Source organism: Ambystoma mexicanum, chromosome 2q, assembly GCF_040938575.1.
Source record: "Ambystoma mexicanum isolate Mex_15411 chromosome 2q, UKY_AmexF1_1, whole genome shotgun sequence".
NCBI classification, from domain to species: domain Eukaryota; kingdom Metazoa; phylum Chordata; class Amphibia; order Caudata; family Ambystomatidae; genus Ambystoma; species Ambystoma mexicanum.
Window position 1 is genome coordinate 981,703,768 of NC_090924.1, and position 144,179 is coordinate 981,847,946.

The following is a 144,179-nucleotide window of genomic DNA, read 5'->3' on the forward strand; positions in this document are numbered from 1 at the left end:
TTAACACAACAAAATTATAAAACGAAAAAAAAAGGTCATGCTCTGCTCAGAGTAAGTCATGAGTAAGTCAGATTTACTCATATTAACCACTTATAATTGGGCAATAGCCTTTAGATAGATCACAAGGAGATCTCTTGGGTCATAAAGACATGCCTTTTTTCATGCTAGCTGAACTTTCCCCCTGCCATTTGCCTCCTTGGTCAACCACAAAGATACGAACAAGTGTGTACAAATAAAAAAAATAAATACATGAGGTACATTGATTTGTTGTTAGGTATATGAGTATGTGATATGGCATGTTAGATACATGTAAAAGCCTTCATTCTGTTATATAAGCAAGTTATGAAAGTGTGCATCACTGCATTACCATTTCGTGTTATTGGTATCTTCAAACAAAAACAATCTCTCCCTCTTTCTCTTTCTCCTCTCCCTACCACCAGAGGAGTTGCTAGGGAGGGATTGGGGGTCTATGGCTACAGGTCTTTTGGTTGTAGCCCTGGAAAGAGGCTCAAGGGCTACAACCAAAAGGCTAGTTAGCCCCGAGACGCAACATCAGCGTAGTCCCCGATCTTGTCCAGACCTAGCAAAACCCCTGCCTCCCACACTCACCCACATCTCATCAGAATGGAAGGCAGGGCGTATATTTTTTGATGTAGAGTGACAGACAAACAGCCTGATGAAATGATAGGCAGTCAGGTAAGCTAAAACACCTGCCAGGGAAGAGGTAGTCTGTAAAATAGGAAGGGAGACAGACATGCCGGCAGAAAACATATTTTCACAGTAATGCCCACATTATTTTGCCAAAAAGCAGTGATACAGATTAAGGTGCTGTTCAGTCACTTGCCACTGATACCCAGGGGAGTTGCTAGGTTTGGAAAAGACCCGGGGCTACGCTGATGTCGGAACTGCTGGCACTGGGGGCTAGCTAGTCTTTTGGCTGTAGCTCCTGAGATTCTATCCGGGGATACAACCAAAAGATCAGGGGCTATAGCCCCCTTAGCCCCCTCCTAGCAACGCCCCTGCTGATACCGAATGTTGAACCAGGTTGCTCGTTGCTCGTGGACTTGATAACACACAGCTGTTGCACATTTCTACCCACACACTGTTGAGCCAATTACCAATACCACGTGATTCAGCAGTTTGAGAAATCAAAAGTAGAATACACAGGAGCTTGCCATACTGCTGTTAGTTCGAATAATTTAGTTCTGTGTTTCTCTGATAGGTAATAAAGGGGAATGCTTCATTCCAAAGGAATTCATTCGGCCTCTTGGGTAAGATCCCTCATGGGGGTCTGACCCAGGCACTGCATTTGTCATCGGGCCTGCGACATGAAAACAACATCATTTCTTGTCAGCGTTGAATAAAATTGGGCCTTAGACATTTTAACTATGCCCGATAACATTTTTAATACGTTTCTGCTTCATCACATTCATTTTCAAAAAAGGTACGGTCACCCTAACTGCAGAGTATCTATTCAGAGAAAAAGTATAATTTCAGATACAATTAGTGATTGGTTATTACAGACATCAAACTTGAAAGGGATCCAATTAATTGTCATTGAATCGGAAATCCAACAGTCCCCGAAACCATATTTAAAGTAAATTAATTTAACGCAACATTTACCTTCATAGCATTCCTTTAAGAGCAGTCTGACATTGTCATCTTCATCAAACCGTTTGCCCTGTTTTCAACGTTGACAATGCCATATATGACCAACGCACAGAGAAACTTTTCAGATAATGGCAAAGGTACGCTCGTTAACATGAACAAAAAGGGGGTAAACATGCGTGCATAACCTATGTGTCTAGCGTCTTGACTGAGTGAAACATGTCTGGACCTATCTTTGTGCACCCTGTGTGCTCTTCTGGAGTTTGCCTATTTCACAGTTTTTCGGGAAAACGTATTACATTCTCAGAGAGCCTCAGAAATGTCTCAATTGCATGTCTTGGACATGGCAGGCACAAGTTACTTTGACCACCTGGAATTCTACCACCTTGTAATCGAGCAGCGGCCTAACATGGTTGGAATCATGGAAAACGCCTTTTCAGAGACACTGTTGTTCATGTTGCCCCAGCAGGCATGCTGGGAATCATGGAAAGCGTTCTCTCTGCCTTTTCAGAGCCACTGTTGTTCATGTTGCCCGAGCAGGCATGATTGAAATCATGGAAAGCGTTCTTTCTGCCTTTTCAGAGCCACTGTTGTTCATGTTGCCCCAGCAGGCATGATTGGAATCATGGAAAGCGTGCTCTCTGCTTTTTCAGAGCCACTGTTGTTCATGTTGCTCCAGCAGGCATGCCGGGAATCATGGAAAGCGGTCTCTCTGCCTTTTCAGAGCCACTGTTGTTCATGTTGCCCCAGCAGGCATGATTGGAATCATGGAAAGCGTTCTCTCTGCCTTTTCAGAGCCACTGTTGTTCATGTTGCCCCAGCAGGCATGATTGAAATCATGGAAAGCGTGCTCTCTGCTTTTTCAGAGCCACTGTTGTTCATGTTGCCCCAGCAGGCATGATTGGAATCATGGAAAGCGTTCTCTCTGCTTTTTCAGAGCCACTGTTGTTCATGTTGCCCCAGCAGGCATGCTGGGAATCATGGAAAGCGCGCTCTCTGCATTTTCAGAGCCACTGTTGTTCATGTTGCCCCAGCAGGCATGATTGAAATCATGGAAAGCGTGCTCTCTGCTTTTTCAGAGCCACTGTTGTTCATGTTGCCCGGCATGATTGGAATCATGGAAAACGTTCTCTCTGCTTTTTCAGATGCACTGTTGTTCATGTTGCCCCAGCAGGCATGATTGGAATCATGGAAAGCGCGCTCTCTGCATTTTCAGAGCCACTGTTGTTCATGTTGCCCCAGCAGGCATGATTGGAATCATGGAAAGCGTTCTCTCTGCTTTTTCAGAGCCACTGTTGTTCATGTTGCCCCAGCAGGCATGCTGGGAATCATGGAAAGCGCGCTCTCTGCATTTTCAGAGCCACTGTTGTTCATGTTGCCCCAGCAGGCATGATTGAAATCATGGAAAGCGTGCTCTCTGCTTTTTCAGAGCCACTGTTGTTCATGTTGCCCGGCATGATTGGAATCATGGAAAACGTTCTCTCTGCTTTTTCAGATGCACTGTTGTTCATGTTGCCCCAGCAGGCATGATTGGAATCATGGAAAGCGTGCTCTCTGACTTTTCAGAGCCACTGTTGTTCATGTTGCCCCAGCAGGCATGCTGGGAATCATGGAAAGCGCGCTCTCTGCCTTTTCAGAGCCACTGTTGTTCATGTTGCCCCAGCAGGCATGCTGGGAATCATGGAAAGCGCGCTCTCTGCCTTTTCAGAGTCGTTGTTGTTCATGTTGCCCTGGTCTCGCTGCTGTTAAAATACCTCTGGGCATGGGAATTTCCAAAGCTTTGTGGCCACATGACATGACCGTAGGCTACGCATATCAATGACATCGCTATCGCAACAGTCATTGCAACAGGCACATTGCCAGCGCGAGGAAACGTCACATGCGCAGAATCCCTGCCTGCATGACACGATGCTTTACCATGTGCGATCTGTTCAAGCTGTGCATAAGGCATTGGGTGCAGACATTACAGCATGGCACTATACATACCATATATGTGTATAGTACCAACAACACTGAAATACACTTGCTAGTGGCCACAGACTGGAGATTTGAACAGTTTAGCACAACAAATTACACACCAAGAAGAGCCATACTCACACAATGTGTATGTATATATAAATATGTGTTGTGTTCATGTATACAGTTTTTGCTCTCATTTATACTCATAATTATTTTGCATTTGTATGTATTTAGGCAATAATCCTCGAGAAGGCAGGGCGTTACCGCATTAAGTAATGCCCCTGGGACCTTAACGAAGGCCCCAGGGGCATTAACTGACGCTGTAATGGTCTGCTGGTGAGGAACCTACAGCCATTAGTACCCTAACCTGTTAGATGCGGGTACTAATGGTTTATTTTCAGTTTAGACGCGTTGCGTTTCATAGCCGGAAAAAAAAAGCCTGCTGTGGTCTGGGAAAAGTACTCTGCTTTCCATTTCCATGCCAGCTATGGTAAACAACGAAAATGCCCACCATGGAATGGGAAAAGGGACTACACGTAGTCCCTTTTCCCTTTACATGGCGACCATTGAGATAAATGTAAAAAAATATAAACAAAAAAATGTGCACCATGGAGGAGGGAGAGCGGACTACACGTATCCCTTCCCCCTTTCCATGGCGGCCTGACGGACGAAAGGTATCGGACGTGGCGCAACATGATAGGGATTGTAGGTGTGGTAAGGCTCACAATCGCTCCAATTGGAGAGTAGATTTAGATTTAATTTTCTGTTTTGTGTGTTGGGTACTAATTATTTATAAAGCCCCTTCTCCAAAGAGCTGTACAATTGTAAAGACGAAGCAAAGTATGAGGAATAAACAACACATTTAACAGAGATTAGTTACACGTGTAGGGAGATTGGATGAGGTTTAAGGGTGTAGCGAGGTATAGAAAGCGTAGGAGAAGGTCTAATAGCAAGGGGTAGAAAGTTTGATTATTTTGATAGCGAGGTAGAACGGAAACAAGATTAGGGCACTGGAGGGCATAGTAATTGACAAGAGAAAAGTTTGGGAGGGTAAGAAACACATAGGGTCAAAGATTGACACAGAAGAAAAGAGATAAACATTTCAAGGCATTAAAGGGAAAATGAAAAGAAGAGATCCAAAGGGAAGCCAGGAGATGGTTGAAAAACAGTAAGACTGGGAGGATAGCTCAGGGGCAAAGTGGTTGTGTTGGAAGCAAGGCAGTGCAGAGCAACACAGATTTGAATCTCAGCCCCACACTTGGAGGCTGGTCTCCGGTATTAGGTGCATTATAAAAGATGAATTAATTAATCAGAAACAGATGTGCTTGAGAGGGAGAGAAAAGAGACTGTAAATGGCAGATAAAAAAAAATAGCATTTAAGGGAGCAATTTGATAGGCCTAAAGGCCAATTTATAGAGCAGACCAATAGTCAAGATGAGAAAATAAGTCTAGAAATGGGAAATTTTGTGGTGTGAATGGAGAAGAAAGTGATGGCTTTGCAAAGATTCTAGAGCTGCAGAGGACACAGCAAGAGTAGATTATTATTATTGTTATTATTATTATTATTATTATTATTATTATTACTATTATTATTATTATTATTATTGAGCATGGACCTGGCTTTGATAAGCAACAGAGTGCTTTACAGAGGTATACAACAATGTTGATACAGAACAGAACCCTTTACAGAGGTATGCAACAGTACACATGCTTAACAGAGCGCATTTCAGACGTAACAACAGAACCGATATACAGAAGGGTTAGGATACAGAGGGCCACAAAGGAGGGTTACAGCTTTACCGAGTGGTGGAGAGGAGGGGGGGCGGCGTCTAGCGGATCAGGTGGTGCGATTGGTGACATGATGGCTTAGCTGTTGAGGAGGAAAGACTCCTTTAAGAGTGGGTCTTGAGTTCTTTTCTGAGTTGTAGGAACATGGGGGTGAGTCTGATGCTGATGGAGAGGAGGTTCCATAGTCTTGGGGCATAGGCACTGAAGGCTTGTTCTCTGGTACTTTCCTTTTTGCAGCAGTGGATTTCAAGTGTGAACGTGTCCCAGATTCTGGTTGTGCGCTGTCCACCAGAGATACTGAATGTCTCTGCGAGGTAGCTGGATGACTTGAGGGTGACTGCCTTTTACATGATGCAGCAAGACTTGACGGTGATTTGTGCATGTAGTGGAAGCCAGTGAAAGTCGATGAGGGCCGGGGTAATGTGGTTGTATCTGCAAAGATCCTTGATGAGGTGTGCAGCTGCATGTAGGACACTTCTCAGGGACACAAAGGAAGACGACTGAAGGTCTTCGAGGAGTGCCATGCCCCCATCCAGTTAGGATAGGACCAGTGCTTGAACGGTGGATCTCAAGCAGTCCGGAAGGAGAAATGGCTTGGCTTCACGCAGGAACGACAGCCGATACCAAGCTGTCTGAGTTTTCTTAGCTATGTGTATCTGGAAGGAGATGTGTTTGTTGATGTGAAACCCAAGGGACGTGGCCCAGGAGGTGAGCTTGGGTGTGAAATGAGTGTCTTGAGTACTAGTTTTTAGGTATGCATTTAGAATGTTTACCCAATTTGTATCTAAGTGATCTGTTACCCATATGCAAGTGATCACAAATGTAGGCAGAATAAAGTTGTGTTTTATTCTACTAGCAGGTGATAAGAATCATGGAGAAAGTTCACAAATCCAGTGCCTAGGCCATATAAGAAGACATCCCATGGGGCCTGTGAAGTCAGCCAGGGGATTGAATAAATAATCCTCAATGATATGTGTACACACTTGACTGTTACACAGTTTGAGATGAACATATGCCTTTTTTATATACATATACTGTTCTACTTATTCTTTAGATGTTTCAAGATTTGTGAAGAAATATAAATTACCACAAGGATAATTGCTCCTAATGAAGGGTTGATCCCAAAACGCGCAGAGTTCACAATACTATTTATTTTTGTTAATTATGTTTTTGATTAAAATGCTTGCAGAATTTTGAATACTGTCAGTTATATTAAATGTTCACTGGAGAAGAAATATCAGAACGTAGTATTACACATTCTAACTATTAACTAACCTAGTTCAGTATTGATGGTGTGCAGGGGATGGGAGTGTCTGACACTACTTTTGTTTCTGTTCTAGTAGCAGCTTATTGTGCCAGAGCTGTACCTTTCTCCGCTGCATACTTACTTACCTGAGAGAATCCATAATTTCTTGCAAAAACCTAAATTAGTTTAATTGAGAAGGTATGCTTTCCTCAGTGGTTTGTTACTCGGAAGTGAAGCCTTCAGAGTTCATGGTTGATAGCCAGGTCTGTATGTCTGGGTGTTCCGTGTTGTTGGTGAGGAGTAGGAATTCGGTCTTTGAGGGATTGGGCTTCAAGTATGCAATGGACATCCAAGACTGGATCAGCGCGAGGCAGGTTTTGAGCCCATTGATGTCCAGCATCGAGACGATTGTGAGTTATAGCTGTGTCGGCGTATTGGTGGATGGGATGTTGTGTGTGGCTAGAAGGACTCCCAGCTGCACCATGTAAAGAGGAATCAAGAGAAGGCTTCTTGAGTATAGGTAAAATTAGTGCATGTTTAAAAATCAGTGTGAGAAGGAGAGAAGGAAATGTTGAAAATGTTAGTCAAGTTAGGGAGCAGTGGAGGAAAAAACTTCAGAATAAGGGAGGAGAGAAAAGGGTAAAGAGAAGGAGCAGTGTGGTGAGCATGGGAAATAAATCTATCAGAAGGAAGAGAAAAGGAACCAAATGAAGTATGAACACATGATCATTGGGAGGGATGTGACCTATTGTGAATACTTGATGTTTAAATAGACGATAGCAGGAGTGAGGCTTTATCAGTAAAGAAATTAACACAATCCATAGAAGAAACGGACAAAGAGAGAAAAGTGGAAAGAATATGATTTAAGAGTTGAAAAAGCCAAAAGAATGCAGGACAGTGAAAGAATAAGGTCAAAGTAAAAATATTTTTGGGAAGCAAGCAAGGTAGAATCATAGATGGAGTGTGTGGAAAAGAGGAACTTGAGTTAATTCAACAAGGGAGGTGTAAAGGAACAAGAGCACAAGGATCAAGCAGCACTCTGCTCCCTATTCATCCCCAGTGCACATTGTGGGTGAACTGCTGCTGGAGCAAGACCTGCCACACTGCCAGCCACACAGGTACCAAAGACCTCATTGGCGGAGGGGGACTCCTGAAGGCATTAGCCAGCCTCCTCCGAGTTGGGAGAGCGAGAACAAGGACTCATTTCCTCCCTGGGGAGTCCCAATCCCCTGGATTGGGACTCACAATAGAGTCAAAAGAACAGTTTTTTATTTTGTGCATTTGTTTGCAAGGAAGCTTTTACACATCGATTGCAAATTAACATCAAATGAAAAGAAACAGAAAAAGAAATTAAAAAACAAAACCACAATCACAAAAATGATTTTAAAAATGCATATTGCAAATATAAAACTTCAATAACTCTGTACATACAATCTACATTAACTTTCCTATTCCTACCCATATATGGTATGCAGCAGTAGTAAGAATCAAAATTGTTGCTGAAAATAATAATGCCAAAAGTTGGTCAGTTTCAACTTGTGCCATTTTACAGCGACTTTTCAAATACCCTTTGTGGTATTGTACATACAAGGGTCTGGTAATATCTGTACAAAACAACCAGGACTTTTTATAATTTAAACCACACTCAAACCATGTTTGCCACTTTCGAACCAGCAGGATTTATAGTGCTGCCTTAGGGACTCACCTTCCCCTTTCTCACTTCTCCCTCTCTCTTCCCGCCCTCCTTTACTTTTTTCTATGCTCTTACTCTATCAGAATTGTCTGTGACCTAGTATGATAGCAACAAATGTGTGTCTCCTCCCCCTCACTTTAGTTGCCCCCCCAGCACTATCTTAAATGTCATCAGGCCTAGTACAATAGTCACTTGTTTTGTTCTTCTCCATCCTTTCTCCTCCCTCCTCCCTCACCTCTTGTTAATCGCCAGGTATACCAGAAATGTCGTCACGCCTAGTACGCTAGTCGCCTGTCTGTTTCTCATTTTCTTCCTGTCTTTTAGCTCTTGCACTATCTGAAATGTCGTCAGGCCGAGTACAATTGTTAATTTCACATTCTTGTTGTTCATGGCCTGTAAGAATGTAATTGTATTTTCCCTTGTTCCTGCTCTTGCAGTGAAGTGCTTTGAAACACCCTCTGTATAGGAGCTATATAAATAAAATATCATATCATACCTTAGAACTTCAAGTCACTGCTCACCTCTTCGAAGTAGTTTGATGCCACATTGCCTCCTCAGAGATGTCACATGGCTGGCTCGAGCACCAGCACACCGTGCAGATGAATTCCAAAAGCCATGTCACCAAATGAAGCATCGAACTGCCAGGAGTTTGCATTGCAGCTTGAAGCGAACAAGGTATATTGCTTACCTGGGACCTTTATGATTGGGATCACTGTTGTTTCATAGAGGTTTGAGGGCTCAGTAGGAGGCTTAGCCACTACTCATCCTTGTACTCCTGCGGGGCAGTAATCATTTTGTCACACTACTATTCTGCAGAAATGCATAAGTATCTTTCTTATGAAGTTTTGCAACTGCACAAGTTGGCAGATCTACCAGTGTGTGCCTTCTAAAGCAACTATGTAAACTGAAGTTCAGCAAGAAAGGAAAACTATATTTTCTATGCTACATTGTGCAGCATTTTCTGTCAAAATGACATACAAGTAAGGCACTCAAATGCGCTGCACTTGTACTGCACTTCTAGCGCTTTTGTGGCAAACAGGCGAATCAAAAAATACAAATAAAAAAATAACGTTGACATTGGTTTGGTGTATTGTGTTTATTTCACCATTTGGAACGTAATTGAGGGCAATTATAATAGGTGATGCAGGTTGAAAAAGACATTCCCAGGAACATGTTGATGTTAATTAACCACTATCAAGTGGCAGATCACACGAATGACTCAGGTGTGCAGTAATTGTTCACTAGATACAGGCAATCTAGCATTTGCAATGACTGGCACATGCGAAATATCACGCTTTGAACGGTCGCTTTCTGTCAATATATTTTTTCACTTTTCATTTGGGGCCTTTCCTTGCAAAACTTCCCTGTTCCTCTAAATGGCCTGGCACTGGTGCACTTCATGCTATTAGTCCACTGGAATAGTCTGACCTTTCAGAAGGTGTACTCAATACAATGCTCAAAAGAAATGCTTTAATGTTGTATGTAGTTTTATTAATTCCAGAACTTGTTAGCAGTACGACGCAGGGCCAGCCCAGTAAAGCAATGACCCACTTCAGTGCCTCTGGAGACAATATGCTCGCCACAATGGCAGGCATTATTCCCACTACAAAATGAGGCTTGCCTTCTCAGGCTTCCAACATGAATGAGAACAGGGCCCCAATAGCCTTTGGCGCATTTATGTGAATCGGGACCTGTGTTAAATAAGTGAGTTCCGACTTACATTGTAATCAAGTCAATACAGTGGTTAACACATATAAGATATACACATTGAGCAATTCACAAGATAATGTAGTTAACTGGCATGTTATCATTGATGTTCGCTGTCTTTGTTTTACTTCCTGTGCAAATATACTTCCAAACAAAGCAAATATAATTCCAAGCAAAGGTTTATAAAAATAAAATCACATCAAAAAAATAAATAAATAACTGTAACTGGCATCTTTCTGTTACATGCAGAACTGGATTTTGTACCGCACAGGCAGCAGCGGTGCAAGCGTCTTTAACGCACAGAATTGGAATCTGGAAAGCACAGGCAAAAGCTGTGAGATCCACTTACAGAAAAGTCACTATTCCAGCATAGGCTGCTTGTAAACGGAAGTATTGTATTTGGAGATTCTATGAGGAGAATGTACGGCCAATGCTTTAAGTGTGCAGGGGCTCTTTTGGGCTCAGTCACATCAAACAAAAAATTACTCTCGAGCCCGGGCTCTGACGGGGCTGCCAAAGCTGAATCACAGCAGCAGTTTCATACATTTGGAGTACTTGTTTTATGATACTTTGAATGTAAATTTTCAGATAAATAACACCTGGTTTGGTTTTTGGCACAGATTATTACCATGAAACCTAGCAATTAGAATGATTCATTACCAATTTTTAATAAAAAAATAACACAATCTGAAAAATATGAGAGTAATATAGTTGGTAACAAACACACTAGCATAATACGCATTTAATGTAAACATTTTAAATGGTAGTACAAATACGTTTTCAGGAGAGATTAAATAGCGTGTTTGTATACAGCTCATGGACAGCTGCGTGCACTTTTACATTTAAATCTGTAATGCACTTTTCCTCTTTCTATACTCTTTCTATACTATAGTCCCCCACTCCCTTAGCTCAACTTTCTTTATTTCACAAAAAATATCACAAGTCCATTGCACCAGGTTCATAGTAGGCTTTAATCTCCATCCGACTGGTCCCCTGTCAAAACTAATGGGGGATGAGTGATGTCAACACTCTCCCCGAACCACAGAAGCCGAATGAAGTCGACCCTCCACCCATGGTTGGCACAGGTATCTGATTATAACTTACAGAATACCATGTGACAGCCAGTGGGGGGAAGAGGGTTAGGGAGAGGTTGTGAATGGGGAAGGGATTATAGGATCACCGGAAAGAGGTTAAGGAAACACCTAGTGTGGATAGGACAGGGGAAGCAACAGGAAAACACCCAACTCTATCTAGTACCTTGGGAACATAGCATAGAGTCACATTCAACTTCCAATAAACACCCTAAAACCACTTAATACAGGTCTCAATGTACTGGTTCCTGAACACACATTTATATTGTACCCCTTGATACAGGCACACACATGGTATAGACTACATGTAAGCAAGCAGGATGAAACATATAAATGGGATTAATTCCCAACATGAAAAAAACCATCACACATGGCCCATAGGGCAAGCTTTTGCACATTTACATGACATAGAAACAAAACAGTGGTTGACACGTATAACAACACAGCCCTGGGACTGTCAAGGTTTGTCTTCCCCCTGCAATTCAGTTCAATGCACTGGAAACACTGCGCTACGAGAGTGTTTACTATACTCCAAAGGCCTGTACTTAATGAAAACCAAAGTTAGGCGCCAGAGCTACTTGTTCTGTGTTGTTGGACGTGTGCATAACCCCTGGACCATAGACGGCGTGAAAATGCCTGTCAACGTTTGTATCACACCATTAAATGAACAAAAACAGCAGCGTTTTGCATAGTAAATAAATGCAGTACTGATTTGTCGTCCGGGAAGCTCGTTAGCCTTCCCGGACGTAATCTGTATTGGCTCGTAACAGCAGCATGAGTCAGTTTTTCCTCGCTGCAAAAGGAACGTGTTGTTTTCAAGAAGACCGAGCACCCGGCGTGAAGGTTTCCAGCTTTCAGCGAGCGGCAGCGGTCTCCTAATCTTCCGGCATGGCTTTGCCCCAAAATTCAGAATAAGCCACACCTGCTGTGCGCCGTTGGCCCTTGATAAGCTGTACTAATGAGTTTCAGCTGGCCACACGTGCGCGTGGCACGAACTACAAAATGCCTCAAGGAATGCTGGGCAATGTAATTCATGCACAGCAATATCGTCTCCTGATGACCTTTCTCCTCCATCCCAGATTCCTAACATCCCCTTTCTTGCAGTTTAGACTATCACGATTTTCCAATCTACTTAATTTCACCCAGTTCTAATTTCAGTTCTCTGGGCTTCAACCTACAGTGTTAGTATACTAATAAGATGGGTTATGAGTCTTGAGCGAACAAGTTAGTCTGCACTATTAGCCCAAAACTGTAGGAAGCACCCCAACAGATTGCCTGTTCTGTTCTGGGAAGATATATCTACTCACTCTTCAAATTCTTGTGGCCAATCCTAGATGGGATTCTACATGTATCTGCATGTAAGTGCTGGGTTTAAGATAGTGGAAACCTTGCGGTAAAGCCAGAGTTCTGTACAACCAGCGACACCGTTATAGGGTTTATCACAATTGATACAAGGAATAGATTGTTAAGGGCACAGTTGGAAGGAAGTGAAGGGAGAATAAACCGATGATTACAGGCAGAGAATACAAGTTATAGAGAAAAGACTGATCAAGGCTTAATTATTTTGTTGATTTGTTATCGGAGAGGAAGCAAAGTGTGTTAGCTTTTATTAGAATTATTGTAATTATTTTTAGGGTATTTATTGAGTGTGAACCTAGGTTTGGAAAGCAATGGAACACATTACAATCCTAAGAAGAATAACATGGTGAGAGAAGCAGATAAATACAGGAGCAGCAAGCAAACAGCCGGGGAGGGGGAGGGCTGGCAGTTTATCAGCAATGGATCCACATGCAACCAGGTGAAGAAACAGTGGGTATCAGATCAACCAGTCTCATATTGGCGGGAAGTGACGGTGTCAGGAACTTGGTGTTAGGGATGTCCCCACAAAAGTCTCCACAGGTGGAAAGTCATAAAGCAACTTTTCCCACCTTTCGTTTCTATGGCAATTCCTAGGTGCATTAGAAGGCAACTTTGGATTTAATGTTCTGTGCTTTTCCCAAGGATTCCACAGTTCTGATGTTTGCCACTTATTTTGAGTTTCAATACATTTTGGTTGGATATTATCATGATACAATAGCCAACAAATAAAGAAGCAGTACTGTTTTAGGGCCACTGTTCGTTAATAAATTGGACCCAAGTTGTTATACCAACAAGGTAAATAGATGCATGGCCAGGCTGTGTGTGTGGGTTTAACACCTCAGTAAGAAGGCCATTACATGTGTGGGGTGTGTTTCCATATGAAGTGTTAAGGAGGGCCATGCGACAGTCTGTAGGAGTTCCTCAGTGGGACAAGAAAGGGAGCAACGCTCAATACATGCCCCAACCAGTTCCGTTCCTGTTTCACAATTCTGTTTAATGCAACAAAAACAGTTAAAAACAAATGAAAAGAGGCGGGATTATTAACTCCAAACAGGCCTCACATCACAGACCCCTAGAATAGGCCAATTATCATTTGGCAAATCATCTTGGCCTTGAGATATGTGCATCTTTTAAAAAAAGATTTGAGGAATGTGAGTTATAAATCTCAGCTGGCTTAAGTGAAGGTGTTCTTATAGGCTTGTACCCTAAGCGTTATACATTATGCCCTTAATATAGAGACACATATCTGCATTGTAGCATAACCAAGACCACCAAGTGCAAGAGCTTTTAAGAAGTTCAAACCAAGTTTGAGCAAGATGTATTCAGAAGGCCTGAACATTGGGATAATATAAGACATATTTCTTATTGTTTTGATAATTAAACCTTTTTAAAGCCAGATTTGGTGTTCCACCATATTGCATCTTGAATGGGCATAGTATCAGGCATCAACCGAAATTATGAAAGCATCAGAATTGTGGTCACCAAACTTTATGCCTCGAAAATAATAGGAGTTGGCCTTCCTGTTCAAATCTCACTAAGAATTCATGCACACATTATATTTCTGAAGCTAGTTCTAATAATGTTTTGTTTTTGTTTTTGCGATTTAAGTGTATTGGTTAAATATGACCTTTTAACACTATGCAATAAACAATATATGAAATACATGAATAAAAACATGAATACATTGACAAAGCAATAAAACCTGCATAGATAAAACCCACCTCAATTCAAATCTTGATATAGTCTTAAAGGGCAATAAAATGGCAAATTACAAATTAATATGTTTCAGGATTTCCTTTCATATATAAAACATTGCAAAATCCAGCAATAATACGTTCTAGACCAAGATTGATCAGGTTGGATAGTATTTATATCATGAAATAAACTTGAATATCCCTTTAAATAAACATCCGTGAAGTTGGGGCAGCCAGTCAACAGATGGCGGGTCGTTTCTATCGTCTTATTACGGAGACGGCGTATAGGATTTTGCAAAGGAACCCCTGTTCAAGCACGAATTCTAGAAAATGTAGGTAATTGTACAAGCTAAAGTTGCCTTATAAAATGCTGAACATTTGCATTAGAAAGTTTGTTAATATAGTTGACAGGGGAATGATTAGGGAAACTCTGTTTTACATATATGGAATGTAAGGATTTATTAGTTAAAATCGATAAACAATTAGATCTGCTCCATACCAGTGCTTTCTTCTTCAGTTCTTCCTCAACAATGATAAGATTAAAAGCAGGAGGCACAATAAAATCAATATTCATTAAAAAAAAAAAGTAATCTCCTTAACCACATTTTTTAACACACCAGTTGGTCTGTCTGGCTCAATATAGTTAGCAAAATAGGAGAACATAGGCATACCATTCCTTTTTTTGTTCATCATTTTCAAGTAGAAAATACTGCTATTGATCTTTTTTTTCGTACAGATTGGAACTAAGCCCTGCTCATATTAGATGGCTTCAAATAAGGTGGCGTTTGAAAGGACTACAGCCAGTCACCACAGTTTCCCCTCCAAGCTCTTAAACCACTCTGTTTCTTTATTGGTAAGGATCTCAAGGAAATAAAGGTCACTAAGGATAATACTAATCTTATAAAGATGTAGTAGGCCTTCCATTGAGTAGCCACCTCTATGGGTGATGAATCTCCTAATGGCATTACATTTCACCTTTGCCAGTAGATGACACCGGTACGTATCGAAGATGGTCACCCCCAAGTACACATATTTGGTGACCACTTCGATTAGTTAATTATGTACCTTCCAAACAAAAAAGTGCTCCTTTTCTTTTATTATTTGCTTTTATATTCATAATTTTAGCCTTTGTCTATAATTAACATGTTAACTGTCTTAAGAAAATATTTGTAAAGCCAACAAACTACACTGAAAGTCTATGGGACTATATTCAATAATGACCGTATCATCTGCATACGCCAGACAAGCAATATGCTGAGAACCAACTCAAGGTGGAAAATTATTGGCATTCTCCAACTCCAAATGAAGATCAGCAACATATACGTTTTATAATACTGGAGCAAGAGAACAGCCTTTGTTTGAGTCCATAGTTGGTTCCTATTAACTCACTCGGTAACCCTTCCTGGTTCACTCTTAGCTGGACAGTGGTTTTGAAGTATAAGCTTTGACAAAGTAGATAATCAATGGGTGTAGTCCCCATTTCTCTAATTTATCCAAGAGGTGCTGGTGATCCTTGCTGTCAAAAACACCGGAGCAATCCACAAAGCAGATATAAAGCAAATTATTGTTGGTGCTTAAGGTGGATATTATCATGATATAATAGCCACCAAACAAAGTAGCCTTACTGTTTTAGGGCCACAGTGCAATAATAAATTGGCCTCCAGATGTTATACCAACATGGTAAATAGATGCGTGGCCAGGCTAGGTGTGTGGGTTTAACACGCAAGTAAGAAGGACATTGCAGTGTGGGAAACAGGGGTGTTTGTCCATATGAAGGGTTAATGAGGGAATTGTGAAGGTCTGTTGGATTTCCACACTAGGACAAGAAAGGGAGCACTGCTCAGTACATGCCCCAACCACTTCAGCTCATGTTTCACAATTGTGTTTGCATGCAACAAAAACAGTTGAAAACAGTTGAAAACAAATGAAAAGAGGTGGAATTATTAACTCCGAAGAGGCCTCACATCACAGACCCCTAGATTAGGCCAAACATAATTTGGTAATTCATCTTTGCCTTGAGATTTGTGAATCTTTTAAAAAAAGATGTGAGAAATGTGAGTTATAAATCTCATCTGGCTTAAGTGAAGGTGTACTTAAAGGTTAATATACTCTAAGCATTATAAATAATGCCTTACTATAGAGACACATATCTGCAGTATAGCATAAAAAATACTACTTAGTGCAATATCTTTTAACAAGTTCGGACCAATTTTTAGCAAGATGTATTCAGAAGGCCTGAAAATTAGGATAATATAAGACATATTTCTTAATCTTTTTAATAATTAAAAGTTTTAAACGACAAATTTGGTGTTCCATTATATTGCATGGTGAATGCGCATAATATTAGGCATCAACAGAAATTATGAAAGCATCAAAATTGTGGTCCCCAAAATATATGCTTCAAAAAATTTCAATTGCCCTTCTTGTTTAAAGCACATTAAGAAATAATGCACACATTATACTTCTGAATATGGTTCTAATAATACGATGTACTTTCTAAACAACACAGACCAAGTCCACAATTACATTGCCAATTAATGGGAACTGTATTCAACTACTTCAATTAGCAAAACAAAACATTGTATTCTCTCCAATAGCAATAGCAAGTTTAGGTATAAAAATGATTGCATACACTACTGTACAACACATTAACGGGGTAATTCATAGAAATTCGGACACAAGTGCCGCACGCGGCTGGCGCACAGTGTGCGCGTGCGAATCTCTGCGCCAGCCGCGTGCGTTAAAATCCATTTCCACGCACAGCATATTCATGGATTTTAGCTACAAAAACCAGCCGTGGTGCACAGTGCGTCCCTAAGAACGCCCCTCGCGCAGGGAAAAGCCATCAAAATCCCCAATCCAGCGCAAAGGGCTGTGCTAACCCTGTACCAGCACGGCAATCGGGGAACATGTATTACTGAAGTTTCACACGCGATAGGCCCTGTGCGAGTGTGGTACGTGTATTACTAGGATTCGCGGGAAGTTTCACACGCGATTGGAGCAGGGTACGTGTATTTCGGGGGTGCGCGGGAAGTTTCACACGCGATTGGCCCTGTGCGAGTGGGGTACGTGTATTACTGGGGTTCGCAGGAAGTTTCACACGCGATTGGAGCAGGGTACGTGTATTTCGGGGGTGCGCGGGAAGTTTCACACACGATTGGCCCTGTGCGAGTTGGGTACGTGTATTACTGGGGTTCGCGGGAAGTCTCACATGCGATTGGAGCCGGGTACGTGTATTCCTGGGGTGCACGGGAAGTTTCACACGCGATTGGCGCTGTGCGAGTGGGGTACGTGTATAACTGGGGTTCGTGGGAAGTCTCACACGCGATTGGAGCCGGGTACGTGTATTCCTGGGGTGGGTCCTACATGTGAATTGGCAGTGTGGGTCCTCTCAGGTGTTCCCTCTACACCCCACACGGCCTCTGCAGGCAGTCCACACCACAGGGGACTACCCTGCACCCCTGGTCATGTCCCGCAGGCAGCCCATCCACCATGGGCATGCCCCCTAGTCACCTTGCACTACTGATCACCAACTCATGTCCCCTTGCACCCCCACACCCCAGCACTGAGGGGCACCTGCCAGCAGGCCCCCACTCATGTCCCACTCATGTCCCCCTGCACCTCCACCCCCCTGCACTGAGGGGCACCTGCCAGCAGGCCCCCACTCATGTCCCACTCATGTCCCCCTGCACCCCCACCCCCCAGCACTGAGGGGGACCTGCCAGCAGGCCCCCACTCATGTCCCCCTGCACCCCCACCCCCCACCACTGAGGGGCACCTGCCAGCAGGTCCCCACTCATGTCCCCTTGCACCCCCACCCCCCAGCAATGAGGGGCACCTGCCAGCAGGCCCCCACTTATGTCCCCCTGCACGCCCACCCCCCAGCACTGAGGGGTACCTGCCATCAGGCCCCCACTCATGTCCCACTCATGTCCCCCTGCACCCCCACCCCCCAGCACTGAGAGGCACCTGCCAGCAGGCCCCCACTTATGTCCCCCTGCACCCTCACCCCCAGCACTGAGGGGCACCTGCCAGCAGGCCCCCACTCAAGTCCCCTTGCACCCCCACCCCCCAGCACTGAGGGGCACCAGCTAGCAGGCTCCCACTCATGTCCCTCTGCACCCCCACCCCCCAGCACTGAGGGGCACCTGCCAGCAGGCCCCCACTCATGTCCCCCTGCACCCCCACCCCCCAACGCTGAGGGGCACCTGCCAGCAGGCCCCCACTCATGTCCCACTCATGTCCCCCTGCACCCCCACCCCCCAGCACTGAGGGGCACCTGCCAGCAGGCCCCCACTCATGTCCAAAAAATGATGACAAGGCGCGCACTCTGGTTCCCAGTCAAGTTTTCCTGCTGTAGCAACAAATTGTCTTCTCCTCCAAACGTTTTCTTGACTCCATCAATCATCAGGGAGGCTGTGTTTCTTTTCCTTTTCAGGCATGTCTAGTTGCATTTCCTTTGAAGGTGTTTCAGGTTAATTCACATTGATGTCTCTAAGGATTCTGGTACTTGTATTCTCACACTTTTTTCAATTGCAGGTGACTGGCAACAACTCCCTCCAAATCACAAATTTATCCTTGATAAGGGGAGGGGGAAAACCATGTTTATGCCTCTCCATAGTAAGGCATGATGGCCCTGGTGCTGCAGCCTCTTGAGCCCAGGACTCCTGGAACATAGTCTAAAAAATGATGACAAGGTGGGCACTCTGGTTCCCAGTCAAGTTTTCCTGCTGTAGCAACAAATTGTCTTCTCCTCCAAACGTTTTCTTGACTCCATCAATCATCAGGGAGGCTGTGTTTCTTTTTCTTTTCAGGCGTGTCTAGTTGCATTTCCTTTGAAGGTGTTTCAGGTTAATTCACATTGATGTCTCTAAGGATTCTGGTACTTGTATTCTCACACTTTTTTCAATTGCAGGTGACTGGCAACAACTCCCTCCAAAGCACAAATTTATCCTTGATAAGGGGAGGGGGAAAACCATCTTTATGGCTCTCCATAGTAAGGCATGATGGCCCTGGTGCTGCAGCCTCTTGAGCGCGGGACTCCTGGAACATAGTCTATAAAATGACCCCCCACCACTGAGGGGCACCTGTCAGCAGGCCCCCATTCATGTCCCCTTGCACCCCCACCCCCCAGCACTGAGGGGCACCTGCCAACAGGCCCCCACTTATGCCCCCCTGCACCCCACCCCCAGCACTGAGGGGCACCTGCCAGCAGGCCCCCACTCATGTCCCACTCATGTCCCCCTGCACCCCCACCCCCCAGCACTGAGGGGCACCTGCCAGAAGGCCCCCACTAATGTCCCCCTGCACCCTCACCCCCCAGCACTGAGGGGCACCTGCCAGCAGGCCCCCACTCATGTCCCCTTACACCCCCACCCCCAGCACTGAGCGGCACCAGCCAGCAGGCCCACACTCATGTCCCTCTGCACCCCCACCCCCCAGCACTGAGGGTCACCTGCCAGCAGGCCCCCACTCATGTCCCCCTGCACCCCCACCCCCCAAAGCTAAGGGGCACCTGCCAGCAGGCCCCCACTCATGTCCCACTCATGTCCCCCTGCACCCCTACCCCCCAGCACGGAGGGGCACCTGCCAGCAGGCCCCCACTCATGTCCCCCTGCACCGCCACCCCCAGCACTGAGGGGCACCTGCCAGCAGGCCCCCACTCATGTCCCCTTGCACCCCCACGCCCAGCACTGAGGGGCACCTGCCAGCAGGCCCCCACTCATGTCCCCCTGTACCCCCACCCCCCAGCACTGTGGGGCACCTGCCAGCAGGCCCCCACTCATGTCCCCTTGCACCCCCACCCCCCAGCACTGAGGGGCACCTGCCAGCAGGCCCCCACTCATGTCCCACTCATGTCCCCTTGCACCCCCACCCCCCAGCACTGAGGGGCACCTGCCAGCAGGCCCCCACTCATGTCCCCTTGCAACCCCACCCACCCAGCACTGAGGGGCACCTGCCAGCAGGCCCCCACTCATGTCCCACTCATGTCCCCCTGCACCCCTACCCCCAGCACTGAGGGGCACCTGCCAGCAGGCCCCCACTCATGTCCCCTTGCACCCCCACCCCTCTGCACCGAGGGGCACCTGCCAGCAGGCCCCCACTCATGTCCCACTCATGTCCCCCTGCACCCCCACCCCCCAGCACTGAGGGGCACCTGCCAGCAGGCCCCCACTCATGTCCCCCAGCACCCCACCCCCTAGCACTGAGGGGCACCTGCCAGCAGGCCCCACTCATGTCCCCTTGCACCCCCACCCCCTAGCACTGAGGGGCACCTGACAGCAGGCCCCCACTTATGTCCCCCTGCACCCCCACCCCCCAGCACTGAGGGGCACCTGCGAGCAGGCCCCCACTCATGTCCCACTCATGTCCGCCTGCACCCCCACGCCCCAGCACTGAGGGGCTCCTGCCAGCAGGCCCCCAATTATTTCCCCCTGCACCCTCACCCCCAGCGCTGAGGGGCACCTGCCAGCAGGCCCCCACTCATGTCCCTTTGCACCCCCACCCCCCAGCACTGAGGGGCACCAGCCAGCAGGCCCCCACTCATGCCCCCCTGCACCCCCACCCTATAGCACTGAGGGGCACCTGCCAGCAGGTCCCCGCTCATGTCCCCCTGCACCCCCACCCCCCAGCACTGAGGGGCACCTGCCAGCAGGCCCCCACTCATGTCCCCCTGCACCCCCACCCCCCAGCACTGAGGGGCACCTGCCAGCAGGCCCCCACTCATGTCCCCCTGCACCCCCACCCCCAGCACTGAGGGGCACCTGCCAGCAGGCCCCCACTCATGTCCCCTTGCACCCCCACCCCCAGCACTGAGGGGCACCTGCCAGCAGGCCCCCACTCATGTCCCCTTGCACCCCCACCCCCCAGCACTGAGGGGCACCTGCCAGCAGGCCCCCACTCATGTCCCCTTGCACCCCCACCCCCCAGCACTGAGGGGCACCTGCCAGCAGGCCCCCACTTATGTCCCCCTGAAACCCCACCCCCCAGCACTGAGGGGCACCTGCCAGCAGGCCCCCACTCATGTCCCACTCATGTCCCCCTGCACCCCCACGCCCCAGCACTGAGGGGCACCTGCCAGCAGGCCCCCACTCATGTCCCCCTGCACCCTCACCCCCCAGCACTGAGGGGCACCTGCCAGCAGGCCCCCACTCATGTCCCCTTGCACCCCCACCCTCCAGCACTGAGGGGAACCTGCCAGCAGGCCCCCACTCATGTCCCCCTGCACCTCCACCCCCCAGCAGTGAAATGCCAATCTCATGACACAAACCAAAAGTCAACTATGTACATCAACACATGTCCGTCCCGGGCCAGGGCATCATCGAACTCCTGCTCAGTGTCCTGGAGGCGGTCCTCTTCCATGGCCCAGAGGGTTCGCAGGGACGATGACATGTTCTCCTCCAACTCCCTGCGAATTGCCTCGAGGCACTCGGCCCGCCTCAGGGCCATCCGCATGGAGTTCTCCGCCCTGACCATCCTGAGCCGTGCCTCTTCTGCCCCCTGCCGCTCCGCATCTGTAGCATGGCCTAACCGCTGCCACACGGAAGACACTTCCAGTCCTGGGCCTCCTGCCCTCTGGCCGCTGCCTGCCCTTCTGATATCGAAGGCCCTGAGCCATGATGGCTCCCACCTTATTGCTGCTGCTGCTGTGCCTCTGCCTGTGCCCTGGCTCTTGCTGCCTGCACATCCTCCTCCGGCTGGGGTGCAGTTGTTGAGGTGGCCACCCCTGCTGGACGTCAGACTCCTGACTGTGGCTGGGACGACTGGTGCATAGGGGGTTCAGGTGAGGAGGGGGTTGCAAGGGGTCCAGCACACGGAGGAATCCAGCACTGGTGACCCATCCCAGCAGGTCAACGTGGTCAAAGAGGCACCCTAGATGACGTGCAGTCTCTTCACGAAAAAACTGAACGTCACCTCGCATGCCCCGTTGACGCAACGCTATCCTGGCCAGGACAGGCTCAACACGGTCCCGGATAGCCACGTCCGCAGGGAGAGGATGGCCAGTTGTTGTGCGCTCATCCCTTCCCTGAAAACGGGTCTGGAGGTAGGCATCCCTGCTGGTGCCAGATGATGCAGTGACAGGATCAGGGACAGGATTGCACACCGGCACCTCCGCGGCGGCCTGTGCTGCCTCCTGTCCCTGGTCCTGCACTGCACCACTAGCACCAGTGGAATCCCCACCTCCAGACCCCGTGTGTGTCCCTTCCACGGCCTCCTCCTCCACCAAACCCCGCACCAACCTGGATGACTCCATGCCATCTTCCTCCATCAGACCCTGTGGGGTCTCAGCTGCCCCTTCTGCTGCCAAGGAGTCCACCTCCAACCTCTGCCTCTTGGACCTACCCTCGGCAGCAGCGGCCTGGGACAGGCGGCATCAGACTCCTCACTCCCCGACGAGATGACAATCTGGGAGGGGAGCCGGGCCTTGCGTCTCCGGCTGGCGGGGCAATCCCTGTCGCTGTGCTCCACAGCACCCTCTCCGTCCTCTTCTTCAATTGACGCTGCAGACAGGGAGAGATAAAACACAGGCATCAGGGCACTGTACAATGGACTGATACACACATGACAGTTGCACATGAGTGGCAATGTTTAACTTCAGACACGGCATCACACTCCATGAGACACATGTCATTTTAACTCACACACATGAACATTTCAACAGCAATATTGCACCAGGCAGCACCATCCATACACATACAACAGCATGAACAGCCAAAGGTGAGCCTGACATCACATGAAACACAAGGAGTGCACTAGACATGCACACACGCCACCACACTTACATTCATGTCTACATCTCCTCCAACTGTTGCAGTGATGAGATCACCATACATGTCACATCTGCCATTCATCCTTCTACACATCAGTGTCACGTGCATCCATGTTGCATCACAGTTGCACACTTGTCAGATACAAATACATGAACATGTACACAGTGCAAATACATGCATTATGAACCACCATCCATGCCACAACCATGCCAATGTACATACACAGAAATTCAAACATGTGTGCTCCCACACCTGCACTTGCCCAGCATGCTTACCAATACATACACCATCAATGTGTCTCACAACTGAGAGGACTCACATGTGGCAGCCTCACGCCCATGTTCATACACATTCCTACATGGCCCTACATAAACACATGTGCAACCTGCACACTACTGGCACACCACGACACGCACAGCGTACTATCAACATGCATGTACACTTATCGCTCGACTCCAGACGGGTCTGCCTCTCAAGGATCTGGACGTAGAGTGCTGGGCATATGCGTTCCAGGACCCTCATTTGATGGTTCGACAGCTGGCCCCGGTGCCCCTTGGCATCCGCTGCCTTAGTGAGGCGCCGGGCCTTGTTCAGGGTCCTGGACCTGAAGTCCTCCCAGCACTTCTTGACATGATGTAAGTCGCGGACTGCCACCCCCTCCGCGTTGATGGCAGTCACGATGTCCATCCAGATCCTGGTCCGTCCTTCATTGTCGGCGCGCGAACTTCCAAAGAGGGCATCATAATGCCCAAGCACTTGCTCCACCAGGACACCAACTTCGGTGGCAGTGAAGCTGGTGGCCCTCTGCCTCTCTGGCTGGGGGTTGCCAGTGCTGCCAGATGGTGTTGTGCTGGACATGGCAACCCCATAGGCAGGAGTGGGTGGACAACTGGGTCCTGGGGCTGGGCTGTGGAGTGATGGAATCCCAGTCAGGAGTCTTCGGTTCCAGCAGGGGTGGTCACAGCAATTACACCCCTGGCTGACGTGCAGGTAGCAAATGCCAGGGCACGTGGGCAGCAGGCAGTCAGGCAGCAGCAGATGGCAGGTGGGAGCGTGCTCGGGGCTCTGGGAGGCAGTAATTCGGCCTTCTGGGCAAGATCGTGGTCTTCCGTGTGTATTCGCGTGGCCAGCTTGATACGGAGTGATTTGGCACGTGAAAAAATTGCACGTCAGCGTGTAATTCGAGGAAAGGGCCTTAGCATGTAAGCACGTCATCACACGCATGCGATTTCATTGGACCAAAGGCCCTTAGTGCGTAAGCGCATAAGTTACATTACGCGCGCGGGCGTTACCCTCATAGCACGTGATGACAGAGCACACGTGGAAAAACTGCACGTCCGAGAGTCATCGCGTGTAATTGGAGGAAAGCGCCCGCATACACGCGTATCTGACGTGTACGTGTGGGCCGGTTTAAAAGCTACGTCTAGGACGCCATTTCATTGTACGTGCTTTTCGTGGAGAGCGAGTGGGTGAAATCTGTACTTCTTGTCGGTTCACATGCGATTACTTCACAGCGTTTCTAGTTCGTACTCCCTGTTACCTCTGACAGCTCTTTTCTGAATTTTTGTTGGGCCTGTTTCCTCAAACAGAGTTCACTTCTCCTTTTGTCCTGTCTCCTCAGACAGCGTACAATTCTTCTTTTGGCGGGGGTGTTGCCAATGCGCACACGCACATATTTTTCATGTTCTTTTTCAAGGCAGACGGTGGGTTCTGCACGTACTTAGCAACTGTGCTTGCCCCGTGTGTCGTGTTCCCCTTCAAAGGTCATTGTCGGCTGCGTGTATTACGCGTACGCTTAGTTTTGTGTTTCTGGGTGCCACAGCGTAGTGCGGGTTCATTTTTACATGCACATGGTCTACGAGGGGTTGCGTGCACGTTAATTTTTGATTTTGGGCTGCCTGTTCGTTGCGTGACCCGTCATCTTCCGCCAGGGGTCACAGACAGCCTTGTTAGAGCACTAGTGTATGAATTCCATCTGGTATCCTACCCCTTTGACCCCCAATTGCCCAGGACAATAGTTTACTGCAACTCCCATACGCACAACAACATCAGTGCTAGGGTTGGGAGGCGACCAAGCGGTAAGGGAGGCAAAGGTGGCCATCCTTCAAAAGGTGGGCATGGTGGGCGTGGGAGGGGACGTGGCCGGGATTTGAAGGGTGCCCTATACCCCCATGTGTGGAGGAACAATCAGGGACACCCATGCCCCCCATGGTTGAGGGAAACATGGCTGACACCATCCCAGCTCAGCCCCTGTTGGACCAGCCCATTGTGGCACCTGACTTGGCACAGGATGACTCCCTGGCTGACTTCAAGGTCGGCAAGTCTAGGCCATGTGTGGCGGTGCAAGTTGTTGTCACCAAGCCACGTGGATCTGGGGCAGCTATGTCATCTGCTGCCCCAAGTATGCAGGGCAGCTGCAGCTCCATCCGCCCCAGCTCTGACTCTCCCAGCCAGGACAGTGTCAGTCCAGGTCCATCAAACTGACGTTCCCCCTGCCAACATTACCCTGCAATCAATGCCTGCATCAAGACCTATGGTCGTTGTGCATTCCCACACTCCTACTACCCAGTCCACCGGTGATTCTGCCCCTACTGACCAGAGCGGCGTAAGCCACTCTGGCTCTGCTCCACCTTTAAAGAAGAGGAAGAAGGGTGCTCTGGCACGACAGGCTGAGACGCCAGACACAGCTACACACTCCGGTACCTCAAGGCAGCCTTGCTTTAATGATCCGGAACTTGATGCACTTGTGGCCTATGGGTCAGCACATAGCAGCGAAATGGTGATGACAGCAGGGTGCAAGACCACACCTGGTCCACGTAGGGCACACTGGCAGACCATAGCGGACCGCATAAGTGCCCTTGGTTTTGTGAGGCGCACAGCTGATGATTGCTACAAGCGGTGGAATGACCTGAAACGCAGAGCAAAGAACAAGCTGGCCTCAAATCATGCCGCTACTCTGGTGACTGGCGGTGGGTCTCCACAAGAGGACAACAAACTCACTGAACATGAGTCTGTTGCTGGGGCCTTCGTCACAGAGGAACAGATCCAAGGCTACTTGATTATGATGCATTGTCCGGTGAGTGCCCATGCATGTGTGTGTAATGCATGTGTATGTTGTTTGGGTGACGGGTTCGGATTGAGTGCTAGGTGAGGGTGTGTGTGCCTGAGTGGTATGGGTCACCCATGTGCTTCATCCAAAACATTCAGCGGCCTTGGATTTGGGTGTGACAGTATCCCTTCTGCCCACAGTAGTAATTTAGCGCAACATTACGGCAGTTGCCCTTGAAGTGGCATCTTGCAACAACATTGTTTGTATTTTTCAGTGTTCGTTCAGGCTGATTGTTTCAATTCTCCCACTTTTGCTACGCATTCCTCAGCCCTATTGTCACATTTGTGACATGCTTCTGTTATTGATGAACCCCACATTGACCCACATGTGTTACCTAGTTAGGTGAATGATTTGACCATTCAGGCTGATTGAGTATTGGCCTGATCACATACATTTTTGGGGCCTGTTTGAATGTGGAATGTGATAGTTGTTTCCTGTCATGTTGAAGTGCACAACCATTGATGTGTACATCGGCCTGCAATCACTGTATTTTGTACACTGGATGTGTTGCAGTGTGTGGCACATGCATATTTTGTCACACTATGTAGCATTTTTCATCTCATCATGTCCATCATCTCACATGGATGGCTGACAGTATTCATTCACTGACATATGGATGTACTTGTGGAATGTACCATGGCTATGGTACATGCCATCTGTGTGATGGCATGTGTCATGTATATGTATTGGACATGCCACTCACAGGCCAATGTGTGATGGCAGTGCTACCCAGCATTCAGCAAATGTTTTGCTCTTCCATCTTGGTGTCATCAGTGTCTGCCTTTTGCCTCCCCTTCCAACTCAGTGACAGTGCATGCATGGGAGGGTTATAGTCATGTGGTACATATGTAAATCATGTACTGGTTCTGTAGCTTGTCACGCCTATTTGTGTGCTATGGTGCTAATGCCTGTTTCCATTTTTTGTCTTTCATGTTTTTGCAGGGGATGACGCACTTGATGCTGTTGAGGTTGAGGAGATGGTGCAGACCCAGGAGGGATCTCAGGCACTGTTAGGCGGAAACCTGTGCAGTTCCCTCTGGGACCACTGCAAAAGATTTAGGACTACAGGTGTTGCGATGAACCCACTTGGTAGCAGTCTGTACCACACAGATTCAATTGGTAGCTGTGGCTGAGCAGTCAGACTTCTCTCAAGAAAAGTTGGTCAGTATAGGGAGCATACAATATAGGGTAATTCATCGCAGCAAAACGAGTAAACACGCAACCAGGCTTTAGTATAAAGATAGTAAGTTATTTATTGATAACAAAACGTCTACGAAAAATACTAAAGCGAATCACGGCAAATAACTCAAAATACAATTACTCTGCAAAATGGAATAAGCTCAATCCCCCGAAACACACTATCGACAACTCTAGGTTCTACGGCACCACTTATTTTCAGACAGAGGTGTATACCTCAACCCAGATGACACTCGAATATTTAGTGAGGAAGGGAGAGAAGAGAAAGGCAGGTAATGAAGTCAACACGGTTCGTACTGAAGCAGGTAAAAATGCAAGGCAAGAAAGCATTAATCACACTAGATCATACAGTTCGGCGGCCAGGCCCACTCGGTGAGAGGCAAGGCACGATGTCCTGGAAAGTCTCTACGGATGATGCATTCAAGTCTTGTTTAGCAAATTGGTTAGCGTCAGGTTGAACCAGTTCAGAACAAAGAGTGAATAAAGCTTGGAGGCAACCCAACGGAACGGGGAGGAATCAGATACCTCACACGAACCGATCGAAAAGGGAAGCCAGGCGGGTACGGTACCTTGTTGTGGAAGACAGCTCCGACGGGGGCAGTTGTTCCTGGTGGTGGATGCACGACGGGTCTTGGCCAAGAGAAGAGATGCTCTCGTCGTCGAAGAGAAGATGTCCGGTGCACCACCAGGGAAGAAACCAGCCGCGGAGTGCTCCGTCACAAGGCACCACCTTTCGATCACGGTGCAGGAGTAGTGGCTATCCGGTTGCCGGGTGCTCTGCACGGGCAATTCGACCACTGCGTCCTGGGCGACCAAAAAGCACAAAGAAGAAGAAGACTGGTTGTTCCCACCAGCCAGGGAAAGAGCCTCTCCGGCAGGGAGATCTCTTCTGTCGTCGGGAGATTGTGAGACGATTCCGCAGGGCTCCACCGGAGGTGTCGTCGTGCAGGTCGATTCAGCGTTACCCTCGTCGGATTCTTTAGGTCCAGTGGCGACTTCCTTAAGATCCAGTCCCAAAGGCCCTGCTTTTATGCAGACGTCCCCCATTCATTCAGCCTAGCTTGTCAATCAACACATGCTAAGTGGTGAGCGGGAAGGCTCACCACCTGGGCCAATCATTTCAGAGTGCGACCTGAGTTGGCAAGGCAACTCGGTCCAGGGTGTCTAAACCCCCTCCCACACCCCTGAGGTAACCCAGACAGAATGGCGCCACCTTCGCGGGTCACTGTCCAGAGGCCCGCCAAAAGTGGAACAAAGGGCTCAACCTTTGGTTTAGGAGTCACAGAGAAAAACACAGACGCCATTTTACAACCCGAGTTCTGGCAGAAAATACCACTCGATAAACCTATTTAAGATAAGTAGATCGGTGGTACGTTGGAGATTAACGAAAAACAGTATCAATCTTCAACAATGGGACGAATCCCATAGGGTTATGCTCGGGGTCGAACATAACAAGTAGTTTCCACTGCCACCAGCCAAAACTCGACGAGGAGGGACGGGACAGTGCCCCCTCGAGTAACAGATCCAGGAGTAATCGTATTACCCCAACTAGCACGTCCACAATAAGATGGTTGGTACTAGTTCTGTTAGCAAATTTAGGTCTAGTAAAGCCAATGGTGACTTTACATGCCCGGGGAGACAGTAGTCAGTCCCCGGGTATGGAGTCTATGGTGGGGGGACCTGCTAGGGCGCCCCCGTGTCACGACACGTAGGGTGCAGAGTGACACACATAGAAAAACTTATGAGACCCTATGGAGTAAAAGACCCCATAGCCCATCGAACACATTGACATCTCAAAGGAATTACACACATACATGTCCAAGAGTGAGAGGAAAAGGGTCACACTCTTGGCAGGATGGGAAAAACAAACTCCAGAAATCCAGCAAAGCTGCTGGGGGACTCACTAGGTTAGGAAATTCAGCCTAAACAGAGAATTCTCCCTAACACTCGCCCCCCCCAGACTAAGGGACAGGAGGATTTAATCCACTCCTGGATGAATCTCATACCTCTAGTCGATGATATACATCCTAGAGAGACCATCAGCATTTTGGTGGTGACACCCTGACCTGTGCTCAATGGTGAAATCGAACCCTTGCAGGCAGATCGACCATCTCAGTAGTTTTGGGTTTTCCCCTTTCCTTTGCATTAACCATCTCAAGGGTTGGTGGTCAGTCTGAATAATAAAAGTAGAACCATACAAGTACGGTCTAAACTTCTTCAGAGCCCACACGATAGCAAAGCATTCTCTTTCGATTGTTGCCCACCTTGTTTCAGGATCCTTCAGCTTGCGGCTGATGTAGCAAACGGGGTACTCCCTACCTTTCCCATCCAGTTGACTGATTACGGCACCTATCCCTACATTGGAAGCGTCTGTCTGCACAATGAAGTGTTGGCGGTAATCAGGAGCTCTGAGTACTGGGGTTTGGCAAAGAGCCTTTTTCAGGTTTTCAAAAGCCTGATTGCACTCCTCGTTCCATTTAACCTTTTTAGGGAATTTGGGCGAGGAGATGACATTCAGTGGAGAAGCTATGGTCCCATAGTTCTCTATGAAATTCCTGTAATACCCGGTGAGGCCTAGGAAGGCTCTCACCTGAGTCTGAGTAGTCGGTGTTGTCCAATTTTGCACAGCTTCAATCTTACTGAGCAAAGGCCTTATTTCGCCACCGCCTACCTCATGTCCAAGGTAGACTACCTTACTCTGTCCAATTTGGCATTTACTCGCCTTTACGGTCAGATTGGCTCGTCTAAGAGCCTGCAAAACATCTCTCAGGTGGGTTACATGTTCGTCCCAGGAATTGCTGAACACTGCTATGTCATCCAAGTATGCCATGCAGAAGTCCTCCATCCCGGTTAGAACCTGGTTTACCATCCGTTGAAACGTAGCAGGTGCATTTTTTAGTCCGAAAGGCATTACCGTAAACTGGTATAAACCAACGGGGGTAGAAAATGCAGTTTTCTCCTTGGCATGGTTAGTCAGGGCTATTTGCCAATAGCCTGACGTCAAGTCAAATGTGCTGAGGAACTTGGCGGCGCCAAGTTTATCCACCAACTCATCTGTTCTTGGCAAAGGGTGGGCATCAGTCGTGGTGACTGCATTAAGAGCTTTATAATCCACGCAGAATCTAAGTTCTTTAGATCCGGCCTTTGGTACTAACACAACTGGGCTAGACCATGGACTAGTAGAGGGCTCTATTACCCCGAGATCAAGCATCTTGCTGACCTCACCTTTGATGTGGGTTCTTACGTTTTCTGACATGCGATATCCTCTGCTTTTGACAGGCAGACAGTCACCAGTGAGTATCTCGTGCTGGCCCCAAGGGGTCAAGCCTGGTGAGAGCGAGAACAGAGAGGCAAACTGATTCAACATAGACTTGCACTCTTCTTGTTGCTCGGGTGTCAGATTGGAGGAGAGATTTACTCCTTCAATGTTTTCATCTAAAGGTAAGCCTCTGAGGAGATCCGCAAGAGCTTCACTCTCTTCTTCTTCCTCGGCCGATGCTAGAAGCAACGCTCCTACATCAGGTCGTGAGACATACGCTTTAAGTCAGTTGGTGTGAAAGACTGTCGGAGCCTCCTTGGGGTTGCCCAAGTCCACCAGATAGTTAACCTCACCGAGCTTACCCACTACTCGGTAGGGTCCCATCCATTTATCTTGCAAGGCCCTCTGCCTTGTGGGGATCATAACGAGAACAAGCTGGTTTTGAGCGAACTCAACCATGTTAGCCTTTTGATCGTGCCAGTGCTTGACCAATGCTTGTCCAGCTTTCAAGTTATCGCTTGCTTCTGTCATCAGGTGCGACATTCTCCTCCGGAGACCTATCACGTAGTCAGTCACTCTGACTGGCTTGGGGGAAGGAGCACTCTCCAACCCCTCCTTAATCAGGGCCAACGGACCTCTGACGGGATGACCATAGAGTAGTTTGAAGGGAGAGTAGCCTACTCCCTCCTGAGGGACTTCTCTATAAGCAAAAAGAAGGCATGGCAATAGAAGGTCCCACTTACGCTTAAGGGGTTCTTCTAGAGCACCTATCCTGCTCTTCATGGTTCGGTTGAACCGTTCTACCAACCCCTTGGTTTGTGGGTGGTAAGCCGTTGAGAACTTGTAAGTTACCCCGCAGGTTTTCCACATGGCTTTCATGTAGTGGGACATAAAATTTGACCCCCTATCAGAGATAACTTCCTTAGGAAATCCGACCCTAGTAAAAATACCAAGGAGGGCCTTAGCCACAGCCGGAGCTGTAACAGTCCTCATAGGAATTGCCTCAGGATACCTAGTAGCATGGTCTACTACAACAAGTATAAACCTGTTGCCTGAGGAGGTTGGAGGATCAAGGGGACCAACGATATCAATCCCTACTCTCTCAAATGGGACTCCCACAACGGGAAGAGGCACTAATGGTGCCACATTCTTGGACCCAACCTTACCAGAGATTTGGCAGGTATGGCAGCTTCTGCAGTGTTTTTCTACTTCGGCCCCCATTTTTGGCCAATAGAAGTAGAGTGAGAGCCTTTCCTTAGTCTTCTTGAAACTCAAGTGACCAGCCAAAGGAATCTCGTGGGCTAACTGCAAGAACTGTGGTCTGTTCTCTTGGGGTACTACAAGGCGTTTGTAGTCTCCAGGTGCAGACTCGGTTGGTTCACTATATAAGAGGCCATCTTCCCAGTGCAACCTATGTTTCCCAGGCTCTTGCCCTTCAGCCTGAGTTTCTGCCTGACGGCGAAGACCTTCCAGAGTTGGACATTCTCTCTGTCCCTTACTGCCCTGCTGGGTCCACCTTCTGCCAGTAACGACTGCAGCTCAGGATGGTCAACAGGATCCAGATCTCCAATGAGTTCCTGGCCTTCCATTAGCTCTTCTTCAGAGTCTAATTCTACCATACAGGGTTGTACTTCCCCCTCAGCCTCAGCTGGAGGTGGAGTTACGGGTGTGACGTTGGACAACCGCGGGGAAGTCCGTGTCGGCTGCATCGGAATGTGGGCTGTTGGTTTCGGTTTAGAAGTTTTAGGTTTCCCTTTTACTTCTGTGTTCCTAGAGACAGCGGCCGCCATTTCCAATGGAGCAGGAGTGATTTCTTTCTTCATCATCTCCCCGAGAGTACCGCGCAGGGTCCTCTCTCTTGCAGGTCTGGTTAGCTCCTGTAACCGTTTACTAGGAGGTCTGGGAGTATGCGATACAACTCCGAGAGTTTTCAAATCGTTACCCAACAGTACGCGTCCTGGTACCTCACTCTGTATGCTGACAGGTATCTTTACAGTCATGTCGTTACACTGAATGAGAACTGGTAATTGGGGAAGCATCTGCACAGGCCCTCCAGCTAACTTGGTGAGGCGTTTGGGTGCCTTAGCAACATCCTCAGCCTGAAAAAACGATTTATCCACCACAGTTATGCTGGCCCCAGTGTCCCTAATGGCAGGCGTCTCCTGACCATTCACCTGGACACTGTCCTTATAATACTCTTTAGTATTATCGGGGATAGAATTATAGACATCTAAATTCTGTTGTTCCCACAACCCCAGAGATACTAAAGAAACGCTGGCTGAGACTCCAATGGGTTCGTCAGCTAGCAGTAGAAAGTTTCCACTTGCCATTTGGACTTCCTCCTCTGGAGCGAAGGCTAAGGAGACAAGCTGGACCCCTGAAGGTTTACCCTTACATCTGGGATCTCCTTTCACGTGATCAGTCGAGCCACACACAAAGCATTTCCCGAATGCTTTCTGGAATGGTGGCTTGTTCTGACCTCCTTCCGGTTTGGCACCAGAAGACACACTATTCTGCTGTGGTTTTCCCGGTGGCTTACCCTTCTGGTTTTGTTTGGGGCCCTCTTTGGAATGTGAGTTATTCGAATTCTCTTTTGAGTCTTTTTTAGGCTGTTTTCCCTCGTCCTTTTTCTGAGTTGCCCCAGAATCCTTGTGAGTAGCCCTGTTGGCAACCCACAAGTCAGCAGCCTTAGCTAGAGCCCTGGAATCTAATTCCTTCGAATCAGCCAAGTGCTGTCTGAGCTCAGGAGAACAGACATCATAAATTGACTCCAACATAAAAAGATTTCGCATACCCTCGTAAGTGTCAACTTTGTAACCCTTAATCCATCCCTCTAAGTTTTTCAACCCTTCACTCACCCAGGTAGCCCAAGGGGTACCATCATGCTTTTTGAGGGTTCTAAACCTCTTAAGATACTGGGAAGGGGTCTTCCCGAATCTAGCTATCAAAGCTAGTTTCACACTTTCGTAATCCGTCTTATCCACCTCCCCCAATTCCATTACCACATCAGTCGCAACAGGAGGAAGCCTAGAGAACAACCAGGGAAGCAACGCATTCCCGGTGATGTCCTGGAGCCCATGATTGTATTCAAACAGTTTCAACCAATCCAACACATCCAATCTCGGTTCGTACATACCCACTAATTCCTTCGGCATCCGGGGTCTTTTGGGACTGGAGCTCCTAGAGGAACCAGAGGAGAGAGAAGCATTTTCCATAGACAACTTTTTCATTTGTAACTCATGATTAAGCTCTATTTCCCTGAGTCTTAACTCAGCTTGTTTCTGCTCAGCCTGGGCATTCATTCGTCTGAAATCGAGCTCTTGGTTTCGTTCAGCTTGAGCCAAGAACCGTTTATATTCTAATTCGAGCTTCATTTTTTCAAGTTCAAAATAAGCAGGGTTACTTGTGGGACCTGGTATGGGCCCCGTAGGCACAGTTGGTAAGGCAGGTAGAGGAGCGGGGGAGACAGTCTCGCTAGTCTCGCCGTCCTCGTCAGCCTCTTCATCGCTATCATCAGAATTACGATTCAGATCAACACCATTACTGTTATCTACAGTTGCTGGAGAGTTTGGTTCCTCTGAACCAGTACCCAGACTTTGGTTCGCCAGCAATATCTCTATCAGTTCTAACTTCTTGCCTTTTACAGGAAGATTATCTTGTCTACAGAGAGCTCGCAGCCTCTCAGTATTTTTATCCGACAAAGACTCTTGGCTGTAAATTTCCATTGTAGACATGTTTTTTGAAAGTTGCTTTTGTAACGTTTTGTGGTTAGTCGTCCTACAGCGTCGAAAAACACTCTAAACTGTATCCTCGATACTAATCCCACCGCTGTACACCAGTGTTAGGCGGAAACCTGTGCAGTTCCCTCTGGGACCACTGCAAAAGATTTAGGACTACAGGTGTTGCGATGAACCCACTTGGTAGCAGTCTGTACCACACAAATTCAATTGGTAGCTGTGGCTGAGCAGTCAGACTTCTCTCAAGAAAAGTTGGTCAGTATAGGGAGCATACAATATAGGGTAATTCTTCGCAGCAAAACGAGTAAACACGCAACCAGGCTTTAGTATAAAGATAGTAAGTTATTTATTGATAACAAAACGTCTACGAAAAATACTAAAGCGAATCACGGCAAATAACTCAAAATACAATTACTCTGCAAAATGGAATAAGCTTAATCCCCCGAAACACACTATCGACAACTCTAGGTTCTACGGCACCACTTATTTTCAGACAGAGGTGTATACCTCAACCCAGATGACACTCGAATATTTAGTGAGGAAGGGAGAGAAGAGAAAGGCAGGTAATGAAGTCAACACGGTTCGTACTGAAGCAGGTAAAAATGCAAGGCAAGAAAGCATTAATCACACTAGATCATACAGTTCGGCGGCGAGGCCCACTCGGTGAGAGGCAAGGCACGATGTCCTGGAAAGTCTCTACGGATGATGCATTCAAGTCTTGTTTAGCAAATTGGTTAGCGTCAGGTTGAACCAGTTCAGAACAAAGAGTGAATAAAGCTTGGAGGCAACCCAACGGAACGGGGAGGAATCAGATACCTCACACGAACCGATCGAAAAGGGAAGCCAGGCGGGTACGGTACCTTGTAGTGGAAGACAGCTCCGACGGGGGCAGTTGTTCCTGGTGGTGGATGCACGACGGGTCTTGGCCAAGAGAAGAGATGCTCTCGTCGTCGAAGAGAAGATGTCCGGTGCACCACCAGGGAAGAAACCAGCCGCGGAGTGCTCCGTCACAAGGCACCACCTTTAGATCACGGTGCAGGAGTAGTGGCTATCCGGTTGCCGGGTGCTCTGCACGGGCAATTCGACCACTGCGTCCTGGGCGACCAAAAAGCACAAAGAAGAAGAAGACTGGTTGTTCCCACCAGCCAGGGAAAGAGCCTCTCCGGCAGGGAGATCTCTTCTGTCGTCGGGAGATTGTGAGACGATTCCGCAGGGCTCCACCGGAGGTGTCGTCGTGCAGGTCGATTCAGCGTTACCCTCGTCGGATTCTTTAGGTCCAGTGGCGACTTCCTTAAGATCCAGTCCCAAAGGCCCTGCTTTTATGCAGACGTCCCCCATTCATTCAGCCTAGCTTGTCAATCAACACATGCTAAGTGGTGAGCGGGAAGGCTCACCACCTGGGCCAATCATTTCAGAGTGCGACCTGAGTTGGCAAGGCAACTCGGTCCAGGGTGTCTAAACCCCCTCCCACACCCCTGAGGTAACCCAGACAGAATGGCGCCACCTTCGCGGGTCACTGTCCAGAGGCCCGCCAAAAGTGGAACAAAGGGCTCAACCTTTGGTTTAGGAGTCACAGAGAAAAACACAGACGCCATTTTACAACCCGAGTTCTGGCAGAAAATACCACTCGATAAACCTATTTAAGATAAGTAGATCGGTGGTACGTTGGAGATTAACGAAAAACAGTATCAATCTTCAACAATGGGACGAATCCCATAGGGTTATGCTCGGGGTCGAACATAACAAGTAGTTTCCACTGCCACCAGCCAAAACTCGACGAGGAGGGACGGGACAGTGCCCCCTCGAGTAACAGATCCAGGAGTAATCGTATTACCCCAACTAGCACGTCCACAATAAGATGGTTGGTACTAGTTCTGTTAGCAAATTTAGGTCTAGTAAAGCCAATGGTGACTTTACATGCCCGGGGAGACAGTAGTCAGTCCCCGGGTATGGAGTCTATGGTGGGGGGACCTGCTAGGGCGCCCCCGTGTCACGACACGTAGGGTGCAGAGTGACACACATAGAAAAACTTATGAGACCCTATGGAGTAAAAGACCCCATAGCCCATCGAACACATTGACATCTCAAAGGAATTACACACATACATGTCCAAGAGTGAGAGGAAAAGGGTCACACTCTTGGCAGGATGGGAAAAACAAACTCCAGAAATCCAGCAAAGCTGCTGGGGGACTCACTAGGTTAGGAAATTCAGCCTAAACAGAGAATTCTCCCTAACACTCGCCCCCCCCAGACTAAGGGACAGGAGGATTTAATCCACTCCTGGATGAATCTCATACCTCTAGTCGATGATATACATCCTAGAGAGACCATCAGCATTTTGGTGGTGACACCCTGACCTGTGCTCAATGGTGAAATCGAACCCTTGCAGGCAGATCGACCATCTCAGTAGTTTTGGGTTTTCCCCTTTCCTTTGCATTAACCATCTCAAGGGTTGGTGGTCAGTCTGAATAATAAAAGTAGAACCATACAAGTACGGTCTAAACTTCTTCAGAGCCCACACGATAGCAAAGCATTCTCTTTCGATTGTTGCCCACCTTGTTTCAGGATCCTTCAGCTTGCGGCTGATGTAGCAAACGGGGTACTCCCTACCTTTCCCATCCAGTTGACTGATTACGGCACCTATCCCTACATTGGAAGCGTCTGTCTGCACAATGAAGTGTTGGCGGTAATCAGGAGCTCTGAGTACTGGGGTTTGGCAAAGAGCCTTTTTCAGGTTTTCAAAAGCCTGATTGCACTCCTCGTTCCATTTAACCTTTTTAGGGAATTTGGGCGAGGAGATGACATTCAGTGGAGAAGCTATGGTCCCATAGTTCTCTATGAAATTCCTGTAATACCCGGTGAGGCCTAGGAAGGCTCTCACCTGAGTCTGAGTAGTCGGTGTTGTCCAATTTTGCACAGCTTCAATCTTACTGAGCAAAGGCCTTATTTCGCCACCGCCTACCTCATGTCCAAGGTAGACGACCTTACTCTGTCCAATTTGGCATTTACTCGCCTTTACGGTCAGATTGGCTCTTCTAAGAGCCTGCAAAACATCTCTCAGGTGGGTTACATGTTCGTCCCAGGAATTGCTGAACACTGCTATGTCATCCAAGTATGCCATGCAGAAGTCCTCCATCCCGGTTAGAACCTGGTTTACCATCCGTTGAAACGTAGCAGGTGCATTTTTTAGTCCGAAAGGCATTACCGTAAACTGGTATAAACCAACGGGGGTAGAAAATGCAGTTTTCTCCTTGGCATGGTTAGTCAGGGCTATTTGCCAATAGCCTGACGTCAAGTCAAATGTGCTGAGGAACTTGGCGGCGCCAAGTTTATCCACCAACTCATCTGTTCTTGGCAAAGGGTGGGCATCAGTCGTGGTGACTGCATTAAGAGCTTTATAATCCACGCAGAATCTAAGTTCTTTAGATCCGGCCTTTGGTACTAACACAACTGGGCTAGACCATGGACTAGTAGAGGGCTCTATTACCCCGAGATCAAGCATCTTGCTGACCTCACCTTTGATGTGGGTTCTTACGTTTTCTGACATGCGATATCCTCTGCTTTTGACAGGCAGACAGTCACCAGTGAGTATCTCGTGCTGGCCCCAAGGGGTCAAGCCTGGTGAGAGCGAGAACAGAGAGGCAAACTGATTCAACATAGACTTGCACTCTTCTTGTTGCTCGGGTGTCAGATTGGAGGAGAGATTTACTCCTTCAATGTTTTCATCTAAAGGTAAGCCTCTGAGGAGATCCGCAAGAGCTTCACTCTCTTCTTCTTCCTCGGCCGATGCTAGAAGCAACGCTCCTACATCAGGTCGTGAGACATACGCTTTAAGTCAGTTGGTGTGAAAGACTGTCGGAGCCTCCTTGGGGTTGCCCAAGTCCACCAGATAGTTAACCTCACCGAGCTTACCCACTACTCGGTAGGGTCCCATCCATTTATCTTGCAAGGCCCTCTGCCTTGTGGGGATCATAACGAGAACAAGCTGGTTTTGAGCGAACTCAACCATGTTAGCCTTTTGATCGTGCCAGTGCTTGACCAATGCTTGTCCAGCTTTCAAGTTATCGCTTGCTTCTGTCATCAGGTGCGACATTCTCCTCCGGAGACCTATCACGTAGTCAGTCACTCTGACTGGCTTGGGGGAAGGAGCACTCTCCAACCCCTCCTTAATCAGGGCCAACGGACCTCTGACGGGATGACCATAGAGTAGTTCGAAGGGAGAGTAGCCTACTCCCTCCTGAGGGACTTCTCTATAAGCAAAAAGAAGGCATGGCAATAGAAGGTCCCACTTACGCTTAAGGGGTTCTTCTAGAGCACCTATCATGCTCTTCATGGTTCGGTTGAACCGTTCTACCAACCCCTTGGTTTGTGGGTGGTAAGCCGTTGAGAACTTGTAAGTTACCCCGCAGGTTTTCCACATGGCTTTCATGTAGTGGGACATAAAATTTGACCCCCTATCAGAGATAACTTCCTTAGGAAATCCGACCCTAGTAAAAATACCAAGGAGGGCCTTAGCCACAGCCGGAGCTGTAACAGTCCTCATAGGAATTGCCTCAGGATACCTAGTAGCATGGTCTACTACAACAAGTATAAACCTGTTGCCTGAGGAGGTTGGAGGATCAAGGGGACCAACGATATCAATCCCTACTCTCTCAAATGGGACTCCCACAACGGGAAGAGGCACTAATGGTGCCACATTCTTGGACCCAACCTTACCAGAGATTTGGCAGGTATGGCAGCTTCTGCAGTGTTTTTCTACTTCGGCCCCCATTTTTGGCCAATAGAAGTAGAGTGAGAGCCTTTCCTTAGTCTTCTTGAAACTCAAGTGACCAGCCAAAGGAATCTCGTGGGCTAACTGCAAGAACTGTGGTCTGTTCTCTTGGGGTACTACAAGGCGTTTGTAGTCTCCAGGTGCAGACTCGGTTGGTTCACTATATAAGAGGCCATCTTCCCAGTGCAACCTATGTTTCCCAGGCTCTTGCCCTTCAGCCTGAGTTTCTGCCTGACGGCGAAGACCTTCCAGAGTTGGACATTCTCTCTGTCCCTTACTGCCCTGCTGGGTCCACCTTCTGCCAGTAACGACTGCAGCTCAGGATGGTCAACAGGATCCAGATCTCCAATGAGTTCCTGGCCTTCCATTAGCTCTTCTTCAGAGTCTAATTCTACCATACAGGGTTGTACTTCCCCCTCAGCCTCAGCTGGAGGTGGAGTTACGGGTGTGACGTTGGACAACCGCGGGGAAGTCCGTGTCGGCTGCATCGGAATGTGGGCTGTTGGTTTCGGTTTAGAAGTTTTAGGTTTCCCTTTTACTTCTGTGTTCCTAGAGACAGCGGCCGCCATTTCCAATGGAGCAGGAGTGATTTCTTTCTTCATCATCTCCCCGAGAGTACCGCGCAGGGTCCTCTCTCTTGCAGGTCTGGTTAGCTCCTGTAACCGTTTACTAGGAGGTCTGGGAGTATGCGATACAACTCCGAGAGTTTTCAAATCGTTACCCAACAGTACGCGTCCTGGTACCTCACTCTGTATGCTGACAGGTATCTTTACAGTCATGTCGTTACACTGGATGAGAACTGGTAATTGGGGAAGCATCTGCACAGGCCCTCCAGCTAACTTGGTGAGGCGTTTGGGTGCCTTAGCAACATCCTCAGCCTGAAAAAACGATTTATCCACCACAGTTATGCTGGCCCCAGTGTCCCTAATGGCAGGCGTCTCCTGACCATTCACCTGGACACTGTCCTTATAATACTCTTTAGTATTATCGGGGATAGAATTATAGACATCTAAATTCTGTTGTTCCCACAACCCCAGAGATACTAAAGAAACGCTGGCTGAGACTCCAATGGGTTCGTCAGCTAGCAGTAGAAAGTTTCCACTTGCCATTTGGACTTCCTCCTCTGGAGCGAAGGCTAAGGAGACAAGCTGGACCCCTGAAGGTTTACCCTTACATCTGGGATCTCCTTTCACGTGATCAGTCGAGCCACACACAAAGCATTTCCCGAATGCTTTCTGGAATGGTGGCTTGTTCTGACCTCCTTCCGGTTTGGCACCAGAAGACACACTATTCTGCTGTGGTTTTCCCGGTGGCTTACCCTTCTGGTTTTGTTTGGGGCCCTCTTTGGAATGTGAGTTATTCGAATTCTCTTTTGAGTCTTTTTTAGGCTGTTTTCCCTCGTCCTTTTTCTGAGTTGCCCCAGAATCCTTGTGAGTAGCCCTGTTGGCAACCCACAAGTCAGCAGCCTTAGCTAGAGCCCTGGAATCTAATTCCTTCGAATCAGCCAAGTGCTGTCTGAGCTCAGGAGAACAGACATCATAAATTGACTCCAACATAAAAAGATTTCGCATACCCTCGTAAGTGTCAACTTTGTAACCCTTAATCCATCCCTCTAAGTTTTTCAACCCTTCACTCACCCAGGTAGCCCAAGGGGTACCATCATGCTTTTTGAGGGTTCTAAACCTCTTAAGATACTGGGAAGGGGTCTTCCCGAATCTAGCTATCAAAGCTAGTTTCACACTTTCGTAATCCGTCTTATCCACCTCCCCCAATTCCATTACCACATCAGTCGCAACAGGAGGAAGCCTAGAGAACAACCAGGGAAGCAACGCATTCCCGGTGATGTCCTGGAGCCCATGATTGTATTCAAACAGTTTCAACCAATCCAACACATCCAATCTCGGTTCGTACATACCCACTAATTCCTTCGGCATCCGGGGTCTTTTGGGACTGGAGCTCCTAGAGGAACCAGAGGAGAGAGAAGCATTTTCCATAGACAACTTTTTCATTTGTAACTCATGATTAAGCTCTATTTCCCTGAGTCTTAACTCAGCTTGTTTCTGCTCAGCCTGGGCATTCATTCGTCTGAAATCGAGCTCTTGGTTTCGTTCAGCTTGAGCCAAGAACCGTTTATATTCTAATTCGAGCTTCATTTTTTCAAGTTCAAAATAAGCAGGGTTACTTGTGGGACCTGGTATGGGCCCCGTAGGCACAGTTGGTAAGGCAGGTAGAGGAGCGGGGGAGACAGTCTCGCTAGTCTCGCCGTCCTCGTCAGCCTCTTCATCGCTATCATCAGAATTACGATTCAGATCAACACCATTACTGTTATCTACAGTTGCTGGAGAGTTTGGTTCCTCTGAACCAGTACCCAGACTTTGGTTCGCCAGCAATATCTCTATCAGTTCTAACTTCTTGCCTTTTACAGGAAGATTATCTTGTCTACAGAGAGCTCGCAGCCTCTCAGTATTTTTATCCGACAAAGACTCTTGGCTGTAAATTTCCATTGTAGACATGTTTTTTGAAAGTTGCTTTTGTAACGTTTTGTGGTTAGTCGTCCTACAGCGTCGAAAAACACTCTAAACTGTATCCTCGATACTAATCCCACCGCTGTACACCAGTGTTAGGCGGAAACCTGTGCAGTTCCCTCTGGGACCACTGCAAAAGATTTAGGACTACAGGTGTTGCGATGAACCCACTTGGTAGCAGTCTGTACCACACAAATTCAATTGGTAGCTGTGGCTGAGCAGTCAGACTTCTCTCAAGAAAAGTTGGTCAGTATAGGGAGCATACAATATAGGGTAATTCTTCGCAGCAAAACGAGTAAACACGCAACCAGGCTTTAGTATAAAGATAGTAAGTTATTTATTGATAACAAAACGTCTACGAAAAATACTAAAGCGAATCACGGCAAATAACTCAAAATACAATTACTCTGCAAAATGGAATAAGCTTAATCCCCCGAAACACACTATCGACAACTCTAGGTTCTACGGCACCACTTATTTTCAGACAGAGGTGTATACCTCAACCCAGATGACACTCGAATATTTAGTGAGGAAGGGAGAGAAGAGAAAGGCAGGTAATGAAGTCAACACGGTTCGTACTGAAGCAGGTAAAAATGCAAGGCAAGAAAGCATTAATCACACTAGATCATACAGTTCGGCGGCGAGGCCCACTCGGTGAGAGGCAAGGCACGATGTCCTGGAAAGTCTCTACGGATGATGCATTCAAGTCTTGTTTAGCAAATTGGTTAGCGTCAGGTTGAACCAGTTCAGAACAAAGAGTGAATAAAGCTTGGAGGCAACCCAACGGAACGGGGAGGAATCAGATACCTCACACGAACCGATCGAAAAGGGAAGCCAGGCGGGTACGGTACCTTGTAGTGGAAGACAGCTCCGACGGGGGCAGTTGTTCCTGGTGGTGGATGCACGACGGGTCTTGGCCAAGAGAAGAGATGCTCTCGTCGTCGAAGAGAAGATGTCCGGTGCACCACCAGGGAAGAAACCAGCCGCGGAGTGCTCCGTCACAAGGCACCACCTTTAGATCACGGTGCAGGAGTAGTGGCTATCCGGTTGCCGGGTGCTCTGCACGGGCAATTCGACCACTGCGTCCTGGGCGACCAAAAAGCACAAAGAAGAAGAAGACTGGTTGTTCCCACCAGCCAGGGAAAGAGCCTCTCCGGCAGGGAGATCTCTTCTGTCGTCGGGAGATTGTGAGACGATTCCGCAGGGCTCCACCGGAGGTGTCGTCGTGCAGGTCGATTCAGCGTTACCCTCGTCGGATTCTTTAGGTCCAGTGGCGACTTCCTTAAGATCCAGTCCCAAAGGCCCTGCTTTTATGCAGACGTCCCCCATTCATTCAGCCTAGCTTGTCAATCAACACATGCTAAGTGGTGAGCGGGAAGGCTCACCACCTGGGCCAATCATTTCAGAGTGCGACCTGAGTTGGCAAGGCAACTCGGTCCAGGGTGTCTAAACCCCCTCCCACACCCCTGAGGTACCCCAGACTGAATGGCGCCACCTTCGCGGGTCACTGTCCAGAGGCCCGCCAAAAGTGGAACAAAGGGCTCAACCTTTGGTTTAGGAGTCACAGAGAAAAACACAGACGCCATTTTACAACCCGAGTTCTGGCAGAAAATACCACTCGATAAACCTATTTAAGATAAGTAGATCGGTGGTACGTTGGAGATTAACGAAAAACAGTATCAATCTTCAACAATGGGACGAATCCCATAGGGTTATGCTCGGGGTCGAACATAACAAGTAGTTTCCACTGCCACCAGCCAAAACTCGACGAGGAGGGACGGGACAGTGCCCCCTCGAGTAACAGATCCAGGAGTAATCGTATTACCCCAACTAGCACGTCCACAATAAGATGGTTGGTACTAGTTCTGTTAGCAAATTTAGGTCTAGTAAAGCCAATGGTGACTTTACATGCCCGGGGAGACAGTAGTCAGTCCCCGGGTATGGAGTCTATGGTGGGGGGACCTGCTAGGGCGCCCCCGTGTCACGACACGTAGGGTGCAGAGTGACACACATAGAAAAACTTATGAGACCCTATGGAGTAAAAGACCCCATAGCCCATCGAACACATTGACATCTCAAAGGAATTACACACATACATGTCCAAGAGTGAGAGAAAAGGGTCACACTCTTGACAGGATGGGAAAAACAAACTCCAGAAATCCAGCAAAGCTGCTGGGGGACTCACTAGGTTAGGAAATTCAGCCTAAACAGAGAATTCTCCCTAACACTCGCCCCCCCAGACTAAGGGACAGGAGGATTTAATCCACTCCTGGATGAATCTCATACCTCTAGTCGATGATATACATCCTAGAGAGACCATCAGCATTTTGGTGGTGACACCCTGACCTGTGCTCAATGGTGAAATCGAACCCTTGCAGGCAGATCGACCATCTCAGTAGTTTTGGGTTTTCCCCTTTCATTTGCATTAACCATCTCAAGGGTTGGTGGTCAGTCTGAATAATAAAAGTAGAACCATACAAGTACGGTCTAAACTTCTTCAGAGCCCACACGATAGCAAAGCATTCTCTTTCGATTGTTGCCCACCTTGTTTCAGGATCCTTCAGCTTGCGGCTGATGTAGCAAACGGGGTGCTCCCTACCTTTCCCATCCAGTTGACTGAGTACGGCACCTATCCCTACATTGGAAGCGTCTGTCTGCACAATGAAGTGTTGGCGGTAATCAGGAGCTCTGAGTACTGGGGTTTGGCAAAGAGCCTTTTTCAGGTTTTCAAAAGCCTGATTGCACTCCTCGTTCCATTTAACCTTTTTAGGGAATTTGGGCGAGGAGATGACATTCAGTGGAGAAGCTATGGTCCCATAGTTCTCTATGAAATTCCTGTAATACCCGGTGAGGCCTAGGAAGGCTCTCACCTGAGTCTGAGTAGTCGGTGTTGTCCAATTTTGCACAGCTTCAATCTTACTGAGCAAAGGCCTTATTTCGCCACCGCCTACCTCATGTCCAAGGTAGACTACCTTACTCTGTCCAATTTGGCATTTACTCGCCTTTACGGTCAGATTGGCTCGTCTAAGAGCCTGCAAAACATCTCTCAGGTGGGTTACATGTTCGTCCCAGGAATTGCTGAACACTGCTATGTCATCCAAGTATGCCATGCAGAAGTCCTCCATCCCGGTTAGAACCTGGTTTACCATCAGTTGAAACGTAGCAGGTGCATTTTTTAGTCCGAAAGGCATTACCGTAAACTGGTATAAACCAACGGGGGTAGAAAATGCAGTTTTCTCCTTGGCATGGTTAGTCAGGGCTATTTGCCAATAGCCTGACGTCAAGTCAAATGTGCTGAGGAACTTGGCGGCGCCAAGTTTATCCACCAACTCATCTGTTCTTGGCAAAGGGTGGGCATCAGTCGTGGTGACTGCGTTAAGAGCTCTATAATCCACGCAGAATCTAAGTTCTTTAGATCCGGCCTTTGGTACTAACACAACTGGGCTAGACCAAGGACTAGTAGAGGGCTCTATTACCCCGAGATCAAGCATCTTGCTGACCTCACCTTTGATGTGGGTTCTTACGTTTTCTGACATGCGATATCCTCTGCTTTTGACAGGCAGACAGTCACCAGTGAGTATCTCGTGCTTGCCCCAAGGGGTCAAGCCTGGTGAGAGCGAGAACAGAGAGGCAAACTGATTCAACATAGACTTGCACTCTTCTTGTTGCTCGGGTGTCAGATTGGAGGAGAGATTTACTCCTTCAATGTTTTCATCTAAAGGTAAGCCTCTGAGGAGATCCGCAAGAGCTTCACTCTCTTCTTCTTCCTCGGCCGATGCTAGAAGCAACGCTCCTACATCAGGTCGTGAGACATACGCTTTAAGTCGGTTGGTGTGAAAGACTGTCGGAGCCTCCTTGGGGTTGCCCAAGTCCACCAGATAGTTAACCTCACCGAGCTTACCCACTACTCGGTAGGGTCCCATCCATTTATCTTGCAAGGCCCTCTGCCTTGTGGGGATCATAACGAGAACAAGCTGGTTTTGAGCGAACTCAACCATGTTAGCCTTTTGATCGTGCCAGTGCTTGACCAATGCTTGTCCAGCTTTCAAGTTATCGCTTGCTTCTGTCATCAGGTGCGACATTCTCCTCCGGAGACCTATCACGTAGTCAGTCACTCTGACTGGCTTGGGGGAAGGAGCACTCTCCAACCCCTCCTTAATCAGGGCCAACGGACCTCTGACGGGATGACCATAGAGTAGTTCGAAGGGAGAGTAGCCTACTCCCTCCTGAGGGACTTCTCTATAAGCAAAAAGAAGGCATGGCAATAGAAGGTCCCACTTACGCTTAAGGGGTTCTTCTAGAGCACCTATCATGCTCTTCATGGTTCGGTTGAACCATTCTACCAACCCCTTGGTTTGTGGGTGGTAAGCCGTTGAGAACTTGTAAGTTACCCCGCAGGTTTTCCACATGGCTTTCATGTAGTGGGACATAAAATTTGACCCCCTGTCAGAGATAACTTCCTTAGGAAATCCGACCCTAGTAAAAATACCAAGGAGGGCCTTAGCCACAGCCGGAGCTGTAACAGTCCTCATAGGAATTGCCTCAGGATACCTAGTAGCATGGTCTACTACAACAAGTATAAACCTGTTGCCTGAGGAGGTTGGAGGATCAAGGGGACCAACGATATCAATCCCTACTCTCTCAAATGGGACTCCCACAACGGGAAGAGGCACTAATGGTGCCACATTCTTGGACCCAACCTTACCAGAGATTTGGCAGGTATGGCAGCTTCTGCAGTGTTTTTCTACTTCGGCCCCCATTTTTGGCCAATAGAAGTAGAGTGAGAGCCTTTCCTTAGTCTTCTTGAAACTCAAGTGACCAGCCAAAGGAATCTCGTGGGCTAACTGCAAGAACTGTGGTCTGTTCTCTTGGGGTACTACAAGGCGTTTGTAGTCTCCAGGTGCAGACTCGGTTGGTTCACTATATAAGAGGCCATCTTCCCAGTGCAACCTATGTTTCCCAGGCTCTTGCCCTTCAGCCTGAGTTTCTGCCTGACGGCGAAGACCTTCCAGAGTTGGACATTCTCTCTGTCCCTTACTGAAGTCTGCCCTGCTGGGTCCACCTTCTGCCAGTAACGACTGCAGCTCAGGATGGTCAACAGGATCCAGATCTCCAATGAGTTCCTGGCCTTCCATTAGCTCTTCTTCAGAGTCTAATTCTACCATACAGGGTTGTCCTTCCCCCTCAGCCTCAGCTGGAGGTGGAGTTACGGGTGTGATGTTGGACAACCGCGGGGAAGTCCGTGTCGGCTGCATCGGAATGTGGGCTGTTGGTTTCGGTTTAGAAGTTTTAGGTTTCCCTTTTACTTCTGTGTTCCTAGAGACAGCGGCCGCCATTTCCAATGGAGCAGGAGTGATTTCTTTCTTCATCATCTCCCCGAGAGTACCGCGCAGGGTCCTCTCTCTTGCAGGTCTGGTTAGCTCCTGTAACCGTTTACTAGGAGGTCTGGGAGTATGCGATACAACTCCGAGAGTTTTCAAATCGTTACCCAACAGTACGCGTCCTGGTACCTCACTCTGTATGCTGACAGGTATCTTTACAGTCATGTCGTTACACTGGATGAGAACTGGTAATTGGGGAAGCATCTGCACAGGCCCTCCAGCTAACTTGGTGAGGCGTTTGGGTGCCTTAGCAACATCCTCAGCCTGAAAAAACGATTTATCCACCACAGTTATGCTGGCCCCAGTGTCCCTAATGGCAGGCGTCTCCTGACCATTCACCTGGACACTGTCCTTATAATACTCTTTAGTATTATCGGGGATAGAATTATAGACATCTAAATTCTGTTGTTCCCACAACCCCAGAGATACTAAAGAAACGCTGGCTGAGACTCCAATGGGTTCGTCAGCTAGCAGTAGAAAGTTTCCACTTGCCATTTGGACTTCCTCCTCTGGAGCGAAGGCTAAGGAGACAAGCTGGACCCCTGAAGGTTTACCCTTACATCTGGGATCTCCTTTCACGTGATCAGTCGAGCCACACACAAAGCATTTCCCGAATGCTTTCTGGAATGGTGGCTTGTTCTGACCTCCTTCCGGTTTGGCACCAGAAGACACACTATTCTGCTGTGGTTTTCCCGGTGGCTTACCCTTCTGGTTTTGTTTGGGGCCCTCTTTGGAATGTGAGTTATTCGAATTCTCTTTTGAGTCTTTTTTAGGCTGTTTTCCCTCGTCCTTTTTCTGAGTTGCCCCAGAATCCTTGTGAGTAGCCCTGTTGGCAACCCACAAGTCAGCAGAATTAGCTAGAGCCCTGGAATCTAATTCCTTCGAATCAGCCAAGTGCTGTCTGAGCTCAGGAGAACAGGCATCATAAATTGACTCCAACATAAAAAGATTTCGCATACCCTCGTAAGTGTCAACTTTGTAACCCTTAATCCATCCCTCTAAGTTTTTCAACCCTTCACTCACCCAGGTAGCCCAAGGGGTACCATCATGCTTTTTGAGGGTTCTAAACCTCTTAAGATACTGGGAAGGGGTCTTCCCGAATCTAGCTATCAAAGCTAGTTTCACACTTTCGTAATCCGTCTTATCCACCTCCCCCAATTCCATTACCACATCAGTCGCAACAGGAGGAAGCCTAGAGAACAACCAGGGAAGCAACGCATTCCCGGTGATGTCCTGGAGCCCATGATTGTATTCAAACAGTTTCAACCAATCCAACACATCCAATCTCGGTTCGTACATACCCACTAATTCCTTCGGCATCCGGGGTCTTTTGGGACTGGAGCTCCTAGAGGAACCAGAGGAGAGAGAAGCATTTTCCATAGACAACTTTTTCATTTGTAACTCATGATTAAGCTCTATTTCCCTGAGTCTTAACTCAGCTTGTTTCTGCTCAGCCTGGGCATTCATTCGTCTGAACTCGAGCTCTTGGTTTCGTTCAGCTTGAGCCAAGAACCGTTTATATTCTAATTCAAGCTTCATTTTTTCAAGTTCAAAATAAGCAGGGTTACTTGTGGGACCTGGTATGGGCCCCGTAGGCACAGTTGGTAAGGCAGGTAGAGGAGCGGGGGAGACAGTCTCGCTAGTCTCGCCGTCCTCGTCAGCCTCTTCATCGCTATCATCAGAATTACGATTCAGATCAACACCATTACTGTTATCTACAGTTGCTGGAGAGTTTGGTTCCTCTGAACCAGTACCCAGACTTTGGTTCGCCAGCAATCTCTCTATCAGTTCTAACTTCTTGCCTTTTACAGGAAGATTCTCTTGTCTACAGAGAGCTCGCAGACTCTCAGTATTTTTATCCGACAAAGACTCTTGGCTGTAAATTTCCATTGTAGACATGTTTTTTGAAAGTTGCTTTTGTAACGTTTTGTGGTTAGTCGTCCTACAGCGTCGAAAAACACTCTAAACTGTATCCTCGATACTAATCCCACCGCTGTACACCAGTGTTAGGCGGAAACCTGTGCAGTTCCCTCTGGGACCACTGCAAAAGATTTAGGACTACAGGTGTTGCGATGAACCCACTTGGTAGCAGTCTGTACCACACAAATTCAATTGGTAGCTGTGGCTGAGCAGTCAGACTTCTCTCAAGAAAAGTTGGTCAGTATAGGGAGCATACAATATAGGGTAATTCTTCGCAGCAAAACGAGTAAACACGCAACCAGGCTTTAGTATAAAGATAGTAAGTTATTTATTGATAACAAAACGTCTACGAAAAATACTAAAGCGAATCACGGCAAATAACTCAAAATACAATTACTCTGCAAAATGGAATAAGCTTAATCCCCCGAAACACACTATCGACAACTCTAGGTTCTACGGCACCACTTATTTTCAGACAGAGGTGTATACCTCAACCCAGATGACACTCGAATATTTAGTGAGGAAGGGAGAGAAGAGAAAGGCAGGTAATGAAGTCAACACGGTTCGTACTGAAGCAGGTAAAAATGCAAGGCAAGAAAGCATTAATCACACTAGATCATACAGTTCGGCGGCGAGGCCCACTCGGTGAGAGGCAAGGCACGATGTCCTGGAAAGTCTCTACGGATGATGCATTCAAGTCTTGTTTAGCAAATTGGTTAGCGTCAGGTTGAACCAGTTCAGAACAAAGAGTGAATAAAGCTTGGAGGCAACCCAACGGAACGGGGAGGAATCAGATACCTCACACGAACCGATCGAAAAGGGAAGCCAGGCGGGTACGGTACCTTGTAGTGGAAGACAGCTCCGACGGGGGCAGTTGTTCCTGGTGGTGGATGCACGACGGGTCTTGGCCAAGAGAAGAGATGCTCTCGTCGTCGAAGAGAAGATGTCCGGTGCACCACCAGGGAAGAAACCAGCCGCGGAGTGCTCCGTCACAAGGCACCACCTTTAGATCACGGTGCAGGAGTAGTGGCTATCCGGTTGCCGGGTGCTCTGCACGGGCAATTCGACCACTGCGTCCTGGGCGACCAAAAAGCACAAAGAAGAAGAAGACTGGTTGTTCCCACCAGCCAGGGAAAGAGCCTCTCCGGCAGGGAGATCTCTTCTGTCGTCGGGAGATTGTGAGACGATTCCGCAGGGCTCCACCGGAGGTGTCGTCGTGCAGGTCGATTCAGCGTTACCCTCGTCGGATTCTTTAGGTCCAGTGGCGACTTCCTTAAGATCCAGTCCCAAAGGCCCTGCTTTTATGCAGACGTCCCCCATTCATTCAGCCTAGCTTGTCAATCAACACATGCTAAGTGGTGAGCGGGAAGGCTCACCACCTGGGCCAATCATTTCAGAGTGCGACCTGAGTTGGCAAGGCAACTCGGTCCAGGGTGTCTAAACCCCCTCCCACACCCCTGAGGTACCCCAGACTGAATGGCGCCACCTTCGCGGGTCACTGTCCAGAGGCCCGCCAAAAGTGGAACAAAGGGCTCAACCTTTGGTTTAGGAGTCACAGAGAAAAACACAGACGCCATTTTACAACCCGAGTTCTGGCAGAAAATACCACTCGATAAACCTATTTAAGATAAGTAGATCGGTGGTACGTTGGAGATTAACGAAAAACAGTATCAATCTTCAACAATGGGACGAATCCCATAGGGTTATGCTCGGGGTCGAACATAACAAGTAGTTTCCACTGCCACCAGCCAAAACTCGACGAGGAGGGACGGGACAGTGCCCCCTCGAGTAACAGATCCAGGAGTAATCGTATTACCCCAACTAGCACGTCCACAATAAGATGGTTGGTACTAGTTCTGTTAGCAAATTTAGGTCTAGTAAAGCCAATGGTGACTTTACATGCCCGGGGAGACAGTAGTCAGTCCCCGGGTATGGAGTCTATGGTGGGGGGACCTGCTAGGGCGCCCCCGTGTCACGACACGTAGGGTGCAGAGTGACACACATAGAAAAACTTATGAGACCCTATGGAGTAAAAGACCCCATAGCCCATCGAACACATTGACATCTCAAAGGAATTACACACATACATGTCCAAGAGTGAGAGAAAAGGGTCACACTCTTGACAGGATGGGAAAAACAAACTCCAGAAATCCAGCAAAGCTGCTGGGGGACTCACTAGGTTAGGAAATTCAGCCTAAACAGAGAATTCTCCCTAACACTCGCCCCCCCCAGACTAAGGGACAGGAGGATTTAATCCACTCCTGGATGAATCTCATACCTCTAGTCGATGATATACATCCTAGAGAGACCATCAGCATTTTGGTGGTGACACCCTGACCTGTGCTCAATGGTGAAATCGAACCCTTGCAGGCAGATCGACCATCTCAGTAGTTTTGGGTTTTCCCCTTTCATTTGCATTAACCATCTCAAGGGTTGGTGGTCAGTCTGAATAATAAAAGTAGAACCATACAAGTACGGTCTAAACTTCTTCAGAGCCCACACGATAGCAAAGCATTCTCTTTCGATTGTTGCCCACCTTGTTTCAGGATCCTTCAGCTTGCGGCTGATGTAGCAAACGGGGTGCTCCCTACCTCCCCATCCAGTTGACTGAGTACGGCACCTATCCCTACATTGGAAGCGTCTGTCTGCACAATGAAGTGTTGGCGGTAATCAGGAGCTCTGAGTACTGGGGTTTGGCAAAGAGCCTTTTTCAGGTTTTCAAAAGCCTGATTGCACTCCTCGTTCCATTTAACCTTTTTAGGGAATTTGGGCGAGGAGATGACATTCAGTGGAGAAGCTATGGTCCCATAGTTCTCTATGAAATTCCTGTAATACCCGGTGAGGCCTAGGAAGGCTCTCACCTGACTCTGAGTAGTCGGTGTTGTCCAATTTTGCACAGCTTCAATCTTACTGAGCAAAGGCCTTATTTCGCCACCGTCTACCTCATGTCCAAGGTAGACTACCTTACTCTGTCCAATTTGGCATTTACTCGCCTTTACGGTCAGATTGGCTCGTCTAAGAGCCTGCAAAACATCTCTCAGGTGGGTTACATGTTCGTCCCAGGAATTGCTGAACACTGCTATGTCATCCAAGTATGCCATGCAGAAGTCCTCCATCCCGGTTAGAACCTGGTTTACCATCCGTTGAAACGTAGCAGGTGCATTTTTTAGTCCGAAAGGCATTACCGTAAACTGGTATAAACCAACGGGGGTAGAAAATGCAGTTTTCTCCTTGGCATGGTTAGTCAGGGCTATTTGCCAATAGCCTGACGTCAAGTCAAATGTGCTGAGGAACTTGGCGGCGCCAAGTTTATCCACCAACTCATCTGTTCTTGGCAAAGGGTGGGCATCAGTCGTGGTGACTGCGTTAAGAGCTCTATAATCCACGCAGAATCTAAGTTCTTTAGATCCGGCCTTTGGTACTAACACAACTGGGCTAGACCATGGACTAGTAGAGGGCTCTATTACCCCGAGATCAAGCATCTTGCTGACCTCACCTTTGATGTGGGTTCTTACGTTTTCTGACATGCGATATCCTCTGCTTTTGACAGGCAGACAGTCACCAGTGAGTATCTCGTGCTTGCCCCAAGGGGTCAAGCCTGGTGAGAGCGAGAACAGAGAGGCAAACTGATTCAACATAGACTTGCACTCTTCTTGTTGCTCGGGTGTCAGATTGGAGGAGAGATTTACTCCTTCAATGTTTTCATCTAAAGGTAAGCCTCTGAGGAGATCCGCAAGAGCTTCACTCTCTTCTTCTTCCTCGGCCGATGCTAGAAGCAACGCTCCTACATCAGGTCGTGAGACATACGCTTTAAGTCGGTTGGTGTGAAAGACTGTCGGAGCCTCCTTGGGGTTGCCCAAGTCCACCAGATAGTTAACCTCACCGAGCTTACCCACTACTCGGTAGGGTCCCATCCATTTATCTTGCAAGGCCCTCTGCCTTGTGGGGATCATAACGAGAACAAGCTGGTTTTGAGCGAACTCAACCATGTTAGCCTTTTGATCGTGCCAGTGCTTGACCAATGCTTGTCCAGCTTTCAAGTTATCGCTTGCTTCTGTCATCAGGTGCGACATTCTCCTCCGGAGAATGGCTTGCTTGACTCTGACTGGCTTGGGGGAAGGAGCACTCTCCAACCCCTCCTTAATCAGGGCCAACGGACCTCTGACGGGATGACCATAGAGTAGTTCGAAGGGAGAGTAGCCTACTCCCTCCTGAGGGACTTCTCTATAAGCAAAAAGAAGGCATGGCAATAGAAGGTCCCACTTACGCTTAAGGGGTTCTTCTAGAGCACCTATCATGCTCTTCATGGTTCGGTTGAACCGTTCTACCAACCCCTTGGTTTGTGGGTGGTAAGCCGTTGAGAACTTGTAAGTTACCCCGCAGGTTTTCCACATGGCTTTCATGTAGTGGGACATAAAATGTGACCCCCTGTCAGAGATAACTTCCTTAGGAAATCCGACCCTAGTAAAAATACCAAGGAGGGCCTTAGCCACAGCCGGAGCTGTAACAGTCCTCATAGGAATTGCCTCAGGATACCTAGTAGCATGGTCTACTACAACAAGTATAAACCTGTTGCCTGAGGAGGTTGGAGGATCAAGGGGACCAACGATATCAATCCCTACTCTCTCAAATGGGACTCCCACAACGGGAAGAGGCACTAATGGTGCCACATTCTTGGACCCAACCTTACCAGAGATTTGGCAGGTATGGCAGCTTCTGCAGTGTTTTTCTACTTCGGCCCCCATTTTTGGCCAATAGAAGTAGAGTGAGAGCCTTTCCTTAGTCTTCTTGAAACTCAAGTGACCAGCCAAAGGAATCTCGTGGGCTAACTGCAAGAACTGTGGTCTGTTCTCTTGGGGTACTACAAGGCGTTTGTAGTCTCCAGGTGCAGACTCGGTTGGTTCACTATATAAGAGGCCATCTTCCCAGTGCAACCTATGTTTCCCAGGCTCTTGCCCTTCAGCCTGAGTTTCTGCCTGACGGCGAAGACCTTCCAGAGTTGGACATTCTCTCTGTCCCTTACTGAAGTCTGCCCTGCTGGGTCCACCTTCTGCCAGTAACGACTGCAGCTCAGGATGGTCAACAGGATCCAGATCTCCAATGAGTTCCTGGCCTTCCATTAGCTCTTCTTCAGAGTCTAATTCTACCATACAGGGTTGTACTTCCCCCTCAGCCTCAGCTGGAGGTGGAGTTACGGGTGTGATGTTGGACAACCGCGGGGAAGTCCGTGTCGGCTGCATCGGAATGTGGGCTGTTGGTTTCGGTTTAGAAGTTTTAGGTTTCCCTTTTACTTCTGTGTTCCTAGAGACAGCGGCCGCCATTTCCAATGGAGCAGGAGTGATTTCTTTCTTCATCATCTCCCCGAGAGTACCGCGCAGGGTCCTCTCTCTTGCAGGTCTGGTTAGCTCCTGTAACCGTTTACTAGGAGGTCTGGGAGTATGCGATACAACTCCGAGAGTTTTCAAATCGTTACCCAACAGTACGCGTCCTGGTACCTCACTCTGTATGCTGACAGGTATCTTTACAGTCATGTCGTTACACTGGATGAGAACTGGTAATTGGGGAAGCATCTGCACAGGCCCTCCAGCTAACTTGGTGAGGCGTTTGGGTGCCTTAGCAACATCCTCAGCCTGAAAAAATGATTTATCCACCACAGTTATGCTGGCCCCAGTGTCCCTAATGGCAGGCGTCTCCTGACCATTCACCTGGACACTGTCCTTATAATACTCTTTAGTATTATCGGGGATAGAATTATAGACATCTAAATTCTGTTGTTCCCACAACCCCAGAGATACTAAAGAAACGCTGGCTGAGACTCCAATGGGTTCGTCAGCTAGCAGTAGAAAGTTTCCACTTGCCATTTGGACTTCCTCCTCTGGAGCGAAGGCTAAGGAGACAAGCTGGACCCCTGAAGGTTTACCCTTACATCTGGGATCTCCTTTCACGTGATCAGTCGAGCCACACACAAAGCATTTCCCGAATGCTTTCTGGAATGGTGGCTTGTTCTGACCTCCTTCCGGTTTGGCACCAGAAGACACACTATTCTGCTGTGGTTTTCCCGGTGGCTTACCCTTCTGGTTTTGTTTGGGGCCCTCTTTGGAATGTGAGTTATTCGAATTCTCTTTTGAGTCTTTTTTAGGCTGTTTTCCCTCGTCCTTTTTCTGAGTTGCCCCAGAATCCTTGTGAGTAGCCCTGTTGGCAACCCACAAGTCAGCAGCCTTAGCTAGAGCCCTGGAATCTAATTCCTTCGAATCAGCCAAGTGCTGTCTGAGCTCAGGAGAACAGGCATCATAAATTGACTCCAACATAAAAAGATTTCGCATACCCTCGTAAGTGTCAACTTTGTAACCCTTAATCCATCCCTCTAAGTTTTTCAACCCTTCACTCACCCAGGTAGCCCAAGGGGTACCATCATGCTTTTTGAGGGTTCTAAACCTCTTAAGATACTGGGAAGGGGTCTTCCCGAATCTAGCTATCAAAGCTAGTTTCACACTTTCGTAATCCGTCTTATCCACCTCCCCCAATTCCATTACCACATCAGTCGCAACAGGAGGAAGCCTAGAGAACAACCAGGGAAGCAACGCATTCCCGGTGATGTCCTGGAGCCCATGATTGTATTCAAACAGTTTCAACCAATCCAACACATCCAATCTCGGTTCGTACATACCCACTAATTCCTTCGGCATCCGGGGTCTTTTGGGACTGGAGCTCCTAGAGGAACCAGAGGAGAGAGAAGCATTTTCAATAGACAACTTTTTCATTTGTAACTCATGATTAAGCTCTATTTCCCTGAGTCTTAACTCAGCTTGTTTCTGCTCAGCCTGGGCATTCATTCGTCTGAACTCGAGCTCTTGGTTTCGTTCAGCTTGAGCCAAGAACCGTTTATATTCTAATTCGAGCTTCATTTTTTCAAGTTCAAAATAAGCAGGGTTACTTGTGGGACCTGGTATGGGCCCCGTAGGCACAGTTGGTAAGGCAGGTAGAGGAGCGGGGGAGACAGTCTCGCTAGTCTCGCCGTCCTCGTCAGCCTCTTCATCGCTATCATCAGAATTACGATTCAGATCAACACCATTACTGTTATCTACAGTTGCTGGAGAGTTTGGTTCCTCTGAACCAGTACCCAGACTTTGGTTCGCCAGCAATATCTCTATCAGTTCTAACTTCTTGCCTTTTACAGGAAGATTCTCTTGTCTACAGAGAGCTCGCAGCCTCTCAGTATTTTTATCCGACAAAGACTCTTGGCTGTAAATTTCCATTGTAGACATGTTTTTTGAAAGTTGCTTTTGTAACGTTTTGTGGTTAGTCGTCCTACAGCGTCGAAAAACACTCTAAACTGTATCCTCGATACTAATCCCACCGCTGTACACCAGTGTTAGGCGGAAACCTGTGCAGTTCCCTCTGGGACCACTGCAAAAGATTTAGGACTACAGGTGTTGCGATGAACCCACTTGGTAGCAGTCTGTACCACACAAATTCAATTGGTAGCTGTGGCTGAGCAGTCAGACTTCTCTCAAGAAAAGTTGGTCAGTATAGGGAGCATACAATATAGGGTAATTCTTCGCAGCAAAACGAGTAAACACGCAACCAGGCTTTAGTATAAAGATAGTAAGTTATTTATTGATAACAAAACGTCTACGAAAAATACTAAAGCGAATCATGGCAAATAACTCAAAATACAATTACTCTGCAAAATGGAATAAGCTCAATCCCCCGAAACACACTATCGACAACTCTAGGTTCTACGGCACCACTTATTTTCAGACAGAGGTGTATACCTCAACCCAGATGACACTCGAATATTTAGTGAGGAAGGGAGAGAAGAGAAAGGCAGGTAATGAAGTCAACACGGTTCGTACTGAAGCAGGTAAAAATGCAAGGCAAGAAAGCATTAATCACACTAGATCATACAGTTCGGCGGCGAGGCCCACTCGGTGAGAGGCAAGGCACGATGTCCTGGAAAGTCTCTACGGATGATGCATTCAAGTCTTGTTTAGCAAATTGGTTAGCGTCAGGTTGAACCAGTTCAGAACAAAGAGTGAATAAAGCTTGGAGGCAACCCAACGGAACGGGGAGGAATCAGATACCTCACACGAACCGATCGAAAAGGGAAGCCAGGCGGGTACGGTACCTTGTAGTGGAAGACAGCTCCGACGGGGGCAGTTGTTCCTGGTGGTGGATGCACGACGGGTCTTGGCCAAGAGAAGAGATGCTCTCGTCGTCGAAGAGAAGATGTCCGGTGCACCACCAGGGAAGAAACCAGCCGCGGAGTGCTCCGTCACAAGGCACCACCTTTAGATCACGGTGCAGGAGTAGTGGCTATCCGGTTGCCGGGTGCTCTGCACGGGCAATTCGACCACTGCATCCTGGGCGACCAAAAAGCACAAAGAAGAAGAAGACTGGTTGTTCCCACCAGCCAGGGAAAGAGCCTCTCCGGCAGGGAGATCTCTTCTGTCGTCGGGAGATTGTGAGACGATTCCGCAGGGCTCCACCGGAGGTGTCGTCGTGCAGGTCGATTCAGCGTTACCCTCGTCGGATTCTTTAGGTCCAGTGGCAACTTCCTTAAGATCCAGTCCCAAAGGCCCTGCTTTTATGCAGACGTCCCCCATTCATTCAGCCTAGCTTGTCAATCAACACATGCTAAGTGGTGAGCGGGAAGGCTCACCACCTGGGCCAATCATTTCAGAGTGCGACCTGAGTTGGCAAGGCAACTCGGTCCAGGGTGTCTAAACCCCCTCCCACACCCCTGAGGTAACCCAGACAGAATGGCGCCACCTTCGCGGGTCACTGTCCAGAGGCCCGCCAAAAGTGGAACAAAGGGCTCAACCTTTGGTTTAGGAGTCACAGAGAAAAACACAGACGCCATTTTACAACCCGAGTTCTGGCAGAAAATACCACTCGATAAACCTATTTAAGATAAGTAGATCGGTGGTACGTTGGAGATTAACGAAAAACAGTATCAATCTTCAACAATGGGACGAATCCCATAGGGTTATGCTCGGGGTCGAACATAACAAGTAGTTTCCACTGCCACCAGCCAAAACTCGACGAGGAGGGACGGGACAGTGCCCCCTCGAGTAACAGATCCAGGAGTAATCGTATTACCCCAACTAGCACGTCCACAATAAGATGGTTGGTACTAGTTCTGTTAGCAAATTTAGGTCTAGTAAAGCCAATGGTGACTTTACATGCCCGGGGAGACAGTAGTCAGTCCCCGGGTATGGAGTCTATGGTGGGGGGACCTGCTAGGGCGCCCCCGTGTCACGACACGTAGGGTGCAGAGTGACACACATAGAAAAACTTATGAGACCCTATGGAGTAAAAGACCCCATAGCCCATCGAACACATTGACATCTCAAAGGAATTACACACATACATGTCCAAGAGTGAGAGAAAAGGGTCACACTCTTGACAGGATGGGAAAAACAAACTCCAGAAATCCAGCAAAGCTGCTGGGGGACTCACTAGGTTAGGAAATTCAGCCTAAACAGAGAATTCTCCCTAACACTCGCCCCCCCAGACTAAGGGACAGGAGGATTTAATCCACTCCTGGATGAATCTCATACCTCTAGTCGATGATATACATCCTAGAGAGACCATCAGCATTTTGGTGGTGACACCCTGACCTGTGCTCAATGGTGAAATCGAACCCTTGCAGGCAGATCGACCATCTCAGTAGTTTTGGGTTTTCCCCTTTCATTTGCATTAACCATCTCAAGGGTTGGTGGTCAGTCTGAATAATAAAAGTAGAACCATACAAGTACGGTCTAAACTTCTTCAGAGCCCACACGATAGCAAAGCATTCTCTTTCGATTGTTGCCCACCTTGTTTCAGGATCCTTCAGCTTGCGGCTGATGTAGCAAACGGGGTGCTCCCTACCTTTCCCATCCAGTTGACTGAGTACGGCACCTATCCCTACATTGGAAGCGTCTGTCTGCACAATGAAGTGTTGGCGGTAATCAGGAGCTCTGAGTACTGGGGTTTGGCAAAGAGCCTTTTTCAGGTTTTCAAAAGCCTGATTGCACTCCTCGTTCCATTTAACCTTTTTAGGGAATTTGGGCGAGGAGATGACATTCAGTGGAGAAGCTATGGTCCCATAGTTCTCTATGAAATTCCTGTAATACCCGGTGAGGCCTAGGAAGGCTCTCACCTGAGTCTGAGTAGTCGGTGTTGTCCAATTTTGCACAGCTTCAATCTTACTGAGCAAAGGCCTTATTTCGCCACCGCCTACCTCATGTCCAAGGTAGACTACCTTACTCTGTCCAATTTGGCATTTACTCGCCTTTACGGTCAGATTGGCTCGTCTAAGAGCCTGCAAAACATCTCTCAGGTGGGTTACATGTTCGTCCCAGGAATTGCTGAACACTGCTATGTCATCCAAGTATGCCATGCAGAAGTCCTCCATCCCGGTTAGAACCTGGTTTACCATCAGTTGAAACGTAGCAGGTGCATTTTTTAGTCCGAAAGGCATTACCGTAAACTGGTATAAACCAACGGGGGTAGAAAATGCAGTTTTCTCCTTGGCATGGTTAGTCAGGGCTATTTGCCAATAGCCTGACGTCAAGTCAAATGTGCTGAGGAACTTGGCGGCGCCAAGTTTATCCACCAACTCATCTGTTCTTGGCAAAGGGTGGGCATCAGTCGTGGTGACTGCGTTAAGAGCTCTATAATCCACGCAGAATCTAAGTTCTTTAGATCCGGCCTTTGGTACTAACACAACTGGGCTAGACCAAGGACTAGTAGAGGGCTCTATTACCCCGAGATCAAGCATCTTGCTGACCTCACCTTTGATGTGGGTTCTTACGTTTTCTGACATGCGATATCCTCTGCTTTTGACAGGCAGACAGTCACCAGTGAGTATCTCGTGCTTGCCCCAAGGGGTCAAGCCTGGTGAGAGCGAGAACAGAGAGGCAAACTGATTCAACATAGACTTGCACTCTTCTTGTTGCTCGGGTGTCAGATTGGAGGAGAGATTTACTCCTTCAATGTTTTCATCTAAAGGTAAGCCTCTGAGGAGATCCGCAAGAGCTTCACTCTCTTCTTCTTCCTCGGCCGATGCTAGAAGCAACGCTCCTACATCAGGTCGTGAGACATACGCTTTAAGTCGGTTGGTGTGAAAGACTGTCGGAGCCTCCTTGGGGTTGCCCAAGTCCACCAGATAGTTAACCTCACCGAGCTTACCCACTACTCGGTAGGGTCCCATCCATTTATCTTGCAAGGCCCTCTGCCTTGTGGGGATCATAACGAGAACAAGCTGGTTTTGAGCGAACTCAACCATGTTAGCCTTTTGATCGTGCCAGTGCTTGACCAATGCTTGTCCAGCTTTCAAGTTATCGCTTGCTTCTGTCATCAGGTGCGACATTCTCCTCCGGAGACCTATCACGTAGTCAGTCACTCTGACTGGCTTGGGGGAAGGAGCACTCTCCAACCCCTCCTTAATCAGGGCCAACGGACCTCTGACGGGATGACCATAGAGTAGTTCGAAGGGAGAGTAGCCTACTCCCTCCTGAGGGACTTCTCTATAAGCAAAAAGAAGGCATGGCAATAGAAGGTCCCACTTACGCTTAAGGGGTTCTTCTAGAGCACCTATCATGCTCTTCATGGTTCGGTTGAACCATTCTACCAACCCCTTGGTTTGTGGGTGGTAAGCCGTTGAGAACTTGTAAGTTACCCCGCAGGTTTTCCACATGGCTTTCATGTAGTGGGACATAAAATTTGACCCCCTGTCAGAGATAACTTCCTTAGGAAATCCGACCCTAGTAAAAATACCAAGGAGGGCCTTAGCCACAGCCGGAGCTGTAACAGTCCTCATAGGAATTGCCTCAGGATACCTAGTAGCATGGTCTACTACAACAAGTATAAACCTGTTGCCTGAGGAGGTTGGAGGATCAAGGGGACCAACGATATCAATCCCTACTCTCTCAAATGGGACTCCCACAACGGGAAGAGGCACTAATGGTGCCACATTCTTGGACCCAACCTTACCAGAGATTTGGCAGGTATGGCAGCTTCTGCAGTGTTTTTCTACTTCGGCCCCCATTTTTGGCCAATAGAAGTAGAGTGAGAGCCTTTCCTTAGTCTTCTTGAAACTCAAGTGACCAGCCAAAGGAATCTCGTGGGCTAACTGCAAGAACTGTGGTCTGTTCTCTTGGGGTACTACAAGGCGTTTGTAGTCTCCAGGTGCAGACTCGGTTGGTTCACTATATAAGAGGCCATCTTCCCAGTGCAACCTATGTTTCCCAGGCTCTTGCCCTTCAGCCTGAGTTTCTGCCTGACGGCGAAGACCTTCCAGAGTTGGACATTCTCTCTGTCCCTTACTGAAGTCTGCCCTGCTGGGTCCACCTTCTGCCAGTAACGACTGCAGCTCAGGATGGTCAACAGGATCCAGATCTCCAATGAGTTCCTGGCCTTCCATTAGCTCTTCTTCAGAGTCTAATTCTACCATACAGGGTTGTCCTTCCCCCTCAGCCTCAGCTGGAGGTGGAGTTACGGGTGTGATGTTGGACAACCGCGGGGAAGTCCGTGTCGGCTGCATCGGAATGTGGGCTGTTGGTTTCGGTTTAGAAGTTTTAGGTTTCCCTTTTACTTCTGTGTTCCTAGAGACAGCGGCCGCCATTTCCAATGGAGCAGGAGTGATTTCTTTCTTCATCATCTCCCCGAGAGTACCGCGCAGGGTCCTCTCTCTTGCAGGTCTGGTTAGCTCCTGTAACCGTTTACTAGGAGGTCTGGGAGTATGCGATACAACTCCGAGAGTTTTCAAATCGTTACCCAACAGTACGCGTCCTGGTACCTCACTCTGTATGCTGACAGGTATCTTTACAGTCATGTCGTTACACTGGATGAGAACTGGTAATTGGGGAAGCATCTGCACAGGCCCTCCAGCTAACTTGGTGAGGCGTTTGGGTGCCTTAGCAACATCCTCAGCCTGAAAAAACGATTTATCCACCACAGTTATGCTGGCCCCAGTGTCCCTAATGGCAGGCGTCTCCTGACCATTCACCTGGACACTGTCCTTATAATACTCTTTAGTATTATCGGGGATAGAATTATAGACATCTAAATTCTGTTGTTCCCACAACCCCAGAGATACTAAAGAAACGCTGGCTGAGACTCCAATGGGTTCGTCAGCTAGCAGTAGAAAGTTTCCACTTGCCATTTGGACTTCCTCCTCTGGAGCGAAGGCTAAGGAGACAAGCTGGACCCCTGAAGGTTTACCCTTACATCTGGGATCTCCTTTCACGTGATCAGTCGAGCCACACACAAAGCATTTCCCGAATGCTTTCTGGAATGGTGGCTTGTTCTGACCTCCTTCCGGTTTGGCACCAGAAGACACACTATTCTGCTGTGGTTTTCCCGGTGGCTTACCCTTCTGGTTTTGTTTGGGGCCCTCTTTGGAATGTGAGTTATTCGAATTCTCTTTTGAGTCTTTTTTAGGCTGTTTTCCCTCGTCCTTTTTCTGAGTTGCCCCAGAATCCTTGTGAGTAGCCCTGTTGGCAACCCACAAGTCAGCAGAATTAGCTAGAGCCCTGGAATCTAATTCCTTCGAATCAGCCAAGTGCTGTCTGAGCTCAGGAGAACAGGCATCATAAATTGACTCCAACATAAAAAGATTTCGCATACCCTCGTAAGTGTCAACTTTGTAACCCTTAATCCATCCCTCTAAGTTTTTCAACCCTTCACTCACCCAGGTAGCCCAAGGGGTACCATCATGCTTTTTGAGGGTTCTAAACCTCTTAAGATACTGGGAAGGGGTCTTCCCGAATCTAGCTATCAAAGCTAGTTTCACACTTTCGTAATCCGTCTTATCCACCTCCCCCAATTCCATTACCACATCAGTCGCAACAGGAGGAAGCCTAGAGAACAACCAGGGAAGCAACGCATTCCCGGTGATGTCCTGGAGCCCATGATTGTATTCAAACAGTTTCAACCAATCCAACACATCCAATCTCGGTTCGTACATACCCACTAATTCCTTCGGCATCCGGGGTCTTTTGGGACTGGAGCTCCTAGAGGAACCAGAGGAGAGAGAAGCATTTTCCATAGACAACTTTTTCATTTGTAACTCATGATTAAGCTCTATTTCCCTGAGTCTTAACTCAGCTTGTTTCTGCTCAGCCTGGGCATTCATTCGTCTGAACTCGAGCTCTTGGTTTCGTTCAGCTTGAGCCAAGAACCGTTTATATTCTAATTCAAGCTTCATTTTTTCAAGTTCAAAATAAGCAGGGTTACTTGTGGGACCTGGTATGGGCCCCGTAGGCACAGTTGGTAAGGCAGGTAGAGGAGCGGGGGAGACAGTCTCGCTAGTCTCGCCGTCCTCGTCAGCCTCTTCATCGCTATCATCAGAATTACGATTCAGATCAACACCATTACTGTTATCTACAGTTGCTGGAGAGTTTGGTTCCTCTGAACCAGTACCCAGACTTTGGTTCGCCAGCAATCTCTCTATCAGTTCTAACTTCTTGCCTTTTACAGGAAGATTCTCTTGTCTACAGAGAGCTCGCAGACTCTCAGTATTTTTATCCGACAAAGACTCTTGGCTGTAAATTTCCATTGTAGACATGTTTTTTGAAAGTTGCTTTTGTAACGTTTTGTGGTTAGTCGTCCTACAGCGTCGAAAAACACTCTAAACTGTATCCTCGATACTAATCCCACCGCTGTACACCAGTGTTAGGCGGAAACCTGTGCAGTTCCCTCTGGGACCACTGCAAAAGATTTAGGACTACAGGTGTTGCGATGAACCCACTTGGTAGCAGTCTGTACCACACAAATTCAATTGGTAGCTGTGGCTGAGCAGTCAGACTTCTCTCAAGAAAAGTTGGTCAGTATAGGGAGCATACAATATAGGGTAATTCTTCGCAGCAAAACGAGTAAACACGCAACCAGGCTTTAGTATAAAGATAGTAAGTTATTTATTGATAACAAAACGTCTACGAAAAATACTAAAGCGAATCACGGCAAATAACTCAAAATACAATTACTCTGCAAAATGGAATAAGCTTAATCCCCCGAAACACACTATCGACAACTCTAGGTTCTACGGCACCACTTATTTTCAGACAGAGGTGTATACCTCAACCCAGATGACACTCGAATATTTAGTGAGGAAGGGAGAGAAGAGAAAGGCAGGTAATGAAGTCAACACGGTTCGTACTGAAGCAGGTAAAAATGCAAGGCAAGAAAGCATTAATCACACTAGATCATACAGTTCGGCGGCGAGGCCCACTCGGTGAGAGGCAAGGCACGATGTCCTGGAAAGTCTCTACGGATGATGCATTCAAGTCTTGTTTAGCAAATTGGTTAGCGTCAGGTTGAACCAGTTCAGAACAAAGAGTGAATAAAGCTTGGAGGCAACCCAACGGAACGGGGAGGAATCAGATACCTCACACGAACCGATCGAAAAGGGAAGCCAGGCGGGTACGGTACCTTGTAGTGGAAGACAGCTCCGACGGGGGCAGTTGTTCCTGGTGGTGGATGCACGACGGGTCTTGGCCAAGAGAAGAGATGCTCTCGTCGTCGAAGAGAAGATGTCCGGTGCACCACCAGGGAAGAAACCAGCCGCGGAGTGCTCCGTCACAAGGCACCACCTTTAGATCACGGTGCAGGAGTAGTGGCTATCCGGTTGCCGGGTGCTCTGCACGGGCAATTCGACCACTGCGTCCTGGGCGACCAAAAAGCACAAAGAAGAAGAAGACTGGTTGTTCCCACCAGCCAGGGAAAGAGCCTCTCCGGCAGGGAGATCTCTTCTGTCGTCGGGAGATTGTGAGACGATTCCGCAGGGCTCCACCGGAGGTGTCGTCGTGCAGGTCGATTCAGCGTTACCCTCGTCGGATTCTTTAGGTCCAGTGGCGACTTCCTTAAGATCCAGTCCCAAAGGCCCTGCTTTTATGCAGACGTCCCCCATTCATTCAGCCTAGCTTGTCAATCAACACATGCTAAGTGGTGAGCGGGAAGGCTCACCACCTGGGCCAATCATTTCAGAGTGCGACCTGAGTTGGCAAGGCAACTCGGTCCAGGGTGTCTAAACCCCCTCCCACACCCCTGAGGTACCCCAGACTGAATGGCGCCACCTTCGCGGGTCACTGTCCAGAGGCCCGCCAAAAGTGGAACAAAGGGCTCAACCTTTGGTTTAGGAGTCACAGAGAAAAACACAGACGCCATTTTACAACCCGAGTTCTGGCAGAAAATACCACTCGATAAACCTATTTAAGATAAGTAGATCGGTGGTACGTTGGAGATTAACGAAAAACAGTATCAATCTTCAACAATGGGACGAATCCCATAGGGTTATGCTCGGGGTCGAACATAACAAGTAGTTTCCACTGCCACCAGCCAAAACTCGACGAGGAGGGACGGGACAGTGCCCCCTCGAGTAACAGATCCAGGAGTAATCGTATTACCCCAACTAGCACGTCCACAATAAGATGGTTGGTACTAGTTCTGTTAGCAAATTTAGGTCTAGTAAAGCCAATGGTGACTTTACATGCCCGGGGAGACAGTAGTCAGTCCCCGGGTATGGAGTCTATGGTGGGGGGACCTGCTAGGGCGCCCCCGTGTCACGACACGTAGGGTGCAGAGTGACACACATAGAAAAACTTATGAGACCCTATGGAGTAAAAGACCCCATAGCCCATCGAACACATTGACATCTCAAAGGAATTACACACATACATGTCCAAGAGTGAGAGAAAAGGGTCACACTCTTGACAGGATGGGAAAAACAAACTCCAGAAATCCAGCAAAGCTGCTGGGGGACTCACTAGGTTAGGAAATTCAGCCTAAACAGAGAATTCTCCCTAACACTCGCCCCCCCCAGACTAAGGGACAGGAGGATTTAATCCACTCCTGGATGAATCTCATACCTCTAGTCGATGATATACATCCTAGAGAGACCATCAGCATTTTGGTGGTGACACCCTGACCTGTGCTCAATGGTGAAATCGAACCCTTGCAGGCAGATCGACCATCTCAGTAGTTTTGGGTTTTCCCCTTTCATTTGCATTAACCATCTCAAGGGTTGGTGGTCAGTCTGAATAATAAAAGTAGAACCATACAAGTACGGTCTAAACTTCTTCAGAGCCCACACGATAGCAAAGCATTCTCTTTTGATTGTTGCCCACCTTGTTTCAGGATCCTTCAGCTTGCGGCTGATGTAGCAAACGGGGTGCTCCCTACCTTTCCCATCCAGTTGACTGAGTACGGCACCTATCCCTACATTGGAAGCGTCTGTCTGCACAATGAAGTGTTGGCGGTAATCAGGAGCTCTGAGTACTGGGGTTTGGCAAAGAGCCTTTTTCAGGTTTTCAAAAGCCTGATTGCACTCCTCGTTCCATTTAACCTTTTTAGGGAATTTGGGCGAGGAGATGACATTCAGTGGAGAAGCTATGGTCCCATAGTTCTCTATGAAATTCCTGTAATACCCGGTGAGGCCTAGGAAGGCTCTCACCTGACTCTGAGTAGTCGGTGTTGTCCAATTTTGCACAGCTTCAATCTTACTGAGCAAAGGCCTTATTTCGCCACCGTCTACCTCATGTCCAAGGTAGACTACCTTACTCTGTCCAATTTGGCATTTACTCGCCTTTACGGTCAGATTGGCTCGTCTAAGAGCCTGCAAAACATCTCTCAGGTGGGTTACATGTTCGTCCCAGGAATTGCTGAACACTGCTATGTCATCCAAGTATGCCATGCAGAAGTCCTCCATCCCGGTTAGAACCTGGTTTACCATCCGTTGAAACGTAGCAGGTGCATTTTTTAGTCCGAAAGGCATTACCGTAAACTGGTATAAACCAACGGGGGTAGAAAATGCAGTTTTCTCCTTGGCATGGTTAGTCAGGGCTATTTGCCAATAGCCTGACGTCAAGTCAAATGTGCTGAGGAACTTGGCGGCGCCAAGTTTATCCACCAACTCATCTGTTCTTGGCAAAGGGTGGGCATCAGTCGTGGTGACTGCGTTAAGAGCTCTATAATCCACGCAGAATCTAAGTTCTTTAGATCCGGCCTTTGGTACTAACACAACTGGGCTAGACCATGGACTAGTAGAGGGCTCTATTACCCCGAGATCAAGCATCTTGCTGACCTCACCTTTGATGTGGGTTCTTACGTTTTCTGACATGCGATATCCTCTGCTTTTGACAGGCAGACAGTCACCAGTGAGTATCTCGTGCTTGCCCCAAGGGGTCAAGCCTGGTGAGAGCGAGAACAGAGAGGCAAACTGATTCAACATAGACTTGCACTCTTCTTGTTGCTCGGGTGTCAGATTGGAGGAGAGATTTACTCCTTCAATGTTTTCATCTAAAGGTAAGCCTCTGAGGAGATCCGCAAGAGCTTCACTCTCTTCTTCTTCCTCGGCCGATGCTAGAAGCAACGCTCCTACATCAGGTCGTGAGACATACGCTTTAAGTCGGTTGGTGTGAAAGACTGTCGGAGCCTCCTTGGGGTTGCCCAAGTCCACCAGATAGTTAACCTCACCGAGCTTACCCACTACTCGGTAGGGTCCCATCCATTTATCTTGCAAGGCCCTCTGCCTTGTGGGGATCATAACGAGAACAAGCTGGTTTTGAGCGAACTCAACCATGTTAGCCTTTTGATCGTGCCAGTGCTTGACCAATGCTTGTCCAGCTTTCAAGTTATCGCTTGCTTCTGTCATCAGGTGCGACATTCTCCTCCGGAGAATGGCTTGCTTGACTCTGACTGGCTTGGGGGAAGGAGCACTCTCCAACCCCTCCTTAATCAGGGCCAACGGACCTCTGACGGGATGACCATAGAGTAGTTCGAAGGGAGAGTAGCCTACTCCCTCCTGAGGGACTTCTCTATAAGCAAAAAGAAGGCATGGCAATAGAAGGTCCCACTTACGCTTAAGGGGTTCTTCTAGAGCACCTATCATGCTCTTCATGGTTCGGTTGAACCGTTCTACCAACCCCTTGGTTTGTGGGTGGTAAGCCGTTGAGAACTTGTAAGTTACCCCGCAGGTTTTCCACATGGCTTTCATGTAGTGGGACATAAAATGTGACCCCCTGTCAGAGATAACTTCCTTAGGAAATCCGACCCTAGTAAAAATACCAAGGAGGGCCTTAGCCACAGCCGGAGCTGTAACAGTCCTCATAGGAATTGCCTCAGGATACCTAGTAGCATGGTCTACTACAACAAGTATAAACCTGTTGCCTGAGGAGGTTGGAGGATCAAGGGGACCAACGATATCAATCCCTACTCTCTCAAATGGGACTCCCACAACGGGAAGAGGCACTAATGGTGCCACATTCTTGGACCCAACCTTACCAGAGATTTGGCAGGTATGGCAGCTTCTGCAGTGTTTTTCTACTTCGGCCCCCATTTTTGGCCAATAGAAGTAGAGTGAGAGCCTTTCCTTAGTCTTCTTGAAACTCAAGTGACCAGCCAAAGGAATCTCGTGGGCTAACTGCAAGAACTGTGGTCTGTTCTCTTGGGGTACTACAAGGCGTTTGTAGTCTCCAGGTGCAGACTCGGTTGGTTCACTATATAAGAGGCCATCTTCCCAGTGCAACCTATGTTTCCCAGGCTCTTGCCCTTCAGCCTGAGTTTCTGCCTGACGGCGAAGACCTTCCAGAGTTGGACATTCTCTCTGTCCCTTACTGAAGTCTGCCCTGCTGGGTCCACCTTCTGCCAGTAACGACTGCAGCTCAGGATGGTCAACAGGATCCAGATCTCCAATGAGTTCCTGGCCTTCCATTAGCTCTTCTTCAGAGTCTAATTCTACCATACAGGGTTGTACTTCCCCCTCAGCCTCAGCTGGAGGTGGAGTTACGGGTGTGATGTTGGACAACCGCGGGGAAGTCCGTGTCGGCTGCATCGGAATGTGGGCTGTTGGTTTCGGTTTAGAAGTTTTAGGTTTCCCTTTTACTTCTGTGTTCCTAGAGACAGCGGCCGCCATTTCCAATGGAGCAGGAGTGATTTCTTTCTTCATCATCTCCCCGAGAGTACCGCGCAGGGTCCTCTCTCTTGCAGGTCTGGTTAGCTCCTGTAACCGTTTACTAGGAGGTCTGGGAGTATGCGATACAACTCCGAGAGTTTTCAAATCGTTACCCAACAGTACGCGTCCTGGTACCTCACTCTGTATGCTGACAGGTATCTTTACAGTCATGTTGTTACACTGGATGAGAACTGGTAATTGGGGAAGCATCTGCACAGGCCCTCCAGCTAACTTGGTGAGGCGTTTGGGTGCCTTAGCAACATCCTCAGCCTGAAAAAATGATTTATCCACCACAGTTATGCTGGCACCAGTGTCCCTAATGGCAGGCGTCTCCTGACCATTCACCTGGACACTGTCCTTATAATACTCTTTAGTATTATCGGGGATAGAATTATAGACATCTAAATTCTGTTGTTCCCACAACCCCAGAGATACTAAAGAAACGCTGGCTGAGACTCCAATGGGTTCGTCAGCTAGCAGTAGAAAGTTTCCACTTGCCATTTGGACTTCCTCCTCTGGAGCGAAGGCTAAGGAGACAAGCTGGACCCCTGAAGGTTTACCCTTACATCTGGGATCTCCTTTCACGTGATCAGTCGAGCCACACACAAAGCATTTCCCGAATGCTTTCTGGAATGGTGGCTTGTTCTGACCTCCTTCCGGTTTGGCACCAGAAGACACACTATTCTGCTGTGGTTTTCCCGGTGGCTTACCCTTCTGGTTTTGTTTGGGGCCCTCTTTGGAATGTGAGTTATTCGAATTCTCTTTTGAGTCTTTTTTAGGCTGTTTTCCCTCGTCCTTTTTCTGAGTTGCCCCAGAATCCTTGTGAGTAGCCCTGTTGGCAACCCACAAGTCAGCAGCCTTAGCTAGAGCCCTGGAATCTAATTCCTTCGAATCAGCCAAGTGCTGTCTGAGCTCAGGAGAACAGGCATCATAAATTGACTCCAACATAAAAAGATTTCGCATACCCTCGTAAGTGTCAACTTTGTAACCCTTAATCCATCCCTCTAAGTTTTTCAACCCTTCACTCACCCAGGTAGCCCAAGGGGTACCATCATGCTTTTTGAGGGTTCTAAACCTCTTAAGATACTGGGAAGGGGTCTTCCCGAATCTAGCTATCAAAGCTAGTTTCACACTTTCGTAATCCGTCTTATCCACCTCCCCCAATTCCATTACCACATCAGTCGCAACAGGAGGAAGCCTAGAGAACAACCAGGGAAGCAACGCATTCCCGGTGATGTCCTGGAGCCCATGATTGTATTCAAACAGTTTCAACCAATCCAACACATCCAATCTCGGTTCGTACATACCCACTAATTCCTTCGGCATCCGGGGTCTTTTGGGACTGGAGCTCCTAGAGGAACCAGAGGAGAGAGAAGCATTTTCAATAGACAACTTTTTCATTTGTAACTCATGATTAAGCTCTATTTCCCTGAGTCTTAACTCAGCTTGTTTCTGCTCAGCCTGGGCATTCATTCGTCTGAACTCGAGCTCTTGGTTTCGTTCAGCTTGAGCCAAGAACCGTTTATATTCTAATTCGAGCTTCATTTTTTCAAGTTCAAAATAAGCAGGGTTACTTGTGGGACCTGGTATGGGCCCCGTAGGCACAGTTGGTAAGGCAGGTAGAGGAGCGGGGGAGACAGTCTCGCTAGTCTCGCCGTCCTCGTCAGCCTCTTCATCGCTATCATCAGAATTACGATTCAGATCAACACCATTACTGTTATCTACAGTTGCTGGAGAGTTTGGTTCCTCTGAACCAGTACCCAGACTTTGGTTCGCCAGCAATATCTCTATCAGTTCTAACTTCTTGCCTTTTACAGGAAGATTCTCTTGTCTACAGAGAGCTCGCAGCCTCTCAGTATTTTTATCCGACAAAGACTCTTGGCTGTAAATTTCCATTGTAGACATGTTTTTTGAAAGTTGCTTTTGTAACGTTTTGTGGTTAGTCGTCCTACAGCGTCGAAAAACACTCTAAACTGTATCCTCGATACTAATCCCACCGCTGTACACCAGTGTTAGGCGGAAACCTGTGCAGTTCCCTCTGGGACCACTGCAAAAGATTTAGGACTACAGGTGTTGCGATGAACCCACTTGGTAGCAGTCTGTACCACACAAATTCAATTGGTAGCTGTGGCTGAGCAGTCAGACTTCTCTCAAGAAAAGTTGGTCAGTATAGGGAGCATACAATATAGGGTAATTCTTCGCAGCAAAACGAGTAAACACGCAACCAGGCTTTAGTATAAAGATAGTAAGTTATTTATTGATAACAAAACGTCTACGAAAAATACTAAAGCGAATCATGGCAAATAACTCAAAATACAATTACTCTGCAAAATGGAATAAGCTCAATCCCCCGAAACACACTATCGACAACTCTAGGTTCTACGGCACCACTTATTTTCAGACAGAGGTGTATACCTCAACCCAGATGACACTCGAATATTTAGTGAGGAAGGGAGAGAAGAGAAAGGCAGGTAATGAAGTCAACACGGTTCGTACTGAAGCAGGTAAAAATGCAAGGCAAGAAAGCATTAATCACACTAGATCATACAGTTCGGCGGCGAGGCCCACTCGGTGAGAGGCAAGGCACGATGTCCTGGAAAGTCTCTACGGATGATGCATTCAAGTCTTGTTTAGCAAATTGGTTAGCGTCAGGTTGAACCAGTTCAGAACAAAGAGTGAATAAAGCTTGGAGGCAACCCAACGGAACGGGGAGGAATCAGATACCTCACACGAACCGATCGAAAAGGGAAGCCAGGCGGGTACGGTACCTTGTAGTGGAAGACAGCTCCGACGGGGGCAGTTGTTCCTGGTGGTGGATGCACGACGGGTCTTGGCCAAGAGAAGAGATGCTCTCGTCGTCGAAGAGAAGATGTCCGGTGCACCACCAGGGAAGAAACCAGCCGCGGAGTGCTCCGTCACAAGGCACCACCTTTAGATCACGGTGCAGGAGTAGTGGCTATCCGGTTGCCGGGTGCTCTGCACGGGCAATTCGACCACTGCATCCTGGGCGACCAAAAAGCACAAAGAAGAAGAAGACTGGTTGTTCCCACCAGCCAGGGAAAGAGCCTCTCCGGCAGGGAGATCTCTTCTGTCGTCGGGAGATTGTGAGACGATTCCGCAGGGCTCCACCGGAGGTGTCGTCGTGCAGGTCGATTCAGCGTTACCCTCATCGGATTCTTTAGGTCCAGTGGCAACTTCCTTAAGATCCAGTCCCAAAGGCCCTGCTTTTATGCAGACGTCCCCCATTCATTCAGCCTAGCTTGTCAATCAACACATGCTAAGTGGTGAGCGGGAAGGCTCACCACCTGGGCCAATCATTTCAGAGTGCGACCTGAGTTGGCAAGGCAACTCGGTCCAGGGTGTCTAAACCCCCTCCCACACCCCTGAGGTAACCCAGACAGAATGGCGCCACCTTCGCGGGTCACTGTCCAGAGGCCCGCCAAAAGTGGAACAAAGGGCTCAACCTTTGGTTTAGGAGTCACAGAGAAAAACACAGACGCCATTTTACAACCCGAGTTCTGGCAGAAAATACCACTCGATAAACCTATTTAAGATAAGTAGATCGGTGGTACGTTGGAGATTAACGAAAAACAGTATCAATCTTCAACAATGGGACGAATCCCATAGGGTTATGCTCGGGGTCGAACATAACAAGTAGTTTCCACTGCCACCAGCCAAAACTCGACGAGGAGGGACGGGACAGTGCCCCCTCGAGTAACAGATCCAGGAGTAATCGTATTACCCCAACTAGCACGTCCACAATAAGATGGTTGGTACTAGTTCTGTTAGCAAATTTAGGTCTAGTAAAGCCAATGGTGACTTTACATGCCCGGGGAGACAGTAGTCAGTCCCCGGGTATGGAGTCTATGGTGGGGGGACCTGCTAGGGCGCCCCCGTGTCACGACACGTAGGGTGCAGAGTGACACACATAGAAAAACTTATGAGACCCTATGGAGTAAAAGACCCCATAGCCCATCGAACACATTGACATCTCAAAGGAATTACACACATACATGTCCAAGAGTGAGAGAAAAGGGTCACACTCTTGACAGGATGGGAAAAACAAACTCCAGAAATCCAGCAAAGCTGCTGGGGGACTCACTAGGTTAGGAAATTCAGCCTAAACAGAGAATTCTCCCTAACACTCGCCCCCCCAGACTAAGGGACAGGAGGATTTAATCCACTCCTGGATGAATCTCATACCTCTAGTCGATGATATACATCCTAGAGAGACCATCAGCATTTTGGTGGTGACACCCTGACCTGTGCTCAATGGTGAAATCGAACCCTTGCAGGCAGATCGACCATCTCAGTAGTTTTGGGTTTTCCCCTTTCATTTGCATTAACCATCTCAAGGGTTGGTGGTCAGTCTGAATAATAAAAGTAGAACCATACAAGTACGGTCTAAACTTCTTCAGAGCCCACACGATAGCAAAGCATTCTCTTTCGATTGTTGCCCACCTTGTTTCAGGATCCTTCAGCTTGCGGCTGATGTAGCAAACGGGGTGCTCCCTACCTTTCCCATCCAGTTGACTGAGTACGGCACCTATCCCTACATTGGAAGCGTCTGTCTGCACAATGAAGTGTTGGCGGTAATCAGGAGCTCTGAGTACTGGGGTTTGGCAAAGAGCCTTTTTCAGGTTTTCAAAAGCCTGATTGCACTCCTCGTTCCATTTAACCTTTTTAGGGAATTTGGGCGAGGAGATGACATTCAGTGGAGAAGCTATGGTCCCATAGTTCTCTATGAAATTCCTGTAATACCCGGTGAGGCCTAGGAAGGCTCTCACCTGAGTCTGAGTAGTCGGTGTTGTCCAATTTTGCACAGCTTCAATCTTACTGAGCAAAGGCCTTATTTCGCCACCGCCTACCTCATGTCCAAGGTAGACTACCTTACTCTGTCCAATTTGGCATTTACTCGCCTTTACGGTCAGATTGGCTCGTCTAAGAGCCTGCAAAACATCTCTCAGGTGGGTTACATGTTCGTCCCAGGAATTGCTGAACACTGCTATGTCATCCAAGTATGCCATGCAGAAGTCCTCCATCCCGGTTAGAACCTGGTTTACCATCAGTTGAAACGTAGCAGGTGCATTTTTTAGTCCGAAAGGCATTACCGTAAACTGGTATAAACCAACGGGGGTAGAAAATGCAGTTTTCTCCTTGGCATGGTTAGTCAGGGCTATTTGCCAATAGCCTGACGTCAAGTCAAATGTGCTGAGGAACTTGGCGGCGCCAAGTTTATCCACCAACTCATCTGTTCTTGGCAAAGGGTGGGCATCAGTCGTGGTGACTGCGTTAAGAGCTCTATAATCCACGCAGAATCTAAGTTCTTTAGATCCGGCCTTTGGTACTAACACAACTGGGCTAGACCATGGACTAGTAGAGGGCTCTATTACCCCGAGATCAAGCATCTTGCTGACCTCACCTTTGATGTGGGTTCTTACGTTTTCTGACATGCGATATCCTCTGCTTTTGACAGGCAGACAGTCACCAGTGAGTATCTCGTGCTTGCCCCAAGGGGTCAAGCCTGGTGAGAGCGAGAACAGAGAGGCAAACTGATTCAACATAGACTTGCACTCTTCTTGTTGCTCGGGTGTCAGATTGGAGGAGAGATTTACTCCTTCAATGTTTTCATCTAAAGGTAAGCCTCTGAGGAGATCCGCAAGAGCTTCACTCTCTTCTTCTTCCTCGGCCGATGCTAGAAGCAACGCTCCTACATCAGGTCGTGAGACATACGCTTTAAGTCGGTTGGTGTGAAAGACTGTCGGAGCCTCCTTGGGGTTGCCCAAGTCCACCAGATAGTTAACCTCACCGAGCTTACCCACTACTCGGTAGGGTCCCATCCATTTATCTTGCAAGGCCCTCTGCCTTGTGGGGATCATAACGAGAACAAGCTGGTTTTGAGCGAACTCAACCATGTTAGCCTTTTGATCGTGCCAGTGCTTGACCAATGCTTGTCCAGCTTTCAAGTTATCGCTTGCTTCTGTCATCAGGTGCGACATTCTCCTCCGGAGAATGGCTTGCTTGACTCTGACTGGCTTGGGGGAAGGAGCACTCTCCAACCCCTCCTTAATCAGGGCCAACGGACCTCTGACGGGATGACCATAGAGTAGTTCGAAGGGAGAGTAGCCTACTCCCTCCTGAGGGACTTCTCTATAAGCAAAAAGAAGGCATGGCAATAGAAGGTCCCACTTACGCTTAAGGGGTTCTTCTAGAGCACCTATCATGCTCTTCATGGTTCGGTTGAACCGTTCTACCAACCCCTTGGTTTGTGGGTGGTAAGCCGTTGAGAACTTGTAAGTTACCCCGCAGGTTTTCCACATGGCTTTCATGTAGTGGGACATAAAATGTGACCCCCTGTCAGAGATAACTTCCTTAGGAAATCCGACCCTAGTAAAAATACCAAGGAGGGCCTTAGCCACAGCCGGAGCTGTAACAGTCCTCATAGGAATTGCCTCAGGATACCTAGTAGCATGGTCTACTACAACAAGTATAAACCTGTTGCCTGAGGAGGTTGGAGGATCAAGGGGACCAACGATATCAATCCCTACTCTCTCAAATGGGACTCCCACAACGGGAAGAGGCACTAATGGTGCCACATTCTTGGACCCAACCTTACCAGAGATTTGGCAGGTATGGCAGCTTCTGCAGTGTTTTTCTACTTCGGCCCCCATTTTTGGCCAATAGAAGTAGAGTGAGAGCCTTTCCTTAGTCTTCTTGAAACTCAAGTGACCAGCCAAAGGAATCTCGTGGGCTAACTGCAAGAACTGTGGTCTGTTCTCTTGGGGTACTACAAGGCGTTTGTAGTCTCCAGGTGCAGACTCGGTTGGTTCACTATATAAGAGGCCATCTTCCCAGTGCAACCTATGTTTCCCAGGCTCTTGCCCTTCAGCCTGAGTTTCTGCCTGACGGCGAAGACCTTCCAGAGTTGGACATTCTCTCTGTCCCTTACTGAAGTCTGCCCTGCTGGGTCCACCTTCTGCCAGTAACGACTGCAGCTCAGGATGGTCAACAGGATCCAGATCTCCAATGAGTTCCTGGCCTTCCATTAGCTCTTCTTCAGAGTCTAATTCTACCATACAGGGTTGTACTTCCCCCTCAGCCTCAGCTGGAGGTGGAGTTACGGGTGTGATGTTGGACAACCGCGGGGAAGTCCGTGTCGGCTGCATCGGAATGTGGGCTGTTGGTTTCGGTTTAGAAGTTTTAGGTTTCCCTTTTACTTCTGTGTTCCTAGAGACAGCGGCCGCCATTTCCAATGGAGCAGGAGTGATTTCTTTCTTCATCATCTCCCCGAGAGTACCGCGCAGGGTCCTCTCTCTTGCAGGTCTGGTTAGCTCCTGTAACCGTTTACTAGGAGGTCTGGGAGTATGCGATACAACTCCGAGAGTTTTCAAATCGTTACCCAACAGTACGCGTCCTGGTACCTCACTCTGTATGCTGACAGGTATCTTTACAGTCATGTTGTTACACTGGATGAGAACTGGTAATTGGGGAAGCATCTGCACAGGCCCTCCAGCTAACTTGGTGAGGCGTTTGGGTGCCTTAGCAACATCCTCAGCCTGAAAAAATGATTTATCCACCACAGTTATGCTGGCACCAGTGTCCCTAATGGCAGGCGTCTCCTGACCATTCACCTGGACACTGTCCTTATAATACTCTTTAGTATTATCGGGGATAGAATTATAGACATCTAAATTCTGTTGTTCCCACAACCCCAGAGATACTAAAGAAACGCTGGCTGAGACTCCAATGGGTTCGTCAGCTAGCAGTAGAAAGTTTCCACTTGCCATTTGGACTTCCTCCTCTGGAGCGAAGGCTAAGGAGACAAGCTGGACCCCTGAAGGTTTACCCTTACATCTGGGATCTCCTTTCACGTGATCAGTCGAGCCACACACAAAGCATTTCCCGAATGCTTTCTGGAATGGTGGCTTGTTCTGACCTCCTTCCGGTTTGGCACCAGAAGACACACTATTCTGCTGTGGTTTTCCCGGTGGCTTACCCTTCTGGTTTTGTTTGGGGCCCTCTTTGGAATGTGAGTTATTCGAATTCTCTTTTGAGTCTTTTTTAGGCTGTTTTCCCTCGTCCTTTTTCTGAGTTGCCCCAGAATCCTTGTGAGTAGCCCTGTTGGCAACCCACAAGTCAGCAGCCTTAGCTAGAGCCCTGGAATCTAATTCCTTCGAATCAGCCAAGTGCTGTCTGAGCTCAGGAGAACAGGCATCATAAATTGACTCCAACATAAAAAGATTTCGCATACCCTCGTAAGTGTCAACTTTGTAACCCTTAATCCATCCCTCTAAGTTTTTCAACCCTTCACTCACCCAGGTAGCCCAAGGGGTACCATCATGCTTTTTGAGGGTTCTAAACCTCTTAAGATACTGGGAAGGGGTCTTCCCGAATCTAGCAATCAAAGCTAGTTTCACACTTTCGTAATCCGTCTTATCCACCTCCCCCAATTCCATTACCACATCAGTCGCAACAGGAGGAAGCCTAGAGAACAACCAGGGAAGCAACGCATTCCCGGTGATGTCCTGGAGCCCATGATTGTATTCAAACAGTTTCAACCAATCCAACACATCCAATCTCGGTTCGTACATACCCACTAATTCCTTCGGCATCCGGGGTCTTTTGGGACTGGAGCTCCTAGAGGAACCAGAGGAGAGAGAAGCATTTTCAATAGACAACTTTTTCATTTGTAACTCATGATTAAGCTCTATTTCCCTGAGTCTTAACTCAGCTTGTTTCTGCTCAGCCTGGGCATTCATTCGTCTGAACTCGAGCTCTTGGTTTCGTTCAGCTTGAGCCAAGAACCGTTTATATTCTAATTCGAGCTTCATTTTTTCAAGTTCAAAATAAGCAGGGTTACTTGTGGGACCTGGTATGGGCCCCGTAGGCACAGTTGGTAAGGCAGGTAGAGGAGCGGGGGAGACAGTCTCGCTAGTCTCGCCGTCCTCGTCAGCCTCTTCATCGCTATCATCAGAATTACGATTCAGATCAACACCATTACTGTTATCTACAGTTGCTGGAGAGTTTGGTTCCTCTGAACCAGTACCCAGACTTTGGTTCGCCAGCAATATCTCTATCAGTTCTAACTTCTTGCCTTTTACAGGAAGATTCTCTTGTCTACAGAGAGCTCGCAGCCTCTCAGTATTTTTATCCGACAAAGACTCTTGGCTGTAAATTTCCATTGTAGACATGTTTTTTGAAAGTTGCTTTTGTAACGTTTTGTGGTTAGTCGTCCTACAGCGTCGAAAAACACTCTAAACTGTATCCTCGATACTAATCCCACCGCTGTACACCAGTGTTAGGCGGAAACCTGTGCAGTTCCCTCTGGGACCACTGCAAAAGATTTAGGACTACAGGTGTTGCGATGAACCCACTTGGTAGCAGTCTGTACCACACAAATTCAATTGGTAGCTGTGGCTGAGCAGTCAGACTTCTCTCAAGAAAAGTTGGTCAGTATAGGGAGCATACAATATAGGGTAATTCTTCGCAGCAAAACGAGTAAACACGCAACCAGGCTTTAGTATAAAGATAGTAAGTTATTTATTGATAACAAAACGTCTACGAAAAATACTAAAGCGAATCATGGCAAATAACTCAAAATACAATTACTCTGCAAAATGGAATAAGCTCAATCCCCCGAAACACACTATCGACAACTCTAGGTTCTACGGCACCACTTATTTTCAGACAGAGGTGTATACCTCAACCCAGATGACACTCGAATATTTAGTGAGGAAGGGAGAGAAGAGAAAGGCAGGTAATGAAGTCAACACGGTTCGTACTGAAGCAGGTAAAAATGCAAGGCAAGAAAGCATTAATCACACTAGATCATACAGTTCGGCGGCGAGGCCCACTCGGTGAGAGGCAAGGCACGATGTCCTGGAAAGTCTCTACGGATGATGCATACAAGTCTTGTTTAGCAAATTGGTTAGCGTCAGGTTGAACCAGTTCAGAACAAAGAGTGAATAAAGCTTGGAGGCAACCCAACGGAACGGGGAGGAATCAGATACCTCACACGAACCGATCGAAAAGGGAAGCCAGGCGGGTACGGTACCTTGTAGTGGAAGACAGCTCCGACGGGGGCAGTTGTTCCTGGTGGTGGATGCACGACGGGTCTTGGCCAAGAGAAGAGATGCTCTCGTCGTCGAAGAGAAGATGTCCGGTGCACCACCAGGGAAGAAACCAGCCGCGGAGTGCTCCGTCACAAGGCACCACCTTTAGATCACGGTGCAGGAGTAGTGGCTATCCGGTTGCCGGGTGCTCTGCACGGGCAATTCGACCACTGCATCCTGGGCGACCAAAAAGCACAAAGAAGAAGAAGACTGGTTGTTCCCACCAGCCAGGGAAAGAGCCTCTCCGGCAGGGAGATCTCTTCTGTCGTCGGGAGATTGTGAGACGATTCCGCAGGGCTCCACCGGAGGTGTCGTCGTGCAGGTCGATTCAGCGTTACCCTCGTCGGATTCTTTAGGTCCAGTGGCAACTTCCTTAAGATCCAGTCCCAAAGGCCCTGCTTTTATGCAGACGTCCCCCATTCATTCAGCCTAGCTTGTCAATCAACACATGCTAAGTGGTGAGCGGGAAGGCTCACCACCTGGGCCAATCATTTCAGAGTGCGACCTGAGTTGGCAAGGCAACTCGGTCCAGGGTGTCTAAACCCCCTCCCACACCCCTGAGGTAACCCAGACAGAATGGCGCCACCTTCGCGGGTCACTGTCCAGAGGCCCGCCAAAAGTGGAACAAAGGGCTCAACCTTTGGTTTAGGAGTCACAGAGAAAAACACAGACGCCATTTTACAACCCGAGTTCTGGCAGAAAATACCACTCGATAAACCTATTTAAGATAAGTAGATCGGTGGTACGTTGGAGATTAACGAAAAACAGTATCAATCTTCAACAATGGGACGAATCCCATAGGGTTATGCTCGGGGTCGAACATAACAAGTAGTTTCCACTGCCACCAGCCAAAACTCGACGAGGAGGGACGGGACAGTGCCCCCTCGAGTAACAGATCCAGGAGTAATCGTATTACCCCAACTAGCACGTCCACAATAAGATGGTTGGTACTAGTTCTGTTAGCAAATTTAGGTCTAGTAAAGCCAATGGTGACTTTACATGCCCGGGGAGACAGTAGTCAGTCCCCGGGTATGGAGTCTATGGTGGGGGGACCTGCTAGGGCGCCCCCGTGTCACGACACGTAGGGTGCAGAGTGACACACATAGAAAAACTTATGAGACCCTATGGAGTAAAAGACCCCATAGCCCATCGAACACATTGACATCTCAAAGGAATTACACACATACATGTCCAAGAGTGAGAGAAAAGGGTCACACTCTTGACAGGATGGGAAAAACAAACTCCAGAAATCCAGCAAAGCTGCTGGGGGACTCACTAGGTTAGGAAATTCAGCCTAAACAGAGAATTCTCCCTAACACTCGCCCCCCCAGACTAAGGGACAGGAGGATTTAATCCACTCCTGGATGAATCTCATACCTCTAGTCGATGATATACATCCTAGAGAGACCATCAGCATTTTGGTGGTGACACCCTGACCTGTGCTCAATGGTGAAATCGAACCCTTGCAGGCAGATCGACCATCTCAGTAGTTTTGGGTTTTCCCCTTTCATTTGCATTAACCATCTCAAGGGTTGGTGGTCAGTCTGAATAATAAAAGTAGAACCATACAAGTACGGTCTAAACTTCTTCAGAGCCCACACGATAGCAAAGCATTCTCTTTCGATTGTTGCCCACCTTGTTTCAGGATCCTTCAGCTTGCGGCTGATGTAGCAAACGGGGTGCTCCCTACCTTTCCCATCCAGTTGACTGAGTACGGCACCTATCCCTACATTGGAAGCGTCTGTCTGCACAATGAAGTGTTGGCGGTAATCAGGAGCTCTGAGTACTGGGGTTTGGCAAAGAGCCTTTTTCAGGTTTTCAAAAGCCTGATTGCACTCCTCGTTCCATTTAACCTTTTTAGGGAATTTGGGCGAGGAGATGACATTCAGTGGAGAAGCTATGGTCCCATAGTTCTCTATGAAATTCCTGTAATACCCGGTGAGGCCTAGGAAGGCTCTCACCTGAGTCTGAGTAGTCGGTGTTGTCCAATTTTGCACAGCTTCAATCTTACTGAGCAAAGGCCTTATTTCGCCACCGCCTACCTCATGTCCAAGGTAGACTACCTTACTCTGTCCAATTTGGCATTTACTCGCCTTTACGGTCAGATTGGCTCGTCTAAGAGCCTGCAAAACATCTCTCAGGTGGGTTACATGTTCGTCCCAGGAATTGCTGAACACTGCTATGTCATCCAAGTATGCCATGCAGAAGTCCTCCATCCCGGTTAGAACCTGGTTTACCATCAGTTGAAACGTAGCAGGTGCATTTTTTAGTCCGAAAGGCATTACCGTAAACTGGTATAAACCAACGGGGGTAGAAAATGCAGTTTTCTCCTTGGCATGGTTAGTCAGGGCTATTTGCCAATAGCCTGACGTCAAGTCAAATGTGCTGAGGAACTTGGCGGCGCCAAGTTTATCCACCAACTCATCTGTTCTTGGCAAAGGGTGGGCATCAGTCGTGGTGACTGCGTTAAGAGCTCTATAATCCACGCAGAATCTAAGTTCTTTAGATCCGGCCTTTGGTACTAACACAACTGGGCTAGACCATGGACTAGTAGAGGGCTCTATTACCCCGAGATCAAGCATCTTGCTGACCTCACCTTTGATGTGGGTTCTTACGTTTTCTGACATGCGATATCCTCTGCTTTTGACAGGCAGACAGTCACCAGTGAGTATCTCGTGCTTGCCCCAAGGGGTCAAGCCTGGTGAGAGCGAGAACAGAGAGGCAAACTGATTCAACATAGACTTGCACTCTTCTTGTTGCTCGGGTGTCAGATTGGAGGAGAGATTTACTCCTTCAATGTTTTCATCTAAAGGTAAGCCTCTGAGGAGATCCGCAAGAGCTTCACTCTCTTCTTCTTCCTCGGCCGATGCTAGAAGCAACGCTCCTACATCAGGTCGTGAGACATACGCTTTAAGTCGGTTGGTGTGAAAGACTGTCGGAGCCTCCTTGGGGTTGCCCAAGTCCACCAGATAGTTAACCTCACCGAGCTTACCCACTACTCGGTAGGGTCCCATCCATTTATCTTGCAAGGCCCTCTGCCTTGTGGGGATCATAACGAGAACAAGCTGGTTTTGAGCGAACTCAACCATGTTAGCCTTTTGATCGTGCCAGTGCTTGACCAATGCTTGTCCAGCTTTCAAGTTATCGCTTGCTTCTGTCATCAGGTGCGACATTCTCCTCCGGAGACCTATCACGTAGTCAGTCACTCTGACTGGCTTGGGGGAAGGAGCACTCTCCAACCCCTCCTTAATCAGGGCCAACGGACCTCTGACGGGATGACCATAGAGTAGTTCGAAGGGAGAGTAGCCTACTCCCTCCTGAGGGACTTCTCTATAAGCAAAAAGAAGGCATGGCAATAGAAGGTCCCACTTACGCTTAAGGGGTTCTTCTAGAGCACCTATCATGCTCTTCATGGTTCGGTTGAACCATTCTACCAACCCCTTGGTTTGTGGGTGGTAAGCCGTTGAGAACTTGTAAGTTACCCCGCAGGTTTTCCACATGGCTTTCATGTAGTGGGACATAAAATTTGACCCCCTGTCAGAGATAACTTCCTTAGGAAATCCGACCCTAGTAAAAATACCAAGGAGGGCCTTAGCCACAGCCGGAGCTGTAACAGTCCTCATAGGAATTGCCTCAGGATACCTAGTAGCATGGTCTACTACAACAAGTATAAACCTGTTGCCTGAGGAGGTTGGAGGATCAAGGGGACCAACGATATCAATCCCTACTCTCTCAAATGGGACTCCCACAACGGGAAGAGGCACTAATGGTGCCACATTCTTGGACCCAACCTTACCAGAGATTTGGCAGGTATGGCAGCTTCTGCAGTGTTTTTCTACTTCGGCCCCCATTTTTGGCCAATAGAAGTAGAGTGAGAGCCTTTCCTTAGTCTTCTTGAAACTCAAGTGACCAGCCAAAGGAATCTCGTGGGCTAACTGCAAGAACTGTGGTCTGTTCTCTTGGGGTACTACAAGGCGTTTGTAGTCTCCAGGTGCAGACTCGGTTGGTTCACTATATAAGAGGCCATCTTCCCAGTGCAACCTATGTTTCCCAGGCTCTTGCCCTTCAGCCTGAGTTTCTGCCTGACGGCGAAGACCTTCCAGAGTTGGACATTCTCTCTGTCCCTTACTGAAGTCTGCCCTGCTGGGTCCACCTTCTGCCAGTAACGACTGCAGCTCAGGATGGTCAACAGGATCCAGATCTCCAATGAGTTCCTGGCCTTCCATTAGCTCTTCTTCAGAGTCTAATTCTACCATACAGGGTTGTCCTTCCCCCTCAGCCTCAGCTGGAGGTGGAGTTACGGGTGTGATGTTGGACAACCGCGGGGAAGTCTGTGTCGGCTGCATCGGAATGTGGGCTGTTGGTTTCGGTTTAGAAGTTTTAGGTTTCCCTTTTACTTCTGTGTTCCTAGAGACAGCGGCCGCCATTTCCAATGGAGCAGGAGTGATTTCTTTCTTCATCATCTCCCCGAGAGTACCGCGCAGGGTCCTCTCTCTTGCAGGTCTGGTTAGCTCCTGTAACCGTTTACTAGGAGGTCTGGGAGTATGCGATACAACTCCGAGAGTTTTCAAATCGTTACCCAACAGTACGCGTCCTGGTACCTCACTCTGTATGCTGACAGGTATCTTTACAGTCATGTCGTTACACTGGATGAGAACTGGTAATTGGGGAAGCATCTGCACAGGCCCTCCAGCTAACTTGGTGAGGCGTTTGGGTGCCTTAGCAACATCCTCAGCCTGAAAAAATGATTTATCCACCACAGTTATGCTGGCCCCAGTGTCCCTAATGGCAGGCGTCTCCTGACCATTCACCTGGACACTGTCCTTATAATACTCTTTAGTATTATCGGGGATAGAATTATAGACATCTAAATTCTGTTGTTCCCACAACCCCAGAGATACTAAAGAAACGCTGGCTGAGACTCCAATGGGTTCGTCAGCTAGCAGTAGAAAGTTTCCACTTGCCATTTGGACTTCCTCCTCTGGAGCGAAGGCTAAGGAGACAAGCTGGACCCCTGAAGGTTTACCCTTACATCTGGGATCTCCTTTCACGTGATCAGTCGAGCCACACACAAAGCATTTCCCGAATGCTTTCTGGAATGGTGGCTTGTTCTGACCTCCTTCCGGTTTGGCACCAGAAGACACACTATTCTGCTGTGGTTTTCCCGGTGGCTTACCCTTCTGGTTTTGTTTGGGGCCCTCTTTGGAATGTGAGTTATTCGAATTCTCTTTTGAGTCTTTTTTAGGCTGTTTTCCCTCGTCCTTTTTCTGAGTTGCCCCAGAATCCTTGTGAGTAGCCCTGTTGGCAACCCACAAGTCAGCAGAATTAGCTAGAGCCCTGGAATCTAATTCCTTCGAATCAGCCAAGTGCTGTCTGAGTTCAGGAGAACAGGCATCATAAATTGACTCCAACATAAAAAGATTTCGCATACCCTCGTAAGTGTCAACTTTGTAACCCTTAATCCATCCCTCTAAGTTTTTCAACCCTTCACTCACCCAGGTAGCCCAAGGGGTACCATCATGCTTTTTGAGGGTTCTAAACCTCTTAAGATACTGGGAAGGGGTCTTCCCGAATCTAGCTATCAAAGCTAGTTTCACACTTTCGTAATCCGTCTTATCCACCTCCCCCAATTCCATTACCACATCAGTCGCAACAGGAGGAAGCCTAGAGAACAACCAGGGAAGCAACGCATTCCCGGTGATGTCCTGGAGCCCATGATTGTATTCAAACAGTTTCAACCAATCCAACACATCCAATCTCGGTTCGTACATACCCACTAATTCCTTCGGCATCCGGGGTCTTTTGGGACTGGAGCTCCTAGAGGAACCAGAGGAGAGAGAAGCATTTTCCATAGACAACTTTTTCATTTGTAACTCATGATTAAGCTCTATTTCCCTGAGTCTTAACTCAGCTTGTTTCTGCTCAGCCTGGGCATTCATTCGTCTGAACTCGAGCTCTTGGTTTCGTTCAGCTTGAGCCAAGAACCGTTTATATTCTAATTCAAGCTTCATTTTTTCAAGTTCAAAATAAGCAGGGTTACTTGTGGGACCTGGTATGGGCCCCGTAGGCACAGTTGGTAAGGCAGGTAGAGGAGCGGGGGAGACAGTCTCGCTAGTCTCGCCGTCCTCGTCAGCCTCTTCATCGCTATCATCAGAATTACGATTCAGATCAACACCATTACTGTTATCTACAGTTGCTGGAGAGTTTGGTTCCTCTGAACCAGTACCCAGACTTTGGTTCGCCAGCAATCTCTCTATCAGTTCTAACTTCTTGCCTTTTACAGGAAGATTCTCTTGTCTACAGAGAGCTCGCAGACTCTCAGTATTTTTATCCGACAAAGACTCTTGGCTGTAAATTTCCATTGTAGACATGTTTTTTGAAAGTTGCTTTTGTAACGTTTTGTGGTTAGTCGTCCTACAGCGTCGAAAAACACTCTAAACTGTATCCTCGATACTAATCCCACCGCTGTACACCAGTGTTAGGCGGAAACCTGTGCAGTTCCCTCTGGGACCACTGCAAAAGATTTAGGACTACAGGTGTTGCGATGAACCCACTTGGTAGCAGTCTGTACCACACAAATTCAATTGGTAGCTGTGGCTGAGCAGTCAGACTTCTCTCAAGAAAAGTTGGTCAGTATAGGGAGCATACAATATAGGGTAATTCTTCGCAGCAAAACGAGTAAACACGCAACCAGGCTTTAGTATAAAGATAGTAAGTTATTTATTGATAACAAAACGTCTACGAAAAATACTAAAGCGAATCACGGCAAATAACTCAAAATACAATTACTCTGCAAAATGGAATAAGCTCAATCCCCGGAAACACACTATCGACAACTCTAGGTTCTACGACACCACTTATTTTCAGACAGAGGTGTATACCTCAACCCAGATGACACTCGAATATTTAGTGAGGAAGGGAGAGAAGAGAAAGGCAGGTAATGAAGTCAACACGGTTCGTACTGAAGCAGGTAAAAATGCAAGGCAAGAAAGCATTAATCACACTAGATCATACAGTTCGGCGGCCAGGCCCACTCGGTGAGAGGCAAGGCACGATGTCCTGGAAAGTCTCTACGGATGATGCATTCAAGTCTTGTTTAGCAAATTGGTTAGCGTCAGGTTGAACCAGTTCAGAACAAAGAGTGAATAAAGCTTGGAGGCAACCCAACGGAACGGGGAGGAATCAGATACCTCACACGAACCGATCGAAAAGGGAAGCCAGGCGGGTACGGTACCTTGTTGTGGAAGACAGCTCCGACGGGGGCAGTTGTTCCTGGTGGTGGATGCACGACGGGTCTTGGCCAAGAGAAGAGATGCTCTCGTCGTCGAAGAGAAGATGTCCGGTGCACCACCAGGGAAGAAACCAGCCGCGGAGTGCTCCGTCACAAGGCACCACCTTTAGATCACGGTGCAGGAGTAGTGGCTATCCGGTTGCCGGGTGCTCTGCACGGGCAATTCGACCACTGCGTCCTGGGCGACCAAAAAGCACAAAGAAGAAGAAGACTGGTTGTTCCCACCAGCCAGGGAAAGAGCCTCTCCGGCAGGGAGATCTCTTCTGTCGTCGGGAGATTGTGAGACGATTCCGCAGGGCTCCACCGGAGGTGTCGTCGTGCAGGTCGATTCAGCGTTACCCTCGTCGGATTCTTTAGGTCCAGTGGTGACTTCCTTAAGATCCAGTCCCAAAGGCCCTGCTTTTATGCAGACGTCCCCCATTCATTCAGCCTAGCTTGTCAATCAACACATGCTAAGTGGTGAGCGGGAAGGCTCACCACCTGGGCCAATCATTTCAGAGTGCGACCTGAGTTGGCAAGGCAACTCGGTCCAGGGTGTCTAAACCCCCTCCCACACCCCTGAGGTAACCCAGACAGAATGGCGCCACCTTCGCGGGTCACTGCCAGAGGCCCGCCAAAAGTGGAACAAAGGGCTCAACCTTTGGTTTAGGAGTCACAGAGAAAAACACAGACGCCATTTTACAACCCGAGTTCTGGCAGAAAATACCACTCGATAAACCTATTTAAGATAAGTAGATCGGTGGTACGTTGGAGATTAACGAAAAACAGTATCAATCTTCAACAATGGGACGAATCCCATAGGGTTATGCTCGGGGTCGAACATAACAAGTAGTTTCCACTGCCACCAGCCAAAACTCGACGAGGAGGGACGGGACAGTGCCCCCTCGAGTAACAGATCCAGGAGTAATCGTATTACCCCAACTAGCACGTCCACAATAAGATGGTTGGTACAAGTTCTGTTAGCAAATTTAGGTCTAGTAAAGCCAATGGTGACTTTACATGCCCGGGGAGACAGTAGTCAGTCCCCGGGTATGGAGTCTATGGTGGGGGGACCTGCTAGGGCGCCCCCGTGTCACGACACGTAGGGTGCAGAGTGACACACATAGAAAAACTTATGAGACCCTATGGAGTAAAAGACCCCATAGCCCATCGAACACATTGACATCTCAAAGGAATTACACACATACATGTCCAAGAGTGAGAGAAAAGGGTCACACTCTTGGCAGGATGGGAAAAACAAACTCCAGAAATCCAGCAAAGCTGCTGGGGGACTCACTAGGTTAGGAAATTCAGCCTAAACAGAGAATTCTCCCTAACACTCGTCCCCCCCAGACTAAGGGACAGGAGGATTTAATCCACTCCTGGATGAATCTCATACCTCTAGTCGATGATATACATCCTAGAGAGACCATCAGCATTTTGGTGGTGACACCCTGACCTGTGCTCAATGGTGAAATCGAACCCTTGCAGGCAGATCGACCATCTCAGTAGTTTTGGGTTTTCCCCTTTCATTTGCATTAACCATCTCAAGGGTTGGTGGTCAGTCTGAATAATAAAAGTAGAACCATACAAGTACGGTCTAAACTTCTTCAGAGCCCACACGATAGCAAAGCATTCTCTTTCGATTGTTGCCCACCTTGTTTCAGGATCCTTCAGCTTGCGGCTGATGTAGCAAACGGGGTGCTCCCTACCTTTCCCATCCAGTTGACTGAGTACGGCACCTATCCCTACATTGGAAGCGTCTGTCTGCACAATGAAGTGTTGGCGGTAATCAGGAGCTCTGAGTACTGGGGTTTGGCAAAGAGCCTTTTTCAGGTTTTCAAAAGCCTGATTGCACTCCTCGTTCCATTTAACCTTTTTAGGGAATTTGGGCGAGGAGATGACATTCAGTGGAGAAGCTATGGTCCCATAGTTCTCTATGAAATTCCTGTAATACCCGGTGAGGCCTAGGAAGGCTCTCACCTGAGTCTGAGTAGTCGGTGTTGTCCAATTTTGCACAGCTTCAATCTTACTGAGCAAAGGCCTTATTTCGCCACCGCCTACCTCATGTCCAAGGTAGACTACCTTACTCTGTCCAATTTGGCATTTACTCGCCTTTACGGTCAGATTGGCTCGTCTAAGAGCCTGCAAAACATCTCTCAGGTGGGTTACATGTTCGTCCCAGGAATTGCTGAACACTGCTATGTCATCCAAGTATGCCATGCAGAAGTCCTCCATCCCGGTTAGAACCTGGTTTACCATCCGTTGAAACGTAGCAGGTGCATTTTTTAGTCCGAAAGGCATTACCGTAAACTGGTATAAACCAACGGGGGTAGAAAATGCAGTTTTCTCCTTGGCATGGTTAGTCAGGGCTATTTGCCAATAGCCTGACGTCAAGTCAAATGTGCTGAGGAACTTGGCGGCGCCAAGTTTATCCACCAACTCATCTGTTCTTGGCAAAGGGTGGGCATCAGTCGTGGTGACTGCGTTAAGAGCTCTATAATCCACGCAGAATCTAAGTTCTTTAGATCCGGCCTTTGGTACTAACACAACTGGGCTAGACCATGGACTAGTAGAGGGCTCTATTACCCCGAGATCAAGCATCTTGCTGACCTCACCTTTGATGTGGGTTCTTACGTTTTCTGACATGCGATATCCTCTGCTTTTGACAGGCAGACAGTCACCAGTGAGTATCTCGTGCTGGCCCCAAGGGGTCAAGCCTGGTGAGAGCGAGAACAGAGAGGCAAACTGATTCAACATAGACTTGCACTCTTCTTGTTGCTCGGGTGTCAGATTGGAGGAGAGATTTACTCCTTCAATGTTTTCATCTAAAGGTAAGCCTCTGAGGAGATCCGCAAGAGCTTCACTCTTTTCTTCTTCCTCGGCCGATGCTAGAAGCAACGCTCCTACATCAGGTCGTGAGACATACGCTTTAAGTCGGTTGGTGTGAAAGACTGTCGGAGCCTCCTTGGGGTTGCCCAAGTCCACCAGATAGTTAACCTCACCGAGCTTACCCACTACTCGGTAGGGTCCCATCCATTTATCTTGCAAGGCCCTCTGCCTTGTGGGGATCATAACGAGAACAAGCTGGTTTTGAGCGAACTCAACCATGTTAGCCTTTTGATCGTGCCAGTGCTTGACCAATGCTTGTCCAGCTTTCAAGTTATCGCTTGCTTCTGTCATCAGGTGCGACATTCTCCTCCGGAGACCTATCACGTAGTCAGTCACTCTGACTGGCTTGGGGGAAGGAGCACTCTCCAACCCCTCCTTAATCAGGGCCAACGGACCTCTGACGGGATGACCATAGAGTAGTTCGAAGGGAGAGTAGCCTACTCCCTCCTGAGGGACTTCTCTATAAGCAAAAAGAAGGCATGGCAATAGAAGGTCCCATTTACGCTTAAGGGGTTCTTCTAGAGCACCTATCATGCTCTTCATGGTTCGGTTGAACCATTCTACCAACCCCTTGGTTTGTGGGTGGTAAGCCGTTGAGAACTTGTAAGTTACCCCGCAGGTTTTCCACATGGCTTTCATGTAGTGGGACATAAAATTTGACCCCCTGTCAGAGATAACTTCCTTAGGAAATCCGACCCTAGTAAAAATACCAAGGAGGGCCTTAGCCACAGCCGGAGCTGTAACAGTCCTCATAGGAATTGCCTCAGGATACCTAGTAGCATGGTCTACTACAACAAGTATAAACCTGTTGCCTGAGGAGGTTGGAGGATCAAGGGGACCAACGATATCAATCCCTACTCTCTCAAATGGGACTCCCACAACGGGAAGAGGCACTAATGGTGCCACATTCTTGGACCCAACCTTACCAGAGATTTGGCAGGTATGGCAGCTTCTGCAGTGTTTTTCTACTTCGGCCCCCATTTTTGGCCAATAGAAGTAGAGTGAGAGCCTTTCCTTAGTCTTCTTGAAACTCAAGTGACCAGCCAAAGGAATCTCGTGGGCTAACTGCAAGAACTGTGGTCTGTTCTCTTGGGGTACTACAAGGCGTTTGTAGTCTCCAGGTGCAGACTCGGTTGGTTCACTATATAAGAGGCCATCTTCCCAGTGCAACCTATGTTTCCCAGGCTCTTGCCCTTCAGCCTGAGTTTCTGCCTGACGGCGAAGACCTTCCAGAGTTGGACATTCTCTCTGTCCCTTACTGAAGTCTGCCCTGCTGGGTCCACCTTCTGCCAGTAACGACTGCAGCTCAGGATGGTCAACAGGATCCAGATCTCCAATGAGTTCCTGGCCTTCCATTAGCTCTTCTTCAGAGTCTAATTCTACCATACAGGGTTGTACTTCCCCCTCAGCCTCAGCTGGAGGTGGAGTTACGGGTGTGACGTTGGACAACCGCGGGGAAGTCCGTGTCGGCTGCATCGGAATGTGGGCTGTTGGTTTCGGTTTAGAAGTTTTAGGTTTCCCTTTTACTTCTGTGTTCCTAGAGACAGCGGCCGCCATTTCCAATGGAGCAGGAGTGATTTCTTTCTTCATCATCTCCCCGAGAGTACCGCGCAGGGTCCTCTCTCTTGCAGGTCTGGTTAGCTCCTGTAACCGTTTACTAGGAGGTCTGGGAGTATGCGATACAACTCCGAGAGTTTTCAAATCGTTACCCAACAGTACGCGTCCTGGTACCTCACTCTGCATGCTGACAGGTATCTTTACAGTCATGTCGTTACACTGGATGAGAACTGGTAATTGGGGAAGCATCTGCACAGGCCCTCCAGCTAACTTGGTGAGGCGTTTGGGTGCCTTAGCAACATCCTCAGCCTGAAAAAACGATTTATCCACCACAGTTATGCTGGCCCCAGTGTCCCTAATGGCAGGCGTCTCCTGACCATTCACCTGGACACTGTCCTTATAATACTCTTTAGTATTATCGGGGATAGAATTATAGACATCTAAATTCTGTTGTTCCCACAACCCCAGAGATACTAAAGAAACGCTGGCTGAGACTCCAATGGGTTCGTCAGCTAGCAGTAGAAAGTTTCCACTTGCCATTTGGACTTCCTCCTCTGGAGCGAAGGCTAAGGAGACAAGCTGGACCCCTGAATGTTTACCCTTTCATCTGGGATCTCCTTTCACGTGATCAGTCGAGCCACACACAAAGCATTTCCCGAATGCTTTCTGGAATGGTGGCTTGTTCTGACCTCCTTCCGGTTTGGCACCAGAAGACACACTATTCTGCTGTGGTTTTCCCGGTGGCTTACCCTTCTGGTTTTGTTTGGGGCCCTCTTTGGAATGTGAGTTATTCAAATTCTCTTTTGAGTCTTTTTTAGGCTGTTTTCCCTCGTCCTTTTTCTGAGTTGCCCCAGAATCCTTGTGAGTAGCCCTGTTGGCAACCCACAAGTCAGCAGCCTTAGCTAGAGCCCTGGAATCTAATTCCTTCGAATCAGCCAAGTGCTGTCTGAGCTCAGGAGAACAGGCATCATAAATTGACTCCAACATAAAAAGATTTCGCCTACCCTCGTAAGTGTCAACTTTGTAACCCTTAATCCATCCCTCTAAGTTTTTCAACCCTTCACTCACCCAGGTAGCCCAAGGGGTACCATCATGCTTTTTGAGGGTTCTAAACCTCTTAAGATACTGGGAAGGGGTCTTCCCGAATCTAGCTATCAAAGCTAGTTTCACACTTTCGTAATCCGTCTTATCCACCTCCCCCAATTCCATTACCACATCAGTCGCAACAGGAGGAAGCCTAGAGAACAACCAGGGAAGCAACGCATTCCCGGTGATGTCCTGGAGCCCATGATTGTATTCAAACAGTTTCAACCAATCCAACACATCCAATCTCGGTTCGTACATACCCACTAATTCCTTCGGCATCCGGGGTCTTTTGGGACTGGAGCTCCTAGAGGAACCAGAGGAGAGACAAGCATTTTCCATAGACAACTTTTTCATTTGTAACTCATGATTAAGCTCTATTTCCCTGAGTCTTAACTCAGCTTGTTTCTGCTCAGCCTGGGCATTCATTCGTCTGAACTCGAGCTCTTGGTTTCGTTCAGCTTGAGCCAAGAACCGTTTATATTCTAATTCGAGCTTCATTTTTTCAAGTTCAAAATAAGCAGGGTTACTTGTGGAACCTGGTATGGGCCCCGTAGGCACAGTTGGTAAGGCAGGTAGAGGAGCGGGGGAGACAGTCTCGCTAGTCTCGCCGTCCTCGTCAGCCTCTTCATCGCTATCATCAGAATTACGATTCAGATCAACACCATTACTGTTATCTACAGTTGCTGGAGAGTTTGGTTCCTCTGAACCAGTACCCAGACTTTGGTTCGCCAGCAATCTCTCTATCAGTTCTAACTTCTTGCCTTTTACAGGAAGATTCTCTTGTCTACAGAGAGCTCGCAGACTCTCAGTATTTTTATCCGACAAAGACTCTTGGCTGTAAATTTCCATTGTAGACATGTTTTTTGAAAGTTGCTTTTGTAACGTTTTGTGGTTAGTCGTCCTACAGCGTCGAAAAACACTCTAAACTGTATCCTCGATACTAATCCCACCGCTGTACACCAGTGTTAGGCGGAAACCTGTGCAGTTCCCTCTGGGACCACTGCAAAAGATTTAGGACTACAGGTGTTGCGATGAACCCACTTGGTAGCAGTCTGTACCACACAAATTCAATTGGTAGCTGTGGCTGAGCAGTCAGACTTCTCTCAAGAAAAGTTGGTCAGTATAGGGAGCATACAATATAGGGTAATTCTTCGCAGCAAAACGAGTAAACACGCAACCAGGCTTTAGTATAAAGATAGTAAGTTATTTATTGATAACAAAACGTCTACGAAAAATACTAAAGCGAATCACGGCAAATAACTCAAAATACAATTACTCTGCAAAATGGAATAAGCTCAATCCCCCGAAACACACTATCACAACTCTAGGTTCTATGGCACCACTTATTTTCAGACAGAGGTGTATACCTCAACCCAGATGACACTCGAATATTTAGTGAGGAAGGGAGAGAAGAGAAAGGCAGGTAATGAAGTCAACACGGTTCGTACTGAAGCAGGTAAAAATGCAAGGCAAGAAAGCATTAATCACACTAGATCATACAGTTCGGCGGCCAGGCCCACTCGGTGAGAGGCAAGGCACGATGTCCTGGAAAGTCTCTACGGATGATGCATTCAAGTCTTGTTTAGCAAATTGGTTAGCGTCAGGTTGAACCAGTTCAGAACAAAGAGTGAATAAAGCTTGGAGGCAACCCAACGGAACGGGGAGGAATCAGATACCTCACACGAACCGATCGAAAAGGGAAGCCAGGCGGGTACGGTACCTTGTTGTGGAAGACAGCTCCGACGGGGGCAGTTGTTCCTGGTGGTGGATGCACGACGGGTCTTGGCCAAGATAAGAGATGCTCTCGTCGTCGAAGAGAAGATGTCCGGTGCACCACCAGGGAAGAAACCAGCCGCGGAGTGCTCCATCACAAGGCACCACCTTTCGATCACGGTGCAGGAGTAGTGGCTATCCGGTTGCCGGGTGCTCTGCACGGGCAATTCGACCACTGCGTCCTGGGCGACCAAAAAGCACAAAGAAGAAGAAGACTGGTTGTTCCCACCAGCCAGGGAAAGAGCCTCTCCGGCAGGGAGATCTCTTCTGTCGGCGGGAGATGGTGAGACGATTCCACAGGGCTCCACCGGAGGTGTCGTCGTGCAGGTCGATTCAGCGTTACCCTCGTCGGATTCTTTAGGTCCAGTGGCGACTTCCTTAAGATCCAGTCCCAAAGGCCCTGCTTTTATGCAGACGTCCCCCATTCATTCAGCCTAGCTTGTCAATCAACACATGCTAAGTGGTGAGCGGGAAGGCTCACCACCTGGGCCAATCATTTCAGAGTGCGACCTGAGTTGGCAAGGCAACTCGGTCCAGGGTGTCTAAACCCCCTCCCACACCCCTGAGGTAACCCAGACAGAATGGCGCCACCTTCGCGGGTCACTGTCCAGAGGCCTGCCAAAAGTGGAACAAAGGGCTCAACCTTTGGTTTAGGAGTCACAGAGAAAAACACAGACGCCATTTTACAACCCGAGTTCTGGCAGAAAATACCACTCGATAAACCTATTTAAGATAAGTAGATCGGTGGTACGTTGGAGATTAACGAAAAACAGTATCAATCTTCAACAATGGGACGAATCCCATAGGGTTATGCTCGGGGTCGAACATAACAAGTAGTTTCCACTGCCACCAGCCAAAACTCGACGAGGAGGGACGGGACAGTGCCCCCTCGAGTAACAGATCCAGGAGTAATCGTATTACCCCAACTAGCACGTCCACAATAAGATGGTTGGTACTAGTTCTGTTAGCAAATTTAGGTCTAGTAAAGCCAATGGTGACTTTACATGCCCGGGGAGACAGTAGTCAGTCCCCGGGTATGGAGTCTATGGTGGGGGGACCTGCTAGGGCGCCCCCGTGTCACGACACGTAGGGTGCAGAGTGACACACATAGAAAAACTTATGAGACCCTATGGAGTAAAAGACCCCATAGCCCATCGAACACATTGACATCTCAAAGGAATTACACACATACATGTCCAAGAGTGAGAGGAAAAGGGTCACACTCTTGGCAGGATGGGAAAAACAAACTCCAGAAATCCAGCAAAGCTGCTGGGGGACTCACTAGGTTAGGAAATTCAGCCTAAACAGAGAATTCTCCCTAACAGGCACGACTGGGCACCAGTGGGGGACGTGGTGTGGTGGTGGGTGAGAACCCAATCTTGCTGCAGACCATTCTGTCCAGGGGTGTCTCTGGGTGCACCTCCCCAGACCTCTATTCAGTTGCTGATTCGGATGATGAGACCTATGTGGCGTCGCAGCTAAGTGTTTCTGACAGGGATTCTGTTCTGTCCAACCCACCTGCACCAGGGGTAGAACCCTCTATGGGGATGTCAGTGTTGGTAAATCCGCCTTTGGCGGTTACAGATGCAGGGTCACACTCCACAACATCTGATCCTGTTCGTGGGCCAGCAGATCAGAGGGGGAATTCAGTCCTGCAGCCTCAGGCAGTGCCGGCACAGCAAGGGGCAGATCGCCTTGCCCCAACCAGGTGTGGTGCCCGCCGACGCGGTGGCCGTACGCCACTAGGTAAAATTCCGCATGGGAACAATCCATGTACGATATGGCAACCCAACAGGCAGCATCAGTTGAGATGATGGCTCAAGCAATGGAGGGGGTGGCCAATTCCATTGTCCCCCCTGAAAGGCAGATGGAGCAACTACAGCAGGCAACAGACTCCATTTGCCAATCACACATGGAGGACATGTTGGCATCCAACAGGGACAGACGGGCAGCACTGGAGACTCTACCCCAATCGATATCAATAGAGTCCCAGGGCCACAGGGAAGCCCTGAGGGTAGAACTCCATCACCTCAGGGAGACTCTTGTTGACCTTGAGGCTTCCACTAACTTGAAGACAGAACAGCAGCTGGAGCGGCTCACACGTTCGCTCTCAGCTGAGATGCAGGCAACTCGGGAGGAGATCCGGGCATCACGACAGGTGGTGCATGGGGATCTCTGCACTATAATCCTCCAGAACGAGACCTTCCACACCCGCATGCTTGCTGCCATGGAGGACCATACCAGGGCTTTGCATGGGCTGCCTCCCATAGCACCACCACCTCCTGTGGCAGCAGCAGAGGGTGATGAGAGTGACAGCAGCAGTTCTCCCACATTGGCATAGCTGTGCAGGCCATAAGCCCATGGAGGTGTTTTTTTTTCTAACATCCACACAGGTGGCTGTTGGTGCGCACCCTGTCCTCGGACCCCCTGGGTGGCCTCCCCCCCCGGGCCCCACATGGCCATTTTTGATTATTGATTTTTTTTTTACAGTGTGTTGCCTTGTGTGGCTCCCGTGGGCATCCACTGTATTCCGGCTGGGCACATGCAGGCTTGTCCTGAGTTTGGGTTAGATGTTTGGGTTCGTGAGACACACACCCCTCCTGCTTCCCATTTCCATGGGCTTGAAAGGGTGTGCCCAAGTGACAGTGACTTACCCAGTGACGTTGGACTCCCATGAGCTGTGTGGGCAGTCTGTAGTCAATACAGTGTATACATTCCTTGTGGATATTGTTGTTGTATTGTACAATGCATGGTGTATTGATATGTGCTTGTGCATCCATGTCTTCCTCCAAATTTGCAGGTTCATTCCTCATGTCTTCACAAGGCTGTCTACTTTGGAGATGGAGTTCATGTTGTAAGCAGTGCACTTACACATTTGTGTGGCAGCAGCACTGTACAGTTGGAAGTGGTTGATGTGCTGGCATAATCAGGTTGTAAGACTACCACTACTTTAACTTAGTACTGTCATGTTTATGCTATGTTTGAGGTTGTGTAGCTGCATTGTATTGTTGGTAAGTGTTTGGTCATGTGTGTTGTTAGTTCTACATTACTGGGAGCATATTGTGTGTGGCCAGTTTCCATTAGGGACACTGTACTTTGTGACACTTGTGTCATGTTTTGGTGTTTGCTTTGTTTGCTCTCACATAGCATGACATGCCATGGTGTGTTGGGTGGCGGTGCTGGGGAGGGGTTGGGTGACATGGCACTGTTGTCATGTTGTATTTTGCAAGGGGGTAATGAATTTAGCAGCATAGAAGTGTGTGTTTTGATGACACAGCATTGGTGGTGTTTGTGCAGGTAAGGATGCACACAATGTAACACTTCCAGGTGACCAATCTCAGGCTGGTATGTTTGTGACAGTTGACTGTCCCTTATGTCATCATCATTGATTGTCAGATGGTATGTGCCAGGGCTGTGTGCACTCCACAGGGGTGTGATTTTAGGTGAAGTAATTAGCCACCAGCTGCGTACGGGCTGCCTCACCCCGTGCCCTTTCTCCTCCCATGCGTAGTGGCTGAGCATGTGGTTGGGGATGTGGAGGCACCACATGTCCACGGGCAGGCCCCGGCGTGTTGCAACGTTGTGCAGGACACATGCTGCCGCTATGATCCTGCACACTACTGGGGGAGCGTATAACAGCTGCCCGCCAGAACGGTCAAGGGAGCGAAAGCGTGACTTGAGCACTCCGAATGTGCGCTCCACTACGCCCCGGGTTGCAATGTGGGCTGTGTTGTATCTTACCTCGGGTGGCGTGGTGGGGTTCCGAATTGGCGTCATCATGTGGGTTCTCAGAGGGTAGGCACTGTCCCCTGGGGAGGTGGTGATGGGTATCATTAGTGGGGTTGTGACATTACTCAGTATCTGACATGCATGCATGTGTTGTGGCATTTATACTCACCGAGCAGCCATGTATCGCCATGCCGCCCGGCTTCTAGGTCCCGGTTTAGGGTTGACATTCTGTAAATAAAACTGTTGTGGGTGGACCCTAGATAGTTGGCATATACTGAGGTGATGATTCCCACATACTACCTGGACGTTGATGGAATGCCAGTGCTTGCGGTTTCTATAGATGTGCTCTGATGCCCTGGGGGGACGTAGAGTCACATGGGTGCAATCAATGGCACCTAAGACTTTGGGGAATTGTGCCACCCTGTAGAAATCCTGGATGGCAGCCTGCCTTTCTGCAGGTGTTCTGGGCAGGTATATGTGCCTGCAGACTGATGGGCGTGCAGTCATGATGGCCAAGACCTGGTTGAGGCAGCGTGACTGCGTGGCCTGTGACACCCCCCCACTATAGCACTTGTCCACTGAAACGATCCAGTGGCCAAGAAGAGCAGTACATTGAGGACCTTCTCCAGGGGGCTGAGTGCTTGGGAGCACAGGGTGGGTTATGTGAGGTCATCCTCCCACTCAATCACCAGGTCGAGTATTATGTGAGGTGGAAACCTGTACCTCCCATACACCTGGTCATCAGGCATCCCAAAAAGGCTGGTTCTGGGTGTGAAAATTCTGGGCCTGACTATCCTCCTCCTCCTCCTCCTCCTGCGGTATCCCATGACCACTGCTGCTAGGAACGATATATTCATCCTGGCGTCTTAGCTTGTTTGTTGTTTGCGTGCACTTTTATGCTGTGCGGGTCCACGTACGCCTGCTTCCTGCTGGCGTACGTGTTTCAGGATTAGTGCGTCTTTTTTGGCGTACACGTTAGCCCCATTCGAATCCATGAATATGTGTTTTGAACGTGCATGTGGGCGTTCCGCGCATTTGCCTCCTGTACTTTCCCCGTGACGCCCACATTTTCATGCGTTGTTCCCCATTCCACATGCCATGCCCTCTGTTCCTCCTACTTTTGTTGTGTGCGCTGTGCTATGTGCGATTTTGCTGTGCGCGTAGCGCACGCTGTTTGGAGATGTGTGCGCCAGCGTGCGCCACGCAGAATTTTGGCGCACATCCTGGGATATACATGCACACGGACTTCCATGAATCGCTGTGCGCGGGTTTCGCTGCGATTTTCGCACTGGCACTGCGATTCGCACGCTTTCGCACGCTTGCGCCAAAAATTTCAGTGCACATTAATTCCATGAATCGGCCTGTAAAAATGTATTCCCCCCGTGTAGATGTGATACGGTGCGTTTCTTGCATATGCATGGAAGTTGAAAGCAAGCTGTTGTGAGTTGCATCAGACTCTTTAGGTTTGCGTTTAGGGACGGGGTGCTATCAATCTAGAACAAACAGTGTTGGGATGCATCCACACAACTTTTGAATATAGATTTATGATTTTTTTAAATAAATACCCCTTCTACCTTACTTCATAGATTTAGTCACATTGGTCCTCCTCCAAATATGCAATGACGGAGGAGTCAATGGAATTTACTTTGGTTCATGTTCTATGGAAATGTAAGTGACACAGCTAAGCTCCCTTTCTAACCCAATCTACCTATTACATGTTACCTATGGTTTTTACAAGTCAGAAAGGATCAATCAATCCTGGAGATGTGGAACCGTGCACTCTTCCACAAATCTGGTGTACAATGACACCTTAGAAAATCCACAGGGCTTCATTTGGTTGGCCCTTGATTTTCAAAGTGCTGCACTTTAGCTGTGCAGAAATGCTGTCTTTTCCAATGTAAAAAGAAATCTGGCTTGGTTTAGAATACAGTGATAAAGCAAAGTGCAGTTCCCACTTTGCATATTCAAGCATTCTATTTGGAATTAGCTACTTCTAGTGTTCTTCCCAGTCCTATTACACCTGAGCCTTAGCAGACAAATGGTTCTGGAGTGCCTATTACATTGAAGGATTTTCATATTCACTTTTGAATACTTTTTTAAGTCACAGTGCTAGGAGGGACCCTAAAGAGTTTTCAAATGAATTACCAGACATCCTTCTCCTGGTCTCTTTCTCCCTCCTATAGGAAAGCAGGTCTGTGTCGGGTACAAGTTTCCTTTTGGATAAGCCCCAAATACCTCCAGATAATATACAATCTCAGCTCTCATCCATTTGGAACAGGTATTCTCCTTCTTTATAGGCTGTAATTCGAAAGCTGTCCCTTTCCCCTGTGTGTTTCTACTTTTATAATTGGAAATATTCCCACACTTTGTCATGGTTTCCTTTACAGACAGTGACAGAGAATAAACCCCTTAATTTACATAGGTTGACCATATTTCTAAACATGTGACCCATATGGGCTGTATGATCTGGACACTTTTGACTTCAAAAATCATATTTCATTCCATATCCAATTACATATATCATTAGCAACATGACACATCAATGAAATATGGATTTCTTTGATTCCCAGGAACCTCACAAATGGAAGGATATGCGGCATAAATGCATGTAATTTTTTTGATGGAATTATTAATATTCATAAGTATGTCCATTAATTCTAAACAGTGTTATGTCAAATTTGGTGTCATTTTGTAACTTATAATACCGCAGTTGCAATACACATTTCCTTTGAGTCTACATCGTATCATTATAAAGTTATGTCAGAAATAGTGATTTTGGACCTGCACTGTCATCTTAAAATGCAAAGTGTGCATCTTTGTTTTCGAAATGGAGATGTGAAAATATGCCTGCGCTTCTCTGTAGCTAATGATTAACCTTGATCAGCTGAAAGGGCTTCCTGGTTTTGCATAGACTTCTATGGATCCAGGTGGAGAATTGTATAGGTAGGCCTAATTCAAAGTTCAGATCTTAAGTAAAATAACCTCTTAGCTCTTAGAAGCTTAGCCTGACTTTCACAAGCCAGGTCACCATGTAAACAGTGCATATTGTATTAGCACATACTACTGCATTTGAGACCAATTTGGATGGTTAAATGTATTATTTCTTAATTATTCCCTTGTGATGGGTTCATGATAGTGGGATGCATCTCAATAATCAGAGGCCTTGTTCAGGTGGTCTTTGTCATAGGAAGTTTAATGACTTTCTCTGAAGCAAGATAAATAATTCTTGTTTGTTTGTGATGGTCTGCTGATCTCCTGGAATTTCAAATCTACCCCCATTCAACAATGGAAAAATGGTGTTGTTTTTAAGTTCTTTGGAAAATCATCAGTGGCACGCTACACCAGAATACCATATTTGGCCATTCAGATTTAAACAGTAATGTATTCCAAATTTTAGCATATATACTTTAATACCTGTTATATTCCCTATCCCCTTCAATTTGCATTTATAAAAGCATCACTTTTATATATATTATTATTATAATTATTATTATGTTACCTAATTAAATTCACTGCAAGATGATGTGCTTGGTACAATATGATGCTTCATTTGAAATTACATGGCAATGCATTACATAATTAAAGTGTCATGCCCGATGATCCTTCACTTAGATAACACATACCAACACTGAGTCTATAACATTTCACGTGAATACATTAAGCTCTATTTACAAGTTTAATAATGTTCCCTTGTAATGTAGAAACCGGCAACAATGATCTTGACTTTCTTGCTTGCATTTATCCCAATCATTTGTAGGTGAGAAACATGGCTACTTTGCATTTTGCAGCCTTCACTTTTCTTCCTTTATTGAGTACTGTACAGTACCCAAGTACAATGAAGAAAGTTAACATTTTTCAGATGAAAATATAATGTTGTAGTTTACAAGATGGGCTTTCAGCATTTCTTGCACTAAGTTTATATTTGGTCACAGACATATCTTTGGGCCATAACTTCATTTTCACCTATGCAGTTCACATTGCCGTTCAGTTTGTGGCAACATTTTAGCCGTATGTTGGTTGCTGTCCCTACAGTGAGCATCCCAGAGGAGCACCCTTTTCTGCTAATTGAAAAAAACTACAGCACATGAATAAAGCGAAGCATTTTTATGCTTCCTCCTACTTCAGATTCAAACAGCCTTCATCTCTTTTTTCATTCTTACCTATATATCCTTATCCTGTTATGGAACTACAATTGGAAAACATAGACTACAGTTGACATAATATAAAACATGGCAGTTCAAAATCTCCCTGCAAAAGTCAGCAATTCATTTTTCTAATACAAGCGAGTTGTAACTTTATATCTTATGTTTAATAAGGAAATCACAGTCAAGCTAGTTGTGTCCAGTTATCACAGTCAACTACTGACATCACAATGTCCACTGACAACTCTGACAGTCTGCACTTATAATAGCTCACTGACTGAGATATGATACTCACAGAGATGGCTGTTTATTTTTATTAGTATGGCCTTTCCCACAGCATTCTATTGAGCTTAGAGCCCTTTAGGTAATGTGCATGCAATGAATGGGGATGCAGAATAACTCCGATACCAAATAATCGAACCAACTCAGGAAGATGGCAAAGATTGCTGTTTTATAAACAATTATCTAAAACAGGGAGTTACAACAGACATCAACGGATATTCGCTCGAGCACTCAGCGTATCTTACAAAAAATCACATTTATATACTAAATATTTGTCATACGTGATGTAACACTATGTGGCAAATAAGAAAACCTACGAGTGGTTGTAATTGGTTCAAGGGGAACATCTAAGCATGCTTTCTATAAGGGGTGGGATTGTGATTGGATATCTACTGTCAGGTAGACAACTTATGTCTGCCTCTAAAACATGTAATCTTCAACACTATTAAGTACACGGTACATCATTGGACCTCAAACTATAAGGCCTTTCATTATATGGCCCTCTACAATTGGTTAGCATGCTCATGCCAGTCTGGAACATTCAGTTTACTTATCAACACATAAGCTCAGACCCAGGTGCCTGCAGGTGGACTTGACTGTATCTCTCCAACCAATTATCCCACCATCTCTCATCACCCATGCTTTCTGCATGAAGATTGTCTTAGGACTTGGCCCTGCAGAGTATTCTTGTCTCTGGGAATATAAGAGAGTGCGAGCATGCACTATCGTTATTCTAGAACTCCTCGCTCAACTCTATTGCCATCCTTGGCTCACGTGATAGGAGACCCTGATTTGGTCCATTTTGCAGCATTTAAATGTCTTAAATGAACTTGCACGCTTGATGTTCTTTCTTTGCACCTTAACAAGGGATGATTCAGCTTCTCACGTTCACCACCTTCAAGAATAGATAACCATTCTTGGCTGCTTCAGCTTTGATACAGGCCAGATAGCCCTTCCAAGCTCTTCCACGATCTCAGCTAAGTCTTGCTGCGACACAGCTCTCTGCCTTTCCTCTCCATGGGTCCGGGTTTACTAAATTCATGACACTGATGCCCAGCTTCTATACAATGGCAGCTTCCCCTGCAGTCTATTCACTACTTATAGCCAACATCTAAGATTACTTTATCTGCTTGCATTACATCATCTGTACACTTATTGAACGGCTTGCATTTTCTGAAGTGCTTCTCACACGTGCTATCTTCTTTTGGCATATGAAAGTTTACTCGATTCTTAACTTCGTCATCAGTTTCTATATGGTCCATATGTTTTACTTCAGCCAGTATTCTCAGGGCATCACACTCCTCTTTCGTGACATCACCAGCTCATCTTTCATTCTTTTTCATATTCCTTTAGGATGCTCCTCCCTCAGATGGTCATCTCTTCGAGGATAAATTTGATAGGGTTTTCTCAGTTGGTATCTTTTCTCGAATAGTCGCTGTGGAATGGTCAAGCATGGCACAAACTCAGGTTTCCAACATACAGGTGGTAGCCGGGCAGGACCTCCTGCAGGGCCATGTAACTGCTCTTCTACATTACCCCCTCTGGTTCAGTCATCAACCACCTCTTCACCGGTTTCCACATCTTGATTCTTTCTCTTGAAGAAGGGTTTCTTTGGAGTCCAGATCTTCATCACCCCCTTCAGGGTGCCGGCTGATTTTACATGTTCGTCCACACTCCAGGTCATGTAGCAGCACTGTCCATTTAGATTACAATAGATCCATTGTCCCACATACTTCTTGTGATTCTTCGGATACAGGAGCTTCGTTTCTTCAGGTGCTACAATGCTGGCCTCTATATAGTTCCTGAAATCTTCATCTGTGAAATCCTTGAGTCCAAACCCTGATTCGAAATAGATCATGATCTTCATTCCTACTGACTTCTTTGCTGTCTTCTTAAATTGGGCAATTATTATCCTGATCACACAGAATCTAAACATCACGTCACCAATACTGCTCCAGAAACTTGAAGATGTTCACCATCCACTGCAGAATCCATGAGAATATAGATGCAAACCAACTGTGATCTGTAATGTCCTCTATCTTGTCTTCCATCTGGTTATGCAGGTTCGTCAGCAACGTTATGGCCTCTGTCAAGGTCCCATTCTCACCATTGTGAGAAGGTGTGAATGTGCAACATGATGGCCCAATTTTGGCACAAACTCTTCCTACCATCACTCTGATCATGTCAAGAACATATCTGTTCTGCAGGGTCATCAATTGTATGGCCCTCATCTCTTCCTTGATAGAATCAAATCCCTTTATGGTGGTTTTGTTTGTCTGCAGAACGTCCAAACCTGTAATCTGCAACCAGTTAGCATTGGCCATCGTCTGGATCCCAGGCATGAAGATAGTCATGAAGATTGAAGCAGTCTTGCTGAACAACCTGTGCTCATATGGAATAGAGTCAAATGCTTCTATTGACTTATCTGAGAAGTAATTCTCTCTTCTGGATCCATTGAGAAATTCAAGCGATCTTCTCCTACCCAAATGTGCATCTACTTTCGGAAATTCTCCAATGTTCAGGTCACTCTAAGGAATCACTAATACTGGAACATGGATGTGCACCAAGGAGCATGTCCCTCCCCATTGATAGAAAAAACAGCAGGGTATACCACTAGCTTCCCACCTCTACCACACACCAGTACTGGGCAAAACCTACTCACAACAAATGGTACAAACCATTAAATTCAACAGAAGGGCCTCATATATCTTTTAATATTTATACATCAGACAGTATGCTCACATAAAACATATAAAAACACTAATATATGCAGGTGTAGCTTTAAGAGCAACACAACAACACCATGGGAAATCACCCACAGGGAGTGCTGTTTATAAATGAGCTGCAAAGATTATTCATTTGGAGTAATGTGATGTTAGTAGTAGTGACTTCAACAAAGTAACAATTTTACTTTTTTAATTTTAATTTTACTATTTTAATTCAGTTTATCCCACATGAATTAGGGCAGTATCAAATACAGGTATTCATCCAACATGGATTAAGACAGCGTCTACACTTAAATGTGTTTCTGGGACAAGGAACAACACTTCCGTGGTCTAACTTTGGTTAGTGCAGTTCCGAGACCCGTCTTCAGGACGCAGAAAAATAGTGGCAGTGTTCAACTATGGTGCCTGGAGCCTGTGCATCATAGTTACAACCTATAAAACAGGTAAAAACAAATACAATTTAAAAAAAGGCCTATAGAAAAATGCAACATGCTATATGCATTATGCAGAAAGAGAGTAGGGATACCACTGACCTGGTAAACAATTTCTTTTTAGGTGTGGCGGGCAATTTATTTAGACTTTGAGATTAACCGTCATGTACATTCGGCATCCAAAGAAGTCCATGATTCTAAAAATGAAATAAAGTGGACATCAGGCATGTCTTTGTCCTTTGAAGCCAAACATACAGTTTGTATTACTTGTAGGAAAAGGTATATTAATTACCAGATTCGATTTGATGATTTCTTATAATGAGTCGCGTTCCCTCGGCAGGAAAGTGCAAACAGCATTACCCATAATGCATCATTTGTCCTGTAGGGTCACAATAACAAGACACGGGACACCTATTAGTCACCTGTGTCATCATTGGGATTATCAAAATATATACACCGCGGTGAAAGCCACTTACTTGCTGTCCGCATGTCATAATATAAGACAGGAAGATTTCTCAACTCGTGTAACTGCACGAAATTCAAAGCGCAGCCAAGATGCTATCAGCCCACATTATGGACACTCGCACCGCTGTGATCTGCAGATCTGTAATTACATTTCATGAGCCTGGATGAGAGAAAAGCAGGAATTACCCCTTAGTTTCAGTAATATAAATTGAGATCAACCTCAAAGGGAGACATATTCTCTCGCAGAAAGGTGCTTACCTTACCGCACCTAATCGGCGTCTTTGGGTTCCATGTCACGTGTAAAAATAGACAAAGGACTATTCATTTGAGTGCGGCTCGTTTGTAAAGAGCCCGCTGTCCTGCGATTGGATATTCATAATGCTAAACACTATAGACGGTTCCCACGGTGCCTCGTAGTGTTTGCAGCAGTGCAGAACACCATCATGCAGTGGTCAGGAACTGCCCAGCAGCTTGCCTGATATTATGCCACCGATGTATGTGTGATTACAAGCAACCACTTGGTTTGCAAATACATACCAAAACCAGTTACACGGCCCAATTTATAGAATGTTGGTAATACTAATCGGGCATTTCACACTTGACACCGAAACAGCATATATATTCTTGGGCAGCTTCATGTAGGCCCTAGGCCCTCAAGTCCAATATCGATCCGCCCATTCTGGAAACATCAACTGTAGTTTTGCAGCCTATGTTATCTCCCACATGTTTTCTTCCTTCTCTTTGAAAGAGAAGTATCACATTTGCCAATGGAACCACAACCATTGGACCTGATTCATCTTCTACCCATGTCAGTAGTTTGGCATGCTTAGCCCATGTTTTCAATAGAATCCATTGTTTACTCTTTGTACCTCTTGCACATATTCTGACTTTACTTGATGAGCTGCACAGGACATCAGTCCTCCTTCCGATTCCTTCTTGGACTTCACTCATCCATAGACTAAAACTTGAGTTTGTTCCCAACATCCAGACAATCCAGCTATTTCTGTTATATCAGAGCATTGCATTCTCTTCATATCTTTCATGGCTACCTCCTCCTATTCATCTGCAGGATACACAAGCATCTTACTCTCCCATCCAGGTTCCTTTCGTATCTGTGAAGTCTTGATATAATCATCCTGGAACAGAAACGACCATTTCGATCTCCATCAAAGAGTAGCCCAAATTCCCTGGAATTGTCTTCTGGTCTTACATGCTGCAAGATGAATGAGGCATCTGGCATCGTGTTCTGGGACTTCTCTAGAAATGAAAGTTCGCACTGTATTCATGGCATAGGGTATGAGAGCGCAGATGTAGCAACTCTCCTTAGATGTTCTCTCTCCCACATGTATCATGTGGTGATACCACATGTTATTACCCAAGTGTGCTGCATTGTCTAAATAGGTATTTATCCCCTCATTATCTTCCTCTGCATTTCTTCTCTATCTCCCACATGCAATGTTTGTGTATTTGCAAATCAAAAGCAGTTCTCATAGTGGGGAGACACATAGGGGCCTTTGTCTCAGCAGAAGTACCAACAGGAGGAACAGAAAGACAAAAAGAGTAATAGTATAGGTATATACTGTGCACAAACCATAGACATCCACTTCTCACACCATCCTGGTACTGGCTGCACTTGTTCATTCTCTAGAATCGTACCAGCTTCTACATATCTAATTTTCACTACAATCATTACATTTCTTTTTTGCTCTATTATTGCAATGAGGAGTCTTCTAAACACAGGGCCATTTTTAGGATCCTGTAAAAAAATGTGAATATCAATGTCTCATCTGACAAGAGCTGGATAAGCTTGAAGGATAAATACAAAAACAGCAAGCACAATCGATGCACATCACTGTCCGTATGTATCATATGGTTAACTGCTTAGAACAGATATCCACCAAGAAATGAATCTGGATACTGAGCTCATTTCCATTTTCTGATCAAGAACTGACCTTTAGGCATAACTTTGATGATTCAATGGGTTTCTAGAGTTCATTTTTGGCCTACTAAAAGGACTATTAAAACTCACTGCAAGTCTTTGTACTCCTACTCAAATACCTATAAGGATTATCACCTGAGTTCTAGTCCAAATTAAAGCTGAATCATTCACTGGTTGTTGCTTTAGCGTCTTTCTTCTTTGTCATCAATCGAGTCTGCACACACTGAAATTCTTCTTCTTGTCTTGCTTCTGGATCTGCAACGGTAGCAGGTAAGGTCTCACCCTTATAGGCCTTTACATCTCGTAAGTGAAGCCAAGCTCGTCACCCTTGGACCTTCACAGCTGACGGGGATATATTTTCAACACAAAAGGGGCCATTAAAGCGTGACTCATGACATGTCCTAGCAAAGTTCTTTATGAGGATTAAGTAGCCAACATATAGCTTAGGTGTGGATAGAAGTTCGGTTTGCTTGGTTGTTGAATTATCTTCATCTGTGTTCTGAGACCAACCCCCCTGGTTATGAAATTCATCACCTAACGTTTTAGCTACACTTTGGGCATCACTTCTACTTCTAGATGGAGTTGTAAGAGGCGTTCTCATTCTCCGCCCTGTCACTAGCTTGTGAGGGGTGAGGTGATTGTCTAAACCTAGCTGATTCTGAATGGGCATATAGCGCCAGGGGTAGGCAATATAGCCATCCTTCTTCAATGTCAATGTAATCTTGGCAATCCTTTCTTTAAGGAGGCCGTGGAGTCTCTCACATAACCTGTTCGCTTGCGGGTGATAAGCAGAAGAAAACGTGTGGTTAGTGTTCAATAGAAGCCCTATTTGTTCAAATACCTCATTAACAAAATGTGGCCCATTATCAGATCTCAGCACTTCACACGCATCCCATCTCAGGAAGACTTCACATACTAAAAACTTCACTGACCAAGAGGCATCAGGATGTGTACACGGACCTGCTTTGATCCACTTAGAGAAAGGACACACCACCACTAATAGATACCTATACCCATTACACACCTGTAGCATATCAACATAGTCAATATGTAAATGCTGAAACGAACCATTCAGTCAAGGTATTACCCCTCTCATTGTTCTCAGTGTATGCCCAGCAGTAAAGCTTTGACACACGATGCAGTTTACCATCAACAGTGCAATGTGCTCCAATAAATTTGGAATGAACCAGTCTTCTGCAATCGTTGCAGCAAGACTTTCCCTAGTTACATGCGCAGCGTAATGCAGCTGTTCAAGCACTTTTAATAATGCTGCTGGCATCACCGGCTTTCCAGTGCTATCCTGTGGCCATAATGCTTCTGTGGGGGATAAAGAACACCCCCTTTGCTTCCATAATTCCTTCTCTTCCTATGGTGCACTCCCTCAAATCTCCATTAATTGGGTTATTGATAATTTATTAAACCCTTCTTGCATCAACATGGTTGTGACTACTTTTCCTTTAATACTAGGAGTATCGAAACTCGAAATATTTGGGGAATATGCAACCATTATCGCTTCTTTGTCTGCGGCTTCGATCCTGCAAGAAATAAAATCTGTTTGCTTAGTGTGAGCTGTGCATTTGATGACTGCTATGGCCACTGGCAGTTGTAGTGCCTTAATAAGCATGTCCAGTAAGGATGCGTGCTGCACTGGAGTGCCGTCTACATGCAGGTAGCATCTTCTTTTCCAATGCGCTAGTCCTGCATGTACAGTCGATGTCACATAGGCGGAGTCACTATACACCGTCACTTCCTGCCCTTTGGGTTTTTCGAAATGTGACAGTAAGCACTACTAATTCTGCTGCTTGAGCTGAAAAGTAAGATGGTAGCATTGCACTTGCCACAACTTCGAATTCTCCATTTAATCTATGTCTCACTACGGCTGCGCCTAAATGCCTTTATCCACTAGTCTGATACATTTTCAAACAACTATCAATAAAGAGAATTTCCCTTGCTGACAAAGCATTTTCCTTCACACGGGTATCTCATCATAAAATTCTAAATAATTACCACAGTCATGCACCTGATCGCCTTCTGCTATTGGCTCAGCTATAAACGTGGCAGGATTCACTATTTTACATCTTACAATTTGAATTGTAGGGTTTGAAATCCTTACCTCATAAACTGAAGCTCTTAGGGATGTCAATGTACCTTTACGTTACCCTAAAATGGCAAACAGAGCATGCTCCATGAAGAGAGTCATAGAGCAGCCCATGACAATACTTGTAGACTTATCAATTTGTGAATGTAGCAGCTGCCAATGACTGTTCGCAAGGAAAGTGTTCTCTCATAACTGGGTCTAAAATCCCACTATAATACCCTGGAGGGTTGTACCCAATGTAGTCTTCTGTGTAAACCCTGCTGTCATGACTGTCCCATTTGTGTGCAAAAACAAATAAAATTCCTCAGCATAATTGGGAATTCTTAAATAAATTACTTTTTTTAACTCCATTTCTTCAGTCCATTCTACTTTTACTTTTTCCACTTGTGCTTTCTTTAACACTTGCAAAACGGGTGTTGTGTACGTACTGTAATCAAACACCCAGGCTCTAACATAGTTGTATAACCCCAAAAAATGTTGCATCTGTTTCACTGTATTTTGCTTTGAGGTTTTCATAATCGCCTCAGCTCTTTCAGGTGTCACCTTCTTCCCTTCATGTGAAATCAACCTTTGTATAACACCTATTCTTGACAATATTGCAGTTTCTCCTTGTCTACCTTATATCCTTTGTCTGCTAGAATAGTCATCAACTGAATAGAATCTTGTCTGCACTCATCTTCTGTGGTACTACAAATTAAAATGTCATCTACATACTGTATCACTGCACTCTTAGGACTCTGTTAAAGATTGATGTGGACTCACAGTATCACTGGGGCAAACAAGTATGTTTCAGTCGAGTTTGGCGAAACATAAAGGAAGTCAAGTCTTGAGAGTCTTTGTGCAATGGGATCGAGAAAAAATAATTTTTCAAATTGATCACCGTGAAATATCGAGCTTCCACTGGGATACTACATAGTATCATAGTCGGATTAGGAACTAAAGGAAATGCTGCATCTACAATCTGGCTAATCAGTCTCATACCTTGTATAAATCTCCACAACCCTCCTTTAGATTTTTTGATCGGATACACTGCAGTATTACACAACGATTCCGAAAGCACCAGAATCCCCTGTTTCATCAGTGCTGAAATAGTCTAAAATATACCTTCATCAGCCTCTCGCGACACGGGGTTTGCGCAAGGTAGAATCACTCCTGGCTTCAGTTTAAAGTTGACCTCCCCTATTCCCTTTAATAAACCTACGTCATAAAGGCCTGGGGTCCAAAGGACACTTGGAACCTTTTCCAAATCTTCCTGAAAAAATGCTTGATGCTGCCGCATTATTGTCATTCGCCGAGGGACTTCCCTCTTCTCTATTCTTATCCAGTATGTGATGCTCATAAAGAACACAACTTCATCATCTTTTCGGTCTTCCCTAAACATGTCGTCATCAGTTATGTCAGTCATTCTGTACCCTTTATTTGAGAGCATTACTGTCCTCCATGGTCTACCTTCATCGTCCATTCCTTCAAGCATTGCCATTTCCATTCGTACTATGGCTGCTTCTAATTCTACAGGGATAGTCTGTCCCCCTTCTTCGTCCATAGGTATTTGTGGTCTAAACAAAAACTCATCCGGTATCCTTACAATTTTTCCCACTAAGCCAGGTAGCTATGTCAGTAGAATGCTCACCCCACACAGGAAAACCTCTGGCTCTGTAAGGAAAGATTTCTTAATTGTGGGTAATTTTCCTTCCATGTGGCAACCCCTAAACTTTTTGCTGTTGTTTTCACCATGATCTAGACTTTGCCAGAGAAGTGCAGCCTTCTGCCGCACTCCTCTGGGCTTTCGCTCCATTCTTACGGGGAAACTGACATGCCCTTAAGACAGTCAGTACCGGGAAACGTTGTTTTCCGTAGTTTCTTTATCATGTTGCAGCTTTCGTGCAACATGGCACAAGAGGGCACTGTAAGCTAAGTTACTGCTCTCCTGGGTCTCTAGTCTTCTACAGGCCCTAGATACTCTCTTTGGATTGTAAATGAACGGTACAAGTGAATCACGGACGGGATTGGTGGCAGCGATTGTTTCTTGTGTTTTTGAGTTCCTTTTGGCGTTTTAAGCGCGTTTCTCGCGCTTAGCCCAAAATGGTGGCCTGGCTTTTTTCTAACTCATATATCCATTTCCCAGCACCCGAAGTCAAACTCGGAGCTTTCACCATAAATTATCCTTGTCCACCTGCGGCCATGGAATATACTGTGGTCTTGCTCCCCCTTTTACCAATAAGGGAAAGTGCATAAACCCCGACCCACAGTCGGCTCCCATTGTTAGTCTATCTATGGCAGGGATGATTGTCCCCATCCATCTCCTTGTCGGTAGCAACCTTAACCTGCTGACATATGGCAGCGATTCTCCCTTCTCACTATACGATCATCCTCGGGGATTCTCTGGATATTCTATGGGATCTGGCATCCTATCTTTAGGTTGTTCCAGATCGGACCATCTTACTTCTTTATCTATTTGCAGGCTTCCTTCGGGGGAGCACACATTCCCTCCATCTTCCACAAGGAAGGATTCTCTTTCCTCATCTGATATGTCTTGTCCCCAAGAAGTGTGAATCATTGTCATGATCTCTGCTTCCAAAAGGTCAGGGTTTTCCCAACTCCCTTGGAAGCAGATCCATAACCCAGGTTCCGAGTGCCAACCAGTCCCAATTGGGACCTTTTGGACCCAGTCCTGGCGCCAGTGGCACCAGGCTCATAAATATGCCCAGTTCCAGCGCTGGAAGCGCCGGGCTCATAATGCTTGGGTGGACTTACCTTCAGCAGACCATGCTGCTTACTTGCCTGCCAGTTGAGCCTCTGATCCTCTTCTGTTTGGAACTACTTTTCCTGTTGGGTGGGGCTGGAGCCACTCCCTAGATTCAGAACACTGGAACTCTTCTGGAAGGCAGGAACTCTTTTCTTACCAGGAACTCTTTTCTTACTTAGGCGTGGCTGTGGAAGGAGACACCTAAGCACTACAGGAGGCTATTTAAACCACACCCGGTGGATGAATCTTGCTTTGCGTTATTCTGCAACCTCTGCAGCAGAACGCTCATCGTGTCTTCTGCATCCGGTCCTGGGCCTAAGGAAAAAGGCTTACCATCCTGAATCCAGTCTTCAGCAACACCTATAAAGACAAGAAAGAACAGGTTAGCATTCCGGCATCTGAAAGGCAAAGGCTTACCATCCTGAATCCAGTCTTCAGCAACACCTATAAAGACAAGAAAGAACAGGTTATCATTCCGGCATCTGAAAGACAAAAGTTTACCAACTCTTTGCACGCTCCGGAGGCCTTCGGCGCTGCATCCCGCATCTGAAAGACAAAACAAGGTGCGTTTAAAGACATTGGGGAACTTTAATACTCACGTGCCATTACTCCTTTCCACATCTAATCCAGTGGGTATTCCGGCACCCTGCAGCCGCTCCGAACTCGTACCTGCAAAATAAAAAGACAGTTAGAGCGCATAGTGAAGCAGGCAACAAGCGCTTACTTACGTGCTTCCAGGCGCTTCTATTCATCACACGGGCTCCATCTTCAACTCACTTCAGCCCGTCATCCGCCATCGCCGGAACCCTGCAAAACAAGAGACATCATTACTAAAGACTTTAAAGACATTTGAATGACTCGAAACTTACCGTTCGTGCAGTAAACGACGGACAGCAGTCCTCTGAAGTCAAGAGGCCTGCGCTACCTATCCAGTGAAGAAACTGGTTACAGCACCCTGCCCCGAGGCAGATGGAGAGCTCGGCATTCACTTACCTAAGGTGAGAGCGTTAACCTTTGGGGGTCTACAGGAGAGGAGAAGAGGAAAGAGATAGGGACACCCCAATAACCCCAGTTCATTAACCCCATATTTTCTATCTGCAGACATCTTACTCTACACGTCAGGCATACAGTGCACAGAGGTCCAGCCCAAAGAGCCAACCGGGTGCTACACATCACCTTTGAAGATACGGTAGTCACCCAGTCAAGACCGGCGCCTCTGCGAGAATCAGGTGAGCGTTACAGAACGCAAAGCCTACCGCAAAACTCTCGCCCAGGCGCTATGGAAACCTCGGATACTGACCCCCTAGCCCGGTTACTTGGGGAACTAAGGGCAGAAGTGCATGCAGCTCATCAGGAAACGAATGCTCTAAGAAGGGAACTAATTATTTTCAAGGAGAGAACAGACAATCTTGCTAGACAAGTGCTACAGTCACAAGCCGGACAGACCCCGTTACCCGCATCAGGGGCAAATCTTCCTTCAACATCCTCTATGAATCCAGTGCAGATCAACCTACCTGGGAATGTACCTCTGGCTCCGCCCGAACGATTTTCTGGTGACCCAAAGAGGTTTGCAGTATTTATCAATCAGTGCCGGTTGCACTTCTTATGCCGGCCAGCAGCCTTTCCAACTGATCAAGCAAAAGTAGCTTTTGTACTTTCGTACCTTAGTGGCAATGCGGCAGACTGGTCGATCCCTCTAGTTAATCAAGATGATCCGGTTCTCCATGATTTTCAAGCCTTTCAGCTTAGTATGGAAAAACTGTTCGCAAGACATTCACAGGGGCAGGCCTTGGACAATGAGCTCCTTTCGTTGCGACAGGGTAATCAAGACCTTTTGGCTTATATTGCATCTTTCAATAGACTAATAGTGGAAACTCAATGGCCTGAGGACAAAAGGATTACGCTGTTTTATAGAGGTCTACGTGGAGAGCTCAAAGACGTTTTAGCCCAAGTAGTGAATCCCCCACAAGACTGTTCGGATTATATAGACTTGGTCGTTCAAATAGATCACAGGCTGCAGAACAGGAAGGCCGATCGTTCCAAGTTTGATGCTCGAGTATTTTCCAAACCGCCAACTCCTTCCAAAGGAGTAGACTCCGTGGAACCCATGCAAATAGGGGGTCTGAAAGGTCCTCTAACACAAAGGGAGCGGGAAAGGAGGAAACAGTTGCAATTATGCCTATATTGCGGAAACTCAGGGCACTTTCTTCGAGACTGTCCGGTGAAACCTGCCAGGAAGGCAGTAGGAGCTGCAGTTACCAAAGTTACAAACTCTGAGCAGGGAAACGACCTCGCCCGACAAGAATAGAGGTCCTCTTGCCGAGCGTGAAAACCAGTTCCGTGACCTCGCATTTCGTGATACCTATGGTCCTCATTAGCCCTGATAATCCGGATCGATTACATGCAATTGAAGCTTACGTCGACAGCGGTGCCATCGGCAATTATGTGGATCATGAAATGGTTTTGAGGATGAATCTAACTCTTTGTCCCAAGGCTGTAAAGGACGTCATTACTACGGTGGATGGTACGGAGATAGCCTCCAGGCCAGTAACGCATACCACTCAAGAGGTGACGCTAGTAAGTCAAGATGGACACCATGAGAAGATCGTGTTCGATGTGATCAAGGCCCCTCAGTTTCAGATTATTCTAGGAATACCTTGGTTAGAGAAACACAATCCTCTGATCGATTGGCGAGCAAGAACGGTCCAGTTTCCAGAATGTGTCTCTACTTGTCACCCTCCACCTGGTGTTGCACTGGCCGCAATTTCTTCAGAGACTCCCCAGTTACCTCCCGAATACCTAGAATACCAAGATGTTTTCCGGAAGGATCAGGCTAACTCTCTACCTCCTCATAGGTCTTATGACTGCCAGATAGACCTGATACCTGGATCTACTCCTCCTTGTAGTAGAATTTATGCCCTCACCGAGCCTGAGAACCTTCACCTTCGACAATACCTGGATCAATACCTGGCAAATGGGTTTATTCGTCCTTCCAAGTCCCCTGCTTCTTCAGCTTTGTTCTTCGTTCCAAAAAAGGAAGGAGACCTTAGAACTTGTATCGATTATCGCTCCCTGAACCAGATCACCGTTAAGAATAGATATCCGTTACCTTTGATCCCTGAACTCCTGGACCAAGTCAGAAAAGCATGCATATATACAAAGCTGGATCTTAGAGGAGCTTACCACTTGGTACGAGTAAAAGAGGGCGATGAATGGAAGACGGCCTTCCGCACCAAGTATGGGCTATTTGAATATCAGGTCATGCCCTTCGGACTTTGCAATGCCCCGGCCGCCTTTCAATATTTTATGAACGATGTCCTCAGAGAGCTCATAGATGTATGTGTTGTTGTTTACATTGACGACATCCTCGTTTATTCTTCATCGGAATCTGAACATCGGAAACACGTGAAAATGGTCCTCGAAAGATTGCGTCAACACAAACTTTTCGCTAAGTTGGAAAAATGTGTTTTCAACGTGACTGAAGTTGAATTCTTGGGATTCATATTATCACCTGGCGGAGTGCGTATGGATTCAAAGAAGGTCGATGCAGTTCTCAAATGGCCATCACCATCCTCCGTAAAAGGTGTGCAAAGCATGTTAGGCTTCGCTAACTTTTACCGCAGGTTTATCCCCGAATTCTCTCGAATAGTCCAGCCCATCACTGCCTTGTTAAAGAAAAACAAACGTTTTGAATGGTCTACCGAGGCGGAACAAGCTTTCCAGGATTTGAAGACTAAATTTATCTCTGCACCAATCTTAAAACACCCTCGCCCTGAACTCCCCTACATCGTGGAAACTGATGCTTCAAGCCTTGCCATGGGGGCAGTTCTATCACAAAAGGACCCGGTAACCAATCAGTTGCATCCCGTGGCATTTTGGTCCCGCAAATTCTCGCCTCCTGAAATCAATTACACGATTACTGACAAGGAACTTCTGGCTATCAAGTCTGCCTTTAAGGCTTGGCGGCATTATCTGCTGGGGGCCCGACACACCGTTACTGTGATTACGGATCACCGAAACCTGCAATATTTGAAGACCGCAAAAGCCCAATCCTCTAGACAACTCCGTTGGGCATTATTCTTTGCCGAGTTTGACTTCATAATTACCTATCGACCTGGTACAAAGAACGGTAAAGCCGATGCCCTTTCTCGGATGGGAGTGGAAGAACACTTGGTCAACCCTAAACCTGTACCAATCATTCCCGAACAAAGAATTCTGGGTGTAATCGCCACAGAATCCATAGAGGAAGTTAAGGATAAAGCCAGGCAACTTGTAACTCCAGCAGACATACAGAATTGGCATCTGCAGGGAAAGGACTTTGCAGTAAAGGACAACTTATTGTATTTCCAAGAACGATTATACCTACCCAGCACAGATTTACAGAAAAAAATAATCTCTTGTTATCACGACTCTTTAATGGAAGGTCATCCCGGTATAGCCAAGACCTCAGAAAAGATCAAGCGCTACTTCTGGTGGCCGTCTTGGAAAAAAGATATCAGAGACTTTATAATGTCCTGTGGAGTATGTGCCCAAAACAAGAGTCAAAAGGAAAGACCAGCAGGCCTCTTACGCCCTATTTACATCCCACCTCGCCCTTGGCATACGCTTTCTATGGACTTCATCACCGATCTACCTCCATGCTCCGGATACAATACGATTCTAGTAATCGTGGACTTATTCTCCAAGATGGCGCATTTCATTCCGCTCAAAGGCTTGCCAACAGCAGCAACTCTGGCCCGAGAATTTCTCGAAAACATCGTCCGACTGCACGGTTTTCCTTCGGTTCTAATTTCGGATCGAGGTAGTCAATTTATTTCTCATTTTTGGCGAAGTTGCTGTCGGTCGGCTCAAATTGATGTGAGACTATCGACCAGTCACCACCCTCAGACCGACGGACAAACCGAGAGGACCAATCAAACTCTGGAACAGTATTTACGCTGCATGCTGCAACAAACTGAAAAAACTTGGAAAGATATCCTTTGGATAGCCGAGTATGCCTACAATAACTCTGTCCATTCGGGAACTGGGAAAACCCTGTTTTTTCTTTTGTACGGCAGTCACCCTCGAACCTCCGAGTTGGATCCCCTCCAAGATCTTGAAACACCAGCAGTAGACTACCTGCATTCTACAATCACCCAAGCCTTTAAGGAAGCTGTTTCTCACCTTCAAAGGGCTAAAGAACAATACAAGAAAGGAGCAGATCAACATCGGAAGGAAGACCCTCACTATCAAGTAGGGGATCAAGTCTGGTTATACACCAAATATCTATCTCTAAAAGGGCCACGCACATTCAACCCAAGATACCTTGGTCCCTATTCCATCACTACCATAGTAAACCCAGTAGCGGTCAAGTTGGACTTGCCCCCGCACATGAAGATACATCCGGTCTTCCACGTCTCTCTATTAAAACCCGTGCAACCTCAAACCCGACTAACCAAATCTCCAAAACCTATCCTAGTGGATGGAGAACTCGAGTTTGAAGTCAAAAGCATTCTGGACTCCAAGATCTCCAAATCTAAACTATTCTACCTAATTGACTGGAAAGGCTACGGCCCCCAAGAGAGATCCTGGGAACCTGCTGAATATGTCCACGCTCCTCGCCTAATCAAAAGATTTCACCGAACATTTCCTGACAAGCCAAAACCCCTGGAGAAGCCCGGTTTGGGAGGGGCCTTGAGGGGGGGTACTGTCATGATCTCTGCTTCCAAAAGGTCAGGGTTTTCCCAACTCCCTTGGAAGCAGATCCATAACCCAGGTTCCGAGTGCCAACCAGTCCCAATTGGGACCTTTTGGACCCAGTCCTGGCGCCAGTGGCACCAGGCTCATAAATATGCCCAGTCCCAGCGCTGGAAGCGCCGGGCTCATAATGCTTGGGTGGACTTACCTTCAGCAGACCATGCTGCTTACTTGCCTGCCAGTTGAGCCTCTGATCCTCTTCTGTTTGGAACTACTTTTCCTGTTGGGTGGGGCTGGAGCCACTCCCTAGATTCAGAACACTGGAACTCTTCTGGAAGGCAGGAACTCTTTTCTTACCAGGAAGTCTTTTCTTACTTAGGCGTGGCTGTGGAAGGAGACATCTAAGCACTACAGGAGGCTATTTAACCACACCCGGTGGATGAATCTTGCTTTGCGTTATTCTGCAACCTCTGCAGCAGAACGCTCATCGTGTCTTCTGCATCCGGTCCTGGGCCTAAGGAAAAAGGCTTACCATCCTGAATCCAGTCTTCAGCAACACCTATAAAGACAAGAAAGAACAGGTTAGCATTCCGGCATCTGAAAGGCAAAGGCTTACCATCCTGAATCCAGTCTTCAGCAACACCTATAAAGACAAGAAAGAACAGGTTAGCATTCCGGCATCTAAAAGACAAAAGTTTACCAACTCTTTGCACGCTCCGGAGGCCTTCGGCGCTGCATCCCGCATCTGAAAGACAAAACAAGGTGCGTTTAAAGACATTGGGGAACTTTAATACTCACGTGCCATTACTCCTTTCCACATCTAATCCAGTGGGTATTCCGGCACCCTGCAGCCGCTCCGAACTCGTACCTGCAAAATAAAAAGACAGTTAGAGCGCATAGTGAAGCAGGCAACAAGCGCTTACTTACGTGCTTCCAGGCGCTTCTATTCATCACACGGGCTCCATCTTCAACTCACTTCAGCCCGTCATCCGCCATCGCTGGAACCCTGCAAAACAAGAGATATCATTACTAAAGACTTTAAAGACATTTGAATGACTCGAAACTTACCGTTCGTGCAGTAAACGACGGACAGCAGTCCTCTGAAGTCAAGAGGCCTGCGTTACCTATCCAGTGAAGAAACTGGTTACAGCACCCTGCCCCGAGGCAGATGGAGAGCTCGGCATTCACTTACCTAAGGTGAGAGCGTTAACCTTTGGGGGTCTACAGGAGAGGAGAAGAGGAAAGAGATAGGGACACCCCAATAACCCCAGTTCATTAACCCCATATTTTCTATCTGCAGACATCTTACTCTACACGTCAGGCATACAGTGCACAGAGGTCCAGCCCAAAGAGCCAACCGGGTGCTACACATCACCTTTGAAGATACGGTAGTCACCCAGTCAAGACCGGCGCCTCTGCGAGAATCAGGTGAGCGTTACAATCATCACCTTTGTCTAGGTTCAGTCTGCTTAAGGACAATGCTCTACGTTCGTCACTGAACAGATTTTCTTCTTCGCTTCATGATTGGAAGGCTAGGGATGGATCCCTTTTCCCTCGAACTTCATACTTGCCATTTTACTTTAATTCCTGATAGGCCTTAACGATCCTTTCTCCGATGCTTCCTGCATCAACGTTTTCTACTTTCAATACTACCCTAGATGCCCCTGAGATTGCTGCCTTTATCAGAAGGAACTCTTCTGTTCTGTCACATCGCATTTCTGGGCTTGGTCCTATTGGTTCCTTACAAATGAGACTGGCATCAAGACCCCACTGTTCTCTCCTCTGTTCTATTTCCTCATCTAGTTCTCTTCGCTATCCTTGTGTCCCTTAGTTTTTGCGCATCCTCCTCTTCTCTCTTCCTTTCTCTTTTATCACTGTCTTCTATCGCTTGCTGTCTATTGACATACTTTCTATGCTCTTCTGCCTGTTCTTCTTTTTTCTCTTGCTCCTCCTGATACATCTGTTCTCGTCTCTCCCTGCTCTTTCTTTTCTTCTCATCTTCCTTCAATCTCTTCTCTCGTTCCCTGTCTTTTCTATCCTGTTTGTCCTTTTCTTCTCTTTGCCTCACTTCCTCAATGCTTTTCCCATCAATTTTAAGTAATATCTGTACACCCGTCCATTCATTTTGCACAAGCACTATCTCGTCAGCTTTATCCTTCTCTCCTTTCCATCTCTTAATCTCTCTTTCTATTTCTGTCGACACATTCGACCACTCAATCTTCTCGCTTTGTCTTGTATGAAATTATAGATCTCTTCTTTTCTCTTATTCTCCTCTGGACTATCAGAACTCTATAAGTGGGAGGTGTGTACATCGGGTTACTATACCCCATCACCACTTTCAATTCCTTTAAAGGATACAAACCTATTTCTTCCACTCTAGCACCTTTCACTTCAGGTGAGGTAAGGGGAGCAGAGGGCTCAACAACTTCCTCCTTACACTGGCTAAGAATACACTCGTATCTCCCCTCTCTTCCTGATACATTTTCCAGAGCTCTAGTATCGTTAATCTTTTCTCCAATTTCTTCCCTGTGTACACAGTGTGCAAGTATGTGGTCATGTGTTGCGATACCGCTTTTGACAGTGATCCCCCTTGTGGCCACAGGATGAACATTTTACAAATATGAGCATGCACCAACCATCGCTGCTCAAGCCTCTAATCCCTCAGTTAGCTATCTCTACCTTTGACTTGGTACCAACCACTTCACTAGGTAGTCACTATAGCTGCTTAACTTTTTCTCTCAATTATTTCACAACTTTTATCGCTCTTCGATATCTTTACTAAACAAACAATATATAGAATAGTCGACTTTACACATTAATAAACACTGTGATCACCTTTTTCTCTCTCGCCTTTACTAAAATACCCTCTACAGGTTTTAAGACGTCATCTCAAAAATGATCACAATCCCATTACCTTAATTTGCCATTCCCCTTAGTCTACTCACCATTCGTTCGTTAATCGACTCGAGGCCTTCAGTATTGTCTCCTCCTCCAATCCGACCACTTTGCCTTCCATCCGCAGAGCTCCCATGGAAACCGGGCAGGAATTTCATCAAAGGGGGACCTACCCACCATCTCGGTTCTTCTTGCAAGTTTATTTATTTCTATCAGCCGCTCTCCACATGAAACCCCATGATCTTCCAGCTTACCATCCGACACTGCTACCACATGAGCTTAGAACCCTTTGGGTAAAGTGCATGCAATGGATGGGGATGCAGAATAACTCTGACAGCAAATAATCGGACCAACTCAGGAAGATGGCAAAGGTTGCTGTTTTATTAACAATTATGTAAAACAGGGAGTTACAACAGACATCAACAGACATTTGCTCGAGCTCTCAGTGTATCTTACAAAAAGTCAAATTTATTTACTAAAAATGTGCCATACGTGATGTCACACTACATGCCAAATAAGAAAAACCTACGAGGGTTTGTGAATGGTTCAAGGGGAACATCTAAATATACTTTCTATAAGGATGGGATTGTGATTGAATATCTACTGCCAGGTGGTAAACATATGCCTACCTCTAAAACATGTTATCCTCAACACTAATAAGTACATAGTATATCATTGGCTTTCAAACTATAAGGCCCTTTGTTATGTGGCCCTCTACAACTGGTTGGCACGCTCGTGCCAGTCTGGAACATTTGGTTCACTTAGCAGCACATAAGCTCAGACTAAGGTGCCAGGAGGTGGACTTGACTGTACCTCCCCACCCAATTACCCCATCATCTCACATCACCTATGCCTTCTGCCATGGAGACTCTCTTTGAACTTGGCCTTGCAGAGTATTATTGTCTCTGGGAATATTAGGGAGTGCGACAGGAGACCTTGATATGGTCCATTTTTCAGTATTTAAATGTCTTAAATGAATACAAATTGGCATACTTGGTGTTCTTTTTTTGCACCTTAACAAGAGATGATTCAGCTTCTCACGTTCACTGCCTTCAAGAATAGATAACCAGTCTTGGCTGATTCACCTTTGGCACCAGGCCAGACAGCCCTTTCAGGCTCTTCCATGATCTCAGCTAATTCTTGCTGCAACACATCTCTCAGCCTTTCCCCTCCATAGGTCTGGGCTTAATAAATTCATGACATCGATGTCCAGCTTCTATACAATGGCGGCTTCGACTGCAGTCTATTCACTACTTATAGCCAGCGTCTAAAATTACTTAATCTACTTGCATTGCAGCATCTGTACAGTTATTGAACAGCTTATATTTTCTGCAGTGCTTCTCACACATGTAATCTTCTTTTCACATATGGAAGCTTACTCGATTCTTAACTTCATCATGAGTTTCTATATGGTCCATACGTTTTCTTCAGTCAGTATTCTCAGGGAGTCACACTCGTCTTTTGTGACATCACCAGCTCCTCTTTCACTCTTTTTCATATTCTTTCAAGGAGTTCCTCCCTCATATTGTCATGTCTTTGGGGATACAATTGATAGGGTTTTCACAGTGGGTATCTTTTCTTGAATATTCGCTGAGGAATGGCCACAACTGTGTGTGTTAAGCATGGCACAATCTCAGGTTTCCAACATACAGGTGGTAGTGGGGGCGGGGCTTCCGGCAGAGGCATGTAACTGCTCCTCTACACTATTGTCGCTGGACATTTACAATTGGAAAAGAGCCATCATCATTCCTGACTGCTCATAATTTAGCAATAACGTTATCTCTCCTTTTTCACTCTCAATATTAAAAAATAGAAAAGAACACAAGTTTTAGTTTCATCTTAATATGCTGAAAAAAACTTTAATTTCTGTTACTCGAACATGCAAAATATGGCTACATTAATACTGTAAATTTCCATTGCGCGCTCCCACACTGACTGCGGCAAATCTCTGCGAATATAACATAAGGACATTTTGGTTGTGCTAAAATTATGGGGAATGTACTTTTTAAAACTAAATAGTATATACTATCTAAAAACTTTGCAGATTCTACGGTGTAATAGGCCATGGTATGAAAATGCATTGTGATGGAAAAAGAAGGGGTGCATCGTATCGCCAAGGGAATACTGTGAACACGACAACAGGGTAATACTTACACCACCACCTCTTTGGAGAAGGTAATGATTAGGAAATCCTAAATAGAGAACAGATTAATTTGACCTAAGATATGGCTTTTGTGAGCAGCAATGTGAAAATCAGGGATGGGAAAATAAAAGAATAAACACAGGTTTTAAACCATATTTTTTTTATTTAGTGCATGTGTGCAACCACATAATTAACAGTTGTAAAGTGTTCTAAATTAGTGTGTAGGGTGGAACAGAACGAAATAAGTGTCTCACTGCAGTACAATTTCTTTTGACCAGAAGAAATAAAACTCCTTTGTACAGATATAAAATGTCTTGCAGTTTGAACAGTTTCTCCTGAAGTTCTTAATCCGGATAATGTCCATCTTGGAATTCTGGGCAGAAGGAGATATGGGAGAACAGGTTATGTTCTTCAGGTACGCTGAAGAGCAATCTGCTCAATACATCCAATGTGTGCTACAATGTGGTTGTTGAATGACCTCATCTCTGTTTCTCGAGAAGTCCTCTGGATCAACGTTCTAGCTCTCCTTTGTCTCATCTCTGTCAGCTGTCCTGGTACAGTCTGACTCCATTGCCACTGAAGGTAGGAAGGTGGACTGATGTTCATTCCTTGGCATCCACATCAACATATCTTGTAGTAAGTCTATATCACTGAATAAAATAGGTGAGGGTCAGAACTGGATCAAACTGGTTTTAATAGAGCCATATTCAGTAATATTCCACAATGCCATTCCAAAGGCCCTCGCAGCCCCTTCTAGGATGCAGTCGTTTCTCAGTGTCTACAGTCTTCAAATATCCTTCAATGAAAAAGTGCCCTTTATACTTTGGCTTTTAGGTCCTGGGGAATGAGCATTACCTTTATGCATCCATAATTTAAGGTATACAGTGGAAACCTTGTCTATACAATTTAGGCCGCAGATAAATATGTGAATAATACTTGTGTATACCATTACATGTAATATAGTATGGGGCCCAATTCGTATCTGAGGCATACAGCATTATGAATGCATCATAAAGGATTGATCTTATCCTTCACAAATATGTAGGGTGCAACGTATAAAAGACAGCATAATCATGATGTCTGCCAGTCTATAAGTGTAAGTAAGAAAAGAATGAAAGGCCAGTTGGCTCTGTGTGATGATAAAACAAAGAGTTGGCTGGTATTGCATTATCATTTATGCCTTCAAAAATATACACAGAAGGTAGAGCAGCAGGAAACCCACTGCAAACTTAACTAAGACTCAACACGTATGCTGAGGTATGATGTGATATGATATGATATGTCATTTCCAATGCGCCTGTTCACAAGTGTTTCTAGGTGTGAGGTATCAATCAAGAAGTATTTTTGCTCTTCAGAATGGTACTACATGTATTAATTACTTACAACTATGCCAGGAAGAAGAAATGTCCTTTGACTTTTATGGGTGTGGTATTGCAGTAACGAAGGGCATACTGAGAGAAACATTATTGCACATGTTAGGAAATTAGGGTGAATGAGAAATGACATGAAGAATTGTTAGGGAGAACTCTCCAGAATGGCTCATTTCCCTTACCTACTGAGTCCCTCAGCAGCTTTTCTGGATTTCTAGGATTAACTTTTTTCAGCTAGTAAGAGTGTGAGCCTTTTTTCCCACTCTTATATGTGTTTTGCTGTGTGTGTTTAACATTTTTTGTGTTTATAGACTGAGGAGCTTCACCTAATCCATAGGCATCATTGTTATACTGTGTGTTACACGGCACATTTAGTGCAGTGACACAGGGTTGTCTTTTCAGACTTTGCACTTTAAGCTCAATTTTCTGGGACTGACTACTGTCTCCCAGAACATGTAAAGTTGCCATTGACTTTATTAGTCTTTTTAAATCCACAGACCCAAAACAAACTATGTTACATAGAGTACTGGAAAGGGTTAATAGTTATCCCTTTTTGTCTGTTTCTCATGGTACATTATTTCGTTCCCCTTTCTTTAAGATTTGGCTGGTGGCAGTGGTATCTACCCTATTTTTCCAAGTGCAGTCTACGTAAATAGCCTTGGTACTGTTTTAGGCTAAGTTAGTCGCCTCAAACTGAAATCCGTTGGACCCCATTTACTTTTATCTGGTTCCCTCTGGGTTTATTCGCCATTTCTTTTTGTAAAGGTCTTTCTCGTGTTTTACTCTGTGCGCAAAACCAGGTTTGGTTCCTTTGTTCGCCATCCTTTGGCGGGCTTCTGCACAGAAGCCCTCCTTAGGTGCCTGAATGTCTGAGGGGGACAGAATGTGAGGAAGGGGTTTGAGACTCCCTGTACAGGGTCTCCTTGGAGACCCATGTCGAAGTCTGTATGATTGGCTGTGGTGACTGTCCCGCCAGGATGGCCACCCTGCTGTGTGATTGACAGCCAGGCTGTGTGAATGGGGGAAAACTGCAGGTCTCTGGGGCTTGGAAGGCAGAGTCGCCACTGGATCGAGAGAACCGTGGAGAAGCTGAAAGAAGAGGACCACTACCACGACTGAACCTCCCGGTGAAGCCCTGCTGCGGGTCCGAATCTTCAAACTTCGACGACAGAGAAGATCTGCAAGGAATCTTCTTTGCTTGAGCTGGTGGGAACAACTAGTTCGCCAAACACCAAGCAAGGCTTCCCTCCCCTGTTCGAATTTGCTGTGCACTACTGCAGTGAACTGGATAGTCAGGAGGACCAGTCCCTGTTTTGGTTTTAAGGAGCGCACCTTGAGTTCTTGGCATTTAATCCAGGATTTATGACCAATAAATGATATTGTTGAGGCCGAGTTCCCTTTAGTCCCTATCCCCTCTACAATTCTATGTAATATACCCGTTGAGGCAAAGTATTTCACGATGATTGACTTGCAAAATGCATTTTTCTCAATCCCGTTGCACCGTGACTCACAAGATCTGACGTTATTCAAGTTCAGACAAATGCATCTGAAAAGCACAAGGCTGCCACAGGGGTACTGTGAGTCCCCATCCATTTTCAACAGTGTCCTGCAAATGGATTTGAGCAATGTTACGTGGATGACATCCTAATTTGCAGCACCTCAGAAGAGCAGTGCAGGCATGATTCTATACAGCTACTGTCTATATTGGCTGAGAAAGGATATAAAGTTGACAAGGAAAAATTACAATATTGTCAACAAGAATTGTTGTACATAGGCCAGCTGATCTTACATGAAGGGAAGAAAGTGACCCCAGAAAGGGCTGAAGCCATAATGAACACGGCTAAGCCACTCACGATAAAGCAAATGCAGAGCTTTCTAGGCCTGTGCAACTATGTTAGGGCTTGGGCTTTCGATTACAGCTCGTACACCAAGCCTTTACTCCAGGCCCTAAAGAAGGCCCCAGTGACAAAGAAAAAATGGAATGGTCTGAAGCCATGGAGGAAGGGTTTGCTGAACTCAAGAGAGCGATTTGCACAGCCCCAGTTCTCGGAATTCCCAATTATGCTGAGGAATTTTACCTGTTTTCACACACAAATGGCAGCGTCATGACGGCAGTACTCGCACAAAGAACCTCCTTTGGGTTCAAGCCCCTAGCATACTACAGTGGGAATCTGGACCCAGAAATTAGAGGCCACTTCCCATGCAAACAAAGTTTAGCTGCCGTGGCATTCGCCATAGAGAAGGCTACAACCATTGTGATGGGATGCTCCATGACGTTGTACGTCGAGCACTTACCATTTGCCATTCTAGAGAAACCAAAGGGCACATTGACATCTCAGAGAGCTTCTGCCTATGAAGTGATCATATCTAACCCATCGATCAAAATAATTCAATGTAAGATAGTAAATCCAGCTATGTTCATTGCAGAACCAGTCACTGAGGGAGAGCCGATACATGACTGCGCAAACTATGGAGAATTCAATGATGAAATTCCCACAGTAAAAGAAAATGTTGTGGCAGGAGGTGAGATTGTCTTTACTGACGGGTCTTCGAGAATCGAACAAAGTGATGGGCAAAGATACACAGGCGTTGCTGTGATGAAACACACAGCGAATGGGGAGTTTCGAGTTCTTCTTAGTGGATGAATACCATCTCACTATTCAGGTGCAGAATTATTGGCACCAGGAAGTAACGGTGTACAGTGACTCCGCCTGTGGGACGTCAACAGTGCACACAGGCTTAGCGCGCTGGAAAAAGAGTGGCTACTTCCTAGCGGACGGCATGCAAGTGCAGCACGCAACCTTATTGGACAGGCTGATTAAGGCACTACAGCTCCCAGTGGGCATAGCGGTCGTGAAATGCACCGCCAACGCCAAGGGCACAGATTTTATCTTGCACGGAAATCATGCATCAGACATGGAAGCATGGCATCCAAAAGTGACACGGTTATGAAAGTGGAAATGGTGTGCACAAATGAAAGGATGTTGGTTGCTCGAACAACTTCCGAAACCTATAACCTAGGGCAAACCCAATTAATGGAGCTCCAAGGGGAGGAACCGCAGGAAGAGAAAAAACTGTGGAAACGTCAAGGGAGTTCTTTAAACCCCTCTGACAGCTTGTGGCGACAAGACAGCACTGGTAAACCAGTAATGCCTGTAGCCCTATTCAAAATAGCACTGGAGCAATTACAATACCCGGCGCATATGTCAAAAGAGAATCTAGCAGCAACGCTCGCGGAAGACTGGTTCATACCGAATTTAGCAGAGCATGTTGCATTTTTCAACTGTTTAATCTGCCAGCAATTCACCGCTGGGCACACATTAAAAGTAATGAGATGAGTCATCGCCAGGTCAAATGGGCCTTTTCAGCATTTACATGTCAATTATGTCGACATGATTCAAGTATGCAACGGGTACAAATACTTAATTGTTGTGGTGTGTCCAAGATGCATAGCAGCAGGTCCATGTACACACCCAGACTCTACCTGTGCGGCCACATTTCTAGTGAGGGAAGTGTTTCCCAGGTGGGGGGTGTGTGAAGAAATAAGATCAGATAATGGGGCCACTTTGTAAATGCATTCTTTGAGCAGATTTGCTTGCTGCTTGGTATAAAGCACAAGTACTCCTCGACGTATCATCCGGAAGGAAATGGTATCTGTGGGAGGCTCAATGGCTCAATGGCTTGTTAAAGGAAAGGATAGCCAAGTTGAAGCTTACTCTTAAGAGGGGATGATTGCACTGCCTTCCATTGGCACTGTATGCACTTCGGAGCTAACCCGGCTCCGACCATCATCTTATGCCACACAAGGTAGTCACAGGAAGAAGAATGAGAACTCCCCTCAGACCCCTAGACAGAGCTGGATGCAATGCCCAGTCAACAGGAGAGGTCTTCGGGTCTGAGATGCAAAAAAACTATCTGAACTGCATGACATCTTGCCTTACTGTCATTTCAGACCAGCTGCAGCGACGACGAAAAGGGTGCAGCGCAGCACAGAACACAGAAGGAGACACTACACCAGACTCAATTCAAGGTCCACATGTTCCACTCGTCTTCCCTGGAGATGCCGTTTTGGTAAGAAATCATACAAGGAAAAAGTGGGATGAACCAAGATTCAACGGTCCTTTCATTATAGAGGACCGCACTCCGTCCGCTGTGAAGCTACAGAGCAGGAGAGCTTGGATTTTTCTTGGGGACATTAAACCTTACTTCAGAGAAAGCCCCCTGCCTGCACCCCAACAAGAGGAATCGATGAGCAACGGGGAAGAACCACAGCACGTACATACGAGATCCATGACGAGGAAGGACGCATGACCAGCAAAGTAAAAGACAAAGAACTTTTTGCAAAAGGTTGTGGCTTCATTTTGGACATTCCTCTAAGCAAAAAAGAGGATAGGGACATGAAAATGGACACTCTGTGCATCCTAGTTGCAGGGTGAAGAAGAAGATTTTGCTTCCAAGCCACAACTGAACTTTGGACTGAGGCACGCTAAAGCCTTGATTAGAAGACTATGCCAAATGTTGATCAAGAACACATTAATTGAAACAAGATACAGTACCCTGATTCCTTCCACAACGAAACCCTATTTGTAAATCACTTATGGTGTCCCACGGCAGAGAGATCACAAAGGACGTTGTTGCATACTTCAACCTAGTGCTGAGATCATACCCGTCACCAGTAGGAAGAATCACAAGTGTTGCAGACTTCCTTCAAGATCGTGAAAACGAAAAAATAATATGACACCTGCTTACTGTTATTGCAGAACAATTAATCATACTCCCCGAGTACAGTAATATAGAAGCAAATGTTCCCAACACAGGAGAAGATAAATGAATGTATCCTCACGGTGTTCCTCCGCATAATTGAAGACTGTCTAACCATTGTCGGAAGAACAACCAACGCACGTACATTTCTACGAGACCCAGCGGAACACTGAACATTTAAACCATCTTCTAGATAAAACAAGAATTTTGGTCGCACTTGACGCAAACGGACAGTGCAGACATTGTTTACATCATGGAAAAACCTGTGATCCTGAATCTCAACAAAAATTGGACCAATCTCTCTATCACCAGAGGACAGCAGACTGGCGCATAATGTTCTGTTTCACCTCGTTACTGACTTTCCAGAACTAGTGGGGAGACCAATCGATGTTGATGTTCTCACATTCATTAGAGATCCAGCTAATATTGCACACATGGGAACGCTAATGCATGGGATCATGCTGCAAGTGGAACTTTCAAACTATCAGATACGTTTTCTGAGGAGATTGTGAAACTTTCCGCTGAGGGACAGATCGAGGAAAAGAAGTTGATAACTTCACTTGTTGTACATGTTCCTATCTTCCTCACACTGCTCAGTTTCCAGCATGTCCTCAGGACTGAATTAAATTCAGGGGGTGGATTGGGTGCTCACCTACATTGAACACACACAGTAAAAGGACACACTGAAGTATTGTTTAATTTGATTTCTTTCCCATAGTCTAACAAAGGAACTGTGTCCTGAACTAAAAAGACAATTGCCACTTGCAAGAAGGGGAACACCTTCCTAAACAACAGACGCTCGTAAATTCTGAACTTGAAAGGCGACATTGAATAAAGAAATACTAACATTAACATTGGTGAATGATCAAGATGGGGCCCCAGAGCAGCAACCTGGTCCTCCCACAAGAAGAGAGGCATCCTGGCTTCTCTGGAAGGAAATGCTGTCACCTCACGTATCAAACCATTATGTACTTATGCATTGTATTCATCATTATTTTACTGTCATTAACAATCAGAACTGTATTCTATATTGGCACACAAAGCATCCCAATTTCAGTGCACCAAGGCACCCAGACCCTATACAGTCATTCCAGTCCCTAGAAGATCTGATGGTAGAGTGAGTGAACTTGAAATAGATGTAACTAGCAATGATACACACTCTTTTGTGGTAACGAACGAGAAGGAAAGCCAGATACAGGGTCGGCACGGAATGTATGAAGTAACATCACTGACAACTACACGCACAAAAACACTGAATGTACACGAAACAGGCCTAGCATCAATGACTGCAGAACCACAAACCAAAGCAGCAGGAGGGAAGAGACCTCCTGCCCTGAGAAAAGTCACAGAAGCGGCTATGAGAAAACAAGAAGAATTAAAAGAAAAGCCAATGGAAGCAGTCCTGACAGAAACCATTAAGAAAACAGAAGCGGCCTCAGAAGAGCTTTCCGCAAGGACACAAATGTTAGTAGACTTACTATTCCCGTTCATAGCCAGAGCGAGGAAACTACAAATGAAGAACAAAACAGCAGAAAACTGTATTGCCAAGCATATGTGTTCCAACACAAGGGACAAGTACCAGTCCCACAGAACAGCCATACACCGGACCAGGGTCAGGCTGGTTGGTATGGGCATTTACACGCAGCAGAGAAAAAATGCACGAAGAAAGGAAAAGGAATGCCAGACTCCTGTCCGCTCAAATGGCGCAGATGAAGAAGCCTGCACCGTGGACCAGGATCCATGAGGCCCCTCAGCAAGAAAAAGCCACATAGATGCATCCAGAGATGTAGTAATAGCAAACTACATGAAAATCTTAAGGATCAAGAGAAACACACATGAAGATGCCAGTGAACTGAACGATTACCTGGAAAGCACCGCACACCTGGGAAATAACATTTGGTACCAGCACATGAAGGAAGTTGGAAGACAAAATTCTGAAGGAGAATGCTTTGTTTGTGCTCTCCTACCATATAGCATGCGAAAGTCCAAGATCTTCGTGGCTGTAGAAATTGATGTCCAGACAGCACACTGTCTCTCACACGTGGCAATGTGCAAAACTAGAGGCCAGTTTATGGGAAGTGATGCTTCACTAATATGGGCCACTGAAACAGCTTATCCTGATGAAGATGATTATGTTCAAGACATTAAAACAAGAAACAGAGCTCATACGAGGAATCATGTGATCAGATACGAGAAGCCTGGAGTTAAAAGAGCAGGAATAAGATGGGAAGTAAACCTGTAAGTGATTTCAACCCGGCACCCCACCTAAGTCAATGTTTAGCATGAGATGCACAGCTGGAACCTTTAATTATTTATTTATGTCTATAAGTTCTTTTATTTCTGAATGATATACCCTTTTATAACGCCCCTCACTTTGAATCCCCCCCGGTCAAACAGAACCAGGAAGCAGGCTGTTTTGCAAAGTTAAGCTAAAAGGATTTATTTTATGGATTTTCACAGTATATATATATATCACCCGATTTTATATTTATGCAAGGATCACCAATAGGGTGATGTCGCAATAAATCTCTTTAATCACACAGAGTATTGATAGGAAAAATAATGCAGCATATAAATATATGTGGGTTCAATCAAAATGCAATGTGATCACTCTTTCCCCCTGCACACTACTCAATCCCCCAAATATGCAGTACAAAGAGATGTAAGGTGAGAAAACAGGTTTCAGGAATACACACTCAACAAATACAGTATAAATCCCAATGTCCCCCAGCAAAATCAGAGAAAAACAGGAATGATTGCAACTTGTCAAAATGGTTTTTAATGTGGTTTTGAATAGAACGGTAAAAACACTGAAAATTGATTTAATTCACTAAAATGGTTTCAATACTAGTGGGAGCCGCTTTGTATGGTTTCAGATAAACACTATCAATGATTATTGAGTAACTAGCAGGTTGAACACTTAATTCTGAGGTCAGATGCAATGTCCATCTGTTTCACACGTGATAGATTTGAGTCAAACAAATAATTTGTGGCAAACTTTTCCGCATGCGGTAAGCGTGATTGCGGAAAAACTATAAGGAGTTGGAATGCAGTTTTGGATTCATTGGAAAGCTGAGGATGTTAGCTTCAATTTGCCACAATTTCCTTACTAGCATAAACGGTGAAGAAGTTATGAAGGTTTTTGTAGAGGTCGGTTTTTTCAGAAAGATTCAAAATGTGTAAAATAAGGTTGCACTTTTTTTAAAATTACAAACAAGGTTTCTTATACTAGGGAGACTATGAAGCCACAAACTACACGACAGCACGGCCACCAGTCTAGCGACACCTCTGGCTGGTTTTTGCCCACCGAGACGCTTGTCTTTCTTCAGGAAATATATTAGCGCAAAGATGATTTTAACACTACTATTACCAAAGGACTATAGGGATGCGAGAAAGATTCAGGTAAGACAAAAGATTTTCTACAATGTAGTTCTGGATATAAGAGAGTCGGTTTGGATAGGGATGACTTATGGATAATACATATGCTAGAGAAAATCCTATGCTATGGATACTCACTACCACTGTTTGGAATGGACCCATCAGGGATCTGGTCAAAGACTTCTGGACTGGAATTCTGCTAGCACACTGGACTGGACTCAAGGCGCTCTGGTTCTGCACTCAGCACGGCACTCTGGACACTGCACAGCAGGATTGGGCTGGATCTGACGGGTTGGTTCAGGTTTGCAACGATCTGGTCACAGCTCTGCTCTACTGGGTCGGATCTCTGGATTCTGGCAAGAATTCTTAGCAAGAAAGCCGCACAGCTCAGCCAGGCTGTTCTTTTTGTTGTTCCTCTTGGAGGTCTGGGGTAAAATCTGGTTTCAGGATTTATTAAAGGCCAAGCTGAAAAGGGTTCAGCTTTGGAAGTGGGCCTTTCTGCTTTCAAAGTTCTGGAGTCTGGAATATGGATTTCTCTTGCAAAGTGCTTTACCAGCAATCGGATGGTGGTTGATGTGTGTGTCTTTCTAGGTCCTAAGCTATCTCTATTTATGTATTTTCTAAAAGGGTGGGTATGCTGACTTCTACTAGGCACATCCCCTGGTATTCTATTGGTTAGGGTCTTTCTTCTCCCCTGATTTGAGAAGAAAACATGGTGTCATGATGATGCTGTATTTTGTATTCCAGGGAATATCTCCCCTTTGTTTCTGCACATGAAATCTATTTTTCATACAAGACATATTTACAATTTTACAAACTTTCTAGCAACAGCATATTGATATAACAGATTTGGTGGAACAAATATTCATCTGAGCCCCATCACGGTGAGAGCTTGGGTCTAGATTTGGCACTTTTGGTCCGGTACCCAATGTCAGATTTGTCCACATTTTTACACATATGTGCGCATGACATCTGGGCATAATCATGTGAAGTTTCATGTTTCTGGCCTCACCACAATTGCTACAAGACCACAAATTCTGTAGTCTTGTCCCTGAACATAGCACAGTTCTGAGTAGTTTTACAACATTACAAGCATTTTCATATTAACTATACTGTTATTTTACACATTTTTACAATTTTGCACAGTCCTCTGTCAGTCCTTTTCAAAAATATACTTTCTTGTGCTTTAAGAATACACATAACTGTCTGTCCCGCCTCCAAAGTTTTGGTGGGTCAAGAGCAATCCGGCCTCTTTCCCCTGGGAAGGAGTTTCTGTTGACAGTTGCATCAGCATATCTTTTCAATCAAGGGAGTCTTTTGTCACTCCCCAGAGCAGCAGAGCAAAATCTCCTCCCCTCTTCATTAACATCTGACTGGGAGTTCCTGTGGCAGAGAGCAGGAGGAAGGTGCCTTTTGTTTGGGGCACGCTGTGGAATTTGCTTTCAAGTTCTGTGACTGGCATCAGGGGTTGAGTTTAAAAATCTACTTTGTTTAAATTTTTCTTTGATGAAAATAAACTTACATTTTCAAAACAGGCAAGCATATCTCCAATTCCAGTCTTTTTAAACATAGAAATTAAATAGTGGCAACCTACATTGTTTTCAATAGCAAGTCACTTCATTTCAACCATTTGATTTTACTGTACAAGTGTAAGCTTCCAGTGTATTTAAATGACAGCTTTCATACAGGAGGCCAGCGGTACTGCGCCCGTATCTGACAGATTTTCCCAGGCAAGCACCTTTTTTAATGTGGATATTCTTGTGATGAAATCTGCTTCTCCTGACATTGTGTGCTTATGTGGATTCTTTAAATAAAGTGACGGGTAACACCCAGCAAGGATGTTGGATCTTTTCTGATGTTTGGGAACCATTATTTTGTAATTTCAGCAACCAAGGAAAAACAGATTTCAGAGCACTTCTGGGTTTCCTTCAATGAAGCACTGCCTTTCATGTAGTTTCCATTTTCCCTCTGTGGGCAGCCCAATGACAGGTTTTAGCAGTGTGGTCTCCTGTTCCATCACTGACACAGGCAAAGTAGATTGGCAGCCAACTTTCTGGTTTCACAGCGCAATGTTCATGGGTTTAGCGCGCATAGGGCTTCCTGCGGCAATTTTGCTGGTTCTAGTGCAACCAGTAGACAGTGATGTCGCAGGGCAGAACCTAGTGGGTCATTGCATCCCACAAACCCGACACTAAATATCCAAGGAAAAACTCCAGAAGAAGCACAGAAGTGGAAAAACAGAGCCCAAATGCAGATTTGGGGAACAGTGCTTTCACCAGACGGATGGGAGAAAGGAGTGGTGATTTCCAGAGCTTGGATGATCATTGGAGTCTACAAAGAAATCGTTGACATTGAAACTACTAAAATGGGTTGAAGACAGAGGACGGCCCTTTCAGATAGTCCCACTGGAAAGCCCAAAATTCTGCTTCAGAAACAATGGCACAAGAAAGATGGGAGAGAATCAAAACTTTGGACAAGTTTTTGATGCTCCAGGAATGATTCATGGAACTGCAGTGATCATGGATCATTATTGGGCATGTAGATCGAAAGCATACATCAGACTGCCAAGAGACTGGGGAGGTATATGCACGATTGTGAATGTCCACGTTCCAGCATTAGTGATCCCGAAAAGTGACCAGAATATTGACAGTTTCCCGAAAGCAGATGCTCCCCTGAGAAAGAAGAGATCTGTGGAACTGATAACTCGAGTGAAGAGAGAGAATTACTTTTCTGCCAAATCAGAAGAATATTCATGCAATCCCATATGAACACCGGCTATTCAGCCTCACCTCATCAGTGTTCACGACAATCTTCATGCCAAGATTCCAAGTTGGAGCAAATACTAAATGGTTGCAGATAACCAGATGGGAGTTACTGTAAACAATCAACACGACCATAAAAGGATTCAATGCAATCAAGGAAGAACTAAGAGCCATCCGACTGATGACTCTCCAGAACAGATATGTACTTGATATGTACTTGACTTCACAGCTATGGATGGAGGAGTTTGTGCCAAAATAGGAGAATCATGTTGCACATTTAAACCTTCTCACGATGAGGAAAATGGAAGCTTAACAGAGGCTATAGGTATGCTGACAAACCTGCAGAACCAGATGATCAATGAAACTGATGAAGTTGATGATGACAGCTGGTTTGGATCAATGTTTTCATGGGTTCCACAATGGATGGCGGATGCATTCTAGTTCCTAGGAGCCGTGCTAGTGACGATATTACTAGGATTTTGCATTATCAGGATAACAATCTCACAATGCCAGAAGACTGCAAAGAAAGCCATAGGGATGAAGATCATGATTGATGTCAAACCAGGATGGAAGCCCAAAGATCTGACTGATGAAGAAATAAGAAATGTTGTGGAGGCTAGCAAGTACGCCCCAAAAGATATAATGTTTCTTTATCCCAGGAAGCAAAAAAATAATGTGGGAAATGGATCTACTGCAACCCAAATGGACAATGTCAGCTGATGACATGGAACAAAGACGAACATGTGAGGACTGTGGGAAGCCTGAGAGGAGTGATAAAGAAATGGACGTCAAAAAGACACTTCTTCAAGCCATCATGTACAGAACCAGAAGATGAAGAGGGAGTGAGCCCAGAAGATGAAATGAAAATGAATGCAGAAGAACCAAGTAAGATGGATCCAAAGAAAAAAATGGAATTGGTCGATGAATCGATCACAGGGGGAAGTGTAGAGGAGGTCCCAAATATATCCCGCACTCCAGTCACCCATTTTGAAGTACCAGGAACGTTCACACTGCAATATGTGATGTATGATGAGCGAATAAACCAGCAGAGAGCTGCAGTGGGGCTCTGCCCAGTGGCAATTAGAAGAATAAAACCTATTGAAGTATCAATAACCAGACAACCATGGGCAGTGGGGTACCCATTGAGAAGACCCTACCAGCAAAAGAAATGAAACGAAGATTGATTAAGTACTGTACAAAAAGAAGCCTGAAAATCATTAATGAAAGGTGAATGGTGACGTCACAAAGGCCTGGACTAATGTACAGATTACGACATGAAGACCCAAGGATGACACAAGGAAACGAAACGCCATGTTAAATATATTGTGAACCCAAAGGAAGAGAACATTGTTGAAACAAAAGGGATATTAAGCTTAAAGCATGGTGAATATATTCAACCAACTAACGCCTGTACATATGCTTGGAACCGCAAGAAGCTGAAGAAAATAGTGCGGCTTGCAACACTTAGTAGAAGAATAGAGCGGCAAGTGCCATTGTACAAAATCTACCTCAAAATAAAGAACAACAGTATAAGTGTGAATCCACTTTGCATAAAAAGCAGAACCAACCCAGGTTATTCCAGATCAAACGCAAAAAGTTTCATATTTTAGCATCAAGAGGAAAAAGACTGAATCGAAACTTAGCAGAGGCAGCTTGTGCCAGGAAAGTCGAGGCCACATAGATAGAAGCTGTAGACAGTAGCTACTTTTCAGTGAAGCTAAGAACAGAATATCCTGTCTCTAAGGAACCAAGATAAGAAAGTGAATGCAGGTGGCAGGGTGAAATGAAAATCAAATGACTAAATGGAGAGAAACGAGGCAAATCCATGCTGTGCTAGCACGTGACCAGCCGAGCGAAAAGAGGCACGGTTTCACACCTACGCCTGGCACCGGCCCAGACAGAGATATTAGAACTTTTGTGAGTCAAGAAGATGCAGTTTTGAGGCCAACCACAGTGAACTAATAGACACATAGCCCATAAAGTGATGATTGATTGAAGGAAGACAGGGTGAATTGGAGGACACCCTGCACCTGGTTGACCATTCTGCGTGCTGCTAAGCAAAGTGGAGATTTATGCATGGGGTTGATGCCAACCCAATCACGATGAACCAAATAATCTAGGGTCCTATAGTTAGTAGAAATAATGAGACATTGTACTTTTAGTGACGTCTACAGTAGTCATTTGTGAAGGAAAGGCATAGATGCCCACCTGACAGTATTTATCCATTCCCCTCACCCCTTACCATATACAGATATAGCACCTATACTAAAGTTAACTTTTTTCCAACCAATCGAATTGCATGTTAATTTTGAGTGTTACACGTCAGATTATGACGCGTTTTGAGTATAAAAATTATGTTGTGTGTGAAGCCAGAGGGAGTTGAAGTGAGATGGGCTGTCACACTGCTCTTGATGTCCATGTTTCCCTGTTTTTTGTACTTGTCATTAAACAGACTCCCCTTTGCCAAACCATTGAGTTGTCCTTATTGATTGGTGTTGGAGTAAGAGACCCTGCACCCACATCCATCTCGAGGTGCAGCTATCTCATCTTAAAGTACTGCAGGGCAGACCCCGACTCCATGGGCCGGCTGGGGGTCCCTCAGTACACTCCCCCCCATAAAATTGCTCAAAACACTCAAGCATCACCTAGATCGAGCCTGGAGGAGTACCGCCACTCCTGCTAACAAAATGGCCCTTGCAAGACTGAACAGGCCTTACCCGTAGGAAATCAAGAAAGCTAAAAAAAAAAACATCATGGGAACATAATCTCCATTTCCAAAAATCTATGCAGGGAATTCCACAGCTGCTTAACCCCCCTCGTCAAACTCCCAAGTCCTCTGAGATGAACTGTCCCACCACTTCCACAATGTTGTGCTTGAAAAACACCACTCCATAACCTCCAAACTAGCTCTGATCCTGCCATTATCAACTCCCAGACCCTGCACTAACCCAACCCCCACTAGCCCTCCGGACCTACTTTCAATTCATTGCCCCCTGTCTCCCAGGTCGATTTCAGCAACCTATTGCACTCAACCAACCTTCGGGCTCACCTGGAGGCCCTTGCCCACCGCCCCTTACAAAAATGATCCTTACCACCACCTGTGCTGGCAGCGTAGCCCGTTCCATTGTTACTGACTCGCTAGCATCGGGAACTTTCCCACAGGCCTTCAAAACCTGTCATGTAAAACCACTTCTCAAAAAACCCAGCCTCGACCCACTCTCTCCATCAAGCTACCACCCAATCTCCAGCACCAACTTCATTGCCAAACGAATTGACTGTATGGCATATAAGCAACTGGGCCTTTTCACAGAAGCCAAAAGTCTCTTCGCTACACCCAACACTACCTCTCCTTCAAAAAAAGCCCTTAATAACCTGCCTATTTACTGCTTTATCCTGAAACCCCTAACGGTGCTGGCTGTGTTCGCAGCAGCCGAGACCACACACACTAACATACACTTGTCATGATCCTGTCCCCCTCTAACGCCTCTTGCTGACTCACAGCCTTCACACATGTAATGTCACAGAATTGATGAATTACTGCACCAGGCATTTACAGAGAACAGGCAAATTTCAACAACAGTGCTAGAAGCACACTGGTGTGATAGAACCAATGCCACCACCACTGCATTTCTACAGATTGGGATGCATTGTGGGAATCCATGGGATGTTGGGCCACCATAGCCATATCCTCATCCAACTGGCCAGGTGGGGGTCCCCCGTCCAACATCACAAGAGAGCAAGCATGAATCAGCTCAACATCGCTCTTGGCGGAATGGGGGATATGAGAAATGAAAAGGTGTCTCACTCGCTAATCCCCACAGATCTCTCTCTCAGGTGGCCAGGGCACGGCTATTGCCTTTGGATCCAGACTCGGGGGTGGGCCAGTGCGGGAGGATCACCTGGGTGAGGGGTCTTTGGGAGTGGAAGTAGGATGCCTGATGGTGAGACGTGGTATCCCTCTATTCCCTGTAACATCGGAAACTCTTCCCTCGTGAAAAGAACTACTCTGTATTGGAGTTAGAGGCCCTTGCCACCAAATGGGAAATCCCCCATCTAAAATACTACCTTTTGGGGAGGAAGTTCACCCTTGCACAGGCCACTCACCTTTAGTATGGATAAGCCAAGGAAATGACTCTAACCCTCAAGTCATGCGATGGTTCTTAGACCTGCAACCCTACTATTTCACTGTGCCACACCGAAAAGACAAATACCAAGGGAACAGCGATTTTCTTTCCCAGTTTCCCTGTGAAACAGATGTGGCTACATCACATAGGGGAAGGGTATATGAGAAACTAGAAGGTGTCTCAACCACTAATCCCCGCGGATCTCTCTCTCAGGTGACCAGGGCACGGCCATCGCCTTTGGATCCAGACCCTAGCGAGGACAAGTGCAGAGGATCACCAAGTTGAGGGGTCTTCGGGGAGTGGAAGTGGGATGCCGGATGGTAAGACGCGGTATTCCTCTTTTCTCTGTAACATCTTTACCCCATCCTACCAGGTAGGATATATGGAAATCACTCCCCTGTTTTCCTGCACAAACACATTCACACAGACAGCCTGCTCTGGAAGAAAACAGACTCACAACCAAGCTGTGTATCAGACATGTTGGCCCTCATTACAAGTCAGGCGTTAAGGGTTTAACGGTGCCGTCGGCGCCGTTAACCCTTAACGCCTGATGCACACTTTAACGCCTGCTTTTTGCAGGCGTTAAAGTCCAAGGCGCTAAGCGACCTTGGTGCTAATTACGGCAACACTTAGTAGAAGAATAGAGCGGCAAGTGCCATTGTACAAAATCTACCTCAAAATAAAGAACAACAGTATAAGTGTGAATCCACTTTGCATAAAAAGCAGAACCAACCCAGGTTATTCCAGATCAAACGCAAAAAGTTTCATATTTTAGCATCAAGAGGAAAAAGACTGAATCGAAACTTAGCAGAGGCAGCTTGTGCCAGGAAAGTCGAGGCCACATAGATAGAAGCTGTAGACAGTAGCTACTTTTCAGTGAAGCTAAGAACAGAATATCCTGTCTCTAAGGAACCAAGATAAGAAAGTGAATGCAGGTGGCAGGGTGAAATGAAAATCAAATGACTAAATGGAGAGAAACGAGGCAAATCCATGCTGTGCTAGCACGTGACCAGCCGAGCGAAAAGAGGCACGGTTTCACACCTACGCCTGGCACCGGCCCAGACAGAGATATTAGAACTTTTGTGAGTCAAGAAGATGCAGTTTTGAGGCCAACCACAGTGAACTAATAGACACATAGCCCATAAATTGATGATTGATTGAAGGAAGACAGGGTGAATTGGAGGACACCCTGCACCTGGTTGACCATTCTGCGTGCTGCTAAGCAAAGTGGAGATTTATGCATGGGGTTGATGCCAACCCAATCACGATGGACCAAATAATCTAGGGTCCTATAGTTAGTAGAAATAATGAGACATTGTACTTTTAGTGACGTCTACAGTAGTCATTTGTGAAGGAAAGGCATAGATGCCCACCTGACAGTATTTATCCATTCCCCTCACCCCTTACCATATACAGATATAGCACCTATACTAAAGTTAACTATTTTCCAACCAATCGAATTGCATGTTAATTTTGAGTGTTACACGTCAGATTATGACGCGCTTTGAGTATAAAAGTTATGTTGTGTGTGAAGCCAGAGGGAGTTGAAGTGAGATTGGCTGTCACACTGCTCTTGATGTCCATGTTTCCCTGTTTTTTGTACTTGTCATTAAACAGACTCCCCTTTGCCAAACCATTGAGTTGTCCTTATTGATTGGTGTTGGAGTAAGAGACCCTGCACCCACATCCATCTCGAGGTGCAGCTATCTCATTTTAAAGTACTGCAGGGCAGACCCCGACTCCATGGGCTGGCTGGGGGTCCCTCAGTACACTCCCCACCATAAAATTGCTCAAAACACTCAAGCATCACCTAGATCGAGCCTGGAGGAGTACCGCCACTCCTGCTAACAAAATGGCCCTTGCAAGACTGAACAGGCCTTACCCGTAGGAAATCAAGAAAGCTAAAAAAAAAAAACATCATGGGAACATAATCTCCATTTCCAAAAATCTATGCAGGGAATTCCACAGCTGCTTAACCCCCCTCGTCAAACTCCCAAGTCCTCTGAGATGAACTGTCCCACCACTTCCACAATGTTGTGCTTGAAAAACACCACTCCATAACCTCCAAACTAGCTCTGATCCTGCCATTATCAACTCCCAGACCCTGCACTAACCCAACCCCCACTAGCCCTCCGGACCTACTTTCAATTCATTGCCCCCTGTCTCCCAGGTCGATTTCAGCAACCTATTGCACTCAACCAACCTTCGGGCTCACCTGGAGACCCTTGCCTACCGCCCCTTACAGAAAAGATCCTTACCACCACCTGTGCTGGCAGCGTAGCCCGTTCCATTGTTACTGACTCGCTAGCATCGGGAACTTTCCCACAGGCCTTCAAAACCTGTCATGTAAAACCACTTCTCAAAAAACCCAGCCTCAACCCACTCTCTCCATCAAGCTACCACCCAATCTCCAGCACCAACTTCATTGCCAAACTAATTGACTGTATGGCATATAAGCAACTGGGCCTTTTCACAGAAGCCAAAAGTCTCTTCGCTACACCCAACACTACCTCTCCTTCAAAAAAAGCCCTTAATAACCTGCCTATTTACTGCTTTATCCTGAAACCCCTAACAGTGCTGGCTGTGTTCGCAGCAGCCGAGACCACACACACTAACATACACTTGTCATGATCCTGTCCCCCTCAAGCGCCTCTTGCTGACTCACAGCATTCACACATGTAATGTCACAGAATTGATGAATTACTGCACCAGGCATTTACAGAGAACAGGCAAATTTCAACAACAGTGCTAGAAGCACACTGGTGTGATAGAACCAATGCCACCACCACTGCATTTCTATAGATTGGGATGCATTGTGGGAATCCATGGGATGTTGGGCCACCATAGCCATATCCTCATCCAACTGGCCAGGTGGGGGTCCCCCGTCCAACATCACAAGAGAGCAAGCATGAATCAGCTCAACATCGCTCTTGGCGGAATGGGGGATATGAGAAATGAAAAGGTGTCTCACTCGCTAATCCCCACAGATCTCTCTCTCAGGTGGCCAGGGCACGGCTATTGCCTTTGGATCCAGACTCGGGGGTGGGCCAGTGCGGGAGGATCACCTGGGTGAGGGGTCTTTGGGAGTGGAAGTAGGATGCCTGATGGTGAGACGTGGTATCCCTCTATTCCCTGTAACATCGGAAACTCTTCCCTCGTGAAAAGAACTACTCTGTATTGGAGTTAGAGGCCCTTGCCACCAAATGGGAAATCCCCCATCTAAAATACTACCTTTTGGGGAGGAAGTTCACCCTTGCACAGGCCACTCACCTTTAGTATGGATAAGCCAAGGAAATGACTCTAACCCTCAAGTCATGCGATGGTTCTTAGACCTGCAACCCTACTATTTCACTGTGCCACACCGAAAAGACAAATACCAAGGGAACAGCGATTTTCTTTCCTAGTTTCCCTGTGAAACAGATGTGGCTACATCACATAGGGGAAGGGTATATGAGAAGCTAGAAGGTGTCTCAACCACTAATCCCCGCGGATCTCTCTCTCAGGTGACCAGGGCACGGCCATCGCCTTTGGATCCAGACCCTAGCGAGGACAAGTGCAGAGGATCACCAAGTTGAGGGGTCTTCGGGGAGTGGAAGTGGGATGCCAGATGGTAAGACGCGGTATTCCTCTTTTCTCTGTAACATCTTTACCCCATCCTACCAGGTAGGATATATGGAAATCACTCCCCCGTTTTCCTGCACAAACACATTCACACAGACAGCCTGCTCTGGAAGAAAACAGACTCACAACCAAGCTGTGTATCAGACATGTTGGCCCTCATTACAAGTCAGGCGTTAAGGGTTTAACGGTGCCGTCGGCGCCGTTAACCCTTAACGCCTGATGCACACTTTAACGCCTGCTTTTTGCAGGCGTTAAAGTCCAAGGCGCTAAGCGACCTTGGTGCTAATTACGGCAACACTTAGTAGAAGAATAGAGCGGCAAGTGCCATTGTACAAAATCTACCTCAAAATAAAGAACAACAGTATAAGTGTGAATACACTTTGCATAAAAAGCAGAACCAACCCAGGTTATTCCAGATCAAACGCAAAAAGTTTAATATTTTAGCATCAAGAGGAAAAAGACTGAATCGAAACTTAGCAGAGGCAGCTTGTGCCAGGAAAGTCGAGGCCACATAGATAGAAGCTGTAGACAGTAGCTACTTTTCAGTGAAGCTAAGAACAGAATATCCTGTCTCTAAGGAACCAAGATAAGAAAGTGAATGCAGGTGGCAGGGTGAAATGAAAATCAAATGACTAAATGGAGAGAAACGAGGCAAATCCATGCTGTGCTAGCACGTGACCAGCCGAGCGAAAAGAGGCACGGTTTCACACCTACGCCTGGCACCGGCCCAGACAGAGATATTAGAACTTTTGCGAGTCAAGAAGATGCAGTTTTGAGGCCAACCACAGTGAACTAATAGACACATAGCCCATAAAGTGATGATTGATTGAAGGAAGACAGGGTGAATTGGAGGACACCCTGCACCTGGTTGACCATTCTGCGTGCTGCTAAGCAAAGTGGAGATTTATGCATGTGGTTGATGCCAACCCAATCACGATGGACCAAATAATCTAGGGTCCTATAGTTAGTAGAAATAATGAGACATTGTACTTTTAGTGATGTCTACAGTAGTCATTTGTGAAGGAAAGGCATAGATGCCCACCTGACAGTATTTATCCATTCCCCTCACCCCTTACCATATACAGATATAGCACCTATACTAAAGTTAACTTTTTTCCAACCAATCGAATTGCATGTTAATTTTGAGTGTTACACGTCAGATTATGACGCGTTTTGAGTATAAAAGTAATGTTGTGTGTGAAGCCAGAGGGAGTTGAAGTGAGATGGGCTGTCACACTGCTCTTGATGTCCATGTTTCCCTGTTTTTTGTACTTGTCATTAAACAGACTCCCCTTTGCCAAACCATTGAGTTGTCCTTATTGATTGGTGTTGGAGTAAGAGACCCTGCACCCACATCCATCTCGAGGTGCAGCTATCTCATCTTAAAGTACTGCAGGGCAGACCCCGACTCCATGGGCCGGCTGGGGGTCCCTCAGTACACTCCCCC